The 144179-nt window shown below is 44.7% G+C and overlaps 1 protein-coding gene across 1 annotated transcript; it reads right to left on the reverse strand.

Moving 5' to 3' along the window:
• Positions 1-8784: 8784 nt before the first annotated feature.
• Positions 8785-88560, reverse strand: PDGFRA (platelet derived growth factor receptor alpha). The gene is made up of 24 exons (XM_086962641.1): positions 88408-88560; positions 72755-72864; positions 61909-61972; positions 57734-58045; positions 56076-56342; positions 46335-46465; positions 39033-39204; positions 38462-38651; positions 35808-35923; positions 34968-35094; positions 34644-34837; positions 32269-32363; positions 27910-28042; positions 27167-27271; positions 25259-25369; positions 24891-25044; positions 22874-23040; positions 21408-21523; positions 20434-20556; positions 18326-18437; positions 16959-17058; positions 16738-16843; positions 14466-14701; positions 8785-13031 (listed from the first exon to the last, which is right to left on the reverse strand). The coding sequence occupies exons 3-24, from the start codon at positions 61958-61960 to the stop codon at positions 12884-12886; spliced, it is 3267 nt and encodes a 1088-aa protein (XP_086818767.1). The 5' UTR covers positions 61961-61972; positions 72755-72864; positions 88408-88560; the 3' UTR covers positions 8785-12883.
• Positions 88561-144179: the final 55619 nt, after the last annotated feature.

Raw genomic sequence — 144179 nt, forward strand, 5'->3', positions numbered from 1 at the left:
AGTAGGCCTTCTGGCCATTCTAATGATGTTCATACAGTCTGGTGGGAGATATAGATAACCAAACTCTATGATTTCAGGAGCCAGATTGCGAGGTTCAGTTGTTTGGGATCTGGGTGTCTGATTTCTCCATGGCTCTGTGTAAGTAGACTGGATGTGAGGTGTAGCTTTTGATGTGGAACTAGGGACAACTCCAACAGGGTTGTGAACCACGGTTGACAGGCCCATGTAGGAGCTACTAAGATCAGTGTGAGGGATGTTTGAGTTTCTGAACCACTAATGGAATGAGTGGGTGAGGCAGAAAAACGTAGGCAAATATCCCTGACCAGTTCATCCATAGTGCATTGCCTTTGGAGAGCGGGTGTGGGTACTTGGAGGTAAAGTTTGGACATTTTGCATGTTGGTGTGTGGCAAAAAGATTTATTTGAGGGACTCCCCAACTTCGAAAGTATGGGAGGAGAACTTGAGGGTAAAGTTTCCATTAGTGTATTTGCTGTCTCTGTCTGCTGAGAAGATTGGCAATCTGATTGTTCACTCCTGGGAGGTGTTCCGCTAGGAGATAGATCGTGTGGTGAATGGCTCACCTTCAAATGAAGTGCAACAGTTGGAGAGAGTGTGTTCCCCCTGTTAATGTATGTAATACATAGCTGTCATGTTGTCAGTACGCACCAGGACAGCTTTGCCAACCAGGTGAGTCTGAAATGCTCTGAGCGCTAGAAACACTGCTATCAGCTCTAGATGGTTTATGAGGAGAGTTTTTTGCTGTTGACTCCACAGGCCCTGTACTGTGTGGTGTTGAAAATGAGCCCCCCAACCAGTGAGGGACGCATCCGCTGTTAGCATTGTCTATGGGACTGGGTCTATGAAGGGCCGTCCTTTTGATGAATTTTGTGTGTTCCACCACTTCAGAGAGCGATAAGTGAGGCCACTTACCAACACTAGATCGGTTAACAGACCCTGCGATTACTTCCAATTACTTGCCAAGCATTCCTGTAGGGGACGCATTTGAAGCCTGGCATAGGGAAGGATAATGAAGCAAGATGCCATCATTCCCAGTAGTTGCATATACATTTGAGCTGAAAGCGAGTGATTGGACTGAAATTGGAGAACTAGAGCCTGAATGTGGCGAATTCTGGCTCCACTGGGAAAGGCCAGAGCCCTTTGAGTATCTAAAGTGGCTCCTAGACAATTTTGCGTGTTGGAAGGTTGGAGATGTGAGTTCAACACATTGACTGTGGACCCCAATTGGTGCAGTAACTGGAGTGTCCTGTGAGTATGTTGGAGACACTTTGGAGATGTACTGGCTTTGATGAGCCAGTCGTCCAAGTTGTGGAAGACATGAATGTGTTGTCTTCTCAGATGAGCAGCGACTACTGCCAGACATTTTGTAAAGACTCTGGGAGCAGTGGTGACTCCAAAGGGGAGTACCTTGAACTGGTAATGTTGGCCAGCTATCAAAAATCTGAGAAATGTGCGATTAGCGGGATGTATTGGAATATGGAAGTAGGCGCCCTTTAAATCTAGAGTAGAGTGAAAGTCGCCATGTTGCAGGAGTGGGAACATTTGTTGAAGTATTACCATGTGAAAATGGTCAGACTGTATGTAAAGGTTTAATTCTCTGAGGTCCAAGATTGGCCTGAGAGAATCAGCCTTTTTGGGTATGAGAAAATAAAAGGGAGCATACGCCCGACTTGTGGTATTTTAGTGATATGGGCTCTAATGTCCCTTTTAAAAGGAGAGGCTGAACCTTTTTTTTGAGGAGTGATCTGGTGACAGTTTGTGTGAACGTGTAAAAATGTTTGGAGGATTGTTGGTAAACTCCAGGCAATAACCAGAACAGTAATTTCCAATACCCATTTGTCAGTAGTTATTGACTGCCAGACCGGTAGGAAATGTGAAAGATGCTCCCTAAAGTTGTTAAATGGTCAGGGGGGAGTGTAGGCAAGTCCCTATTTGGTATTGTAGGGGAGGCCTGTGTGTTGAAACCTCTACCTCTACTCTTGCCATTGTTGCCTCTGTAACCTTCTCTGAAGAAACCCTTAGAGGCAGAGGGTTGATTGTTGCCTTTATAGGTGGTTGAGGCAGTGTCTGAGTAGGTATTTGTGGACCCTGTACAATAGAAGGAGCACCAAAAGGAACCATGTCCCACAGTTAATTGGAGGGCTGCCATAGATTTGGCCACCTCTGTGTCCTTCTTCATGTTTTCTAATGATGAGTTTACCACAGGGCCAAAGAGGTGTTCCTTATCAAATGGTGTGTTCAGGATAGAAGCTTGAACCTCTGGTTTAAATCCTGAAATGCTTAATCAGGCATGCCTTCTAAAAAAACATTGGTGTTGACAGCTCTGGCCGCAGTGTCCGAGCATCTGGGGCTCACCTGATTGAATTATTCGATATGAACTGGCCCTCCCGCATTAGGGGCCCGATGTAGGTAAACTCCAATTTACCACTTCTTAAATACCGAATCATACCGATTCGGTATTTGAGAAGTGGTAAATTGGAGGGGGGGAGATGTGGGTATTTCAGAATCGGTAAATACCGAATCTGTAAGATTCGGTATTTACCGATTCTGTAAATACCGAATCTGTATCCCCCATTGATTCCTATGGGCCTTGAAGCCCATAGGAATCAAAGGGCATTACCGAATCGGTATTTACCGATTCGGTAATTACCGATTTCTGCAAGGGTGCAGGGGGTGTCACTTTGACACCCCCTAGCACCCCCAATACAGGCTTGGGTGCCATGTGGCAGGCATACATGCCCTAGGGGCAGGTTTGCCTGCCACATGGCATAGGTGTGCATGCACACATGTGCATGCACACCGGAATCGGTATTTTACCATGAAGTTGTATTTCATGGTAAAATACCGATTCGGTAACACCTGTGGGACTCAGAAGAGTCCCACCTACATTAGGAATTTACCGAATCGGTAGAATTACCGAATCGGTATTTTACCGATTAGGTAATTTTACCGATTCGGTAAATGTGCAGTTACCTACATATGCCCTCGGAAACGGGCACCTACATACCAAATGGCCATTTACCGGTCGGAAACGGCCGAAATCGGCCGTTTCCGACCGGTATTAAGGCTCCTACATCGGGCCCTAGGTCTTTTGCCTTGGACTTCTGCTCATCAGGTAGAAATTGAAGCAACTGCTCCATTTCAACCCTACACGCCCTGTCGTACCTAGCTAAAAGTGCTTGGGTATTCGAGATGTGCTGGAAGTTTGCAGCCTTGGAAGCTACTTTTTCCCACCAAGCTGCTAGCAACTTACGATTCTTTGCCTGGGGGTGGAGCATCTCCTGTGGTTTGGGAATTGGCCCTTTTGTGCGAGTTAGAAACTACCAATGAATTCAATGGTAACTGTCCTCTTATGTATGCTAGAATAAATGGTGACAGATTAGATTTCTTGTCTACCCAAGGGGTAAGAATACATGCCCTGACGGGATCATTAACAATTTCATCCACATGTCTGATCATACCCTTGAGCATGAGGAGTGTGTGCAAGGTTTTTGGAGTACTACTGAGAGTTTTGAAAGAAAATCCTCTTCTAGGGATTCCTTATGCAACTAAACCTCATGGTAGATAGCATCTGTACCCAACAGTTCTATGTATCCTACACTGTTGTCCGGTGGAGAAGGCTTGGTAGGGTACAGATCAGCATCAATCCCTGTGAGCGAATTGATGTTGTAATCTGTCCAGTGCTCTCTAGGTGTTGGCTCATTGTCCCCATCCCCATCATCCTGATTATCAGGTGTACGTGGTGGTGAGTTCTTAGGTGAAATTTTAGTAAGGGTTGAAACTGAGGAGAAGAAGGTGATGGGAAAGGAGGAGGAGAAGGGTTAGTACCCACATTTTTCCTTTTTAAAGGAATGTGGTAGGCCTCGCCAGTCTCAGGTTTGCATTTTGTTGCCACCTTGGTGGCAATATGTCCAGTAGTTGGATTAAATAGAGCTCCCGTTGTTTCGCATCCAGTTTGGAGGGCGGAACATCGAATTGGTGCTCTTTTGGTGGAATCAGCACATCCGTTTGTTTCGATGCCGGTGCTTTGGGTGCCGGGGTTTTGGATGCTGAGGATTTTGGATCCAAATGTATTTTTGGTGTCAAAGGGGGTGGGGCTGAGACTGATTCTGACTTCAATCCTGGAGGTTTCGACTTGGTGCCGAATTTCAAATGCCTGTTTGCAGCCGGAAGGCTTTGGTGTATGTTTTGGTGCCGAGCCGGAAGGGAGGGAATCGGAAACATGGTCTCAGTGGGGACTGTGGCCCGGAGGCGGGGTTGAACTATAGCCTTCTTTTTGGGCTGAGGTGGACTTTGGGACAAGGGAGGATCTGTACTCACGGTACGCTGCCGTAGTCAGAGATGGAGGGCGGGTTGTGTTCTTCCTTGGCTCCCATGGCGTCTCTGGTCTCTTGTTCCGAAACCTCTCCGAAGAGGTCCGGAATGGAACCGGTGTGATGACTCTGCATGACATCTTGCTCGACAGTCAAAAAGAGTTTTCTTCGATTGGAAAGCCTTACATGCGTCGCTGTCCTGTTGCACTTCGTTTGTCGGTGCGAAGAAACTTTGTGTGGCAATGAGGGCAGAATTTAAATGGAGGCTGGCAGAACATTGCGAGTAGGCCCAAAGGCCTTCCAGGAGCTACTCGATCAAGAGAGATTTTTCCAGTAAATACGATACACGGAGAATGGAACTACGCAATCGAAAACAATACCGTTGAGGGGAACCGGAGAAATGGTGTCAAACCGGAGCGCAGCAAATAATTTATGAACTCAATGGGCGAAAAAAACAATCTAACAATGGAGTCGATGACCATGCGCACTATCACCAAAAGGAGGAGTCATCTACCTCGTAACTGGAAAAGACTTCTTCGAAGAAAAACAAATTGCAAGCATCTGGACCCAACACTAGATGGCAGGTGTATGCAAAGCATGTGATCTGCAGCTCACATGCCTCAAACCTAGTGATTCCCTCAAAGCCCCTCATAACTTATGCTTCCCCAGTACCTCTCACCTGAAGATCCTACAGTCCCTCATGACTGATGCGCACCCCAGTATCTTCATGGCCAGCGTTTTCCCTGCACCCTCATGACTGATGTGCACACCAGCATTCCTCATGGCTAGTGTTTCCCCACCAACCTCGTGACTGATGCACACCCCAGCATTCCTCATGGCATGTGTTTCCCCATAATTTCCATTATGCTTGAACCCCTGCAAGTGTTACCCACATCCTGTGAACCAATGGATTAACTAATCTTTGCTGTTCCTAGGGCTCTGGTGTAGTTTCCCATTATGTCCCCCAATATCCCATTAACCCATGGCAAGCCTTGTCATCACTGTTACTGGGGCCGTGGTGTTGTTTTTCACAATGCACGTGCTAGTGAAAACAATAGATTGGTTTCCTGTTATTGGGTTCCAATCAACAAGCTCCACCTGCCTATTCTGTAAGGTCATAGAGAGCGTACTAACGCATGTTTTCCCCAAGGTTCAAGAACCTTTCACATGGCCATGTACCCCACGTGCTACATGTGATTTAGCTACATTCATTGAGTCTTGGAAAGAGTATATAAACCCCACCCATCCAAATCTTGGCTTGGCCTCACTCCCTGTAGAAGGAAGTTCATCCTCCTTTCCACTCACCTGAAGAATCCTGCCAGAAACAAAAAGTGTTTCAGTCTCCTTTAAGTTCATCTGAACCAGTGGTTCCCATGGCATCCACTCCCTCGACGTCTTCCTCCTCACTCACTCCTGCACAGCTAGTCTGGACCCCCACATCTCCCGGAGTCAAAGCTTCAAGATCTTCTTCTAACTTTAAACAAGTTGAAGAAATAGGCTAAGTACTTGATGTCAAGTTAGTGCACACTAAACCCCCAACAGTAGTAAACAGGACCAAGTATCCTAATCTTCAAAGATTATAGACTTTTCCTCCATTTCCTCTCTGTGAGTTACTCCAGGGCTTCTTGTGTGTTTATACAAGAGACCCTCCCTACAACCTTAATGCTAGAACTTTCACACCTACAGGATTATTACAACTTTAGTCCTGTGTTTCTCTGATGAACAGTAGCGCCAAGAGAAAGCAGGTTCAGAGTCTTTGATATATGCATCAACCTTGTATCCCACTCTCTGTTTGGAGTGTATCCTTAGGAGTGCAAGTCACTCCAACCTATGCTCTGAGTGTATTCGGAGGAATGCTGATAACTCTTATCTGTATTTTAAGTTTATTTCTAGGAGTGCCACACTCTAATCTGTGATTTTAAAATGTCTGCTCTCATGCGGAGCTGCTGGCAAAACTATGCATTGCATCATTGCAAAGGCAGAGGTTCTGTTCCAGTGCACATCTACCTCACAAACTTTGATGGTCTTAGACTGAACAGATCCTGCACCATAAATCTCTCTTTTTTTATTTTACCCCAATCCCCTTTCCCCAGGAAGACAGTGTGAGAATATATGTTTCAGTTCCTTGACTTGAATTGTCTTTGGGTGGAATAGGGGGTTCAGCATCAGCTCCAGGGTTGTCTCCACAGTTGGGACCAGGCGAGTGCCACCTTTGGCACCATCTTCCTCGCCACCTTCGCCAATGTTTTTCTTCCTCAATGGAGAATTCTGCCTCTGCCTCCATCTCCTTTGAGTGAGCTGGATGTCGGTCTTGTCGAGAGCATAGATTTTTTTTTTAACAGTTTGCAGGCCATGCAATTGTGTTCGTTATGTTCTGGCAACAGGCAAAGATTGCAGATGTTGCACCGATCTGAGTATTCATACTTCGCACTGTGGGCACTTTCGAAAGAGTATATCTTTTCTACCTTCCATAACTCTCAGCTGTGCATTCTTGGTGGTGCAGAGGAAGGAGGGTGCTTAAGGCAGCCGCCTCGATCAATGTTATGAAGAAAGTCACTGAATATGAAATCGACGATCTCTGCAGAGTCTTGTCATACCAATTCAATTTTGTTCAGCGTAAGTCGTAAAGGCACCGAAGTCGCATGGAGCTTGGCCACAACCTGTCTGAACCTGATGGCAAAAAATATCAATCTAACAATGGAACTGTTGTGCATGCACATCTACACAAAGAGGAGGAGTCTCGACATCGCATCAGCAACAAAGACCTCTTTGAGAAACACAAATTGTAGAGTCCGGGCCCAACACAAGTTGTAGAGTCCGAGCCCAACACTAGGTGGCAGGAGTGTGCGTACCATGTGTATCCGCAGCCAACACATGCTACGAATATACAATTTTCCAGCCACTCACCCTTATCCCTTCCATATTTACTACTAAAACATATACCTATTTGTGTGGAGATCTCCGCACTGAAAAGATAGGAGAGGCTGAGGCAGAGATCTCGGCCCACAGATTTGTAGATACCATTTTGACTGCATGAGTAGTTCTAATGTGTTACCACTTTACATACTGCAAAAGGCTGTTTGTGAATGGGCTGTACGAATGGATAAAAATATATCTGTTTGTATGGACAAGTTCATTGGTCCTATCATGATCCTGTTTTTTGCATTATGCCAGTCCAGAAGGGGTCAGTGTTTCTTTTTCTCTCCTCATCTCAGAATTAGTTCATGGACTACAGATATAAGAGCATAGAAACACATGGCAGTAAATGCCTCATTGTGCTTCCGAGCTCTGCTGTTAGCAATACATGCACTGTTAGTTTTCGAATAAAGGTATGTGAGGAAGGCATGAAAAAAAAAACACACAGACCCATTCTGCACTGGTACCGTGCGGTGGACAGGATCATGATACAGACCCTTGAGCTTAATTGAAAGGACACTATGCATAAAGGCAGTAGAAGTTAAAAGCATCTTCCTGAGCAGTCACAATTCTTTTTACATGGTCAGAGTACATGATTGATGTCCTGTTTTTGTTTTTCCCCGGTTTTGATATTAGTTGTGTGATTTGTATCTTGCAAAAAGTGCTATTTATATAGATCTTGGCTCCAAAGCCCAGATCAGTGTGGTATTCTGGTCAACGGTGCTGGACTCGTCAGGTTATTTGTGCTTCCGACAATGCAGGTAGGTTCCAACGGTGACCTTTAGCCACATGCTTTGTGATGGGCATGCAAGGTGAAAGTTATTTGATAATGTCTTCTTTACCAAGGCATCATTCCCAAAAAAGTAAAATGCAGAATTAAATAATAGCTCATGGCTATTTACATGTGAATTAAAGAATGCCCTTTTTTGTTTATCTAAAGTAACAAAAATGTCAAAAGGAAGGCTCGTTTGTGAACATGTGCATGTGTTCAATCCACGTAACATTAACTTTCATGCCTAAAAGAATCTATAAAGCAATGAAAAACATTTGAAAGAAGGGCCTCACTCTTTTTTAAATAATAATGTAAAAACAACCGTTATATAAGTGCAACGCATGGTTCTTTGATGCTAAACAAAGACCACGGGTTCACATGGCAAAGCAAAACTGCAAAGCATCAAAATGTAAACACTGGTTAGATAGACAAAGCAAATAAACTAAGTGCTGTTGGGGAGTTGAAAAGTAAAGACTATATTGAGGAATAGTCGCCAGGTGGGTGGGTCTCCAAGACATCAATGGAATGTTAAAATACTTCAAAGGAGTGACAGAATGGAGGGTAAAGTCATGAAATCACCAATAGTTAACACCCCAAATAAAACTTCACAATGCAAGACATGCACTTAGAGACTTGGAAAAGAGATGCAGGCAATGACAGATTAAAAGCACAAGAAATGAATCACTGCACTTACGAATATTATGATAGACAAACTGTGTGACAGAAAGCTATGACACATGACTTTTAATGAACAGACAACATCGATTAGTTATAAAAATGTTTATATATAAATATATATCCATTTACATCATTTATTGAAATATATAAATCTTATTTTACATGTTTGTATGACAAAATATCAACAGGGGCATTATTTGAAATAACAGCTGGTCTGTGCAACCAGTCAAATCATGAATATGCTTCAACCATTCGTCAAAATACCAACAATTTGGGAACACTTTAGTTTTTTTTATTATTCTAAAATAAAACTTTCAGGCATTCAAAAGTGCAACAGTTAAAACATCTGTGTACTACATCACAGTCAAAACAATTGTAGACAAAGGCAGTGATACAGCTTGATGCAAGTTTTCGGCAGTATTCTTATATACATATTGATATATGACAGGACATGGCAGTTTGTGTGCCATTGTCAAATAAGGGTTATTTATTAAAAGGCTAGCCTTATTGTAAAATAATCCACATTGGACAAAAAAACTAATTGTGTTTACTTGTTGAATTCTGATTGTCAATGTTCAGGTATAAAACAGCAGCCACTTCGGTTGCCAAAGCCACTCGTAAAGGTAATTAAAAAAATCCACTGGGAATATTCAGTATTAAAAAATAAAACAATCCGAAGACTGTCCTTGTCTGGATTCATAGTGAAAATCAAAAAGGCTAATTGATATTGTGTTGAAATCATGAATCGCAGATCAGTCCTGAAATGGGTGAGAGATTGGAGCAAACTCTGCGAGGCATTGGCTACAGCCTAAAAGGTGAAGAATCCATGGGTATTTCAAGTTTTTCATTGTTGCAAGTTGCAGTGAGTGGTGCCAGAGATTACTGGCTAGTCTGTACAAAAGCTTAAAAACAACTAGTCATGTCTAGGATTTGACAATAGTTGCTTTCATTGGTACCTTTACATAGAGGTGCACAAAGAAACAGTAAAATAACCTTAGGTCTCTAAAGCAAACTTAGTACATCCCAAACAGTTCTTTGTCAACTTATGTCGTCCATGTCTACTAGAATTGTGGAATGAGAAGAGATTTTCTTCCTAGCTTAAATTCTAATCCAAAAAATCCATGTTGCAACATTCATATTAAACATTGTACAAATAAACAGAAAATATGGTCCCTTGCAAGTCAACATTGCAGTCCAGTTATCGTATATTATATTCTTCCCTTTGGTCCCTCATGTAAAATGTGTTTATAGTTGAAAATTGCCATGGATGATTGTTGCACTGGATACTTAATACTGTTAATTGTAATATTACACATACAAAAGAAATATCCAGCCCTAGATCTAGACAGTACAACAACTTGCATTTTTGTTGCTCAATAAAAATAAATGCGCCTTCAGAAAAATATTATTGCACCTTTCAAAATTTCATACCACACACTTCTTAAAAAGGCCACTTAATTAGGGTGAGAGGTGCTTCCTAAAAAGGGTGGATAAACACAAATAGCTGTTGTCTTGCAGCGGTTGGGGAGACAGACACAGTTCAGCACTGGAAATGTGTGTAAAGGTTGAGGTGGGAAAAAGCCCAAAAAAGTAATTTTCATCTTAAAAAATCAAGACCCTAGCATAAATGAAGGGTGTTGGCATATGTGCATGTAAATAAGCTGTCACACATCAGTGGGAAGTGGAAAGTAAAACAGTCCTAAAAAAGAAAACAGCATCATTGATCTAAAGTTAAAATGTAACGAATGACAGACAGGATTGTTTAAAATTCTAACATGTAAAATTCGAGGACTAAACAGAGTGAACAATCTCATGTGCATGCCCTTTGCTAAGGGATTGCATTCAATTCTTCCAGGAAATAGGTATGGGTCAGTTTTTCCATTTCTGCTGTTCCACATTTGCAAGAGGAGTGTGCTCTCTACTTAGCACCTTCGTATGGCTTACACCTACACCACATGGAAGATCTTGTACGCTCAGCAGAATGGAGCAGTGTAGTCGGTAACAGAATCTCCGAACATTTCAGGTAGAGGGATTTGAAATGGGGACTGGTACACAATGCTCTGACCATAGTGGTCTGGGTTAAAGAAAAAGAATGCTGGTCCTAACTAGGATGAGAAATGAGAAAATTATCCTGCCTTAACAGCCACAGGGTAAAGGAGTGGTGGGACCAACTAGAGAAGTGGATGAATAGAATATCTATATACACACACAATGCAACCACTACGAACAATTACAGTGAACACCTATCACACATCCAACAAAATGCAACTACACTATACAGGTGGACATCTTCATTCTCACAAGAGCACTACTAACAACAAACAGTCATGCTAAACTGCACACCCACTGAAAATTGGTCAGATATTGCATATATCTGGGTATGTAGATTCTCTCACCAGCACACATATTATTAAGTAAAATACACAACTCAACAAACTTCCCAGCCTGCACTTATCTGTGCAGAACTGTGCCGAAGGGAGCAGTACTAAAAGTCACACTGCCTGCAACAATTTCACTAGATAACAGACGTCATTCAACAAAGCACATTCGACACAACACAGGACACATTGACAACACAGCTCAGATTTCAACGCATTTGGTAATCACCAAGATCACCACAGTACCACCGATAGTAATACAAAATCACAACAGAACAATCAAAACAAGGCCCACACAGTCTAAATGCACCGCAAAATGTTGGACCTCGCTACACTCACAACAGCACTTCACACCTCATAAAACAATGGCTGACTTAAAAAACAACACATAAATCACTGCGCAACACCCTCCAAACACCCCACAACTGGACAAACATAAGGAATATTGTGGACTTTACCATAGCACAATAGTCACAATTACCACATCTGCAAACCTCAAACTATGCAATGCTCATACTAGTGCTTGAGATGGCAGGTACCCAAATTAGTAAAGAACCCAATTAAACTAAACATATACACGAAAATGTAACCACACTCACACTACTGACGAGTCTACTGAAATCAGAAAACAGGCTCCACTTTGTGAAGGAATCCTTAACACCTCGGCGAGTTGGTAACTGTTTTTAACAGAGCTGCAAGGCCATATTAATGCAAATACATCCCTTTTAGCATAGTATGTAGTGGTCGGGGCAGTTTTGATTAAACAAGTTGACTGAAGTTAATCTACTGCATACAGTTATTGAATGTTTTTTTACAAAAATTAATTTCATAATTCATGCATTCACATAAACAACTGTATGTCTATTTCAAAATATAATTTCCAGCACTGAAGTTACTGGGCACATTTGCAAAACTTTTGTGCTTTTTTTCGGAATACAATGTTATCAAAAATACATTTACTATTCTCATAGACACTACTTATAAATGTACAAAACCAATGCCATTCACAATGACTCGGTATAACATATATCATTTACCCACAGGCTTTTTTAACTCATGATTGTTATTAATCTCATCCAGTCTTCATCTGAACGTACAACAAAAATATTCATAGTATCTGTACCTTTTTTGTTTAGAAAGTGGTTTTTTGTGGGCTGTGTAAAAACAATTTAACAGTAGTCCATCTTGTTCCCTTGGAGAAAGCACATGCAGACTTTTGATTAAGTCGTGTCCTCTAGAAAATGTCAAGCCGCATTCTCACCTTCCCTTTTAAGAATTCATTGTTGAGAGAAAACTATATACATATGTACAATATAAGAATCAGCCACATGAGGGTCCTGTTCTCCAGAGGTACAAATGCCCTTGAAACACAAGTTCTTTATGGCTTTTTTACTTTTGTTCATCCACTCAGTAAAACCATTACAACACTGAGATGCTTCTGTACCAAAGGCAGAGGCTGCCTGGAAAATACTGTAACTTGTTGGCAAGGATGTAGCAAGAATTCACTGGTCCTAATGCAAACAAGGAGAATGGTGCCAGCCTCTGGACAGTCATATTCTGGGCACATTGAGCTCTTCATTCTTCCGGGCCCCAGTGCCACTGCACCTGGTGCGCTAATGACTGCTATGCCCTTGTTCTTGTGTGTGCTTATAGTTTTGTGTTAATCCGAAAGCTTACTGCCGTACTTGGGCACTTGAATCACATTTCTTAGTTGTATTTCAGTATAAGTGGTTTTCCGGTAAGTCAAATACAGCCAGCATAGTAGTTTTCTTCTATTTGCTGGAAGATAACCAAATTCACCACAACAGTTACAAGAAGCTATCCTCCACCAGGTCTGAAGAGTCCATTCCAATGTCGTCCATCATCTCAATATCCTCCATAGTCTCATCCTCCCGCTTGATGAAAGTGGAACTACTGGAACCAGTTTCTATGGCACTTTCATCTGATGTCTGTGAGCTGCAGAAATGCAAGGAAAATAGCTGTAAATCAGTCTGAAACAATCCAAAATTGCAGTGCCAATCCAAGTTGCAATACTAGCTTTGAATTGGTATTATCAAAAGAAACTCAAGAATCCAACCAATGATTTCCAGATAATAAATTGATTTCTGTTGCATTGTATTAGTACATGGTGTCTAGAATAATGAATTGTCACATAGTTACAGCCACTAGGCTCAATTCACAAAGACAGAAATATAAGAGAACGAAATTACATCCACTCCCGTCTTAGACTTTTATCTTTTTGGCATTGACAAACCTCTATTTTAAGGCATTGCTCCTGCAAGATTAATGCCAAACATAGATTTCAAGAAGTAATTCTAAAAGTCCTAATGCAATAACAGATTTTCTTCCATGAACAATCGTATTTGTTTATATTTTTCCTTCATAGTGAAAATTATTTCCCAGTAGAAAAATGTTCTCTTACATATCCATGAAATATGCAGTTAATCTCACCTCAATCGCTAAGAAATAATACGATTAGACATATTGGGCACGATTCACAAATTATTTTTTTTTAGAGTTTTTGCTCCCTGTGGGTACCACAAAATCATGCTACACAAAGTGCTCATTCAATTGTTTGTTAGAAAATTCTAAGCTTGTCCAAGCCTGGTGTAGCATTTCTATCCTCTCACTACCTATACTTTGCCCCGCATCATAGTTTTTGCAGCCATGTGCTCCGAACCTTGTAATCCATCATCACTAGTTCTTTACACAGTATTTCTGTTTTGCATGTTTATTTAACGAAGGGGCATTTTAAGTTTAGTTGGACGTATGACACTGATGATACTGGTTATATAGATTGAAATAGTGAACAAAAATGTCTGAGTAAAGAAAATGACCTTTTAAGGAGACTCCCTATTAGATATTGAAAGAGGTGACTTGGTTAATAGAGGGCAGGACAATGGGTTCACCCATTCAATCATATCCCACATTCAATCCAATAAACTGCCTTTCCAACACACAAGGGCATTCTCAGAGAAAGTTTGTATTTATGCATAACCGGCCACTGAATCAACAAGCCAACCCAGATTGAAGGAGAAGTTTAGCTAAAATGTCTTTTGTTAGAAATAAGTTGTTAATCTTCTCCAAACTCTGTTGGGCCTTTCTCACCTTTCCCGATCTACCAGTGGCTTATCACACTTTCCACAACCACTGTTGTGCCTGCCATTGTTTTACACCACACATACTGGATACATAATCCTATAAACCTCTGGGAAAGGAATTACTTGCCACGTGTTTTCCAGAGCAGACTTTGAATAAGAGAGCAACTGAAAAGGTCGAAAGGTTCTGGATCAGCTAAAACTCTTGGAACTAGAGCTCCCTTTCAGCTTTTTTCTGAGCTTCTTAGAAGCAGCACAGTGTTAAGTGTTCCTTCAAAGCTGATCTACCTACCTGTGCCGGTTTCTTTTGCCATATTCATCTTCTGAGACAGGATCAAGGTCTGGTAGTGGGATGATGTAACCGCTGTCTGCACTCAGTCTCTGTTCATCAAATCCACTCTCCCTGTCCTTCATTTTCTCTTCATTTTTGTAGGTGACACCAATGTAAGTGTTGTCGGAATCTATCCTCATGCGAGTCACAGCTGGGTGGTCACTCTTCAGGAAGTCCAAGTGGATTTTCTCATAGCTCTGTGAAGAAACAATATCAGATGCTCCATGATTAAGTGTCCAGGTGGCCAGATGAATTAATTGTCAAATGTATTTAATCAGATAAATGGAAATCTTTCTGAGCAACATGATAGGATAGTCAATGAGGAATATGGGCTGGAATATATCTCACTGCGAAACAGCATGTATTTTCGAAACCACAAAATGTTCAGGCAGGAGCATCAGAATGTCTACGGCCGTGGCAGCTGAGAAAAAAACTAATTGGAAGCACAATGCTACAGGATTTGGAACTAGGCAAAACAGCAACAAAAACTCAGATTTTGGTCTCGTCCTTAAGAGTGAATGACAAACACATCCTGTAAAATTGTAAAAGTAGTGCTTCACAACTCCATATCTTTCACTTTAAAGATACATATGTTTCACTTTAAAGATACTATTACCACATGAGATCAAATGAAAATCAATGTGATGTATTCTTAGTGTTCTCGTTGAATTTTCTTTAATGAGAACTCATCTTGTGAGGAGTGGAAGCAGGATAAAGGAGTTTGATCACTAGAGCACATCTTAAGTCTTATAACGTTTCCAACATGAAAATCACTTAACAATCTTAAAACAAAAGGTAGGATTTTTAATTGGACCTGACGCAGTCTCTTAGATGAGTGAATTAAGAAAACAAACAAAGTGGTTCCTTCTAGGTTATTTTGACAATAACTGTATATTTTAGAAACAGCAAAAAGTCACATTTTCCCAGTGCTGAATTCTTAAACTGCTCTGATAAAAGACAGTAATGGCGTGCTGTATTTCTTCTCCTTCATTTCATTTATTCCACATGATTTGAAAAATTGTGATGACCATTTGTTTACATTATTGAAGCTTCCATTAAATTGCACCCTTGATGTACTCGTTTTAAGGTTTGCTGACCCACTTTAAGTAATGTCGACCAACTATGTTCTTTAGACTATTGTGCTATAACTCCATGGGACACTTGTAGACTCATGCACTCTGTTCCCTAGGCCTCCGATTCTAATTGGAATTACACCCATTGATTTTGGTTTTTTAAATATTCCAGTATTTATATTGCACACTGTTTGCACAATATGTTACCCAATGTCTTCCTTGGGTCCAGCAATAATTTATTTCTGCACTGATTTTTCATTTTATTAGAAATTGTACACTTAACAAATTCATCATTGGTAGAATTTGACTTTATGAACTGTTCTAAAATGTCCAATTATTCCAATTGTCAAAATAACTCTAACAAACCCTCTGTTTGATTTCTTCATGGGCATTGCTCAGGTTTCAAGGAATACTGGATCACCCCTTGTTGTCTATGGACATTGGTACTTGAGGGGGACAGATACATTCATCTATAAACCATCATAAGGATATATTTTATTAACACACACCTCTTAAGAATTATTGAAGATACAAGTGATATAAATCACCGATCTAGTGTATTTTCACATTTTTTGTTCTCAGGATAAACATTACACCAGGAAATACAGCATTTGTTTGTGATCCATGTCCATGTGCTAATCAGGTAAGAATTGGGTTATTTTTCAGATCTGGCATCTTATAAGTCAATAAGTAATGTGCCAGTGAAGTAAGGGAGATTTAGAGTGTCTAGCATGATATGGCTCACTGAACACTTCCGTGCAGTGCCCCCTTTTGTGTGAGAGCAAAATCAGCATCAAACAAAGAACAAAAGCCTCATCACGAATTAATCCTCCATTGTTAGGTAGGAAGGTGATTTTTACAGCTGTGAGCATCAGCATTAGCAAACATTAGAAGACATCTACCCAACACATGCGCCTCAAAGAACTGCCAAAGCATAGAGAAGAGTTTTGTTTTATGTAGAACCACCTGACCAAAGTGCACTGACCTGTATCCCTTCTCACTGTCACAGATTGCAGAACATGTGATGTCCAGAAGATGAGTAATATAGTGTGATTAAATAAAGACTGTATTTAAAAGCGTGTTGCAAAGCACTATACTGCACAATCTCTTAGGGCGACAGAATGACAACCACACACGACCGTGCTCTCCAATAAACCTACCTTCTTGTATTCTCCAGGCAACAGACTTTCAACTATTTCACTCAGGTTGTAAAATGATGGTCTTTTCTCGGGCTCACTGTTCCAACATTTTGCCATAATGTCATAACTAGAAACATGAGGGAGAACATTATGAGCAAGGCATAGGAGAAAGAGGTCACAATGTCATAAGCAATAAAGTGCTAGGGCACATTAAATCTTGCACATCTGAGACTGATACTTACACTTCGTGAGTTGCATGGTCCGGCTTGGCCATTCGGTAGCCACTCTTAATCTTGTTGTAGAAACTGGAGTCAACCATCATCCCAGGGTATGGTGTACCACCTGTGAAACAAGCAGAATATGAAACTTACATGCCAAGATATTTTACAGACCCACACACACACACAGAGGTTTTATATTCCATCTTGAGGTTAAGGTCTCACAAATCTTACATTGCTATTTATTATTTCACCTGGATTTTTAATTACGTTGTCTGACCCCAGTTCTAGATTAAGTAGGTATATTTTTGCTCTTTCTTTTCATGTATAAATACAAATGCTGAGAAAGAGACGGCATTATATTTAGAGGCACAACATTACATTTTATATAGGCTTACAAAATAACTTAGTTATAAGCTTCTGACACCTGACCAGTCACTTCTCCGGGCTGAATAAAGCATGTTGACAAAACATTATTAACAATGTATCCACAAAAATATATCAATCTGGCACTATGTTATGAAGTTGCAATTCTTTAAATTTTGTGACACGGTCCTGTGATTTCTTTGTTGTCTATTATTCTTTTTATGGATACTACATCTCTCATTCCCGTGGAGTTCTTGTGAAGGAAGGATGTTATGCTAACTTGCTTTCCTAGGAAAAAGGAGACAGATCTGTTGCAGCTAACCTCCAAAAATAAGGTAGAGGTGTGATCAAGGTCTGAGAAGAATACTATAAGTGATCTGATGAGAAGAATGGGGTGGGCCAAGAAGGACGATGGGTCAAGCAGAAACAGCAAGCGTAATATACACAGAGGTTATGCTGAATTACGTGGAGATTTTGAATAATGATATTTGTTTAATACATTTTAAATTCAGGCATGCACCATTGATAGTAATACTACCTAAGGAATAAAAATCTTGCTTAATAGTGTTTTTTGTTTTCAAGAAATTTGGAGATGAAACATTAGAGTCTAGTTGGCGTTGGCGTTGGCGTATTATCATGTCAATGATCAGCCCCTTTACATGACATAGTCTAGAACCTTACACTGCCCCTTGAGATGTTGCAATCTTCAGAATATTTTTATGTCAAATAAAATCAGTGCTCACAGCATCTTTAACCTCATGTGTGATTTCAGAGGTACGCATGTTGGTCTGTAAGAAATGCATCCTGGAAATCAGTCTCACAGCTAAGTAAAATCTTATTTTATGCCACAAATTGCACAGCGAGTGCAGATCATGTGCCATTTCCACATTTACTCCAAAGTAACACAGTAATTGTCTCTGCTTCTTTTTGTTTAAAACATACACTTTACAATAATTTCTAGACTCAGTAAAGCACGCTGTGATAATCGGCAAACTTGGTAGATTAAGAAAGTTATGGGTACATACCAAGGGAGAATATTTCCCATAAGAGGATACCAAATGACCAGACATCACTCAGTGTTGTATACAGATTGTCAAAAATGCTTTCGGGTGCCATCCATTTTACTGGAAGGAAAGTCTGTAGGAAAACAAACATAAGTATAGATAATGAAAGATCTCTTCATTGAACAGCAGAATATGCTCAGCGATTTCCAGACATAAGTGAAATCATTCATCTTATACAAAGTACAAGTAAGTGGAGCAGGGCAACAGGAGAGCACATTTACACTTAATGCTGACGCACATAATTAAATTTCACAAGAAATAAAATGTGTACAGAGCAAGTTGGGGATAGCGGTTACGCTTTGCAAGAAATAACTAACAATTTCAATAATATGCACTATTACAAATTGAACACTAATGGGTGCCTTTTTAGTGCCCTTTTAAATCTGCTGGGATCCATTTAGCCTGTTACAGGCCCGATTGGAATTAGAAAGACTGTATATGTACTGTGACGCTGGACCTCAGGATCCTATTTATAATTCCCCATTAAGACCCTCCATCAACCTGTAAAGTTACCACTATACGTGGTAGCTATACCTCGAGGACCCCAATGCCTGACTGCAAATTCTTCTAGAGTTTACAGAGAGAAATTAATGAATTACAAATTCATGTTATTTGTGGTCACAGTCTCACCCATATTTTGAACTCCCAAAAGTCCTCTACCCTAGCCTCTTTCAGAAAACCTTTCGAAATCTAATTAGTTGAATATACCCAAAAATAAGTAAATCAGGGTTCTCAAAAATCGGTCCATGAGGGCCAGATCCATGCCAGATGAAGTAAATCTTTGTTAAAAAGGTAACCAAAACAGGGGATGCCTTAAATATCACCATCCATAGCACATATTTTTTATTTTTTTAAACAGTTTTATTTTGCGCAAATTTGACCCAAAGGTACCAGAGCCCTTTACACGAGCACCAGAGCTTTACATGAGGACACATTCATTTTTGTTAGGCACAGGGAGATTAAGTGATTTGCCCAGAATCACCGGATGTTGCGCGTAACCCGGTTCCCCAGATTGGAGGTCGACCGCATTAGCTGTTAGGCCACATCCCCTCCCCAAATTCTAATTATTAGCTTGCATGTCTGGTAAAAGAAGCGTCTTGTGGGGAATCACACCCTGGTGGCATCAGATTTTGACACCGGCATTTGCAGATTACTTACAAAAGAGATGACTGACAACAGACGTAATAGTTAACTGCTGATTTTGATCCTCTTGTTGTTCTTGCCCAGAGTGGCAAACCAATGGAGACACATAGTACCCACATTTAATAAACAAAATATGTACAGGGACATGCCCAATATTTTCTGTTTGGAAAAAAATCAATTGAATTGCTTCCCATATCATCAAAATGCTACATATATTTTTGGAACAGCATTTCGAGAGTTTGACCAAACAAAAAGTGGGGTGTTTTCTGATTTCGTTTCTATTCCCTATATCTTAGTAAACTGCTCCTCTGCAATGCTAACAATGTTACACAGGAGACAATACTTGGTGGGGCCCTCTTGTGTCTTACCAGAAGACCATGCATGTTTTACCAAGTATAATCATAGCGCCAACACCCACAAAATGAATAAAGATCTTTATTTTCAGTATAACATGAATGCACAGATTTCAGGATAAATAAGGTTTAGCCCAATAGCCTGTAATATTGGGTGTAAAACTTAAAAGGTCCGGAACAGGTCAAGAATACCTGATTTTATTTCTTTCATAACTATTTTTAGTTTCAAAGGACCCTAAATAATGTGATTGATGCAATGCATTCCAATAGAATGCAGATCATTGGTCAAAAGCTTGACCAAAGAAGTTGTCTTTGCTGTAAGACATTCTTGATGATAGGAGTTCCTGCCATCATATAATAATTTGCAGTAATGCAAGTCAACTTTTGTGGCTGATCATAAAGTTATTTTAATTACCCAGGATTTAGCCTGAAGCAGAGTGAGCCTACTTTAAAGGCGCGTTTACTTTGGTTGAATCATGAGTTAAGTGGTAGAACAGGTTCATATCTCAGAGCTGCAAGCACATTTGATTGGTGTACACATATACAAGGGAAGGATGCTGCAAAGGTACGTACGCTGCCTTTTGAAACGTAGTTGGAGTCGTGCATGATGTCTCTTGCCAACCCAAAGTCGCAGATCTTCACGATTTTGCCTTGCGCCAAGAGAACGTTGCGAGCTGCCAGGTCACGGTGCACACACTGCAAAGAAAGAGGTAGAAAAGGGAGAGCATCACTTTACGGATCCTTACATGAGCATGAACTGGCTTAGAAAATTATACAAGGACATTAGTGAATGTAATCCTTCATAAGGGTGCATTTGGAAATGGATAATGGAGACCTCTAACAAACTAACTTTGAGAAAATAGATATGATTCATCATTCTTATTTCAGGATCTGCCCCAGAACCCAGCAACTTAGCATTCTTACGGAAATAAAAATATCCCACTTTCTAGTGACTCACTGTGAGATCTCCCACATTTCCTAAACCCCAATCTCCCTCAGGATGTGACACTAAAACAAAGACTCATGAATGAAGAACTCTATGAGTAATATGAGGAAGTTCTTCGCCGAAAGTGCAGACAATGTAAGGAATCGCTCTTGAAGCAGAAGTTGTGGGCAACCATCAGCAAAATCAGTAATAAAATTCAGAAAACATGCAACAGTCAGAACAATTAAATCACAGAATAAAGGGGAGAGTATAGTGATATGACAAGTTGGAAATGTGGTTACGGTAGATGGGCCTGCCAGTCCTAATATGCAGTAATTGTTAACTCATCTAATGCTAATAAGTTTTTATATAGAAATGACTACCACAGTTTCCCACTTAGTGGCATTGTAAACAATAGTTGTTACTGTTATCCAATCGAGTAATACATTGTATAGGCCTGAAAGGATGAAGGGCATAAGTCAGCTCTGTTGGGATTCAAACTTATATCCAGCATATCACACACTGCTGTTGTGCAGATGTCAACAGCAAGTCATCTGAGTAGTGTTATGCACAGAGTTTGCAAGTATTAACAAATGTAGTCAACGTTTTATGGGACACTTACATTTTTTGAGGCCAAAAACTCCATTCCCCTTGCAACCTGGTAAGAGAAGCTGAGTAAGTCCATGAGGGTGAGACCGTCAAAGTTCTCATCTGAAAGGAGGCTAGTGACCTCTGGCTCTGTAGCAAAAAAAAGCAGATATAATGTTGGTGAAACAGCTCCTAATGGCAATATGTTTTGCAAAATTTAAAAACGGATTGAATTATATATAGAGAGAGCATTTGTGTTCCACTGCTATGATTTATATTCAGCATGTCCAACATAACCTCTATCGATAAATTCAAAAGTGTAAACCTAGAGTGGCCCAAAGATAACATTTAGAGCACTTAATGCATGTGATGCAGTACATACAACATTATAGACTATGGGGTACCATTCCTCTAGATTAAGATGTCAGAATATGATGAGGTAATGGATATGAGTCTGTATTTTAGGGTAGTGCATTTAACAGTTATCCATTGTTTTGGGTCACCTACCAATCTAGTCCCTAGTCACTGCCTTTATTTTACCACTGCATGTTTGGTCATGTAGTTATGACTGTGCTAATGTTTGTTATCATTAATACTATTAGTAGTAATAGTTGTAGTAGTAGTAAATGTGGGACTAACAGAAGAGGAACTAGTAATGGATAGCTACAGTAGTTATGGGTATTTTAAAAATATATTTGCAGCAGCAGCAGTGGTAACAGTGACAGTATAATAATTCTGTGAACAAATTGATTTCCATTGATAATGCACGCTTTGCTTTTCTTTGCTTTGGGAGTTACACTAATGGACTGGTCAGGACTTTCTAGAGCTAATATATTATATATTTAAGCTGTATTCCTTTTGCTTTAGCAGTGCAGCAAAAGGTTTTTTCTATTTTTGAAATCTCCATCATTAATTTTGAGTAAAATACATAACAACTTTATAGGACACATAGTTGTAAGTTAGAAGTCAGAGGCAAGAGAATCATTAGCTAGGTAAGTTATGGTATTTTCCAAACACCCAGCTCTTAAGGGTCTTCATGCAGGCCATGGAAAGGCCATGGGTTCTAGGCAAGGAAGTGTTGACATTTGGGTCTAGTCATAAGAAAGCACCATATTGGGCTATGAACATGGATTACAACAGTATTTTAACGTGTAAAAAACTTGCACACAATCATTAAACTTTCAATTCATTGCTGGCACAGTTATCAGCTTACATGAAATACAGGTTTCCATACATCAGAATGTTTCAGAAAGTAAACAATGTGCTCTTTGTAAGTTGTATTGCACAAAAAGAGATGTGAGGCATGTAATATTGCAACTAAAAAGTGTAGGTGAATAATCAATATGCTTTATATGTCCATATTGTACCCAGAGGTTGAAAATGTAGTTCAATGTGTCCACAGCTGGTTTGCGCATTGCTAGCTCAGAACCTATGACAACTTAAAAAATATATTTACCTCATAATATATTATTTTTTAGCAAACTAACATTTTCTGGTTACCTGAAAGATGCTTTTTCTTGTACGATGCAGGGCGGTCATACTGGGATCGCTGAATGTCCGAGTAGGTGGAACCCTCCTTCCGCTCGAGCATAGGCACATACTGGGTTGTGTCTGCTTGCTTCATGTCCATGTAGTCCCCATTGTTTTCAAATGATAAGATGACATAACTGTAAAATGAAAAAGAGTTGCTTAATGCTCATCAAAGTTCTAGGCTACAGTCCTCGACTATTGTCTGGTTCCCCATACACCAAATATTATAGCTTAGTGAATATGTCAAATTTGCATATTTGTCCTTTCCCTTGTACAATAGGTTCCTACTTTACCTAGGGAAATACCTTTTTTCTAAACTGACCTATTACTTAAATTTGAGGCAATTTGAGAAAAATGTTGATGCAGTATTTAACCTGTAACTCGAAGGGACCCAGCAGGAGCCTACGGGTATGCATGTGTTGCCTGTGGATAAATCTCAGTTAAAAGTTACCAACGGCTCAGCCTATTTATGTCTGATGTCTATGTTAGCCAATTGGCCGACATTATCCAGAAGAAATGGCTGCACTGCCAGACACTAATGGCACCCAGATTTATGTTCCCCATTTCAGATTTATGTTCCCCTTTTAGAAAGTACATAAACTGCATTTTTTTCTCTGAGTACCCGCTTAGTCGAGGTAACTATGTGAAAGCAGGTTAAGTATTAATAACTGAATCATGACAAGTTGGAACTAATCATCATTTTATCATAGAGATACTGGATTCACTACCCAGATGTGCTGTCTCAGTTTTACTATTTGAGCAAAGCCTGAAACAAAGAGTTGGCTACCTTCACAGCCAGATCATTCTCTATCCAGAACTTTAGGATGTTGCAAGTATGTATGCATCACTAACCAGTGCTTAGACCTATGTTGGTATGACTCGACTAAGGAAACCCCTCATGTCTGCTTTGACCTTGTTCCTTGTTCCAAATGTAAATGTCCCCAGTAGTTCAGGAGACAGCAGCTCAGATGTTAAGATTTGTCTCTCAATCCATGCATGTAATAATTGTTGGGTTTTATCTACACTGGTTGCCCGTGATCTTCAAATCCTGATTCACGTAATGGGATTGTTGTTACAATATTTGCGAAAAGTGCCAGTGCTCTAAAAATCAAGAACTGCACAGCTTCTGTGTTTTAGAGGATATGTTTTTACTCAAACTAAGGTTACTGCATCCTACAATGAGAGGATATGTGTTTTCAACTTCAACTTTGGCAGTACAGAACTTAGTCCTAGATTAATGGAGAGTCACACATTATGTTGGCCTTCCTGTAGAACAGTTTTTATCTAGATGGCTAGCACTACCTGTGTTTGTATCTGGACAAATTATATTTGTATTAAAAAAAATAAACTCTCTCTGTGGGTTTTGTTTTTCCAGAAAGATAAAATAATGACTATAAACAAGGTGTTTTCTCTGTTATAGTGTGTGAATATTATAAATAACCATGTATGGAAAACACAAAAGTTGGCCAGTCGATAACCTGTAGGGTGGAAGTGGAATAATCTTCAACTAGACCTTAGCACTGTAGTAATAAATATGTGATTGTGAGTTTATTAGCACCATTGCTCTAAATATTATGCATTATTGGGCTACATTTATTTGCATGAGCCAAATATAAAGAGGTACAGAAGGTAATATGCTATGTATTACCATTGTTGAGAGAGGGACACCATGACCCATGCAAGACTTTACCTCTTGTGAGTTAGCCACTTTTACCTTTTAAACATAACTAACACCCTGCTACATGGTAGAGAACTGCATTAACTCATACCTGGTATAATTTCAATTAAAAAAACTACATCAAAATGTTTTTAAAACTACATAAAATCATAATAGTTGTAATAAAGGCACTGCTCAACGAATAAAACTTTCAAAATATTCAACATACAAAATTCTGGATGAAAACAATGGAAGATCTAAGCAAGTAGAGAATACAATGCGAGAAAAGAAAATGCTAAGAGTAAACAACTTCAACCAAGTTTGCCCTACCTTCTCGTGGTCTCATCAGTTGGATTCATCCCAAAGATGTCTAAATCTTTTTTAGGCTTGTCCGGGTGTCGGCTCATGAAAGTGTCCCTGTTCTTGTGCAGGTAATTAACAAGATCTCCATAGAAGCAGTATTCAGTAATTATGTAAATGGGACCTGAAGTAGGACACATAAATTAAAGTGTCAACATCTGAATGACAAACAAAATCCCAACAATGCTATACAATTTAGGAGTAATGGGTGCTTTATCGGCCACTGGGGGTTCATGTGACTCTGAACCTGATTACAAATTTGTGTTGAATTACATTTGAATCATTAGTTACGAAGTATTTGACAAGTTCCCATACATAAGAAAGTGGTTCTTTCCTACCTGATTTTGTGCAGGCTCCCAACAAGTTCACAATATTCAAATGGGGCCCAAGATGAGTCATTATCTTCAGCTCCGACATTAGCGCCTGTTTTTCACTAGTTCGAGCAGTGGCTGTGAGAGAAGTATAACAGTAAAAAAAAAGGCACACCACTTGAACAGATTTACCCCTTGCATGGAATGGTAAGCTGTCCCCAATACATTCCCGACTAAATATTATTGACTGATTCCTTCAATTATGGATAATGGACTTTTTTAACGCCAACAATTTTTATTTGCCTGAAACACAAAGTGATATGTTCATCCATTGGGCTTACAAGAATCTTCCTTTGAAATTTGAAGATATGAGTCTTTAAGATCCATATAAAGAATTTTGCAGTGTTTCTTTAACTAACAATGCACAGAACTCAGACTTTTAAAGAGACAAATATGTCAGATTTTCTGTGGCTGAATATTCATGAGTGTTTTTTTTTAACCGAATAGCAATCTAAGTATATTGCTTTCTTGGGACAGTTACTCTTTTGAGCCTGGTAGGCAAGAATTGGCTAAATAATAGTATCACATTTTCCCTTTCTGATCTGGTGTAGCTGTCAACCCTAGAATAATCTCTTAAAAGATTATCGAATTTGTTCTGTTAGTAATAATTATTTTAAATATTTAGCAAAACAATTTTGCAAGAGTACAATTCACTTACATATTGTGATGTTTTAGTATTGTACAAATGTTTGAAGAAAATGCCAATGCTTTTATTCATATTTTACAAAGTTTCATAGTAAGGCAATTTTAGAACCCCCTTTAACACTTTGTTCTATACTGATTTTTCTTGTCAAGGATGCAGCAGGGGGGTCTCGAAAGGTAAGTTAAGCATGTGAGAGTGTCTTAGGAGATCTTTTTGGCAAGTATAGGTATAGGTAACAAGCTCACTGGACTTCAGACACTGTTATTTTAAAGAAGATGGCTTTCAGGAAAATACATCATGAAGAACTGTAAAGTGGGGCTCATCACAATACAAAAAAGGAAAATATGCATTCATAATCATTCATACTTCTATTTTTGGAAATTGGAGTACAAAGAGTTAATACACAATTATCAACTATGATTTATTATATCATATTGCAATAGTACAAAACAAACATTCACTGATGCTTTTTTCATGCCTCTACGGGATTTACCATGAATGTTGCTGTGATAATAGTTGACTGGTAAGCAGCTCTGTTCTGTGTTTTGCTTGGCCTTTACATACAACTGCATCCCCAGCAGCTGCTGCATGCTTTTGTCATAGGATATTAAGTAACGGTCTGCACAGATTAGTGATAAATCTGTCTGGATTTTTCATTACAAAACCAAGCGGTAGAGTGCAAAACATATGGAAAGCAGCAAGGATATGTAATCCAATCATGGCTCAATTGACTAAGACATAGATGTACTAATGGTTGTGCGAATACAACACAATTTTGTGCTGAGCTTTAGAATATCATTCAGATGTACTAATGGTTGTGCGAATACAACACAATTTTGTGCTGCCTTTAGAATGTGTAGTAAATAGGTGCTACATTTTTGTGTCGCATCATAAAAACACCCAGCCAAAGTTTTAATATGTCCACTTACCAATATACAAAAGAAATATTTTAGGACTTTCAAAGTATCCTAATTTATTTGCTATTAAAGTGAATAGTAAAATCTTAAAAATGCAGGATGCGTGTGATGATGGGTAACCGACGTGTAATACAGTCACCCAACATCATTCTATGAACATTTAAGATTAATTATATACATGTAAAAAAAAATGTAACATTTTAAATACCCTGTTTCAAAGTGAAACATACGTGTACATTATTGTGATATAGCAAATCTAGCAAAGTAAGTAATGAAGTGACACAGGTAATAGTGCAAGACATGTACTTTACTTACGTTTCAACATTTTCACAGCCACCTTCATCACTGGTTGAGAGCGGCTCAAGCCATACGCTGTTCCTTCAACCACTTTGCCGAATGCGCCAGAGCCGAGGATTCTTCCTGAGGTTAAAATAGTATCATTTGTTTAGTTTTTTCCACATGACTTGCTGTAATAATGAATACTTTGTACAAATCTAAATACGATAAATCCCCCTTTAGGTATACAAATGGCTGCAAAGTGAAGAAAGGGATCGCTCAAGTATAATGCAACCAAACTAGAATGTCTTGACAAACTGTGTGAGTATAAATTGTAAGGATGGGAATAGGACCAAAACAAAGGCTTCTAAGTAGACCAAGTTGAACTAGTCAAAGCAGAACATTAGATAGCATAACATTAGATGGCGTGAGAGGGCACAGCATGTGATCCACAACATCATGTGCTGCAAACGCTGCTTCAGAATGCAGCATTGCTGGCATGGTATCAGAAAGCCTTAAATAGGATTAGAGATTTAGAGGCCACTCGAAGATCGAACTGAATGCATTGCTGTTTGAAGGACGCAGTTAATGATAATTCTGCACAATCTGTAAAACTGATCATTTTTTCTAGTAGTGTTATTTTATGTATGTATGTGTGTATATGGTATTTCTATGGTAAAACCTGCCAAAAATGTAGCAGGGCGCTTATGTTTACAAAGCAAGATATTCAATGGCAACCCACTCAGCAATTGCTGCAAACATATCCACAAATATCTACTTACCAAGCACTAGTCCATCCCGTGGAAATTCCCATCTAGAGTCATATGGCAGCTGCATGGGGTCAACATAGATGTACTCATGGCCATCAGGGCTTATGGACTCAATGACACGCCACCTGATTTCATACCTTGGTTTCTGTAAAGAGATATTTTACGTCGTTATTCTGAGCTCTCTGGCCTATTAAACAGGTGTAATTGACTTAACAATATAACCAGCCATTCTAAAATGAGTAAACAACAGCAATTCAATGGCTAGAGCGGTCGACCTCGAAGCTGGAACCATGTTCGAGCCTCGGCAGGGTAGCTCATCATCCTGTGACTCTGGGCAAATCACTTAATCTCCCTGTGCCTAACAAAATAAATGTGTCCGGCTGTAATGCATCTGTTGCTCATGTAAAGCTCTCTGACACATTCAGGTCGAGTTAGCTCAATATAAAAAAAAGTTCCACATACAGTACATTATTCCACAATCTAGTGGGGTGATTGGATCCGGAAGTATATATTGACAAACGCTTTGAATGAGTGTACACCTAGACAGAGCCTTTAATGTTCAGACTGAAGGCTTGGATACCCTTTCCTTTCACCACTCTCAAAGTTCTTATTTTGGGCACTGTAGGATTAAGGATGTACCTCCTCGGGCATAACGACTGGAGTGGTCGGCCTCGAAGCTGGTGAACCAGGTTCGAGTCTCAGTAGGGACGCTTAACATATTATGATTCTGGGCAATTCACGTTATCTCCCCGTGCCTAGCAAAAATGTATATTTTCGTCTGTAACACAACTGGTTCTCATGTAAAGTGCTCTGATACCTTTGGGTCTAGTTCGCGCTATATAAAACGTAAATAAAACAAATCCATGACCCTTGATTTTATGTGAGGAAACTTCCCCAAGTTCTGAACCATCTCGGTGTTCCCCTGACATTAATCTGGGGCCTCTAACTCCTCTTCCTCTGAAAACCCCATCTTCTCCATCAATGGAGCACTTTTATTCTGCTTCTTATTGCTTACTGCTCAGACGTTTGCTGCAGGCAGTATTTTATTCCTTCTAACCAGAGTTTTTGGCTTGAAACGATAACAAGTGTAGAAGTCCTGTGGAAGTCCTGTAAGTTATGGTCACTGGGAAGGCAGAACATGCATTTCAGATGTTTATCATTAAGGGTAAACTTACAGTGGCAATTTGGGGGAAACGTAAAGGTTGTGATCATACTAAACAAGCACTGGTAAATGCTTTAGGTTTCGCCAATGGAATTAATAATACGTTAAGTGGTGTGGGAGGAGTGTATGAGTGCAGCGAGAATGGTGTGAGTGCTCTCTGTGCAAGTTGAGGTGTGCATGACTGAAGGTTGATAAGTGTCTGAGTTCAGTGCCAAATGAGAATTGTGTGAGTGTACATGGTGAGAGATGTTACCCTGTACAAGGTAAGAGGTGTGTAAGAATAGGGTGAGCGGTATGTCAATAATATAAACGTGGGATGAGCAGTTTGAGTTCAGGGTGAGAGGTGTGGGTGGAGGGTGAGAGGAATGTGAGTGCTGGGTGAAAGGGTCAATGGTGTGTGAGTACAGACTCAGCACTGTGTGAGTGGTGGGTGAGCAGGATCTGATTTCAAACAAAATATCAGGGTGACTGTGCTAAGTAAATGATGAGTGTGCAGGGTGAGCGGTGTCTGACAGTAGGTGAAATGTATGTAATAAGCTGTTTTTTGTTGTGAGTTGTCCCACTGCACGGAGACATGGGTTATGTTATCACTAACTGACATTAGGGCCCAAAACAAACACCTAGTGTCTTCTTGGTACACGGTGAAAAGGTAAAAGGAAAACTGCCTAGGTTAACGCCCAGAACATTTTTTAAAATAAATACTACTGGACCCAACCAGTGGGTTGCTGAAAAATGCTTAGCATGTGAATCTAGAAATGTTTCCTGCTTCAATCGAATTATGAGATCACTCTTAACACTGAGGATCTCCTTACTTTCACACGGTTTTCAGCTGCTGAACACAGCCAAAATCTTAGAGAGAAAGTCATGGGGAAAATATGGAAATACTGGGGAAATCAAACACTGAAGCTCTTAATAGAGCTTCAAGGTCCAACTCATAATGGGCTGGAATTTCCGCAACCCTGAAATTACTGGTATACCGGTTTCAGTAAATCTCGGCGCAAAACTATCTTCACATTTTCTGGGGCACTTCTAATTAGAGCTTAAATAAATGTTGGATTTAGACAGACTTAGATAATGCTGCTTTCCACCCAGTCCTAATGACTGGGTGGACATACTGAAGATTCAAGACTACCACAGGGATCCATCTTCAGCCCCCTGTTATTCAATCTTTATGTAAGGCCGCTGGCTGAGGTGGCTGAGATATCAGGGTTATCCCTTTTCTCTTACGCCGATGATTCTCAAATCATTTTCTCCCTTTCCTCACACAATACAAATGCCTCTTCTATTCCCAAAATTGGCTTAAACAAAATAGCGTCTAGGAGGCAGCAACATTTTCTTAAGCTAAATGGAGAGAAAACTGAGATATTGGTGTTAGGGAAAAAAAAAGATCTCTAGAACCACCAACATTGGCCATGTGAAATGGGTGATCTTCCGTCCCCTTCCTCCAAGTTCGAAATCTGGGCATCACGATTGATGATTCATTCAGCATGCACCCCTAATCAGCCAAAGTTGCAGCGACTTGCTTCACCATTCTCAAACGGTTAAGGAAAATCTGCTGGATGCTACCGGACTCTACCAGAAAAACCGTAGTCAATGCCCTAATTACATCTGCTGGACTATGGAAACGTACTCTATCTGGGCTCAAACAAGATGGTACAAAACGCTGTTGTCAGACTTCTGTGTGGAGTCCCTAAGACCACTTCCATCTCGAACTATCGACGCAAGCTGCATTGTCTTAAAGTCGAAAACTGAATAAAGTTCAAGGCACTAAGTTATATGGACAAAATCAAATCTTGTTGTGCTCCTCGTTATCTTCAGTCCTTGGCCAGTCCATAATTTCCTTCCCGAAATCTCCGCTCTGCCACCCAAGGAAGGTTCGCCGTCCCTAAATTTAAATTAGCCTGGATGGGCGCTAGGTTCTCTTACCTTGGTCCCTCCTCCTGAACATAAATGCAAAATAATATTCCTGCTTCAGAGATTGAAGACTGAGGAATTTAACATTTGCAATGTGCCATTCTGAATACAGAAATTGTTAGAGTATGGTGGGCTTATCATATTTTTGTGCTTGAAAGTATGTGCATTTTTTAGTTAAGGCACTGTGCAAATGAAGGTGCACCCCCATTGCTTTGTGGCTATTCACAAATCCCTCAGAAGTAATTTACCACTGCAGAAGCACCTGCAAATTCCCTTCTGCTAAAGGGAAAGGAATACGTAGTTATTGATCGTAGAAGAGGTCTTTTCATGGACAACAATATTTTCCCAAATTAGAAAAAAATGAAGGGACCAACGGGATTTGCACAAGAGCTACACGTGCATAAATTTACCACCCTTTGGATGTTTTGCACATGTTAATGTTATGCATTTGAATGTTCTATGAAATCTACAATTTATACAGATTTCTTGAGTCTAGAGATCATGAAGAAGCTCCTAAAACGTTGGAAGCTAATTAGGAGCAATCCTATGAGTCAAATATCCATCATTCAAACATTGGACTTAGTGAAGCTAAACTAGGACTAAGGATTGCAAATTTGATGCACACACACATCTATCCCTCGATCATTAAAGTGGTAGGTTCTGACGACCAAGAGAACCAGACATATTTGCACTTTTAAAATGCCCATATAATTACCTTTTTGCACAGGTCAGTGCTTGCTTTGGCATGATCATAGGGAGAGCTGTGATTATAAAAAAAAGTATTATGGGAAATGTATGCGATCTTCCACAATACTCGCTCTACACGTTTTAAAAACATGGTAATGTTTTCGAAATGTTTCACACCACATAATAAATCTTTTTTTCAAGCATATATGATTATATTTTAAATCTTCTTTGATATTAAGAATCTGATGAAAAGGGAGGAACCTTTCCATTTGGTTTTCCCCGAGAAGTGATAATGGCACAAGTAGCCATCCCAGAAGGACAGGAGGGAGGAATATAAATTGTTTTACACGGGTACACGTTTTTCCAGTAAATGATTTTTCAACACATAAGGGAACAACTTAGAAGGCTTTGGCTGACAGCCCTAAAGAACATTAATAGAAACCACAAAACCACACTAAGATTACTTCAAATCTGATCGCAGATAATAGTGCGCCGACAGCCAGAGCTAAGCTGGATCTGCAGCACCAATTTAAATGCCTGATTTACAATGGCTGCATTTCACACTAAGCTGCCACTCCCTGGAACATTAAAGCACATTGAAGGGTTACCTGCTTCCATATGATGACCAGAACGATGAGTGAGATGATAACAATCACAAGAAGCACCAGAACTGCTGCCGCCACCGTTAGTTCCGAATGTAATGCTGCGGAAGAATAATGATGAGCATGTTCAAAAAAAGCTACGTTCACATGAAGCATCCCATCGTTTCATACATAATTCATGATTTGACAATTCTACAAGTCAATTATATACATGAGGGGTCAATTTGTTTTGGAAAAGGAAGACCGTATCAATGGTAAATGAATTGGAACGCAGAACCAAGAAGACCAACCCTGTCACACATAATTGTAGATGATAGTGTGTGCACACGCACACACACACACACATCAAAGTATTATTGAGCAAACCATGCAACCTATTGAAAAGAAATGTCAGTGGACAGAATTCACCGAAAAACGATTATTAAGAACTATGAAATACTCTTAAAGTCAATTCCAGGAGAATAACACAGCTACAGTATAGAATGAACAGCCTGTGTAGATCCGACAGCTGATGATATGTACTGCATCTTAGATTTTTCAAGCTGACACGCAATTCCTGTAGAAAGCAAATATCCCAGTATAAAAATCGCTTTGTTCCCTCTGCTGCAGATTCAGACTGATGTGCACTGGTACAGGCTGCAAACATATATTGGAGTATTTCTGAGGATTCTCAAAGTTCTCAATAAGGTACTTTTGGGTATTTGTATTTCTTTGTGCCATTTGTGAAATTTTAGAAAGACATTCTCATTCAGTGTAGAGTGCATCTTGAAATTGAGCTCACTGCAGGTCTGTGTTTTAAGTGCACCTGCACTCTGGACAATGTTGAATGAGGTAAAAGATAGGGGTGATATTGACCTCGTATGCATTTATTCTACCTGGGACATTAAATAGTGGCATTGACTCTCAGGAACCATTTAATACTGAGTCTGGTTGCTCCAGAAAGGAAATGTACTTGTTCTGACTTAAGATGACAAAGAGCTGATGAATGTATTTATGTTTATATTTTTGAGTTTTATATAGCGCAAACTAGACTGAAAAAATTGGGTATCAGATTGCTTTACATGAGCACCAGTTTCGTTACAAATGGACACATTCATTTTTGTTAGGCACGGGGAGATTAAGTGATTTGCCCAGAATCACAGGATGTTGAGCATACTTGCCGAGACTCGAACCCGGTTCCCCAGCTTCAAGGTCGACCGCTCTAGCCCTTAGGGGAGAGGATGTAGCCTTATTGCTAGAGCGGTCGACCTCAAAGCTGGGGACCTGGGTTCAGGTCTCGGTAGGATGCTCAACCTCCTGTGATTCTAGGCAAATCACGTAATCTCCCTGTGCCTAACAAAAAATGAATGTGTCCATTTGTAACAAAACTAATGCTCATGTAAAGCGCTCTCATACCCGAATTCTCGGGTCTAGTTTGCACTATATAAAACTAAAAAAAAAAATAAAGGGAAATCCCAAAGCAGGTTTTTCTTTACACTGGCACCCTCGCTATGGGTGTTTCCTCCCATGACAAAGGGGTTATTGAGCACTTTTCAATGCCCCTGACCACCAGGTTGTATGTCTGTCAATCTAAATTTGGTGCGTGGCCCTTACTCTGTCGAGCCATCAGAAGGGTTTGACCGCGGTGGACACGGAGTAGCCTCTGCTATCATCAAACCTATGATCCCCCCGATTCTAAATAGGGCAGTCAAACCACAATGCTGGTGGGGAGGAAACTCTGTTGCAGTTGAAACAGACTTACCTCTCCGGCAACATTTAAATCACCCCCTGTTTTCAGTGTACATGAAATCCTCTTAAAAAGTGAATGCAATGCCAATATTCTCTACTGTACAAAATGCCAGTTCACTTTTCCTTTCAAAATGTTGGCATGCCAATTGAACATTACGGTGAAGTAAAGGGTCTAGTTATTAAATACAAAATGAAAGACAGCTTTGTGAATGTGTTTGTCACACAGTTTGCCATAGAGCCGAAGTCTTCCAGTAAGCCATGGTCAATAATGTTTTAAATCCAGTCAAATAAAAGCGTCCAAAATATGATTCTATGAATCAAAAAAAAATTAAAGTGAGATAATGAGACAGGAACTCTAGACCTGTAGGGTGTTGGAAGAAAAAGGTCTGGGATGGAAGACAAAATATCTAATTTAGAGTCTGGGATATGGGTTACTACGTCACAAACATGTAAACTTTAAATCAGGCCCAAAGTCCCTTGATGTTTGCCATCCATGGCTTTCACTGTGCAGGGCAAGCTTGTATGGAACACTTATGGCACCAAGCACTAGCCAGTGGTCTTAAGGGTCTGCGAATGTAGTGTGCACTGAGGTTCTGAATGGAAGGGTTTGGAAATGAGGGCTTGATGAAATAGCTTTGAGTAGGTATACTTACTTTGCGCCACTAACTTCATTTCTCTGGAGTCAATGCCGAGCTCGTTCCGCGCAACACATCGAACTGCCATGGTCTTTTCCAGCTTCTGAAAGGTCACCTCACTTTCCACAACAGTCTGATCATCCAGATATGTGTTTGTGGTGATGTCGGAGCCATTGGCAGGCAAAAGAGACCAGTCGCTGCCATTATTGCACCTGGGTAAGAACATTTGAATTTTACTATCACAGTCCAAACTTTTGTATTACACAAAATGGGTCACATTGGGATTTTTGTAATTATGTCTCAGAACCCTTTGGAGTATCAAGAATGTGAATTCATTCTTACTTTTTGATATCTTTGCAGATGAACCACTCAACAACAGGTGCTGGGTTCCCTCTGGTCACACATTCCACAGTCTGATCCCCAGAAGAGCCGTGGTGCTCATCCACCAAGTCCAAAACGACAGCCGGGACTGTAAATAACCGAAATGAACTATGATTAAGTCAATCTATTTGCAGAGCAAAGTACAACTCCAATTGGTAAAATGAACACAGCCCAGCAGGGTGTTGGCAAAATACAAGCAGATGTGAATTATTGCTATCCCCACTGCTTCTATAATCTTACATAAATATCTTACAGATAAGAAATAGTTTTATTACTGTGACAGATATTTTCGAGTACTGAAAGAAAGTAACCAGACTGCTTTATATAATATTCCAGCACTGGGTTTTCTTTCAGGTTGGAAACGTCTAAATTTTTTATATTTAATTTAACAAAAAGGGTCTCTACATAGAGGTATTTTTAGCTGGACGTCACCTCAGTTAAAATCTTTTGCAGGTTCACCGACTTGCAATGTGCTAACGTATTCTTAATATTCAAGACAATAACCATCTTCAGTTTGTTTACACGGCTTGATTAGCGCTTTAAAGGAAATTGTAATGCCCAATGTTTTTATGTCATAACTTCAAGGGCGTAAACACAGCATTTATTTTTCTTTGTCTATGCAGTTAGCATCAATTTGTAATTGAAAATTTCACTTTATAGCAGTTTTCTTGTGTGTTGATAATGTTGTTTAACTAGTTATTATTATTACTGAATGCATGCAATATTTGCTGATCTCCTGCTGCAGGCTTGCAAACATAAAAACTGAACGGAAATGACGAAAACAGGTCACTGCGGTCTTACCTTTAATGCGCAAAGAAAATGTGTAATTTTTAATATCATCATCATTTTGAGCTACAATGGTGTAGAGTCCGCTGTCTTCTTCCTTGGCACGAATCAGCTTTAATTTGCTTTGGTAGCTGTAAAGATTGTGCATGTTTTAATTGTTCTAGTAAGCAAATGTAGAAATCATTCATTCAACCATATATACATTATTAAACGCTTTATGTGCAAAATCTCTTTCTTTAAATATTTTGGATATAGCAAAGAGTTTTTCAAAATTACTTTTCCAGCACAAGCATTGTCATCATAAGAAATATTTATGTTAAATCCACATGCATCTTATTAAAATCCATGTGTCAGGAAACAACCTATGCAGACTTGCATCTTCACGTCACACAAACCGGCTCTTTATGAGTGCCTTCATTTTAAAATGAGGGGGGGAGTGCTCATTCAGAGTCGGGATGGACAATAATTTGATGCTGCAATTTTACAACACAATTAAACCACAACTTTTTTTCTGTTCCCCACCTGTTATTTCCCCATGTAAAATCTTGCAGGTGACACCTTTGAGGAGTTTATGAGGAGAAATTCCTCTAGTCTGACCCAAAATGTTGCTTAGAATCTGAAATCGGATGCAAACACCAATATGCAAATTTATGTATTTTATACTGCACTCAAAGTTAGCCTGAAAGTGTGCAGTGAAGAGTTGTTATGGTGACTCATGACCTCAAGAAGTTAGCTGATGAGAGAGCTCAAACCTCTACTAAAATTAGTTCACAATATTAAGATATAAACTTCGCCAATATGACCATTTTCATAGAGTTGCATAATGTCATGGAATTTGCCTAGATCCAAGATCTCCAATTTCAGAGTCAATGAGCAAGAGGGATCATCAAAACGTTAACCGTAAGCCAGAATATGGTATGACAAGTGTATACACGCAAGTACACCAAAAAAAACATCAGGGCATAAAAAGGTTAACAATCGCTCCTCCTTGCATCGGTCAGCATCTCCTCCCAGTTTTTACTTATAAATCCAGCCATACAGTTATGACAAAGTTCATAACTGGATCTCAAACCTATTGTTCTGTACAGAAGAGAGAAAGTTCTTAGCAGTGCCCTTGATGCAACTTGTACTTTCCATTGCACAGATTATCAACAGTGCTGGTTTCATTTATTATTTACTATGTTCAGTGAACTATGGCAAGCGTTGAAGAAAACGTTTCAAGCAGTGCACATTTGGCAGAGAGATCAAGACACACAGCATCATGGAGTGCAACCCATCTGTGGGTTGTAGTCCTAGCTGCAAATGTGGGGGAAACAATTTGATGCCTTGGAAAGGGAATTTCAAAGTCCAAAACAATAACAGACTGCATTCTTAGCAACTACTCCAATGTAGAAAATATGTGAAGGCATTAGCATAAAAACATAGTCATAAATCAGGAGAGAAGGATCAGGACACAAATTATTAGTTGCGGTTGCTACTAACTATTTGCTACTGGATAGATGACCGTACCAGCTAACATCTGCACATCGTAATGTGCACAGGAAAGAGCTACATTTCACATACTTCAACAGATTTACAACGAAAAATCCCTATATTTTTTACTTTTGGCCTATCACTGTAGCTCAGTTTACCTATAAGGTACATTGTGGCTTTTACTGAGATTAAGCAACTTTGACACTCATAGGATATTTTCATTTGATTTTTTTAGGTTTGTTGCTACCTCTGGACTGACGTATATTGCAGTGAATGACAGTCACAGTTGGGTACTGTAGAAACAATTCACATGTGCAAAGGACATTCCATACAGATGGAACGTGGATGCCCAGCATAAAGGATTGGTTAGGGAACTCTTGAATACGGTGTAGCTGGCATAGAAGGTAACCCTTGTGGAGTTGTTCTTATTTTCTACTATGTGATGCCTCTCTACTTATAGTAGTAGACATGTCTTTCTTTTCTCTTAGAGGCTGAGGTGCAGAGAGAGGGTAAGAGCAGAGCGGAAGAGAATGAGTTAATGAGAAAAAAGAGTGATGGACAGAAGAGAATGGTAGAGGGAAAGGGATGGACGGAAAAGGGGAGAAAGAGAGAATATGAGAGAATGCCAGAGAAAGAAAAACAAAGGAGAGAAAGATTCCGAGAAAGAAAGAGGGAGGAAAGAAAGACGGAGGAGAAAGAGGAAGAGAGAGACAGAAAGAGATAGAAAAAGACAGACAGAGAGAGAGAGAGAGAGAGAGAGAGAGAGACAGAGAGAGAGAGAGAGAGAGAGACCAGCCCTGCATTCAGTGACACATTGAAAAGGTACACAATCAGCCACGTGTTATGCTTGTTTGCTTGATGTTTTCATGTTTGCATTGAAAGGTGTGTAGTATTTCAATGCAGTATTTATTTACTCGGTGATGGCGGTTTATTTGTCTAAACTTTAGTGCTGTGCATTTCTGAATTTAAAGCACATTGTACAGTATTTTTAAATATTGGACTAAATTGTTACATTTGTGAGCAACAGTTTAAAGCACATTGTACAGTATTTTTAAATATTGGACTAAATTGTTACATTTGAGAGCAACAGAAAGGTTCAAGTTGTCACATGGAGTTTGTTTCTAGTTAGCATTGATCCTGCTTAGCCATCCCTGAAGTGAGTGAAGTGGCTATGCGTGCACAGAGGGATTGCATACCTGGATTCTTGCGTCTGGGATGTGCTGGTGATGATCTCAGTGAAGTTTTCAATCAAGGTGACATTGTCCTTCATCCATCTGATTTTGGGAGCAGGGTACGCTTGCACATCTACCACAAAGCTTTTTACTTCATGAAGATTTGCAGACTCCTCCAAATCAAACTTGGGCTCCAAGAGAACAAATCCTTTATCTGCAAACCACAAAGGAAGATCAGCATCGTTAGTACAAGTCTTCAAAAACAAATTGTGAACAATGACATAAGCTCAAACAGCCATGAGATTAATTGAAACTGATGTCAATGATCAAAGGTCTTTATAAGAGCCACTGAACTTTGAGGACGTGACTTAATGCAAATGTAATTCATACTTAATTCCAGGACAAGGGGTTAGCGAATAGTGAATGAGAAGAGGGCATACATTTACTGCAAAGGTAAAATTTGAAGAAGTTAAAAACAATGGACGCCCTAGGGCAATAAGAGATGGAGAAAGTCGAAATCAGTGGATTTACAAAGTTTGACAATAGCCAAATGTCAGAAAACTATTTAGAGTGAACTCTTGGAGTGAATATGTACCATGAACTATGATGTCAATTTTCTTCACTTCCTTAGAATCCTGGGTTGCGTGTCGGACCACACACTCGTACTCGCCGCTGTCCTTCACTGTGGCATTGTGTACAGTTAGGGTGCATGTGAGCTTCAGGGATGGCACCTTTGACTCTTCCATCTTGATTTCTGCACTTTCTTTCTGCATTTAAAAAGGAAAAGTACATTAGAACTCTGAAGTTAAAACTCTGAAAGATCGACTTCACGCAGCACCACTTAACACATTCTCTCCACCATTCTTTCAAACGCCCTGTCAGTTATAATAACTCTTTATTGACAAGAAAATCTGTTTCAATGCACATAATCTGCTGATTCAGACATGCTTTGGCCCACTAACGGATCTTTGATGCCAGGATTCAGAAAGCCCTTGAGCACTCACCCATGTCTAATGAGATGTGGCGGTCTCCTTAGCATTGCATGTACTGTATATTGCCCATGTTACCCTAAGTCTGTAGAGTTGTCCTGTATTGTTTAAAATCGACACAATGACACAGGCATCTCATTCTCCTGAAAGACTGTATGATGAATGTATTGATGGGACTCTAGGTGCTATGTAGTTTTCATTCATTAATCCCTCCTCGTTCTTCATTATCTGGCAATGCGGAGATTGGGGATTTAGCCATGATACCATATATACAGATTCAACTATTGAAATATGAGGTGATACTGTGTTCTAAACTTTGCCGATTTTTTTTCTCATGTAACAAGAAGGTGGTGAAATGTGTAAACTTTTAGTGTAATGGGCACTGCAGATGGCATCTTGGATAGGACAGAAATCACAAAGAAGAGAAAGACAACTGCAGTGCATAGAATGGAGAATGCAAGATAAGAAAAAAGAAGAGAGAGTATGGGAGGAAAAGGGGGAAGATATGATGAACAGGACGGAACTAAGAATAAAGAGAAAAAAACACAGGATTGCCTCGTGAGAAAGCTGGGTTGTTGAGTGTATCCCCAAGTCTCCAAACCGAGTTGGAAAACAAACAGTTACTGTTGATTGTCAGGTGGAATCCGACAGGAATCTGGGAGAGAAACGTTCATGGTATCATCATGAAGGAGAAGTATTGACGGAAAATACCTCATCTCCGTCAATGTGTTCTCACTTATTAGAGTTAGTGGAAGGTGCAGTCATGGATGCGGGGACAGTGAATATGTAAGGAATGCCAGTTTCCCCAGGAGGCGGGCTTTGGAATCAAACAGAGGCAATGCAAAATTAGGACTCTGCTTTGGTAACTGTAAACATTGTCCCAGCATGCCGGCATGATGGCACTGCCATTCAACATCTCTAACTAACACCTAATTAAGTAGTCCAATTGAAAGTTAGCACTGCTGAAGGTTTCCGGTGTGCTACTGTTAGCTCGGAAGAGCAATCAATGGGGGGAACAGTAGGTGAATAGCATGGCCCTCCTACAGGCATGCAGGGACCGTTTTAGCAGTCACTAAAACGGGCTTACAAGATCCTATAATATGTCTTTCTTTAGGAAATCGTTGACTTTTTACCATTGGGAGTTCGGGTGGCCTGCCTGGCACTTCTGCTTTTTAGTACAATGTTTGCAGGTGTCCTTTCTAGTTCTATGCACTGCCCGTGTTATGACACATTTAGTAACAACTTGTCAGAGGTTATCATCCCCTATTCTTGGGGGAAACCACCGGAGCCTACTGTGTGAGTTGTTTGGTTGTTTGGCAAGTGCCCCTTGGAGTGTAGTTCTTTGCTCTCGCCCTAGCTCGAAAATATTGGGGCATATTACCAACAACTAGCGATAATTTTTGTCTCTAGCTTGTTTAGAGACAAAAATTATCGCCGCACATCGGCGATTTTTATCGCAGATAAACCTTGCTATTAGCAAGGTTTATTGCAAATGCGATAAAAAACGGCCGCAATGCATGAATATCGCTGAAAAGTCAGCGATATTCATGCATTATCGAGCAAATGCTCTTAGCCATGTTATCCACCTCCCATTGGATAACATGGCTAAGAACTGCTCAGGGCAGGTGTTAGCTTTTGGAGATATTCGCGCTTAGCGCGAATATCTCCAAAAGTTGGTAATAGGAGATGGCGATGTTAGCGACTGTTTCCAATCTCTAACATCTGGCACGCCCACTTTGCATCTCATTAGTGATAAATATCACTGATATGCAAAGCGGGGCCCAAGATGGTCGCTATCTCCTTTTAGCTGTCGGTAACTGGTGTTAGCGACAGCTTGGTAATAGGGAGATAATTTTATCTCCGCTTTCTTGGCTTTTAAAGCCAAAAAAGCGGAGATAAACCCCCTTGATAATATGCCCCATTGTTTTCCTTTTGTGTGTTGCTGCTTTTATGAGTTTCGCTTTGTGAGCCTGACCCCTGACTGGCCTGAAATTGTTGCTGCTGGAAAGCTGGACTTCCAAGACCCATTCCAAAGCTTGGCGCGCCTCTTCAGAAGAACCCCACTTGCTGTAGAGCTGTTTTGGCTCTTGTAGTGCCATTTCCATTTTTCATCTGCTTTGAAGATTTATCCAAGCTGCACCAAAACAGATGTTCTCCAGAGAAAGGTGAATTGATGACATTAGCCTGTCGTTTCAGTTTAAATCCTGAAATCCTGAGGCACGAATTTCTACTCAGTACTGTGCCAGTGCACAATTGCCCCATGATGTGTACACAACATCTCAAGATGCTTTGAAGAATGTATTTGATATAGACTTCCTCTCAGGGGTGATATTTCTGTTTCTCTGTCTATATACCTCTGTTAAATGTTGCATGAACTCCTCAATCTCCTCCCACCATTGGTCCCAATATGTTTGTGAGCCGAAACTAAGCTTAGTATTCCTTCATTGTCTTGCTGCTGTTCTTCCCATGTTCTTGCACCGCCTCCAGCCTTTTGCCACCTGTATCTGGTGGTGGTCCAGTAGATGATATTGCATTAGCCATATTACACGCCGTGGTCACTATTAATGACTCAGCACAAGGTACGTTTTTTCTAATATGTGGGATCTTGAGACTGCCTTGGACGGCCCCTTGAATGTCTCTGTCCTGTTGAATGAATCTGGTTAACATAACGAGAATTTAACTATTTTCTGTGTAGGTAGGAATGTCTCTAACAGAAACAAGAATTACTCTGTTCCTCTTATAACTGGAAAAACATTCTTAAATATTTTGTTAAGAATTTATGAGACAGAGTTTGCTTCTGAGTAGGGCTGAAAATCAAATCAGTGATTAGCTGTCCTTGTCCATACGGGAATCGTTCTCTTGATACCAGGCAGGGGGCACTATGAGGATGACACATAATGGGTGACCGAGACCAGCAAAAGAAAACATTAGAGTAGAGAGAGGCAGGGAGCTGTGTATCTCGTCCCATCTCTTTTGCCACTTTGGCTGTGATGGTGCAATGTCGTCGCTGTAGTTTGAACACGCACTCTCACTCACATACAAATATTTGCCTTGGCAAACCTGCAGTACGGTATAATCACCTTGAGCAAACAGGCGAGAGCCCTGTATTCCCGTGAGCGAGCAGGATGTGCATGTTTGCTGTAGTCTGGATAAACAGCTTCCAGGAACTCGTCCAGAGAACGCACTGCCACGCAGCAGAGGCACACGAGAGGTGTTAGAGCGCCCTCTAGAGCGCATCCAGGGTTTGATTCCACTGAATCAGTTTCACATTCAGCAGGCCTTCAGAAGAACTCCTATGCTATAATTTGTCATTTGAAAGTGTATTTATTATTTTGGGACTTGCATGCCAAAATCCATAACATTAAAATCAATAAAGGAAAGAAGGAAGGATATGAGGGGAAATAAATTCGCCACTCTGTAAACAGGGGGCGTGTATCAAGTTTTAGAAATTATAATGAGAACTCTTCAGCTCCTCCCACATCTGGGAGCCTGGAGCCTCATCGCTGGCTCTGTGGAGGGACCCTGTCAGACCGCTGCAAACACCTCGCTTAGACCAATGGGATGTGGTATGGCAGTATCGTCCCTAAATTAGTTAGCACTGGCTGTAGGGCCACAATAGGTTTCCTGATACTAGAAAACTCCTTGGCAAAACCAAAAGATCTTCCCTATTACAGCTATATATTGGATTTGGCCATGATTTTTTTAGCCATGCTGCACAAAAAGCGCTACGATGTGGCCAGTGCTAATGTGCGTTTTTTATTTTAAAAAACACACAACTAAATGGAGGACTGGGTGGGGGACAAGACAACATAAAAGGAGCGAGAGCAGGTTAGTAGGACTTGGGTGGGGAAAGACATGTGACATACAGACATTGATTGGAAGGCAGGAGTGGCTGTAGAAACACGCAGGTAATGGAGGGTGGGTGGGAAGGGCGGGGAAAAGCCATGACCTCGCGGCTGTTGCTCGCATGCCATTACAACGCAAGCGTTACCACCAGGCGGGCAACTATAGCCAAATTTCGGGGGGGGGGCTAATTCTTCCAACCATAGACAGAGTGGCTGTAAGAAGGGGTGAACACACAACAAAAGACTCATTTACAAGTAAATGGTCTTTTAAAGACCAGTTAAGTACTCGGGTGCGGCTGCAATTACATGCTCGCCAGCCCGCTAACCTGTCTCTGCCCGGGCTGACACACACGACGGGGGTGGGGTGGCTGAACGCCCCGTGAGCACAATGGGTGTTGCGTGCCTGGTTACCACGCATGTAACAACGTGTAGTCTTTACTACGCATTTTTTTACAAGGCATGTGCTTTTACCACGCATGCCTTTACAACTAATTTCGTTGTAAAGGTATGTATGGTAAAAGCACATACTTTGTAAAAAAAAATAGGTAATCCACATTGTTGTGAGGAAACAGAGGCTCTTCTGTTTCCTCACAACAATGAGCACCGCCCCTCAGACGACTACAGGAAACACGAGGAGAGAGAGGAACCATGAGGAGAGAGAGGTAAGGGGAATTGGGCCTGAGGTGGGGGGTTACTATTTAACTCCATGCGCGCTAGCGGAATTCCGCTCCTGTGCTGTAATTTTTAAAATCGCATGTTACGTGACGAGCTGGGCTCGTCATCAGCGTGCGAGGAGGCTACGCCATGACGAGCCCAGCTCGTCATCAGCGTGGAAGGGGTTAAAGGGAAAATGGAGTTGGGGCATGAAGGGGTAATGGTTTAGGGTAGGGAAAGGATTGGGGTCGGGGGTCGCGCAGGGGTAGTGTTTTAGGGTTTACGGTAGGGAGAGAACTGGGGTCGGGGTCGTGCAGGGTAGTGATTTAGGTTAGGGAGAGGACTGGGGTCGGGGAGGGTTGTGCAGGGGTAGTGTTTTAGTGTTTAGGGTTGGGAGAGGACTGGGGGTTGGAGGGTCCTGCAGGGGTAGTGATTTAGAGTGTAGGGTATGGAAAGGATTGGGGGCCAGGGGTCGTGCAGGGGTAGTGTTTTGGGGTTTAAGGTAGGGAGAGGATTTGGGGTCAGGGTCGGGTCGTGCAGAAGTAGTGATTTAGGGTTTATGATAGGAAAAGGATCGGGGTCGTGCAGGAGTAGTGATTTAGGGGTTAGGGTAGGGAAAGGATTACGGGCCGGGGGAGTCGTGCAGACGTAGTAAATTAGGGTTTAGGGTAGGGAAAGGTTTGCGGGTCGGGGGTCATATGCGTGGTAAAAGAATGCGTTGCATGGTAAGCATGGTATTAGTATGCGTAGTAACGTCATACATTTGGCGGGCTGTTAAAGCAAACAGACAATGGAGGGTGTGCGGGCGGGCTGGGGATGAAAACAGTAAGCAAAAATAGCTAGGAAGGTGTGCGAGAAGGAAATGAAAATGCCAACTGGATACGATGAGAAAGAGGAAGACAGTGAGGAAGAAGTAAATGAGGGCAATAGTCTGAAAACATGGCACTCTCACAGAGTGCTTAAACAAAAAGAAAACAAGCACTGGCATAGTCAATAGGTCTAGCTTTTGGGACATTATAACTGTTTAGCCATGTGACCGGGCTGTTTCATTGATGTTTTGAAGAAAAATAAAGAGAATTGTTTTGAAACTTCATACTATGGCTCCCATGTTATTTTGGTCTTGGAGAATAGTATATTGGGATCAACACCATAGAATTATGTGTTCTTTGTGAAAGAAGGAAAAAAAGAGAACAAGCTTAGTAATACAATGGTTGGACTCTTGAGGCACTCCCTTTTGTGTGTTTTTGTCTGTTCAATTGTATTTACGGCTGTTGAGTGGTTTGACTATTAGAGGGCATGTTCCTACAACTATTACCTTACAAGACTAACATTTGTGCTGCACTTCACAGCCATAACTGCTCTTGCTTTAGGACTACTTACACTGGATTGATTATTCAGTCTGATTCAGGAATACATGCTTGCCTTCAAAAACGTTTATGGACACAGCTTTTTAATGCACAGACAGAAAGACAAGTGCCTCAATGAAAGTTAACAGCGCTATAACATTCTGTGTGCGACTGCACTACTAGAGTATTGAACAGCCATAAGAATCAGCGTCACAGGCAAGTTATGCTTAACACAATAAGATGACTATAAACTTTACTGAGGAATGTATCGCAGAGAAAAAAACACGATTAAGCAGTGCATTTGAAAAGCATAAACAAAACTCTGCTATGGGGCTCGCCACTTACAGCTGATGGCTGATAGCTGCCCAACATTAGCGATTTGGTAGCTGATCTGAAAAAAATACCCAGCTGCAATTGAATTCAATCCTCTTGTCATGTATCTCGGTTACACAAAAACAGCATGCTTATCACATGGCTTCACTTTCAAGAAGACTTCGACGGAGGCCCCCTCCCCCCAATCCAGGCCTAGACTCCGCAAGGGCATTTCAAACTAACAGTGCCTGTACCCCCACCACCAGAAGTCAGTGAGCCCGGCACATGCTTTACAGCATCTGCTGCAAAAGGATTAATGGATGCATGGGTTGTACTGAGCTAAAGCCAAGACTCTGGAAGTCAAATTAGCCATTTTCGGCTGTAAATGCACATATACGACTGAAAAAGGTTTTGTTTTGATCAAGCTGGCAGGCTGCAAACTGATTTAACTTGCTTTTACATGGCACTTGGTACCACATTTATACTTTGTGGTAACAGTGAAAACCTGCATGTTACACACAGATCTCTTGAGTAGAGTTAAAAACTCACTGGACAGTCTGACATCAGATCTTATAAGTGAAAATAAACATATCGTTGTATCCAGTAAAAGGCTCCTTATCTCCCCAAGAAATTGTTACAAATGCCAACGTCATTAACTAGCTGTTTTCCCAGTCCAAGAATCTTCACTAAAGAAGGTAGTGTCCTGACTCCGACGACTGCGCTAAATGCAGATTAGAAAGCAGATGCTTACTGATTTTCCTGGATAGTTCCATTCCAGATCCACCAGTTCGTTGTCCAACACTACGCATGTGACAGTGATGGTCTCCCCCGACTTAAACACTGTTTTACTGGCCTCTACGTTGACAGGAATGTCGTCTGTAGCTGGAAAAGTAAAAAAGACCATGAAACATTAGTGCTTTATTGCAAATATACTATAAGAGAAAACTTAGCCCTGAGGTACAGATACCACATTCAGGTCGCTCACTTTGGTGCTCACCTAGGCGCAGATTTCCAAGCATCATGTTATGGGTAAGATGGTCGAATGAATCTAAAATAAGTTTATGCTGCAAAAAATCCACTATTTCTGGGACACTTCTATTTTTTCCTGGAGGTGCAGTGTACATCTATAGGTAGACGCTGAGGTTCCAGCTTAATTCAATACGTTTTAATGCTTAAGTACCCTTTACAAAATCTTCTTGTTTGAGTATTTTGAATCGGATAGCCAGGTTCTTAGAAATGACTCGACAGTGTTCAACAACATTACACAGTGCATGAAATTTGTGGGTGAGGTCACTGGAAAAAAATCGGAAAGGCTATATTGTCTTTAGCGTGAACTGGTTGCATGAGCCATGAAACTCTACTTGCCCCAATGACCACTCCCGCTCATCTGCAATCCACCTTGAGACACACCCTAACTCCTACCCCTGCACCATTGGGCATCAAATCCAATCCCGCCACCAAACATTGCCCCCGCTCTCTGCACGACATACAATCACAGACCTATACTCCTCCTGCGCTTACCTCTAAATGTGTTTCCATCAAAAACAAACAAATCCACTGAAGTCATTCCTCCTATCCTTGTAATAACTACTTTCAACACCATTATTACTCCTGCCCCTCACGCTTCCCCACGCTTCCCTGGCCATCGATTACCGTAGTGCTGGGCTGCTTGGTAACGTTATTTGCATTGCTCTGACATTGGAAAACGTAGCGCTTTGACATATTCATAGTAGCGCTTGGCTGCTTTGTGACCTAGATTACTCTGATTGCACATTCCAAAACGCAGCGCTTTAGCCGAGATATCGCAGCGCTGGGCTGCTTAATAACATTGGAATTGCTTTTGAGCTTACCAATAAGCGTAGCGCTTACTGCATACTCGCAGCGCGTTGTAAGTGGTGCCTGGGTCTTGATGCTCTGATCGCGCTTCCACTCTGTGTGTGAGCCGAATCTCTGTTGGGTGTTCGTGCTGGCTTATTGTAGGAGCGCTTTAATCTGAATTTAATTAGAGCTCCGCTTTGGTTGCTGTTGCTGTGTGAATCCCTGCCTGCTTTCTGACACGCATTCGCCCCGTGTTTTCGTTTGTTTTTGCCGCCATCTTGTGACGGTGCCTCCAGGCCCGTAGCTCCGCCCCGCTCCCGCCTCCCAGCTGACCCTCCCTCGCCCCTCCCCCTCCACTATCCACTTATGACCGATGTCTCTACGCGCAGCGTTCACGCGCAGCGGTCGCGCCCCAGTTGCGCCGAAGGTGCGCCAAAGGTAAGCCCGTCTACGCCCGTCCGCGCCTGGACCGCGCCCAGCGCCAGTCCCCCTGGTCCTCATAACGCCCACCTCTCCCGCATTACTTACGATTCCACCACCCTCCTAGCCCTTAACCCCGGCCGTTCCCCCACCTGCGTCCAAGCCGCTCCTGGACACACCCATGGACCCTTCTCTTGCAACTCCTGCAAGTTTGACGGCACCAAGAACAACTCCTCATCTACGAACACACAACAGATATCCGACCCCAACCACCTACAATGCATCCTGCTCAACACCCGCTCGGTCCACAGGCACGCCATCGACCTCTGGAATCTACTAGACACCATCTCTCCGGACGTTGCCTTCCTAACAGAAACATGGATGAACGCCACATCAGCCCCAGACATCACCATTGCCATTCCGGAAGGCTATAAGATCATTCGCAAGGACCGTACCGGCCAAACAGGAGGAGGCATCGCTATCGTCCATAAGAAATCCATCCGCATCTCAACCAGCTCAGACGTCAATCTCGCCAACACTGAACACCTTCACTTCCAGATCCACATCGACCCCAAGACCACACTCAGAGGCTCCCTCCTTTACAGGCCACCAGGACCCCGCGCACAATTTAGTGAAGACATCACAGACTTCATCACTCCACACGCGCTCCCCTCCGAGGATTACATCCTTTTGGGAGACCTCAACTTTCACCTTGAAAAGAACAACGACCGCAACACCACCACCCTTTTGGACAACTTCGCCAACCTCGGACTTAAACAACTTGTCACTACCCCCACCCACATCGCAGGTCACACACTCGACCCTATCTTCACCTCCAGCAAACATGTCTCCTTCAGCCACACCACAGCTCTCCTTTGGACTGACCACAGCTGCGTTCACTTTACCTACAACAAGTCCACATCCAACAACCACCCCCAACCCACTCTGCGAAGAAACTGGAACAAAATCACCATCGACCAGATCTCCTCATCGCTTCTTCAAAACCCCCCCGCCCACTCCTCAAACCCCGACCAAGCAGCCACCAACCTCACCCAATGGTTATCCAACAGCGCCGACATCCTAGCACCACTGAAAAAACGACAAATCAAACTAGGCAGCAAGAAGGCCTCCTGGTTCAACGATGATCTTAAGAAATCCAAGAAACTCTGTCGCTCCCTTGAGAAGGCCTGGAAAAAAGACCCAAACACCTGCACCAAGGACGCCTTCAAAAACGCCACCCGCATACACCACCAACTGATCCGGAATGCCAAGAAAGCCGCTTTCAAGGACCGACTAGATAGCAACGCCCACAACAGCAAGGAATTATTCAACATCGTCAAGGAATTTACCAACCCCTCAGCCAACTCCAACGACATCACCCCCTCTCAAGCCCTCTGCGACTCCCTAGCCTCATTCTTCCACAACAAGATTGCAGACATCCACAACAGCTTCGACAACCGACCCGAAGACCAACCCACCCAACCCTCTACAGGACCCCCTTGAACATCCTCAATGACTGGAACCCAATCTCCACTGAAGACACCATCAGTCTGATGAACTCTATCCACTCAGGATCCCCCACAGACCCATGCCCTCACCACATCTTCAACAAAGCAGACTCCATTATAGCACCGCACCTCCGAGACGTCATCAACCGCTCCCTCAACTCCGCAACCTTCCCGGAAAGCTGGAAACATGCGGAACTCAGCACCCTCCTGAAGAAACCCACAGCTGACCCCACCGAACTCAAAAACTACCGCCCTATCTCACTCCTTCCATTCCCGGCCAAAGTCATCGAGAAAGCGGTCAACAACCAGCTCGCCGCCTTCCTCGAAACCAACAAATCCCTCGACTCCTCACAGTCCGGCTTCCGAGCCACGCACAGCACTGAAACCGCCCTCATCGCAGCAACAGACGACATTCGAACTCTACTGGACAATGGAGACACAGTCGCCCTCATCCTCCTCGACCTCTCCGCAGCCTTCGACATGGTCTGTCATAGCACCCTATTACAGCGCCTCAGAAACGTCGGAATCCAAGGAAAAGCACTGGAATGGATCACCTCGTTCCTCACCGGAAGAACCCAGAGAGTCCGCCTTCCACCATTCAAGTCAGAGGCCACTGAAGTCATCTGCGGCGTACAACAAGGATCTTCACTCAGCCCCACCCTCTTCAACGTATACATGAGCCCCCTCACGGTCATCGCACGCCAACACAACCTCAACATCATCTCCTACGCCGATGACACTCAGCTGATCCTATCACTCACCAGAGACCCTAACACTGCCAAAACCAACCTGCATGAAGGAATGAAAGAAGTAGCCGAATGGATGAAGCACAGCCGTCTGAAACTGAACTCAGACAAAACAGAGGTCCTCATCCTAGGCACCTCCCCCTCCGCCTAGGATGACTCTTGGTGGCCAGAGGCCCTTGGAAAAGCACCCATCCCGACGGACCACGCACAGAACCTGGGCGTCATCCTGGATTCCTCACTCTCGATGAACAGACAAGTCAACGCCGTTTCCTCATCTTGCTTCAACATTCTTCGCATGCTCAAAAAAACATTTCGCTGGATCCCCACCGAAACTAGAAAAACGGTCACCCACGCACTGGTCACGAGCCGCCTGGACTACGGAAACACCCTCTACGCCGGTACCACCGCAAAACTCCAGAAAAAACTCCAACGCATCCAGAACGCTTCAGCCAGGCTCATATTAGACATCCCGCGTAAAGAACACATCTCTGGTCACCTGAAAAACCTCCACTGGCTCCCCGTCAATAAGAGGATTACTTTCCGCCTCCTAACCCACGCACACAAAGCACTCTACGAAATCGGACCCGAATGCCTCAACACACGACTGTCCTTCTACACCCCCTCCCGCCAGCTACGATCCTCCAACCAAGCCCTTGCCACTGTATCTCGCATCAACAAAACCACCATGGGAGGTAGATCCTTCTCCTACCTGGCAGCTAAAACCTGGAACTCACTTCCCACTCACCTTCGCCTTACTCAGAACCACCTAGCATTCAGAAAGCAACTTAAAACGTGGATGTTTGACAAGTAATTCCCCACCCTTCCTCAAGCGCCTTGAGACCCTCTGGGTATGTAGCGCCCTATATAAATCTATTGACTTGACTTGACTTGACTGTTACATTCACTGCCTTTCACAGGTACTACTAGCACTATGGTTAACCATTGCCTGTCATACAGTCTAACCTACTCACCCACTTTTTGTTCATTCTCTCCTAAGTCACGCCTCTCATCATCGTACACTCTCACCGTCACTAGACTCAGCCAACACACTCCCTGACATTGTACATCCAGTATCAGCAACAAAGCCACTACACATCGATAGCTATCAGTTCTCATGACAACACCACACTCTCTCCCACCAATTCACCTACTGCCAAAGGAAATCCACTCTCAGCACTCTTACAGCTACAATGGTAGGAAAACCACCAGAAGTCCGGTCACCTCCACAACAAACCCACACTTGGCATCACACTCACAGACTCAGTCACAAACCTACAGTTACAGACCCACTTGTGAGTCACATAGCTACTCGCAGACCCACTCAGACACTCATGCATCCACTTACAGACCAACTTGAGACTCACACAGTCACTCACAGACCCACTCAAGCTAACCACATTACACCCAACATAAAAACTTCAATCCATTCAGCCCTCTCTCCAACCCACAGCCGTAACACCAACACCACCCTAATCAAGATGGTAACAAAACTGTGGTACTCTGGTGGTGTATTTGAATGTAAAATATAGAAAATGTCCACCAAGAGCATACACCTTGCTGCTCTCGTCACAGATCGCCATTATGAACAGCATCCTAATTCCTATGAGCCTGTAAGACCATGGATCTTTTTACTCTCACCTGGAGATTTTGGTTACTCAAAACAGAGTGAAAGGATGGGGGAAATGGGGACCTATCTAGGAACCAGACCAGAGTTACCTATGTCCCTGAATATTCCTAGTTGTTTCTTAGTGAACCTTCACAGCCCAACTTGGAATGGCCCGGATTATCTCTATTTTCTGAGCTACAAGGTACCCCCGCTGGTAATAACTCTGGCAAATGGGGACAATCCAGCCCATTTACCGGGTCACTTATGATGAGAGCCAAAGTACTTTCTTGTGGAATAGTGGCAATACATACATTAAAAAAGTGAGGATGTAAATGCTTGTCTGGTGCTATAGTTAAGATATTTCTTAATGTAATTCTCAACAATACGTTGTATTTTATTTTGAATAGCGGGCACATTTATGTCTAAAGTATTAACATACTGAAAGTATTTTGGACAAAAGTGATTGGGTCTCTATATCTACATTTACGCCCACAATAATCTTATACACAGAAATTTCTTTACCCACTAAAATAGAAAAACAAGTTGTGGTTCCATCCACATAACAGAAAATTGGTTTGTTTGGTACAATATTACTATAAGGACCAGAAGACTCTTGTCATCAATCTGACAATGACCAAGACCACCTCATGTCCACGATCCCACCTGAAAACATTGCGTGTTAAGTTTGAGTTTGAGTTTTAAATTACTTATAAAGCGCGCGTTCACCGAAACGGTTCCATGGCGCTGTGCTAGACCAAGTCCTCAGAGACAAGAATGACAGAGGCGGGAGGGACTAATGATAGTTTATTGGGGGAAGTCTTTGGCGAATAAAAAGGTTTTTAAAGCCTTTCTAAAAGGTAAATATTGGGTAGTACATCTGAGGTGGGCTGGGAGGGAGTTCCAAAAAATGGGGGCAAGGGTGGAAAATTTGGAACCTCCCGATTTTTTTCGGCGAAATCGGGGAATGGTCAGCAGATGTTGGGAGGAGGAGCGGAGATCCCTGGTGGGGGCATAAAGTTTGATCTCTGACGAGATAAACGCAGGAGCTGAGCCTAGCTGGGCCTGAAAGACGAGGCAGCCTACCTTAAATTGGGAACGTTCCTGGATGGGGAGCCAGTGTAGGGATTTCAAAAGGGGAGTGACATGGTGAGACCTGGAGAGGTTGAAAACCAAGCGAGCAGCTTGGTTCTGAACCAGCTGCAGTCGTCGTACGTTGTAGGCAGGCATGCCGAGGTAGAGGGCATTGGCATAATCCAATCGAGAGACGACCATAGCCAGTGTGATAAGCTTTAGGGCCGTGAAGGAAAAGAACCGGGAGACCCTACGGATAGTGCGGAGAGACAAAAAAGAGGAGGAAACCACTGAGCTCACCTGAGAATGCAAAGAGAGTTGGTCATTGAGTTTAATGCCAAGGGTTTTTACAGAGGGGGAGGGGGAGGCAGGGGGCCCAAGAGAAGGGGGCCAAAAGAGGGGGGACCAGGGACTGGAGCAACCACCTGTCAAAACCAACTCGGTTTTATCTGGGTTTAGTTTCAGGTGGCTGTGATTCATCCAGTCCCGGATGAAGAGCATGGTAGATTGGAAATTAGATTTAGAGTCAGGGGAGTGGGAAAGAGAAAAAATGAGCTGGAGGTCATCCGCATAGTTATATACGGATACCTCCATTTGCTGAAGAGCAAAGATGAGGGGGGCTATGTACAAATTAAATAGTAAGGGAGAGAGTGAGGAACCTTGAGGAACCCCGCATAGCAACTTCCGTGGTTCGGCCGAGAAGTTTCCCAGGCGGACCGCTTGGGTGCGGCCACTCAAGAAGGAGGACAGCCAGACCAAGGCCGTGCCACCGATCCCCGCCACCCCAACACGGGAAAGTAAGATGGAATGGTCCACCGTGTCAAAGGCGGCGGAGAGATCGAGTAGCACCAAGGCCTGGGGAATGTTCGTGTCTAATCCCTCTCTAAGATTGTCGAGTACTGAGAGCACGACTGACTCGGTGGAGTGACCTGGGCGAAAACCAGCCTGGCGAGAAGCTAAGATGCGGTTTTCTTCCACGTAGGTGGTAAGTACTCTAGTAACGTGTCGCTCCAGGATTTTCCCTAAGAAGGGAAGCAGGGAAATCGGACGGTAGTTGGCGGGGACAGAGAGGTCTGCACCAGGTTTTTTGAGAATGGGGAGAATTATCGCGGTTTTAAGAGCAGGGGTAACCACGCCCTGGGACAGGGAGCAGTTAAGAAAGGTAAGCGGAGGCAGTGGACAAAACGTGAAGATGTGGCAAAGAACAGGGGCAGGGCATGGGTCCAATGGAGACCCAGATTTAACCAGAGGCAAGAGGGAAAGAAAAGATTCCTCTGTTAGTAGAGGAAAAGAGTCAAGGCAAGCCTCTGTAGGAGTACAGGGCGCGATGAGGAAAGACGGGGAAGGGGGGGGGGGGGGATATTAGCTTTAATTGTTGCAATTTTATCCAAAAAGTAGGAGTTCAGGGAGTCACATAAAGGTTGAGAAGGGGAAGGCTTAAGGGTGGTTCTATCGGAGTAGGCCAGTTTGTTAACGATAGAGAAAATTTCTCTAGGTTTATTCTCTGCGACTAGAATTTTGGAAGAAAAATAATCCTTTTTGGTAGAGAAAATAAGTTTTTTGTATTGCAACAAGAGGGAGGTATACTGAACTTTGAGAGTGGGGCAGTACTGGCGTCTCCAAGCCCGTTCTGCTTGATGAACTGAAAGTTTTAGAGATTTCAGTTCATCATTGAACCAGAGGATGGAATCGTTCGTCCGTCTGGAGGGGACCCGTCTAAGTGGGGCGATGGACTCACTGACTGAGCAAAGCCAAGAGTTGATGGCGTTGGCTTGATCTAAGCAGGACAGGCCAGGTACGACTGGGCTGGAAGCGGGAAGAGAAGAAGCTAGAGAGGCTACATCCACCTGGCCCCAGGATCTTACCCAGATATTTTTAGGGTGCGAGGGTTTGGTGGGCGAGCCGATTTGAGAGGAAAAAGAGATCAGTGAGTGGTCGGACCAAGGGCAAGAGGAAACAGATAGGGACGCAATGGGACAGTTGAGAGACCAAATCTGGTCAAGAATATGACCTTGGGTGTGCGTAGGGGAGTGAATGTGCGAGATAAAGTTAAGGGAACGTAAAGTTTCAGAGAATTCCTTAGAGGTGGGGCATTCAGCTGGATCAGAGGGCCAAAAGTTGAAGTCGCCCAGCACCAGGACAGAGGAATTGTTAACTGCTAAGGTGGCTGCAAGTTCTTGGAAACCGTCAAGAAAGGCTTGAGGAGATTGGGGGGGACGATACATGAGTAGGCAAATGAGGGGCACTTTGAGGGAGAGTGAGCGAACCACTAGAAAGTCTGATGTGCCAATCGGGGGAAAGCTGAGAGGTTTAAACTGCAGTTCCTTCCGGGCAATCAGGGCGACACCCCCGCCTGATTTACTGGCTGGCCGGTCGGCTCGAAGGACGTAGTAGGTAGCAGGGAGAGAAGCTAATAAGATGGGGAGGGAGCTGTCACGAAACCAGGTTTCCATAAGAAACAGGAGGTCCGGTTTGTGAAGATCCAGCAGGACGAAGAGTTCGTGGCAGTGCTTGACTGCAGAGCGCGTGTTAAGGTAGTAAATAGAAAGAGGCGTCTGCCTAGGGCTGCCCTGGAAATTGGAACAGGAGGGAGGAAGGTGGGGGAGCGGAGGCGGGTGAGTTGGGTCAAGAAGAGTGGGAAGAGCAGCTGGGATTGTAAGACCCAAGTTGTTAATGTGGGTGGTCAAGGAGGCCTCAATAGGCTAGGGGCCTTGAAGAGCAGTAAGCTGTGATGGTCAGTATTGTAGAGGGCCAGGATAGCGGGGTGGCCTAGGCACTGGGCACGGTCTGTCGCGGACGGGCGCAGACAGGCTTGCCTTAGGCGTGCCTTCGGCACGCAAACGTCGCGCCCGCTGCGCTCGTCCGCTCTGCGTTCGGTGAAGGCACATGATTTCTGGGAAATCGTGGAGAGGAAGGGGGCGTGGCAAGTAGGTATTTTTAAAGTCCAAACACAGTTTTAAAAACCACAGATTCAATAGTACAATTTTTTTAAAAATCAGTATGTCCGCTCCCGGCTTCCGCCTCAGGAGGACTCGAAGAGCATTAGGGAGACGCTTGTATTCAGCGTCTATATAGCGCGCTGGAAGGGGGCGTGGCCTCCGAGAGGGGGCGTGGCCTCGGCGCTCGCCAAAGTGGCGGAAAGGGGTGAAGGTGCTCGGATCACCTGCTGTAGCAGCGTTGACTCTGCTGTGCGGGGACCCGGGATCAAGTGCCAAGTAGGTATTTTTAAAGTCCAAACACAGTTTTAAAAACCACAGATTCAATGGTACAATTTTAAAAAAATCAGTATGTCCGCTATGTCTGCTATGTTACGCAGCACATACCTTTCCACTTGTGCAAGATGTATGTCTCAGTTTGGATCCTGGCCCCATCGATGATGGTTTCGCAGATATATGCCCCAGAGGGGAAGTTTCCAAAGAAGCCGTGCTTGTTGTCGTAGTAGGCGTACACCACTTTGGAGTCCTCTTTGTTGATCAGAGTGACCTGGGTGCTGGGCGAGGTGGTGCGGCATGGGATGACGGACGAATCATCTTCCTCCACCACGATGATGTGGTCCAACATCTGGGACGGCACGAAGACTATAGAAGGATCTGTTAAAGAAGAAACATGGTGAATATACAGTCTACAAGGCTCACAGTTGAAGGGAAAACACAGATGTGTCCCTCCTTCTGCACTCTCCTGTGCCCTCTTTTCCATCTCTCTAGCCTGCCCACTGAAGACCAGAATATCATAACCAAAGTATTGAAATGATATATACTTAAGAGAGCAGTCCTATTTCTGGCATAAACACTAGGGATGTGTGGAGTTGGGAAACGTTTTAATGAGAAGCTGCAGTAATCCGCGTGAACACTGCAGAACGTTTTCTGCCTGTGGCTTTATGCAGTAACATGTACACTTCACACCCCTTTTAAGTTGTTCCACGAAAGGTATGATCATCAGTATCTGTCCAGTGTAAAAGCCACTAAGAAATTAAATGAAACTTAACTTGCAAGAAACTGGTACATCCATGTCAAGTGCCAACTGGCACTTGCAAGGAAATATAGCCACTTTGCTTGCAAAAACTATGAAGTGCATAGGCGGCATGAAATGCATCAAGGTACAGGTATGCCAATAATGGGGGGACAACACATGAACAATAAAAACCTTCCACAGTCTAAAACACACCAGCTACCATGAACCACGTATTAATAAATTGCCAACCTAAATTCTACCATTCGTCAATGGTTATAATGAGGGACAGCAGGCCGACCACCTGTGTGAGCATATGCAATGCAACGTTTCACGTTAGCAAACGTCTGACCGAGCCCAAGACACACCCAACATTTGCAACAAAAAACATCCAGCTCCAAAATCTTAGGATAACCTAAGTTGAGGATGTCGTGGAGTAGCTGAAAATAAGTCTTTTGCAAGAGTACAATATCTGGCTAGATCTGTGCAAAACATTGAGCTGGCATTAGTGTCACAGTAAGTACAGATATGTGACTGGCGAAGACCCTATACGCTATGTGCCATAAAGAAATCATACTATTTTATTTTACATGAATGAATTCTTGCCATGTTCACACTGGTTTGGTGAATAAATGAAGTGTTATTGAAATATCCAGTTATTCCATTTACAAAGCTAGTGGTATACATCCATTGTTAACAGACCAATAAAAAAGGCCAATTGTTGTGTTGTGAGAGGTATCAATATTCACGTTTTACCTCACATGGGAAAAGTAAACTATATGTTAGTCTCACTTTAGGATTATTTCTTTAGGAACATAAGTTCACTTTTCCTCGATTCATAGGATGGATTAAAATGATCAACTCAAATAAAAAGAAGTTAAAGATGAACATAATGTGTTTGATCAAGAGAACTACTTTAAGAGAAAACATGACTTTTCTGACCAGGGTCACACCCCCTCCAACACCCCGCTGCCGCTTCAGTACTTTGCTGTGTCCATCATAGACATGGTGGAAAGACTTCCCTGGTCCTCACCTGGAACATAGATGTAAATGTCTTTGCCTTCGATCTCATTGTCTTCAAATTGAGTGTGGTTATGATAACAGGTGTACATGCCAGTGTGAGCAGCCGTGGCATTCTTCACTTCAAGCAGAGACACGAAGAGGCCACTATTATTTTCTTCGCTGCTGATGTCAGTGGTCTCCTCCACCACTTCGGGGATCTTCCAGCTCAGTTCACTCTCCCCCGTGCACTTTAGGGTAAAGGAAGAATCCAGCTGCACCACCATTTCATGAACGTTTGGGAAAATGGAAGGGATGGGGTACTGGCAGAAGCATGCCCATGGACCTGTGGAGAAGACAGAAGAAGGACTAATAAGTGACAGTGGTGATTGGGCATTTTCACAATGGCAGTCTCCGTATGAGATGTGCTGCAAGCTACAGGCCACAGACCTAGTGTCTGCGGGAGACATTCTCCACGTCTCAGCACCCCTCACCATCTTTATGGCACGTGTCCAACACTACAGCAGCTCTCGGTCTCTGCATGACATGCACCCATCTGGTATGCTAGAAGCAACAGCACCTCTCTCTGTGCATGCTACGTCATCTCTCAGTCTGTGTGTGACATGTGATACACTGGCATGCCTCGTGCATCAACATCCCTGTTTATGCAAAGCAAACAACCAATGCCGCATCTCATGCTACCTTATCTCCCAGTCTTTGTGTGACAAGTGTCCCATTGGTATACCACATGCAACAGCATCCCTGTCCCTGCAAGACAAATACATCACATGATAGTCTACCTGCACCAACATCCCTGTCTCTGCATGGAAAATACCCAGTGCTATGACTCATGCTTCAGCAGGTCTCAGTCTCTGTGTGACATGTATCACACTGGCATGCCTCGTGTATCAACATCCTTGTGTATGGAAAGCAAACACCCAGTGCTATACCTCATGCTACAGCATCTCTTAGTCTCTGTGTGACGTGTGACACATTGGCATGCCACACGCATCAACATCCCCGTCTCTGCATGGCAAATATCCAATGCTATGTCTCATGCTACAGCATCTTTCAGACTCTGTGTGACGTGTGACACATTGGCATGCCACACGCATCAACATCCCCGTCTCTGCATGGCAAATATCCAATGCTATGTCTCATGCTACAGCATCTTTCAGACTCTGTGTGACGTGTGACACAGTGGCATGCCACATGCAACAGCACCCCTGTATCTGCACTGCATACACCTAGTGGCTAATGCTAAGTCTCATGCTATAGCATGAGACTTAGCATGTGCCGCATGTGCCGCATGTGCCGTATTGATATGCCACATGCAATAGCATCCTTGTTTCTCCACAGCATACACCTAGTGCTAAGTCTCATGCTACAGCATCTTTCAGTCTCTGTGTGACATGTGCCACACTGACATGCCTCATGCAGCAACATCCTTGTTTATGGAAAGCAAACACCCAGTGCTATACCTCATGCTACAGCATCTTTCAGTCTCTGTGTGACATGTGCCACACTGGCATGCCACATGCAACAGCACCCCTGTATCTGCCCTGCATACACCTAATGGCTAGTGCTAAGTCTCATGCTACAGCGGCTCTCAGTCTCTGTGTGACATGTGCCGTATTGATCTGCCACATGCAATAGCATCCTTGTTATTTCGTGGCAAATTAAAAACCCCATGACATGTCTCATACTACAGCATCCTTGGTACTTCATGGCAAAAGCCCAGTTATATGTTTCATGCTACACCATCTCTCAGGGCCTGCATATAGTGCCCTTAACATAGGCTACATGCAACAGCATCATTATCTCTGCGTGGCAGATTCCCCATGGTATGTATCACTCTAAAGCTTCCCTTGATCTCTGCATACGATGTAATACATGATACACCACACACCACAGCATCCCTCCTCTCTGCATGAGATTTCTTATGCGGTAGTACATCCCCAGCCTATACATGACGTGCACCCAATAATATGTCTAATACTACAGCATTGTTTAATTTCTGCAGTAGATATTCAGGATCCTGGAACATTCCTCATCCTCTGCATAAATGATGCCCCCCGCTACAGCACCCCTCAGTCGCTGCATAAGTGATGCCCCTACTACAGCATCCCCAAGTTTGTACATTCACTATACAATACCACATGCTCTATAGCATCACCCAGTCTCTCAGAGTGAAACATTATACATGCTTCATCATCCCTCGGTCCCAGCATGGGATATTCTATATGCTACAGCATCTCGCGTTCTCAGCATGAGATATCCTAAATGTTACAGCATCCCTCGGTCTCTGCGTGAGATATTCTACCTGCTCCAGCATCCCATAGTCTCTGCATGAAATATCCTATATGCTACAGCATTCTTCTGTCGGTACATGAGATATTTCACATGCTACATCATCTTTCAGTCTCCGCTTGAGATATTCTACATGCTACAGCATTCCTCAGTCTCATTGGGAGATATTCTACATGTTGCAACATCTCTGGTACTGCTACAGCATCCCTCTGTCTCTACATGAGATATTCTACATGCTACAACATCCCTCAGTGTACGCATGGGATATTTTACCTGCTCTAACATCCATCGGCCTCTGCATGAGATATCCAACATGCTACAGCATCCTTTGGTCTCTGCATGAGATATTCTACATGCAAAAGCATCCCTTGGTGTCTGCATGAGATATCGTACATGCTACAGCATCCCTTGGTCTCAGCATGAGATATTCTACATGCAAAAGCATCCCTTGGTCTCTGCATGAGATATCCTACATGCTACACCATCTCTGGTACATGCTACAGCACCCCTCCATCTCTGCATGAGATATTATAAACGCTACAGCATCTTTCAGTCTCAGTGTGAAATATTCTACATGCTACAGCATTCATCAGTCTCACTGGGAGATATTTTACCTGCTCAAGCATCCCTCGGTCTCTGCATGAGATATTCTACATGCAAAAGCATCCCCTAGTCTCAGCATGAGATATTCTACATGCAAAAGCATCCCCTGGTCTCTGCGTTGTATCCTACATGCTAAACCATCTCTGGTACATGCTACAGCATCCCTCTGTCTCTACATGAGATATTTTACACGGTACAGCATTTTTCAGTCTCAGTGTGAGATATTCCACCTGTTCAAGCATCCCTCGGTCTCTGCATGAAATATCCTACATGCAACTGCTATTGTGATGCTGTGGCTGACTTCTTTCAAGAAAGAATAGCCAACATCTTCAACAAACTTACAGCAGGCAGGGCAGCCACACACATGCGGAAAGGCAATCTCAAAACGCTACATCAGGTCAACCCATATTTTCTACCTTTAAAGTTCCCTCTGAAGAACAACTTACAAAGCTAATTCCATTAATCAAATCTGGTGCTCCGCAAGACCCCTGCCCCCGTAAAATAATAAATATGATTCCAGCACAAGTTGCACAACATCTGGGGCAAATGTTCAATACTATGTTTGCGGGGGAGCCTTCCCCACACATTGGAAATCTGATTCCATTTTGCCTCTGCTGAAAAAGGACAACCTGAATGCTCTGGATTTATATAACTATCGCCCTTTCTCTTGACTCCCCTGAGCCGCAAACCTGGTGGAGAAAGTAATGAATGAACAACTCTCAGAGTACATAGAAGACAATTGTCGTCTGGATGGCACACAACACAGGTTCAGGAAAAACCACAGACCAGAATCTGCTTTGGTGATAATCACCAAAGATATCTGTGAAACACTTAATAAGGGGCGGACGGCGGCTCTGATTTTGCAGGACCTCTCTGGGGCGTTCAATACAGTCAACAATGGGATTCTGGTTGACCGTTTGCGGAGCCTGGGATAGAGGATACAGCATTAGACCTACTCCAATCCTCTCTAGCCAATAGAAACAAATTGTGGCGCAGGGCAAATTTACATTCAGGCCTTTCTCCCTGCCCCGTGGAGTATCACTCTGGTGCATGGGACAACAGAATGATAGGAAAGCAAAACAGAACAAGTGAGGAATTCAAAGCCATGACAAGACAACTTCTATCCCTTAGATTTATCATCCTCGGCCATAGGCTGAAGCTAAATATAGCCTTCTAACTCTTTATTAGTTAATTAATTATTTATATATTGGGTCCCCAAAAGTTCTGCCCCACCAGAGACGTCTGAGCTTTGAGCCTATAAATACATAACACAGAAACACAAGGTGCATGGCTTACCTGTAATCAAGAGGCAGCCCAGGGCCAGGAATGCCTTCAGGGAAAGGGCCATCTCCACGGCCAGCTGAAAAACAGAAAGGAAGTCAGAAAGAGCGTTTTCTTTACCTGCTGTTCTAGTAATGGGACCAGTCTCTTTACCCATAAGGACTGGCTAGACAAGCTTCAAGGGAGAATAAAACAGGGCTACACAGAAACAGTGAACATGACAACAGCCCTGCTTCCAAAAGAGGTCCTTTCACAGCACTATATGTTTATGTTTATCATTTATAAAGCGCGGCTTATACCCGAGGGCGTCTTGGCGCTGAGATTTGCAGAATTATTGATCGGTGCGGCCTGTAGTGTCCAAATTGATTCAGAGATAACCATTATTGATTAAACAACCATGTCTTTAGCTTCTTGCGAAACTGCAGGAGTGATGGGCTTAATCTAATATCTTGGGGCAAGGTGTTCCATAGTTTAGGTGCCGCTGTGAAGAAACGGCGATCACCCCATGAGACTGTTTTGGACCGAGGGACCATGAGTTGATTGAGATTGGAGGACCGGAGCTGTCTAGGGGGCAAGTATCGAACCAACTGGTCCTTTAAAAATTGGGGACCTCTGTTGTTTAAGGACTTGTAGACTAAACATAAGGATTTAAATGTAATCCTATTGTGAATGGTCAACCAATGTAAATCTTTTATTGTTCCTGATATTGCCGCAAATTTTGGAAGTCCGGAGAGTAGACGGGCAGCAGCATTTTGTATCGACTGCAACTTTATGAGGACCCTGGCCTGAGTGTTTAAAAATAAGCCATTGCAGTAGTCAAGGGCCGATAGAACCAGAGAGCTAACCAGAGTTTTAATGGCAGCTGCTGGTAAAAACGGACTTATTTTCTTGATCATGCGTAGCTTATAGTGTGCCGTTGATGCTACTTTATTCGCATGGTCTATGAAAATGAGAGCATCGTCGAAGGTGACTCCTAAATTTCTGACCTTAGCCACTGGAGTTGGGAGAGCTCCGAGAGTAGATGGCCACCAGGCTGAGGACCAAGGTGGTTCAAGTGGTCCAAAAATGACCACCTCGGTTTTTTCAGAGTTGAGTTTTAGGCAGTTTATCGCCATCCAATCTTCTATGGCCAACATTCCTTCTTGAAAGCGTTGAGCCACATCCAGACCATCGCCTTTAATGGCTAGTACCAGTTGCGTGTCATCTGCGTATGAAGTTAGGCTCATCCCGTGGCTTTTGATGACACTAGCAAGGTCCGACACATAGATATTAAATAGTGTCGGACTAAGGGATGAGCCTTGAGGAACTCCACACGGCAGAGACAACTGAGCAGATTGGTATGACCCCAAGTCGACAGCCTGGGTTCTGTCCTTGAGGAACGAGGCAAGCAATTTTAATGCCGTTTGTCCAATGCCCATATTACCGACACGGTCGATCAGGATCTTATGATCGACCGTGTCGAAGGCTGCAGACAGGTCCAGCATTACCAGGAGAGCTGTCCCACCCTGGTCTCGTATAGCTCGTACTTCATCTGCCGCCTTGATTAAGGCTGTTTCGGTCCCATGATATTTCCGGAATCCGAACTGTGTGTCATCAAGCCGTCTATAATTCTCAAGATACTCCGACAATTGTGAATTCATAGCCTTTTCGACCACTTTTGCTATGAAGGGGAGACTGGCAATGGGCCTGTAATTCTTCAGGTCACTTTTATCAAGGCCCGGTTTCTTTAAAAGGGGTTTCAGAAGTGTCTTTTTTTAAAGCATTGGGATAGGTTCCTGAGCTAAGGATGGCATTGGAAACCTGAGTAATTACTGGTATTAAGAGATCGACAGCAGGGAGAAGGACAGATACCGGACAGGGATCTAAGGCAGATCCCGTTTTAATAGAATTGACAATGGTCTTTACTTGGTTATCAGTTAAAAGATTGAAGCTATTTAAGAGGGTAGTATGTTTATTGGAGAGCGGGAGGTTAGATGTATTAGACTTAGATGTAAACGTCTGGTAAATATCATCTACTTTAGAAAAAAAGAAGGTAGCAAGCTCATCACACATTTTTTGGGATGGAGGGGGAATAAGGTCAGGAAGATTACCAGACAAACTTCTGGTAATTTCATACAATTTTTTACTGGAGTGTTGAGCTTGCTCAATCTGGGCAGAGTAGAAAGACCTTTTGGCTGTTGCTATCATTCCTTTATAAACGGCGAGTGAATCTTTATATCGCTTTCTACTTGCCACGTCATATTTTTTTCTCCACTGCCTTTCAAACTGCCTACTGTGTTGCTTTTGTTTTTTTAATTCTTCAGTGTACCACGATGCTGTAGGCCTAACTCGGTTTTTAGACATAGATTTCATGGGGACCAAAAGATTGGTGGCATGGCCCACCCAGTCGTGGAACTGTGATGTTGCAATGTTAGGATCGGGTGAGATCACTGGTCGCGTGATGTCTAGCTGATCTATCAGTTTAGGATGATTGATATTCTTCCAGGCTTTAAAGGGAGTATGGGGAAAAGTTTTACATTTTTTATAATCCGTGGTTGGGACTCTTATAGTAAAAAAGATAGCGTGGTGATCGGTCCAGGACATTGGCAGAATGTCGGAAACTTGGAGGCCCTTAACGTTAGAGAATATTCCGTCTAATGTATGTCCTGCCTCGTGTGTAGACGAGGTCACCAATTGTCTGAGCCCTAATATGTCCATATCTGAAAGCAAGGTCAGAGTATCGCTCTGGCTTTTGTCTTCCAGATGGAAATTCAGATCACCTAGGACCATAAAAGAGTCCTCAATGGCCAGTGATTCCAGTATGGAACTTAGGCCTGATAAAAAGTCTGCCCTGCCTCCTGGAGGTCGGTAAAGGAGTAGCCCTTTGATATTACATAGGGCACTAAGCTCGACTCTGAACTGTAATGCTTCACAGGAAGTTTCTGGGATAGGTGATATTGTAATACGAAACCTTTCTCTGGCTATAATTGCTAATCCTCCTCCTCTTTTTCCACCTGTTCTATCCTGTCTATAAACTTTATAACCATTGGGTGTGGCAACCACTAAATCCGGCTCGGAAGCTTTATCAGTCCATGTTTCAGTGATGAACAGTAGGTCTAGATTGTGATCAATTATGAGTTCGGCAATTTCTTGTCTGTGTTTGCAGAGGGAGCGAGCATTAATAAGGGCCATGACTGTAAGTATATCAGTATCTGTGGTATATGTGATAGCTGAGTGTTTGAGCATATTGTTAACTATCTCTTTGTTACAGTGCGCACAGTGCATCACATCGTTCTTGGGGATTACTGCCATGTCAAGAAAATGACAGTCAGGTAATAGAGGTGGCCGTAAAGTAAACAGCGAACTACGTGAATAAACAATGCGACCGGCATTATTAATTTGGCCAAAGTTCGTGGCCCTAGGCCCGGTCCCAGCGCGGACGGGCGCAGACGGGCTTGCCTTTGGCGCTCCTTCGGCGCCCCGCCGGCGCGCCCGCTGCGCCCGCCCGCTGCTCGGGCGAGCTGGTGTGACGTTTTTATCCATGTATTCGGTGATGGGGAGGAGGGTGGGAGGGACGATCCACTAGACCGCCAGCCTTCCCCTATCAAATATGGCGCCTGAAGTGGCTGGAAGGTCTGCTCGGCGCTGTTAGTAGCAACGCTGTTCCAGGCAGGGAGTGGTGTAAAAAACCTCGGGCGATGTCAGTCTAACACCCAGGTATAAAACAGATTTTAAAAAAGAGCTGTTTAAAATATTTACACACTATTAAAAATAACGTCATGAGTAAATCAATAACGCTTCTATAATGCTGTATTCAATGAGAAAAGAGGCACCAGAGCGCGCATAGAACCCTCGGCTTCCGCCTCAAGGGTGAAACACAGTAAACACAGTTCACAAAACCGCAAATGTCACGGGGCTTCAGAGTCCGTCTTTAAATACCATGGGAGGGCGGGAGGGACGATCCACTAGACCGCCAGCCTTCCCCTATCAAATATGGCGCCTGAAGTGGCTGGAAGGTCTGCTCGGCGCTGTTAGTAGCAACGCTGTTCCAGGCAGGGAGTGGTGTACGGCCCCCAAAATGATTGAACGATTTACTTTCCACGAAAGACAAAGTGATACATTTTAACATGTATTTCTCAAGGTCACCTTAAGGATGCTCAGGGCCCTGGGCAAGACAGATTTTGTGGGTCCCTGTACGGAACAACTTTGAATTTTGATACCCATGTCCTGCTAATTCAAACCCGCATGATGCCAAGCAATACAAATTTGTATGTAAAACTTTCACAGAATCACACAAAAAAGTTGAAATATATCTTATCATAGGATGACACTGGTTAGAGAGAGACGGAAGCAAAGTTTGGCTGAGAGGTGGACTGGGGTTTAGAGGGAGAAATACAATAGATAGGTCAAATAGAAGATTCACTTTCTCGGGGGGGGGCTTGGAAGGTAGGAGCCCTGGGCAATTGCGCATTTTGCCATGCATTAAAACACCTCTGGGGTCTTATTTACAAGAAAGTGACTCAGCACTGCACCGCAAGCCACTTGACTGCACCACAATGCGTCACTTTCGAAGCACGGGGTTGCATCATATTTACAACAATATGTTGCATCCCTGTGCTTTCCCCTGTGCTGGAGCACAACTGGCTGCCATACGATAATGCAGGCACCATTGCACAATGGTGCAAAGGTGTCTGCTTTTTAGGGGGGATTGTTTTTATGCAGGAAGGAACACCTTCATGCACAAAAACAATCCCTTGGGGTATTTACCTCTTTCTATGTGTGCTGCAGAATGCAGCATGCATAGCAAGAGGAAAAAACGAGGAGAAATATAGTATTTCTCCTCGTTTCACCTCCTTACATTTCCCCTGGCAAGGGATGGATTCTGACGCATTCCCAGGTTTACAAAACATTGTAAATCTAGGAATACAGCAGAATCCATGGGTGTTGCTTGGGAACACCCACAGCAACACCCACGGCACGCCCCTTTCATGCAAAGAGCTGCGTGAAAAGGGCAGTTTTTGCAAGACCACGAAAAGCCACGCAGGCTGGCTTCACATCACCTTGTAAATATGGAGCACCACACTGCGCCACTGGTGCGCCAAAAAAAGTGATGCATCAGCGGGGCAATGGGCTTGTAAATATCCCCTGTGGTCTTTATTCCAAAAATGCCCTCTGTCACCACCCCACAGACATCCACCAAGCAATAGCAGCAACCACTCTCAGTTCCTGGCGTGACTGCACCCACTCACTCTCCCTCAGTCTGCCGAACCAAGAGCCTGGAAGTAGGCAAGAAGGCAAGAGACCCCATTTCAGCAAGTATGAAATCACTGCACTGTCTCCTTGCCAACACTCCTGTCATCACTGGACAATAAAACCATAAAAGAACAGACCTCTGCAGTGCAGCATTACAGGCTGAATCCCTTCAAGGTGCTTCCTATTAGGAATAATAAGTATGTGGCTGATTCAGAAAAGATTTCAGAGTTTTATTACTGACGGGAGTAGCTGGCACAGTCGTGCCTTTGGCGGGAACGTCTCCCTTCTATTAAGCTGCATCGTATTCTTGGGGTCAGGAGAAAGTTTTCTGGGTAAGCAGAGGACAGTAAGATAAACATGGGGTTCTATCAGAGGCGGCCTTAGGCATGTGCAAGCTGTGCACCTGCACAGGGCCACCAAACCCCAGGGGCCACCACACCAATATATATCCATAATATAATAATCCTCCGAGGATGGAGACATATTTGCGTAGCGGCCCCTGGCAGGGATTTGGCGGCCTCCGGCTCTGTTCCACTTCCAAACACCCTGACATCCCCCTCCCCCCCCCCCCTTTCACTGGCCTCCGCGCTTCGCCCCGCCGGGACCCCCTCTTCCGGGGCCCCCTTCCTACGCTCCCCGCCCAGGGCCACCATGAGCCTAGAGCCGCCCCTGGTTCTATTTTTCTGGGGCCTTTCTTGGTGATACGTTTGTTAGATCTACTAGGGTTTGAAAGACGAGGTTCCCCACGTGGCAGTTTTGGGGAGAACCAAACACTGCTGGAGGGTAAAGAGGTGAACTATGTCACCCCGGACACACACTCCCATTCTTGGATTATTCAAGTCACAGCAGGATCTGCTTAAATGAAAACTCTTGGGGCAGATTCACCTACATTTGATGAAATGCAGCGTGGCGACCAAAGTGTATGTGTTGAGTCAAAGGGCGCGAGAAGGATAGCACCATATCTGCTAGTATGCTGGTGTTTCTCTTTCCCACTGCACTGACATACTTGAGGGAGCCTTGCGCCCTGCTCATTCCCTTGCACCATAGCACAAGGGTGTGTGCTTGACGGCTTGCCTAGGTTTTGAACGGGAAGGGCACTTGGACATAGCTTAAAACTTTTCCAAGTTTGTGCAGAGGTCTGTCGCCCCTTTTTTCAGTAAATAGGGCTATGGTTTAAAACTATGAATGGTTGAATGGGAAAGCTCTGTAATCACCTTCGGTACACTCTCTTCATGCAAAGTAGTGCTTACATCAACTTGGTGTTACTTTACTGCAACTTTACAATGCAAAACAAGCTTGTGCTGGAAAGTTAATCCACATTCTACACTTTGTGCCAGTCTGCGTCAATTTAAACTGGTGCAAAGTGTTAGTAAATCTGCTTCTTTGAGCCATATTTGATGGAGAACAGTCAACAGAGGACCGCGTCTTTGCAATCCTACCTTCATCCAAGTATCAGTAAAACTACTGCGACCAGCCAGTGAACCAGGTAAGAACCCTAGAACCCGGAGGTAGTGAGGGCGATAATTAAAGTGGAAATACATCAGCAATTCCCAACTCCTTAGGGGGAGCGCTGCCAGGAATATCAGAAAGCCACAGATTATACAGAACACAGCAACCCGGTCAGTTCTAGGAATAGCGCCTAGATGACATTGGACACCTATCCTGAGGGATAACCTCGGGCCTCCAGTCAGGTCAAGAATTAAGGTCAAGACTTTGGCTTTGGCAATCTTTCTGGGGTTGCAATAGGATGCCTGGAAGTGTCCCTTCGGCCACACCAGCCAGCTAGGACTTTAAGATCGAGCTCCAAAAGTGTGAGGCAAGTAACAAAAGATTACTAGTGGGAGCGCCCTTCCTATCCAGGTATCGAACCTTTGGAAAAAGCTTCCAAGACCTGTGGGGCTGATGGACAAGCCTCCCTCCTTAGGGAAACACAGAGGGCTCCATCCCTGAACTTCAGAGGTCTTTGCGTCAGATGTGTCACACTGAGGGAACAATTTGGGCCTAGTAACAGGTTACCATAGTGTGGAAAGGGCACTACAACATGCAGAAGGTTTGGTTTAGCAACAAGAAGCCGCGTAGTAAACCAAAACCTAAATGTGTCCCAATATACCCCACATCCCCTCCCTCCCAGCACCCCCCAAACACACACGCAACTTCCCCCCTCACCTCGAAAACGCATGCATGCAATGATACATGCGCCTGCCGTGGGAGCGAAGCGAGTCGCCCTGCTTTGTATTCGGCGGTACACAATACATATCCGTGTGTGCGTCGGGGAGTGTGTGCGCCTTCTTAATCTTAAGTCTGCATTTATAAAGGTCTAAAAGATATTATACCGTTGCAGGTGGTGTCACCTGTTTACAGTTTGTTTATCCTCATTCCCCTTGCCGTGATTGCCTCGTGTGAAAGGCTGTGTTACAGGAAACGTGATTCATGTATTTAAAAACAGCGTTTGTACAAAGTATGGCTGGTAGGGCGTGTCTGTTCAGTTGAAAACGGTGTGTACCAGTACAGATTAGTTAGTGTGTATAAAACCCTATGGGCATGAGCTAAAAGGGTCTCCAGCGTCGAGCCTGAGGATAATGTTATGTGAGCCCCAAGAAAGTTTTTTAAGGAATACATCTAAACGTTGAAGGAATGTGGAACTCTCTGGATTGACACTAGAGGGAGCACTGCCCTTCTGTTTTGTCCATATTATAGTCATTAAATCGGAGATTTTGAAGAGCAGGCGCTGAAAGCATCCCTTGCAGGAAGTGCCACACGGTGGCGCCCCAGACTAAGAAAACGCGACCTCGGATCATTTAGCAGACAGCAAAGCTCGTGGAGGGTCGCTGAAACACAGCATTCTCTGCACGAGATGGATCTCTGCTTCACAACCGAACAACCGGGATATTTATCTGTGAAATTGTCACAGGTAACTTTGCCTTCTTTCACAGCTCCACCTTTAAGGAGCAGTTCGCTGCAGCCCTGATAAGCCAACTATGGGTGCGCAAAGAAGGTGGCACCACAGAACTCCACCAGACTGGTTGCACATTCTCCTGCTTCGCGTGTTTGAAGAAAATCATTTTGCATGATAACAAGGGCCCAGCCGCCTGAAACAGGGTGCACTTTTTAACTCCATTATTATATCAATAATCTATTGTCTGTCACTGTTAGGTAGCTGCATTCTTACTTTTTCAACTTTGATACATATTGCATATTCTTGCCCCAAAAAATATAGCATGCTTCCCAAAGCCAATGGGTTTGTCAATGCTTGTTTTTTATTGTATATATTGTTTTCCAAATTAAACTTTGCCAAATTTAAGAAAACTACCAAGCTTCTAAAAACTGATAAGTATGAACACACGTGTTGTGTGAAGGTGCCAAACGATTTTTTTCCCAGGAACCCGAGAAGATGTGTGGAGTACTAGCCCTTAAAGAACTTGTTTAAATTCCACCAGGGCTTAATTTGTATGTGTGACGACCCAGGTTTTTCGAAGGGCCTCGCGAACATTGCTGCCGAATTCCAGGGTTACGAAATACAGAGACTTTCTTATCTTTATTTCTCCTCGTACCTCTTTCTTCCACCGCCCTTCACTCTGTCTTTTACTCTTGCAGATTTGTATCCCTTCTTTCTCCCTTCGTTACTAAAAATATAAGAAGAATACCCATTAAGGGCGTAATAGCGCTGGCTGCCGGAAGAGGGCAGTGATTTGACACCCCATGAGGGAAGTGACGCTTTGCTCACTATGAGGTGTGAGGACAGACATCTTTGTAAGCAGGCTCGCAGCTGTAGCACACCTCCCTTTGCACCTCCAGCGCCCTATGCTCTTGCAATTGGGGTGAAACGCCCGGGGAGGGCGGGCAGCTGGCCTCGCCATATGTGTGAATCAGGTCTTGGCCTCTCGTACACTGTCCTGCCTGGGTTTCAGCCGCACTGCCCATCCTTTCCCTGCCACGCCTCGGACAGCTCAGCGTCCGCAGCAGACAGCGCCACTCCCTGTAAACCGCAGAGGGGCGGGTCACGTGCTTGTGACCTCATCTCCAGGGGCTGGCGAGAGCTGGAGGAGGGAGGGGGTCCGCGCGGTGCTTGTCTTACTCTTAGAGCTGATTCCGCTATACAGAGTGGGTGTGACCGCGGTTCCTCACGTGGCTTCGCGTTTCAACATCTCCGAAGAGAGGCTGCGGGTGCATGCATGCCACCTTTTTGGAGAGGGAGAATTTAAAGCAGTAATTGGGAGAATGTGGCCCCCATATCCCCTGCAATCCTCCCCGCACCCCCCATTGACTTCTATGAAATCAGAGGCAATTTCCGTTAATGACTGCCAAAATAAAGATGTTGTTTGATTCAAAACTCGGGAGGCTCCCGGGCGAATCGGGTGTCAGGGAAATCTTATGGGTTTTGGGGGCCCTGTGCTCAAACATATTTTGGGGGCCCTGTTGAGACAGCTTTAAATTGATGGTCCAGTTTCAGCTTTTTCATGTCTTCTTTGGCCAAGTCCCTGACACTGCGCATGCACACCGGTCCAAATTCCAAATGTGTTTACAGCTAATATTCGGGGACAGTGATGCTTTCAGTATTGTAGCACAACAGCAGCAGCTCACTAATATCACTGCAAATAATCTCTCCTACACCCTCTGATTTCCGTTTTGGGATGGCCTGCTGTGATCTAAAAGAAACGTTGTAACTGGATGTTGCATGAAATGTAAACATAATTTCTCTGAAAATGTCTGTATTAGACACTCACACATCACCCATATTATAAATAAATAAAAGGATAAGGTATTCAAAACAATCTTCATAAGAATTATTCACGGTCATGGGGGGGTGAGGGGGGGGGGGAATTAAAGGCTGGGGCCCTGGGCATGGGCCCACTTTGCCCATGCATTAAAACGACTCTGTCCGGTCTATTGGCATGCATGTGAGTCACATCCCCGCCTGGGCCTCGATGGGGCTATAGGCTCAGAAGGTTCCAGGCCTAAGGAAGGGGGCGGGGTCACGGCTCATTACCTGGATGGAAGAGTCGTTGAGAGGTGCGATGGCACCCGTGGCTGCGCTCACATTTAAACTTCTGCAAGAGGGGGTCCTGTGGCTATGCTGGGTGCTTGTCAACAATACATGGTTCAAATATTGTGCACAGAGGGCACAGGGAGCGTGCAGAGGGGTGTCCTTCCAATCCATCACATAGTGTCTAACCAAAGCCTCAAAGGGCCCGAGTTTGAAACAAATACACAAGATGACGTGAACCGTTCGACTGAATAGCGCAGAGCAGCACCCCGGGCGCGAGTTTAAGCCAGGGTGTGGGCCACGTGTTTGGGTTGATCGGTGATGGAAATGTAGCTTTATTTGTTGACATATCAAAGCAAACACCAACCGAGCAAAACACAATATCCTACACAAAGCAACATACAAGTAAGAACGTATCGTGCACAACAGTCAAAACTGAATGCAGCATAACCACAGTACGGCAACACAGCATTTCAAGAATGCAGTCTAAAAACACAGCAATTCAAAAACGACATAACGCCTCACCCCACAACAACATGCCACACCTCAAATATGCCCAAACTTTCTTGTCACACATACCACCACCAGAAGCTTGCTTTTATATGGTAGTAAAAAATGTTTGCACAAAGCAATGCCTTAACTTACCCCCAATGGTAAGACGTAGCGCCTGTCAAAAACGTGCTATTGCCAAACACTTAAATGTAAGGATCCTTCTCAGACAGGTATTATATGAAACACATGATCCCCCACTGCATCTAAGATGAGAAATGTATTTGGAGAAAATGAATGTCACACAGAGCAATGCCTTCATGTAGAAACAAGTACAGAAACAAATGGTACAGGTAATATGCCTTTATAAGGAACCCATTACTGATAAAAGTTGTAACAGAAAAATTATTTTACAGAGAAACTATTACTGAAGAATGTAGTAGGAAACACTTTACAAAGAAAGCGCTCCCAGGGGATACGGTATGTGAAAACGATTTTACATGGAATCTACTGTACAGTTTCATAAGGACAAATATATTTACGGAATACCCAATACAGGGAACAAATTATATAGAAATTTCTATCCAGGACAACGGTTACAGAAAAGTGTTAACAGAGAAATGCCTTTAAAAAGAAACCACTGTATAAAAATATATTACTAACATGTTTGATAACTTCATGACTCTGTAAACTAAACTTCTAAAGCCCGTTCTTTTAGAAGAAATCTTTCTCTCTGCCCCGTGGTGAGATGCACCCGGCCTCAGTGCATGCAATGCGAAATGAGAAGTGCAGGTGCTCACTGACCCAGAGTCTGTTTGTAAACGAGAAGTGCCAGGACTCTTTTATTAAAGTGGCGCATCCACGCATGCTGAGGAGCGCAGACACTCTACCCATGGAGATCAAGACGTGCAGCTGCTGAGCACCCGCCTGTGCCTGTCTCTTTAACTGCCTGCTCATGTTCCGAACCATTACCCTAACTCTAAACTGAACCCTACTGGTACCACTTCACTACCCAAACCCTAACAAACCCTAAACGACCCAACCCAGTTCATTGCTCTAGTAATCCTGCCCTTTATCTCTTATAATAGAACTAACCCATCCCTTGTTTGCATCTGTAACCACTGTACTCAAGTAATTCGCCTTCATGTATTTCCAATTTTTCGTTGTAGCACCTTACAACATGTCTCTTTCACGGTTCCTCTGCAAAGGTGTTTCGTCATTTATGTTTCTCTCCAAGGTCATCTCGTGATATTTCCTGTACATGTGTGTGCCCGTGTGAATCACTGGTCCCCCCCAGGGGCGCGCACCCAGTCCTAGTTACGAGCTGTGGACAGAGCCCCAACAAGCCAAGAGTCATGAGGCCCCAGTCTAGGTGCGCGCAGAGGCGATGGGTGCACGCGTTCCTCTGGAGTGCGCAGGCGCAGCCCGGGGCAGAGCATGGCTGAAAGCACCCTTTCCTGCCCAAATAACCCAATCTCAAAGATGTTGAACAATCACACGCGAGTTCTGCCTTGTATTTGACTAGTCCTTCATATGCATGTCCCTACATTTCAGTACTAGGACACGCGAGGGCACACTTTGAACTCTGTGACTAATATAAAGTGGGAAGGACCACCCCCTGCAGCGTACAAGGGCAGGGTGAGGGGACAGGAGCAGAACCTGTCCTCACTCGGACAGCCCTCAGTAGTAGCCTGGCTGTTTATCTCCCTGCCTGCCCTGGATAACCGCCTCTGGGACTTCAAAGCGCTGCTTCAAGGGAGCCTCCCTTCAGTTAATCACACGCTGCCAGTGTCTGGGCTCCTGGGGTCTGCTGCAGACCCCACTTTAATGAGACCGAGTAGCTTCTAAATGATGTGTGTGGGGGTGGGGGTGGGGCTACCTGGGGATTAAATATGTAGTGCTTAAAGCAGCGTTTTCAGGAGTGCTATTTGGGTTAATCACAAGTTGGGTATCTGTAGGTCTGGCGTGTGCTGCAGAGGCAGAGCCGTCTAACAAGAGACTGCAGCCAGCTAGTGACATGCAGTCTTGGCATGCGGTCTCCCTATGTGCGGACTGAACATGATGAGGTGGTTGTAGTGTTCAACCCCCCTCTTTTAATCACGTGCTGCATGTGTCTGAGGTTCCGGTACTTGCTTAAGCATTCAGCGTCTGGAGCGGGGTACTGGGGGCTCCGTGGCCTCTTGGGGTCTGAGGCCATCAGCTGAGCTAAGCATAAATAACACGAGGGCATCCAATGATCTTCCACCCCATCTCTGCAGTTTTCAGAGTCCCCGTTTCTCTGGCTCGTTCCACACACGGTAATAGCGGGTCTGGTAATAGAGACGCATTACCGTAATGGCGATATTAGCGGCCACCTTTAACTGGACCCATGGCCACTTTCAAGATGGCGCTCAAACTTCCGTCTGCAGAGACAGCTGCGCCTTGGTGTTTGGTCGGGAGACGGGGCCTTATGGTGCTCGGACACTGGCTTCACTACCTGCAGCCCCTATGCATTGCCATGGGGTGGGCGCCTCCTTGCATAGGGCTTTTCCACGTCCCCTGTGTATTGCCTTGGGGTGGGCACCTCCTTGCATAGGGCTTTTCCACGTCCCCTGTGTATTGCCTTGGGGTGGGCACCTCCCTGCATAGGGTTTTTCCACGTCCCCTGTGTATTGCCCTGGAGTGGGCACCTCCTTGCATAGGGCTTTTCCAGGTCCCCTGTGTAGTGCCTTGGGGTGGGCTCTTCCTGGCATAGGGCTTTTCCACGCCGTATTTGAGCCCCCGCTCTCGGGCGGAGAGCGCGACCGCGCCACGTTTTCACAGCTCTCAGCCCATGCGAGGAGCACAGACACTGCCAGGAAAGCAGCGGCTCTGCGGCCAAAATATGTTTTCCAAAGACATGGGCGGTAGTTTGAAGCAGCCTGAACGAAAACATGCCGCCTCGTCGCTTTCTCGAATTTTTATTACACTGCTCAATGTATCTTTCTACGAAAGGGATTCCTTCAGCCAAATCTGAGATGAAACAAGCACTGGCAAGGCCAATAGATCTGGTGTAAGCCTCAGGTGCCCATGCATGCAAGCAGATGCATTCACACGTGCTTTTTACATGCTTTGCATGCACAAATGCAATGAATGGCATTACAAGTAGTCTCACTGGCTTAGCCAGATTTATTACAAAACTATCAAAAAGGATTGCCATCCGTATATAATGCATATTGATGATGAATAATCGGATATTACTAACAGCGGGTGATTGACTAACGCATTTCGGTGCTAAAATGGAACCAACAGGAGGGGACAGAGAGAGCTAAAGTAGTCCCTCGTGTAGTTCACTGCAAACGCTTCAGGAGGCTACAGGACACGCCCACGGAGCATTAATTGAATACGCCACTGGGCCGAGGAAGGGTGTGATTGGGCTGTACCTGCTGTCCCAACTCAGATGGGAGACGCACCGCTTTTGAAGCATCTACATGGACATGTACTATGTGTTGTGAATTTGTACGACCCTATTGTGCTCGTCGTGCCTGGGTGGATGGCTCTGCCCACCCTGCGAAGGTCAGTAGGCGTTGGCGTGAAAGAATTCCTCAATGCATTATTCGTTTCTATGTTATTGGGACAGCGAGAAGAAATTCCTAAGGCCCTCTCACAATAGCTTTCTTTTCCCAGTGAGACCTAAACGGTATTTCCGGTTTTCCGCTGAGCATTAGAATTAGTGTGTGAGTCACTACGATTCCGTTAGGACGATTACCTTTGTTCGATTCTGTTTGGCTGACCTCTGTATTCGAGCTCAGCGCCATTAGCACGTGCAAGGAGAAAACGTCAATCAACACCCGGCAGCCACGCCTACCTGTCAAGCTAGCCTGCCACCCATGGAGAGAAGTGACCCCACATCCGGTTCAGAGGAAAACAATACTAACGTGATTAAAATCATTCTGAAGCCCCAGTAGACAACTTCCCGAAAGGTGTTGTAAATACCTTCAAATGCATTGAACCATGTCAATGAATTCGATCATACGGTCTCGCGGGGTGATATCTTTTAAACTGGCTTTTTGCTTCTTATATTTCATCCTTAGGTACCCATATCCAAACTGCATGTGCGTCCACTTTCGCTAACACTATTCCTAGGAGGGCTCCATTTAAGCTTGTTATTATCATCACGATGTATTATATAATAATTATTATTATGTTGTCCAATAATAATAATACATCCTGATTATAATCATATATTGCTATACTGTGTTGGCGTTTTGATATTTTATTATTATTATTAGTATTCATAATTTTACTGTTATTAGTGTCGGCACTGGTTTTATTACAGTATAATGTGTTCATTGTTCTTTCGATGAGGTACTTCGAATATGGCCAGTTAGTTTTGCGCACTTTTTAGATGTCTGCTTCTTGGTTGTTTTAGCGCTGTTTGTGCGCTCGGGTGCACGGCCGTGTGTGACACGGGGTCCCCCCTGAGCTGCTTCAGTGGGGGGCTCACACCGCCCGTGTGTGACACGGCGTCTCCCCAGTGTTGCTACAGTGAGGTGTTTTAACGGCGAGTGACTGCCTTGGCGTCACATCTCTTTGACGTTCATTAGATCCTGGTTTAATGTACAGATTGCGAATGCAACACATAGCGGGGTACGGTGCTTCTATATAAATTCTTAGGATTATATTATTTGTAATAAGATAAAGGCGAATATATTATTTGTAATAAGATAAAGGCGATTATATTAGTTGTAATAAGATAAAAGGTGAAACGATATAAAACCGGCAGGATTATAGTAAGGTTTCATGGTTACTATTCGTTAAGGGCGCTTTCCTTGCCCTGGTGAAATTTCGCGCCTTTTCTGCCTGTGACTCACATGGTCAAGAAACGTCCTAGACATTTTAGTTTAGTGACGCGCATAACATTATCCAAAATAATGTCTGTTCCCTTGCAGGCTCCTCTTGAGGTTTAAAACAACTTGAAACGAAATCAATGCACGCGATGCCTCTCAACGCCACTCTTCTTTTCATCTATTTTTTGTTTTCGTTTTAAGAAGCTAAACAAACATAAAATGAACATCTGGGAACTAAAAATCTGTGCACACAGCGAAATTATGTAAAATAAACAGACGCTGGATCGCATCGTCTAATAAATGCAATTGCTACATCGAAATATGTCCACCAGAGGGCGCCAATGCTCTGCCTGCGTGTGCTAACATGTCGTATGTTGACTTAATGATATTGGAAAGTATTCATCTCAACAAAGAAAAGGCGCCATTTTAGAGAAATTCTATCGGATCCACCAATGTCTAGTATTTTTTGAGTTTGAAAATGTTTAATTTTAGAAAGAAACTCAAGAAACACACCATTCCAATTCGTACTGAGTTTAAGAATGATTTCGAGCAAAAACTCACAAGATTTGTTGATTAACAGCAAATTTGTTTCCATCTTTATTGAAACAAATACTAAATGATGCTGAAAATGAACACATTTCGCTGTCAGATACCTTCAAAGTGTAATTGCATAAACATATATGCTCGTGAAAGACGGTGTTCATTAGGGATAGTAAACGAATTAGCTGCCATGACCGACATAACACGGCCTAACTACTCTTAAAAGAAGTTCGGCCGCTGGCTCTTGCCTCCCGTCCCTCTTCCTCCCTTGTCCCCGCGCCTCTCCAAGCTCACATTCTATCAATACTTTCCCGAATACAATCTTTATCTCCGCGTCCACCAGGCACGCTTTCTTCTACAGCCACAAAATGCCATAAACCAAAGGGCCACGCCAAGACCTCTATCTGCAGCATCTTATCATCATGGGGAGGTCTGTGCACGCTCCCAGCCTCCCACCCACCCAAGCAGGCTCATAGCAGTTGGTGATCCAGATTGTTTTTTGTTTTTTTGCAATTTTATGTAGTGCGAACTCGAACGCAGGTATTGGGGCGCTTTACACGAGCACCAGTTACGTTACACAGACACATTCCTTTTTGGTAAGCACGGGGAGATTAAGTGACTTGTCCAGAATCACAGGATGTTGAGCCGACGCCGAGACTTCAGCCTGGTACCCCAGTTTCAAAGTCGGCAGCTCTGGCCGTTAGGCCGCACCTCTAAAACTCTATGCATGGCTGCCAGACCTAATACACCACACCCCTTTATCTGTCGTCCAACCTATCCATCTACCCGGCCACTGGCCCACCAACCTATTTGCCCGTCCAACGCTCTGACTTCTAAAATAAATACTAATAAACGAAACTCCACCTCTCCAGCCATGCAAGCTCGCAGGCCTACCAACACATCAATGTATTCACCCACAAGCCTATCGGTCTGCTCGCCTATCAGCTCTTTGGCCTGAAATGACCCAGGTTCCTTCCATAAACCAATCCAGCCTTTCTTCCACCCACCTACATATCCATCCATACAGGCCCATCCAACCACATATCCACCCATACAGGCCCAACAGTAGTCACTTAGTTTTCAAGCATAAACATCCAAGTAAAACATCAAACTGAGATTCAAATTATGTTCGTGAGTGTGCGTGCGTCTTATTTTTATTTTCTTGCCACATCAGGATTAACGCTGGGTCCGCTTTTGATCTTGCTTGCTCTGTGTTTTCTTGCTAATCGCTGGTTTTGTCCCATAGAGATGGCTTCTATACATTGATCCCTAGGGGGCAGCAGAGCGCTATCTGCAGCCGAGCCGGCAGGGACCATCAGGGACCAGATCAAAGGAAGAGGCAGGGTCCTGGCACCAGGATTCACCCACTCACGCAGCATCCAGCGAGTCCCGGCGGGGCCGCTGCCTCTTCAAGGAGCCCGTTATCCTGGACCTCCCTGAGTGCGAGGCCGGGGCCCGGCCCCCGCTGGGCTCCGGAGCTCTCCGCCCACGCAGCTCTCCCGGCGCCTTCCAGACTCGGCTCCTCTGCCCGCAACCACATGTGTCGAGCGTCGCTGTGTGCACCAGGACTATACCACCGTGCACGAGCTTAGTGCTGGTACTATGTTATGCAGCGCTTTTCTACTCATTGCGACTGCTGACAAAATTCAACAGCAAATCAGCGCACACGCGCAATTATCTCACCGCAAACTATCCGAAGGTAGACATACATTTGATGGAGGGATTGGAGAATGAATCCTACCAGAGGGCAAGCACCGCTCAATGCACTAGTGCACACCGGAGAACCGAGAACGGGCGTCACCTGCCCTTGGTGGCGAGTGTGTGCTCGGTAAGTGGTGCACTAGAGCGAGTCCCAAACTACCAGGGGAGAGAGGCAACAGGGGTGCATTTAGGAACAGTTGCTGGGACCAGTAGAACACAATAATGCTGGGCAGACACGAGTGCATCAAAACCCTGCCACAGACACCAGACCAATGGAATGTTAACCTACTTGGCAGACAGATCCAAGCGAGTGCAGCAAAACAAGGTAACAAGCACCAGCCCAAAGGCATTTAAAGATGCAGAGCAGACACCAGTGCAGCATAGCCCAGACATCAGACCAATGTAATATACACTTGCAGCGCAGACACCAATGCCGTTGTAGCAAACCCCAGTAAAACACCAGGCAACTGCACCAGACCAATGGACTATAAACCTGCAGACACCAGGGCGAGTGCAGCAAAACAAGGGGATAGACGCCAGGCCAAGGGCATTAAAATCTGCAGAGCAGACACCGGTCCTGGAGCAGCAAAACCCAGTAAAACACCAGGCCAATGGAATATAAACCTGCAGAGCAGACACCAGGGCGAGTGCAGCAAAACAAAGTAACAGACACCAGCTCAAAGGCATTTAAAGCTGCAGAGCAGACAACAGTGCTAGTGCAGCAAAACCCAGTAAAACACCAGACCAATGGAATAGAAACCTGCAGAGCAGACAACAGTGCAGCACAGCCCTGTAACAATCACAAGACCGGGACAATATAGTCCTGCACAGCAAACACCAATACAAGTGCAACATAACCCTCTAACTGACACCAAACCAGTGTGATATAATCTCCACTGCTGACGCTGGTGCAGCATAACTCTGCAAGAGGCACCTGGCCTGTGCAATATAACTCTGCACAGCAGACCAGGGCAGCATAACCCTGGAACAGACACAAGAGCAGTGCAATATAACCCTGCACAGCAGACCAGGGCAGCATAACCCTGGAACAGACACACGAGAGTGCAATATAACCCTGCACAGCAGATACAGTGCCAGTGCAGCATAACCCTGGAACAGACACAAGAGCAGTGCAATATAACCCTGCACAGCAGATACAGTGCCAGTGCAGCATAGCCCTAGAACAGACATCAGACCGATGGAATATACCTGCAGAGCAGATACCAGTGATAGTGCAGCATTACCTAGTAACAGACACAAAACCAGTGCACTATAACCCTGCAGAGGCCAGTGCTAGGGCAGCTCTAGGCTGGCGGACAGACACCGGAATTATTGCAGAAACTCCTGAAGGGACAGACATCTTCGTCAGGGCAGCAGAATACGACGAAGCAGATAATACACCAGCATACACCAGGGGGGGGGGGGGGCTGGGAGGGAGGAATCTATTCGGATAACGCGCCAGCATGGCCTCGGAAGAAGGAATGGGTTGGAATAATATGCCAGAATGACCTGGAAAGAGGGACTCTGCTCGGATAATACACCAGCACGTACCTGTGGAGAGGGAATGTTTAAGGTGTCTCTCAGATGCTCCACTGCAGGGTACATAACGGCATGAAACGCCCCTCGCTGGGCTCTGAGCGCTTTAAGTTTGGGACGAAGGGCGCTGAATGAAATCATCACAAGCCCCCGAGCAGCAGGTGTCTGTGTGAGATGCGACTCCAGGCGCTATCCGCGCTTCATACATAGGCGGAGGCGCCCTGTGTTCAGCATCGCACCCGTGGCACGTGCCGCCTCGCGCTTCCGGTACGTGAAGCGCTCCCCGAGCGGTCAATTAAGTCTCGAGAGGGGCGTGCGTTTCTAGAGCGCGCACACACAGCTCGGACACTGCAGCCAGTGGGACACTACGGAGGCACAGCTGTGCCCTGGCAGTGCGACTGGGTATCAGACGGATGGGGCACCAGGGCTGCACGCACCAGTGCATGAACCATAACAACAGCGCGGCTCTACGTTCACACTGAAGGCCTTCATATGTCCATCGTCGTCGCCTTATTTGTTCACCCGGAATGAAACTGTGAGTGTGATAAGACTGTGACGAGTGTGCACTATGGCCAGGGGTCGAAGGGCATATAAAAAGTATGTGAACGGTGATGCTGCCTCTGCCTGCAAAAGGGAGGGGTAGGGGGCGGGGTGGGGAGGGGGAGAGTGTGGGCGTGGCTAAAATCCCCAAACATTCTGTAACTTTTTTCGTTTTGTTCTTTCACCTTCTGGTAACTACATATAAAATAACACACAGCTTAAACGAAAATTCATAGTTAATCAGTGTGAAATGCACGATGGTAGTTATGAAACCTCAATTAGGCAATGCACCCATCAAATCCTAGTTGGTACAGTGGAGAATAGTGGCTTGTGTGTGTTTAGTGCTACAAGGCCCCAGTCAGTGACAGAAAGCACTGTGAACATGTAGGCTATTATTTTAAACGTGCATACACAGAGTACAGGCCGATACAAAATGCGCAAAAAGGTTCAAGATAAAAAGTGCTTCCAAAGTATAGATTTTTAGCAAGCTGTTGGTAGTGCTGATTGTTTTTGTCTTGCACCCTCTTTTAAAAGCACACACTTCCCAGCTTAGCTGGTTGCTCCCTTACAAAACCACTCAACAAGCATGCCTGTGTGTCACCAGGAAACTCAAGCTATTCCATCAAATAAAGCCCATGCCGCTTTTCTGCTCCCTTCACATTTGCACATTGACCAGTTGTGCACATCGGCATTTCTTTCAGGCAGTGGTACCCAGGCAGGAAGGCCAGTTTAGCTGTCTGCCGCTCCCTCGGTTTCACAGCATAGAAGAACCCCCCCCCCCCCCCCCTTATACTTCAGTTGAAGCATCTCAGCTGTAGATGCTAAGGGTCCGGGACGGGTGACTTTTGACAAACAGTAGGGGGGCTGTTTTCCTAAAGTGTACCCCTCAGACCCCTCTCGCATCGACCACTGACTGCTGGGGCCATGTGTCTGTGCAAGAAGCGCACACACATTCCACAACCTCACAAGGGAGCACCCTGCAAGCGGGCACACAGGTGGTGAAATACAATGAGGACACAGAACTCCACCCAGCTGCGGGTGCCACCCTGCTGTGTCACAAACAAAGTGCGCCTTTTGTCGGTCGCTGCCAGCATTTCCGACAAGGAGTTATACAACCAGAAAACACATTCCATCTAGAAGGCAACTTCACGACCCCCTGGGAGTGAGCATATCACGGCGTGTGTACCACGAGTACACACCCCTGCCTTTTGCAGCACACCCCACAGCAAGTCTGTCAACAACCCCGGGGTGCTTGCAACTCATAGCGACCACAAACACCCCCTATCAGTCGTTGTTCAATCACTTCCTCGTTTACTTTTTTACGACGTATGTATGTCGCAAATACACAATGGAAATTCGCGGATGTGATATAGAAGTACAACAAATACAAAGGCATCAAACAGCAATCACAAAGTGCTTTGTTGTTGTTTTTCGACAAGAACCAGCACATCCCACCCGCGTGCTGCTCGTTGCGCATCTTCGCCCTCAAAGTGGGCACGGGTCTGAAGCGCCAGCGGGGGGCGCTGAGCTCCGCTTCTCGGCTGCCTCTCTGTTGCCCCCTGCCCATGCTGATATTTGTACAGTACGGTTCATCTGCGCCTGTGGCACCACCCGTGCCGTGCTGGACTTCTTTACTCCTGAGCTGCTGTGCTGTTTCTGTGCCCGGGATGCAGCTGTTGCGCTCCCGGCGCCCCAGATGTTCACCGATGGCCGAAGCGTCGCCCAAAACACTACCACAGCGGACAGTGGTACAAACGCAGGGCGAAGGCACCCCCTGCTTGGCCATATAGAACAGGTAACGCAGTCAATTTGGCACCAGCGCCCAGTGCACCCACAACAGAGGCACCCCTGTCGCGTGGATACTCACGCCGGCGCCTTCTGTTCGGCCACAGACGAGAGGAGAGGTACCTCAGTCACTTGGGTACCTACGACCGGCGCAATGCTAGCGCCACAGCCACTTGGGTACCAACGCCACAGCAGAGGTACTTCAGTCACTAGGGTACCCACGCTGGGCGCCTCCTGACCGGTGTAAGAAGAGATAGTACTTCAGTCACGTAGGTACCCACGCCCGGCTACCCATGCACGGCCACTGCACTAACACCCATCCACTGGGGAACCCGTCCCATGTGCGCCACCACAACACTGGCACGTACTGCAGTTACGTCCCCGAGCACCAATCAGCTGCACAGACACCCACGCTCAGTGCCTCCCCAGAAGAGGCACTGCAATCCATCCGGGGTACCCCAAGCAGCGTTTGACGCACCGTCGCAGCACGACCACCCAAGACACACGGGCGCCCACGCCGAGCGCCCCTGCACAACCCCAGCACAGGCACTGTCTGCCAAATTCCAATGCCACAGCCGCTCGCGCAGGTCGCCTGCCGAGAACAGCCACCTTCACCCGCATGGGCCCAAACACATTGCCCCTGCACCACCACAGCACAGGCACTTGTGACACACGGGCACCCACGCCGGGTGCCCCTGCAACACCACAGAACAATAACCTGAGACACACGAGCACCCACGCCGGGTGCCCCTGCAACACCACAGAGCAATAGCCTGAGACACACGAGCACCCACGCCGGGTGCCCCTGCAACACCACAGCACAGGCACTTGTGACACACGGGCACCCACGCCGGGTGCCCCTGCAACACCACAGAACAATAACCTGAGACACACGAGCACCCACGCCGGGTGCCCCTGCAACACCACAGAACAATAACCTGAGACACACGAGCACCCACGCCGGGTGCCCCTGCAACACCACAGAACAATAACCTGAGACACACGAGTACCCACGCCGGGTGCCCCTGCAACACAAAAGCACAGGTACTACCAACAACTGCACAGGCGCACGCGCTCGGCGCCTGCCGAGAAGAGCCACCTTCACCCACATGGGCCCAAAGACAGCGTCCCTGGCACCACCACAGCACAGGTCTAAGGGTGAACCAGCAGTGAGCTCAGTGGAAATGAAGAGGCGCAGGACCAGGGGGCACGGGCCAAGCTAACCTCAGGGAAGGACGGCGTCTCGGGACCGCGACTCAGGCGGACAGGGAGGGGACCGTGGCCATACGGAGCCCAAGAGAAATGCCAGCCAGCATGCGGCAGCCTCCTCAAACGGCCTAAAGCACGCGGGGCACATTCACGATGAAATGCAGTATCAAGAGCAGGACATTGGGGCCCGATTGTATGTGGCCATTGCCACAACCCCGCTATAATATTGTTGCAGGGGCAGAGGGGCGAGAGGCACATTGCATTGGCCTTCGGTCACCATTTTAAGCTGAGCCAGGTATCTACCCTGGAAGTCACCGTCAGAGGCCAGTCCTTAACTTGTATACCTTTATCACGTATTTCAGAACAGAGCCAGTCCTTTACCTGTGTACTTTCGTCATCTGTTCCAGAACAGGGCATTGTGCACAACCCATTCTAGGCCAGGACATTTACGTGTAGACTTTCATCACGTATTCCAGAACACAGCCAGTGCTTTAGTGTGACTTTTATCAGGTATTCGAGAACAGGGCATAGTGCAGAGTATCTGAGGCCAATACTTTACGTGTAGACTTCATCGCCTATTCCAGACAGGGCAGTGTTCGCAGCCCATCCAAGGCCAGGCCTTTCCTTGTATACTTTTATCACTATTCCAGAATAGGGCATTGCTCACATATGATCTGACGGCAGTCTTTTACATATATACTTGTATCTTGTATTCCAGAACAGGGCATTGCTCACATCCCATCAAAGGCCAGCCCTTCAAGTGTATACTTTTATCACCATTCCAGAATAGGGCATTGCGCACAAACCCATCCAAGGCCAGGCCTTTAAGTGTATACTTTTATCACCATTCCAGAATAGGGCATTGCGCACAAACCCATCCAAGGCCAGGCCTTTAAGTGTATACTTTTATCACCATTCCAGAATAGGGCATTGCGCACATATCATCCTTTACCTGTAGACTTTATCACCTATTCCAGAACAAGGCATTGCGCACAAACCATCCGAGGCCAGGCCTTTGCGTGTATACCTTCATTAACTATTCCAGCACAGGGCCCTGTTCACAGCCCGCCTGAGGCCAGTACTTTACAAATCAACTTCCATCCCTCCTTTACGAATCTACTTTCATCGCTTACTTCACTACAGAGCATTGCACCCAAATCATCTAAGGCCAGTCCTTATGCTTTTATCACATTTCCAGAGGAGGGCATTGCGCACAGTCCGCACACACACTTGGATCTCAGTCCTTTGCCTATATACTTGTATCACGCATTCCAGAACAGAGCATTGTACACAAACTTTTGGTGGATGCAATGCCAGCAACCACGCACAAGAAAGACAATGAACAATGCACAGAACAAACCCGCGCAGAGAGGCCAACCGCATCTTCAGGAAGTTATCTGCTGTGGATGCACAACTTTCCGTTGTCGAAGCCCAGGCTGATACCACAGATGCACAACAATGGGTCCAAACGTTGTGGCTCGCACGAGGAAGGTGCAGTTTGTAGGAATAGAAAGAGCGCAGAGGGACCAGGGAGGCACGCTACGGTGGGCCTTCTTCCCGTGGTGCAGAGGCCTGTTGAACCCTGCTGCCAGCCTCTCTGCCCCGTCAGCCATTGGCCTCAGTGTGATACACAGAGCGTCTCTCCGGGTTATAGCGGCTCTGCGGGTCCCTCCTCAGAGGCCACACGTCCCAGCCCTGGGCCTGCGCCGGGCGCTGCGCTCCGCAGCCGCCTCCATGTGTTTGTCATTAGAGGGTCCGTGTCCGGGAGGCGGCAGAGCCGGCAGCCGCCTCCCCTGGGGCTCCCGCTGCAGCCGGCCACTTCCTGAGCGGCACCGTGGCTCGACCCTGGGGCTGACTGACAGACCAGAGAGGGGACACCCTGCGTGCGCAGAGCCTGTGGCTATGGGGGCAGAGAGGGGACACCCAGCGTGCGCAGAGCCTGTGGCTATGGGGGGCAGAGAGGGGACACCCAGCGTGCGCAGAGCCTGTGGCTATGGGGGCTAGAGAGGGGACACCCTGCGTGCGCAGAGCCTGTGGCTATGGGGGGCAGAGAGGGGACACCCAGCGTGCGCAGAGCCTGGGGCCCTCCGTGTGAGGGGGCACTCAGACTGCGCAGACCTTGGGCCCCTCTGCAGCCGGCCACTTCCTAAGGGCACCGTGGCTCGACCCTGGGCTGACGGGCAAGAGAGAGGCCGGCCAGAGTGCGTAGATCCTGCGGCTGAAGGGGGGGCGTGAGGGGGCACACAGCGCAGTCCCCGCGCCCTCTGCAGCCGGGCCCTTACCGAGCGGTACCTCGGCTGGGTTTTAGGGCTGACGGGGCCAGAGGAGAGAGATGGGGCGGGAGTAGGTCGGTAAGGCCCTGGCCCAGCCCTCCCCTGTCCCCTCTCTCTACTTGGGGCCCCCAGTCTGCAGCCGACCATTTCCCTAGCGGCTCCGCGCTGTATCCAGAAGACTGAGAGGGAGGTGGGAAGGGGACAGCAGCGTCCCCCAGAGTAGCTCAGACCCACCATAGCGTGCACAGGGGCCCGCCCGTGTCTGCAGCCTGCCCGTGTTTGCGCGGCACCGCGCCTGGATCCCGAGGGCTATCGGAGGCAGCGATGGTTCCCAGTCCAGCTCAGGCCCGCAGGCCCTCTCGCTTGCTGCAAGCCCCTTCCAAAGCGGGCCCGCGGTGGATGCCCCAGTCTGAGGGGGGCATCCACCGCAGGGGCGCTGAGGAGTCGCAATCCAGGCCTGCAAGCTCCCAACACATCATAGACCCAAATGCGTCTCCCCCCTGCACGAGATACCTCTGAGACACCCCTACCCCGCACTGTGTAACCATTCCAGTGTGAACTTTCACCAGACTGCCCTGCGCGAGGTACCCCCTCAGGCATCCCTACGCCGCCTCCCTCCCCCTGGGTGATGATACATGTACTATGTGAACTCTCGCTAGAACCTCAGTCCAAGGTACCAACTCAGACATCCCTCTGCGCGCGCTCTCAGCTTCCTCGGCATACGTGGCTCTCTGCTTCCTGCTGCATCCTCCTCATCTGAGCCCCAGACAGGACCTTGGTACGTCTCGTGGCGCACACGGCACTGGCAGCCTTTGCCGCCACTTGAAAACACGCACACCAGGTATCATGTGAGCACCCCGCTCTGTGTGTGCGATGGCCCCCCTCGAGCAAAACCCGACCATCTCCACTCAAGCCCGGCTCCATCGCGGTCCCTCCTAGGAGCCGGGGCAGGTCCTTGGCACAAGAGCGGCCAAGGATCACGTCACCTCCAGAAAACGCCGGGAGCAGACGGGCTGCCGCACGGTCCTGGCTCCGAAGCGCAGCGTTTTCATATAAAGTGCACAACCGGACATCTCACCTCAAGAGTCACCCACCGACTCCGAGATGTGCCTAAATCCGCCACTCCGCAGAGGGCAAATATAAGGCATTCCATCCATCCAGCCAATACCCCCGGACCACAATCAACGCCAGTCCTGCAGAGCACCGCTGCCCACATCTGCAGACAGAAACTCAGCCCTGGAAAACAAAGCACAAATCCTTCTTTTCTGCACTGAAGTACGTCTCACCAGTAATCACTAAACATAACCTCAAAATAGGTCCGAAAAAGTAGTTTGCAAATTGTGTTCGAAGCACACGTTCTCCAAAACAGCGTGGTTATAAAAAAAATACAGAGCGTAAAAGTCGGCCTCTTGCTTACCTTTCCAGTTCCAATAATCCAAAATAGTAAAAATCCAAGAAAGTACCCAAAAAAGAAAAAGAAAAACAATCCAGTGTCTTTGCGCCTCGCTGCCACTCTGTCCTCCTTTAGTTTCCCAACTGTGATGGTCTCCGAAACGCGCGTCTTGTAATTGATTCAATGTTATAGCCCATCCTTCTAAAAACTAATCATCTGTTTAAGTAAATAGCTGTCAGGAAATGAAACCCCCACCTCTGCCGCCTCCAGAGTAAGAGCCCAGGGATGGGAGCCAGGCGGGCGGGACAGCCGGGGGGCTCTTACTCTGACAGGGCTAGGTCTCCTCCTCCTCCCACTAACCCCGCCAGCAGCAGGAGGGGAGATGCCATATGTGGATTTTGGTGGCTTGGACTGTTTTTTTGCAATTGCATGGAGCGAAAAAAACTCAGCTCTCTGTGAACATTGCAACATCTACGAGTTTCATGAATGGGAGCCCTGCGTGTTGTTGCGCTCCGAGAGCCGGGCATGGAGACACTGCTGGGGCGAGGGCAGTGTGCGTCCTGGGCACCCAGAGAGCCGGGCAGGGAGACACACTGCACTGGCGAGGGTAGTGTGCGTCCTGGGCACCCAGAGAGCTGGGCAGGGAGACACTCTGCACTGGCTTGGGTGGTGTGCACCCTGGTGCACCAAGAGAGCCGGGCTGGGAGACACACTGCTGGGGCGAGGGCAGTGTGCGTCCTGGGCACCCAGAGAGCTGGGCAGGGAGACGCATTGCACTGGCTTGGGTGGTATGCACCCTGGTGCACCAAGAGAGCTGGGTAGGGAGACACACTGCACTGGATTGGGTGGTGTACGCCCTGGTGCACCCAGAGAGCTGGGCAGGGAGACACTCTGCACTGTGGGTGGTGTGCGTCCTGGGCACCCAGAGAGCCGAACAGGGAGACACACTGCACTGGCTTGGGTGGTGTGCGCCCTGGTGCACCCAGAGAGCCGAGCAGGGAGACACACTGCAACGGTTTGGGTGGTGTGCGTCCGGGGGCACCAGAGAACTGGGCAGGGAGACACACTGCACTGTGGGTGGTGTGCACCGTGGTGCTAAAGAGAGACGGGAATATTTATATGCCCATACTGTAAATCAGGTAGCATGTGTGTGTGTGCGTCCCTGTATTCTAGTGCCGTTCTGTGTGTGTTTGTGTGTGCCTGAGTCTTGTATGTGTGCTTGTGAATCCTTATAGGTGCTAGTATGTGTTCTTGCATGATTGTGTTTATTCCATGTATGAATATATATTGAGTACCATTGTGTGTCTCTTTTGTGCTTGCATGTGTATGGTGTTTTTGTATGTCTTCTATACTTGTTTCTATGCGTGTTTTGATATGTGGGAGTGTCTCTGCGTTCTGTGTGTTACTAAGTATGTGTTTATCTGCGTGTCTGTGTGTGTTCACGTTCCTCACATATGTTAACTCCTGCTGTGGTGGGCACAGAAACCCCCTTTAGGCAAAATGTTGAAACTTATGTTTTTTAACTTTCTCAAGCTAAAACATCCGCATCAGTAGACAGGTTAATATGATTATTCCTGCAACAAAATATTTCTCAAACATACCGATAAGTAGGTAACTCTATGAGGCAGCACTAGGGGCTCTCGTCTTTGGGGAGAACCGAGGGGGCACTGGCTTGAGCCGTCATCTTGAGTTGGCTTTAGAGACACTTTGGGAGGGAGGCGGGTTCAGATATCAAACGTCGTTCGTTGGTTAAAAAAAAAACGAGAGTCTTCCGCGTAAACAGTGTGAGTAGTCAGTCTGGTGCGTGTTTTTTGGCGGGCTCCACAGTCTGGCTTGTGTGCCCCCGTGAGTAGGAGGCTGGGCATGGGGCAGTGCCCGCTGCCTTGGCAAAAATGCCTGACAGGGGATTTTTGCTTAACAGCGGGACTGGGGAAGTCCTACAAATGTGTAATAACGGATGTACGTCCCCATGCCACCTTTATGAGGGGGTGTTTTGGAAGCGCCTCGGAGTGTTTTCACAGCGCATGTGCCAAGCACACAAAACCCATTGAGAAGCAGCACACAATGCCTGAATGTGTACGGAGGGAGCAGCGAGCCGTGTGTTCTTTGGCAAGTTTAGTTTTTAATAAAGTTAAAACCGGTCGGACAAGGAGGGCCATCTGACAGAGCAGGCAGGGGCTGGCACTCCGTGCTCACCCACCGATCCCCTTAGAGACACACGCTGAGCTGTTTATGTCTTTCCTACAGTAATGTGTGCGTTGCGGATGGGGGCTGAGCATGTCGAGTGCCTCGATGGTTTTTGCAGTGTGTGTGCGCAGTTAGTGCAACGAAGTTAATTGGCCTATCCTGCAGGAAGGGAAAACATCGCTATTTACTATTTGAATGACAGGGGGCGCTGGAGCTCTAGGAAAGACACCCAGTTCCCCTCTTTCCAGTCAATAAAAAAAAAGTGTGGGGGCAGGGCACGATATTCGGCACTGTGAGCCGTTCTTGCTGGAGTTGACAAGGAATGTAAGTTCTGTGATTCCTGGAAAAGGGAGACGTTTACTGCTTATACTCTGCCGCTTGTATATCACGGGCTATGCTGAAATCTGTGTTTGCCACCACTTCAGAACAAAACAGAAAGGCTAATAAAATCAATATCCATAACTTGTTTTATACATGCGCCCCAACGCAGTCGTAAAACATCTGAGCGCTGAAAATAACGTGCTGCTTTTGCCCGATTTAATAGTACACACATTTATATGATTCTTCCATTTTAAAGGCACTACCGGTAGAACAAGCAATGCTGGGACTACGACACGTTTATATTTTTTATTATTGAAGTTTTATATTGGTGAGAAGTTGAACTAGGTCCAGAGGACGGCAGAGCGCCTCACAGTATTCTTTTCAACTCACAATACAATATATAACCAATGATTTGAGTGTTACAACTGTTCCAAAACAACTGGCAGGATGAAAGGAGAGCTTGCAGGTATATTTTATTAAATTTCCAACAGTCATGCAGCAAAAAGACGTTACAGTCGTTTGTATATTTTTTTTAAAGTATATGTTCAGGAATCTGGAGGGCAAGAGCTCTGAAAAGATCGTTAAGTGTGACGTCATTTTGAAATGGAGTGGAAGGATAACATTTACATAGACATTTCCCAAAAAACGGGTGCCTTTTCAGTAGGCCTCAGTGGAAAGTTTGTATGCATGTATAACATTTTGCAGAATGTGTGCTTGCAGGAGATTGTTTCACACAGAAAACTCTCCGAGCCAGTCTTCGGTCAGTATTTCGCATGACCTTTGAACCACTAATGAAATATTAAAATGAACGTGTCATTGTGTAAAGTAACTGGTGCTCATGTAAAGTGCTCCAAAACCTTCGGGTCGAGTTTGTGCTATATAAATCTGCAACAAAAAAACAACAAAAAAAAACAAAGGTAGGCCCTGGAGTTCAACTTTTTAGGTCTGGGGATTGGCACAGCCGCTTACTTTTACAATAATTATATGTATAATAAACAAGGCTGCTAGTTTTCTGTTTTTACTGATTTTTTACAGATAAATACAGACGGAGAGCACTGTGTTGCCTGTCTGTAATTTTTTTTTTAAAAGCATAAAAATACCGAAAATTGTGCTTCTTGATAGTGACTTTCAAGGCTGTCCTTCATGTACTCAAAGACAACATTTGAGCAGATAGATAGACAGCATGGGGGGTGGGGGGCATAAAAACCCGGGGTAAGATTTCCTTAAATACAGGCATATGTTACCATATATTTGTATATAATACTGATATGTACATGTGGGTGTAGTGTTTTCCCTATTGGCTGCTAAAACGCATCGGTCATCAAAGTATGAACGCATTTTTATCAGTTAAAAAAAAACGTACCATGTATTTCTCTATTTATTTTTAATTGTTAATGTTAATTCCTGTAAGAGTTGCCCCGGCATAGTATTTATTCTTAAAACAAAATAAATATAGATTAATAGCAATGAGGGCCATAAAATAAAAATGGATAAATACAGACGGAAATGTTAAAAAATCCATAAAACTGGGAGCCCTAATAATAAATGTGTAGGGGCTTTCAGCCAACCTTGTTCATCTTCTGGTCTTTACTGAGTCATTCACATTTTCTTTCAACCCCTCCAGCATACAGCATGGGAAAGAGGGTCAGCCCACTTGAGCACGTAGACACAAAACAGTAGTTCCCTTAAGTGCCAGGGAGAACCATGGCATTGTGTGCTTTTGTAGAGCAAAAATACTTGTTTGCTTCAAGTCCATGTTTTCTTTATGACTGATAAGGTTCTGGCAGGTACCCCAATAATAAAGTTATGGAAAAACAAGGCCAAAACAAAACAAGCATTGACAGGCGCACAAGGTTGGCAGCCAACTCCAGACCTGTTGGCTTTGTCAATACTACTAATAGGTGTATCATGCCACAATTGGGTGTCATTTTAAGGAGGAGGTGGCCAGTGTGAAATGACCTTATCTGGAGGAATTTGAGACAAGCTGAGCTGTGGAATAGCAGAAGACATTAAAGGTGCTTTGCTTTTCCTTAGAACTCAAATGAGAAACGAATTGCAGCAGGAGAGGACAAGAGACCACACTGGAGTTTTTAGGTCACCAGACCACAGAAGAGGTTCACAGTTACAAAGTAATTTCAGTTGGACCAATTGTCTTTGGTCAGATTGCGCATAGGGGCTTCAAGGTTACATTTCTTACCCAATGTGACTCTTAAGGATTGAGTCGATCCAACATTTGGAGGCTGAAAGCCAGCGAGCTGGGTAGCATTTATCCTGTCTCCATTCACATGGAAGTCACGGATGAGACAAGTCTTAGTTGGCTGAGTTTCAGTCTCTGCTTTTCAGTCACTCCTGTACAAGAGGGTAGGACTGAGTGGTCAGAGTTGGACATCCCCTTACGGTATGACTGGCTGTAAACTGCATAAAGATGATTGCTCTTCTCCTGGAACAAGGAAACGGAATGGAAGAGCTCTCATATTAAAATCTGTCTCCCTGCAGTTTTTCATTGGCTAGTAAAGGCGCAATTGAAATGTAATGAGTAAAAAACTGAAATTCTCCTCTTTGGGGAGTTCCCAGCCACAATTCTGGCTAACTTTCTGGCCAGAAGATGCACCCCCGCCTGATACTCAAAGTGATTTTGTAAAATATTGTGGATTTTGTTTGATAATAGGCTGTGTTTCGGTCCCCAAATTAATAGGTGGTGGGGACCTGCTTTGGGATCATGGGATCACTAAAGAAATTTCCGCCTTTCTTGTGTTTTCATACAAAGAAAACAGTTATCGAGGCCTTGATGACGTCCCGAAACAACTATGGTAAAGCCCTTTACTTGGGTCTTCTGGAATATCTCTTGGACAGACTTCAAGGTATCCAAAACATGGCAGCTCGACTTTTGCTCAACCTGCCAAGGCTGACGCCTATTAGGTTTCATCGTAATGACCTCCATTGGCTGCCCATCAGGGACAGAGTGAAATTCAAGGCTATGGTGTGGCTATATGCAGCCCTTTACTGTCAAGAACCTACTTATCGAAGTGCCAGGTTCAGCTTCTACAACCCTCTAAGACAGCTGCAATCCACAAATACATTTCCTGCATGCATCCCCAGGATCCGGAGACAGAGAGCGGGAGGGAGATCTCTTTCTTTGTTGGGTGCATCTGTCTGGAATAAGCTCCCCTTGGAATTACACTCCATTAGTTATCCAGGTTTTTAAAAACATTGAAAACCCCGGTTCTTTATCTAGGCCTAACTTTTTCCTCTCCAACTCTCAGCTGGTACTGCGCCGGGACACTCCTCGGAGTAGCTGTGTGCATTATAAATAGTACATAATATCATATCATATTATATCATGATGAATCTCCTTAGCATCCTCGCCTGCTACATCCCATACGCTGCTGCATACATACAGGGCCATACTGAATCAAATCTCTGAGAAGATTCAAGATGCATTGAGCTTTACTGCCTCATTTAAATAGACAAATCAAAACGTGTCAAATCGAATAGAACAGAATAGAATCTTCAGATGTGTTCCATTTAAAACATGTGGGTAGAAGACTGGAGTGTAATTGGAGGAAGTCTCGCGAAAAAAATGATTACAGCATCCAGGTAGCAAAACACATTTTAGTAGAGGACTATTGGACAGTCATATCAACTCTGTATTTCTACTCCTAGTAAGAATGCTGCAAATAGTTTCAAAGAACTTTTCAGAGTCTGCAAAGAGTATGTAGTTCATCCCTCATCGCGATAACACTAGCACCCTCACTCCTATTTAGGGGCATGGATATTCTAGCTTCCTGATTGTTATGTTTATGTAAAAATAAATCACAGACATTCATGAAAACATTGCAAAAGCAATCAAAACAATAGTTTACTTTGCAGATGAAAGTTATAACATCAAGCTGGTGAAATGTATGCTATTAACTTTCTCCAAACTGTATGTGACTTTCATAACAAACGTTTTTGGGTTAATTTAGCTGTCAGGCTCCCAATCTCATGCTGTGACTATAGAATATTACAAAAAGGTTGTAGGATCACAATTAGAAGATGTATCTGTATTATGTAATAACTTTTCTACAGTGAGAGGTGCAATCTACAGCACCTACGCGGGTTATTGCCCTTGCTTTGATTGGAGAAGCCTGTGCTGGATCAATCTATTTCTCAAACTTTGGACCAATTGCAAGGTTGCCATTTATTGGCAAAATCTTGGAGACAGTAGTAACTTCTCCAGACCAGACAGGCCTGGAGTTCAGTTTAATGTTTCGAACCTCTATCCCGGGTTTGTCCCCACTTAAGATGGAGACATCCATCGCATGAAGACTATGGACCTGATGTTCTGGGGCATGAGGCAGCCATGGTCCATCTAAACCTGCCTACAGCTTTTGACAGACTGTGCCAGTGAGCGTGCATCCATGGCATTGGTAGGGACTAAGGTTCTGTCTTTTCAGGTGTGCCAAGGTTAGTGTGAGAAGTGGGGCCAATTTCTGTCTCCTTCAGCTGCTGTCCCCTGGGTGTCCCTGGAGATCAGTGCGCCCTCTGGTCTTTAACATCTATATCTTACCCCTGGTCCAGCTGCTTTGTGACCAGAGTCTGCAGATCCATATTTATTCCTCAAACATGTAGATTGTGTCTGATCTTCATGGAGTCTGTAAGCTGGTACCAGGCTGCCTATGGCCTTGCCTTATTGGAAGCAAGCCAATTGGTTCCGGTATAATGGAGATAAGACCGAAGTTTTGCTGCTTGGCTGTTGGGATGTCAAGCGGATCCTTTTTGGATGGCTCCTTTAGATGTCCCAGTACGAAGAAGGGGGGGGACTCAAAGAATGATTTTTGATGCATGATTGTCCTTTGAGCCTGTGGTGAACGCAGTGGTAAAAGCATCTCACCGCTTTCTGTATTAGCAGTCGTAAGCCTGCTCTCTTCCGAAGACTAACGAAAGGATTCTCTTGATGCAGGTGGTGGACATCTCTTGAACATAACTTTGTATGTACATTCACTGAAATGTTCCACTAAGATGCCTATCAAACTACACTTGGTCCAGAACAGAATAATCATAACTTTTTTCGCTTTGAAAAAGTTGTAACCCTACGGTGCAAAATGTTGTTTTGGCTCACACTGGGACAGCAAATCCAGTGGTGAGTATCAAAGTTAATGTGGAAATTGCTGGATAATAAGGCCCAGGTTATCTTTCAAATCTGTTTCCTAGTAGAGTACAAAGCAGAAACCTACTCTGTTGATGTTTATGACACGTTTCAAGACTCATTGAGGAGACAAGTCTTTGAAGGTGAAGCTATAATAGAACTCTTGCCATGGTAGAGTCAGAGGTGAAGCCACCTCCTATGGTTTCAAATCACATCTGAAAGCCAGCCTACCAGTTCAATTGCAACTACAACTTACTGAGCTCTATCTATTATATTATAGTCTCTGTGTTTAGTGCTATCAGTATATCGTTTTACTTTTGCGATATGTTGTATGTGTGTGCTTTGAAACTATGCTTTGTGGGGTATTTAAGAAGCACATTAAAAATAATGAAGGTTAATATAACTGATGCAATCTGTCCACCACCCTAGCTTTCTCATCTATTTGGGGGTGAAAAGGAAATAAGAAAAAAGTTGTTTTGTACATTAGGAGAAAGACTTTCTAACGTTAATATAAAAACATGTCACATTTGCTAAACAGGAGTATTTTACTCTATGAGAGAAATTTGCAAAGTTAGAATTAGGGAAAACGTATTTCATTTATTTTCTTAGTAACTTTTAAATATTTAAGGCTTTTATTTACAACAGACATACACCAGTTTGAACGTTTTCAGATTAGTAAATAACCCCATTATTTGTTAACTCAAAACCCTTTCGACGCCAGGGATTCTATGCATTTCAATGAAATGTATGATGTATATATAAAACATAAGGGCAGTGGAAGGTCTATGAGCAGGTTCAGATAAATGCTGGGAATCCACGTGATAATACCAGCATCTATGTGCGTTTCATACTATAGTTATAACTATATCCCAAGTGTATAAGTGAAATCCTCGTCTATATTACTATTTTTAGGGCTTGCTTACAGACTTCGTCAAAATGCCTGCTGTGTGTAATACCAACATGTAGAGTGGGCTTTGGGTCAGCCTATGGCTTCTCACTGGTTGGTTTTCTTGTCAATGTCATCTCCCTTCCTCTTCCTGTCTTTGTTTCTCCCCTGGTGCATAACCTATTTACCATTCTTTGGATTGGGTGACTTGTATCCTTCCATCCCTGATATCAAGGAACTAGTTTATGCTTTGGCATTCCTTGGAAGTGCATGTGTGTCTTAATCTCTCGCGGCGAGCCACTTTCCTTCACTCCCCATCTTGTTCTCCCCACCCAACCTCCCTTCAGCCCGTCCATTGCTTCCTCTGACCGATTTGTCTTTTCCCCCATTGAGCTGTAACCCCCCCCTTCCTTTTGTTGCTTTCCTTCCCACTACCTTCTGCTTTTTCGTTGCTCTTCCATCCACCCCATCCAGTTTTTAAAATGTAAACTTTCTTTTTTGTCTTGCTGAGGTTATTTCCCTTTTATGTGCTTTTGCCCCCTTTTCTTAAATTTACTTCTCCAAAAAGGATGTCATCCATCTTACAGACGACTAAAAGTAAGGAAACAAATAGCTGCCGCCGCATCATTGTGCAAATAAACGAGTGATTGCACGGTGAAGCAGGAGAACTTGGTATGTTATCGGTCCAGGGCTAGCCATTTTGGCGTCTATATTTTGCTGATGCTGTTCAGCACAGCATCGACAACGACCTTTTTTTTCCTTCTTTTTGCCGCTGTTGTTCAGCATTAGAAACAAGCACTGGCAAAGCCAAAAAGTGGATAATTTTTTTCAAAGGCAAGACCTATTAGTTTTGCCTAGGCTCGTGTGTTTTTATAGTGCACTTCACCAATCACCCAACGGAAGTGTGGCACAGAGCACCGAAAAGCTCCTTCTTTACGACACTGCCTGGGACGTACCACAGAAATTACCAGTGGGGCAGGGCACAGGTGGAGGCCATAACCCAGATGTGATGTCGAGGTGTGGAGTGGTGGGGCCGTATTCCAACACTGCAAGTCAAATAAAAGCTGAATGGTTGAAAAAAAAACACAGAGCTCCCCCTCCCCCTTCCCCCCAAAATATAAAGCCACTCCACGTTCTCCTAGTGTTGTGCTGACCCTCACTTTGTGGACCCCTCCCAGGGCACTACGTGAACACTTCTGCATGGGCCCCCTCCCCCATGCCCCCACTGCCTGCAGCATTATTTTTTCTCCTGGCTTGTTCTCTGCTCATACCTCTGCAGCTTGGGGGACTGGGAGCCTCAATATTGCTTCCACATGTCCCCGCAGGAAATCATGGCAGTCTGCAGAACAGAGCCCCTTGTTCGGAATGTGAAGGGGAACTACCGTACTGCTTGGAAACGGCGCGCAAGCCAAATCCTCTGCGGCTATCAGGAGCGAAGGGGCTGAGCCGGCCCTTGGTTTCAAGATCTTTCACAAACGCCTCCCAACAAAACCTCTGAAGTAAAAGACGACGATTTTGCGATTTTTGAGCGGCCGCTGTGAAAGTTTTTGTTTGGGTCTTTTTTTAAATATTCCAATCTGTCCAACAAGTTTCAATAGACAGAATGTTCAAAAGAAACACAACTGAATTGTGTATTGTCATGCCAGGGACCTATAAATCCGATGACACTGGGTGGAGATACTAAGTGGTAGGAGTAGGCTAAGATGGAGTGGGGCTGTGTACAGAAAGAGAGATAAGAGAGAATGAAATCCGTTCCCAGGTGGGGCCCTGGAAGGTGGGAGCCCTGGGTGATTGGCGACTTTGCCCATGCCTTAGAACGCCTATGGGCTGCGGCTACCCTGTGCGGAGACGTGGAACAGCATTTTCACAATCAAACTTCTTCCCACACAATTTTCGACGGTACAAATGTTCATAGTTTTCCATTTCTAAAAGGCAGCGTCTGGAGGCCGCCATCCTTCCTTTTCAGACTGGCGTTTTCTGTCCGAATGTCAGTCAGGAATGAACCCCAGTTTGTGTATTCGGGTATAAAGCTATCATATTTGCTGTTGGGACAAGGTTTGGTGACGCTCTCCAGACACCCCGATGTAATGACATTAAAGGATCGGAGGGGCGCCCCGCGGGCCCCGGGGCCCCCGCGGGGGCTGAGCCCGGGCTGTTTGAGCCTGTATTGTTCCAGTGTAAATGGACAGCGCGGGGGAGATTAGATTAGCCGGTATCAGGGGGCGGGGCAGCGGGCATGTGATAAAGGCGCCCGCTGCCCCTCACACCGGGCGCTGCCCCCTCCTCGGCGGCAACAGATGTGGCGACCCGGCACAGAGGGCGGCACATACCTGTCAGCTCCTTCTGCTTGTCATTACCGGGGGCTCATTTGAATAATTTCTTTGTTTTTCATCATTAGCCAGTGCTCGCTAAAGGCTTCCATGTGTGCTGCTCCCAGCAGTGCTTTAAAACACAGGCCCCTCCACCCCCGTCCTCGGGGCAGAGCAGGGGACATGTCAGAGGGGAGACAGCTTGTCACATTAAGCTCTGGGTGAAGCAATCCATCACATCTATCACAGAATCATATCGCAGCATTTCGAGAGTTTTTTGGTTAGACTTTGATTTCTTTAACTGTTAGAGTATGGCTTCGTGTAGACTTAAGGAACTGTTGTCATGTCTACTTTGAATTGGAAGACCTTCTCTCCCTCTATTCCCCACACTGTCTCGGTTTATCCCTCTCAGTATCACCCTGTCTCTCGTTTTCTACCTCTTACCACTCTCTCTCTCACACACGTCACCCTCTCTCTCTTTGTCTGATATAGTACTTACCACCCCTATGTGGAGCGCTGAAGCGCCTGACGACATGGGTAGCATGCTACACCATGTAGGGTGTTTGGTTGGAAGTGTGTTGTCTTTGTTTTAATCCAGTATCTGTCTTTGGGTCAGATATATATCTCGGTGGAGAGGTAACCTGTCGAATTTAGACGTATAGCCATTTTTCAAATTCTGCCATCTTCAGGAAAAACATGACATGAAGGGGACATTCAAAATTGATAAATGCTCCCTCGCCATGGGAGGAAACTACCATGGTGAGGGGGTAATTTTTTGTTTTATTTTAAAAAAGAAACTCCAGTTTTATGATTTTATTTAAAAAAATAAAAAAGTGCATCTTTGATGTACAGCTCTGTTTTGTTTGACGGTGCTTTCCAGCAAATTGGCAATGCATTGGTAAGAAACGCCATGCCGGCAGATCCTGCCAATGCTTGAAATGTTCCACCGACTGGCGGACATTTAAAAATTTGTCAGGCTGTCAGGGCGACGGAGTAATTTACTCTGTCTCCCTGGTGGAAGACGGGCCGTCCCCCCAAAAATAAACCAGTCTATCTCCATGTCTTTTTCTTCACACGTCATATTTGTCATTTAGTCACCGTATGCTTAACAAATAAAATAGTGCCTGGTTTTCTTACCAATGCCTGTACACACACTGCTGTAAATGTGTTTTCCTAACACCACATACGAAGCAGATGAATCAAGGTTCCATGAGTTGTATTGAAAAATGAGGGACTCAATTTTAAAGACATGGCAGAGAGTCAGTAGTGAGATGATTTTAAATAACCCTGGGCGTAGTTTGCGTAGTAGCGCTACACGTAGCCACGCGAAGTGCACTTTGCGAGCTACGCGAACAGCGTAGTGCACTGTGGAAAATGCTGTTCGCACTGATTGCACAGCGCCGGATGCTTGTCCGCACTGTGCAACTAGTGCAAACCGCATCTTGCAAAGTGCAAGAGGTCGTTTTGCCGCTCGAGTAGATTTCTACTTGAGCTGCAGCTTTCTCAACGCGGACTGGTAGTTTCTCATCGCAAGCGGTCGCGAGCATACGTGACCACTCGCAATGAGAAACCTGACCTCCTCACATTGAGAATCTCGCCGGGAGGTTTATTTTCCATGCTCGCGATTGGCAAATTGATGTTGCTGATTATGGACGAAACAAAAGTCTCGCCGGGATGTCATTTAGCTCGCTCGCGGTCACCAACTTGACATTGAGGACCGCAAGCAAGCAAAAAATGACCGCTACGCGTGTTTGCACTGTGCTACGTGCAAGTAGCGCAAACTTCGCAAACTACCAGAGTGTAGCGTAGTACTTCGCCCATGGTTAATTTTAAATGATCTTAAAAAGTCCCTTTTAAAGCATATTTGATAGTGATCGCTCCTGAAGGGGGACGAGGTTAGCAAACAACACCAAGTTCTCAAAACTGTGTGAGGATCCATGCCTTGCAACAAGAAGTCCTTCTCGATGATGGGCACTGACATCAAGAAAGGCATGAACATGTCCTTCATCAAGCATCAAGAGTGGGCATGCAAAAAGGAGCCCTTCTCCCAATGATAGACACTGACATTGTGAAAAGCATAAACATGTTCTTCTGTAAGGTTGGGCATGAAGCAAGGAGTCTTCTTGACAAGGAACTTTGACAAGTAGGAAACACACAAGCATTTCCTGCAGCACATTGGACGTGCAATAAGGAGATGATGGCTACTGACATCATGAAACACATGAAGATGTTCTCCTGCAGGGTTGAACAGTAATACTAGTAGGGCTGGCGCACAGCGGGTTTGAAAAACCCGCTGTGTGCCAGCCCTACTAGTATTACTGTTTGACTCTTTCGTGTCCACAACAGGACAGGCAGCACGCACACTAACCAACATGAGCAACTTTGAAGAGATCTCTAAAAGCACCGAGGCCAGAGCCTCCACCTTCGCTTTTAAACCAGATGAAGCAGACCGTATTTACGCACTCATTAGGGAAGAAAACGCACAGGAAACAACTACTCGGTCCAAAGAGCAACACATAAGACAACTAATCTACTTAAGCAAGAGACGAGTCAATCAACAACTACACGCGAGCACGCTCGTAAAATACCACCGCAACCAACGCATACCGCGGGGCCTAAGAATTGCCTTAAAACCATCGCTCTGCAAAAATTCAAAAACATTTCAGGAAAGATGGTTCGAAATTCTCAACAAATGTTCATTGCACTTGATTCTCTTAATTATCGAAGAATTGTCTGGAATATTGGGAGAGTTAACTAGGGAAATAGATGAAACATCCACTGAACTATCCAAGATGCTATCTGAGGAGGAACTCAAAACCATATTAGACGACATCCAAACTCAAATGGACAAACATACAAATGAAATCAATGAACGTAAGATCCGTAAATATAAGAGGGACACCCTCGATTACAGACTTGGAGAGGTCTATACATGGGCCGAAATCTATGCTCAGAAGAGACGCAATAGACCCTACACCTCACAGACAGAGACTTCTTCATCGGATAGTGATAACAGTCAAAGAGCCAGGAGAACTCAACCCACACCTAAAGAGTCCGATACGGCCCAGGCCCAACAACCCACTACTAGTCAACAAACAGAACCAAGTCCTTTTTTAGAACAGGGCCAAGCACAAAAAGGAGACCCCGGAGAGGACAAAACAAAAGAAAAAGAGAAAGAGAAAGAGAAAGAGCCACCCACCACGAGAAGCGCAACGGGAACCATCAAGGACAAGAAGACAAAGAAAACACAGAACAACTCGTCATCAATATTAGTGATTACCATCTCACTAATCATGAAACTCGACTCCTACAGAAGGGAACATCATTTGTACCTACGACTAATTCAAATAACTTGGAGCTAGAAGTTAGTTTTTTCAAACTTATGCGTGAACTTCGACTACGTCACTTTTTTGACAATGTGTTACCACCACAATCTAGAGATGAACCCGACCAACTACTTGGATTGAGACCTCAAAGCACATTCCAATCATCAGTCAGTCATAAAACATTGGATTTATTCGAAAACAGAGTCAAACAAGATCTACTTAAAATTAAGCACACAAACAAAACAATTAAGAACATCACACAGAAGGACCTAAGCACATTGAGAAACATATCATCAAATGAAAGAATTAGATGTATGAAAGCAGACAAGGGCGGAGCCCTAATTATCATGAATACAGACATGTATGAATCCAAGGTGATGGAACACATAAATGACACAACAACATATATGAAATTGGATCAGAACCCTACAACAGAATACATGAAAACCCTTCGGAATATCTTGGACAAAGCACATGAGGTTGGAATAATCAACGAGAGAACTAAGAGCTTTCTTATTAAAACCAATCCGAAGAGTCCAACCTTGAGAATGGTTCCGAAAATCCACAAAAATCTATGGGACCCCCCCATGAGACCAATAGTCTCTACTTGCGGGAGTCTCCACGAACCAATAGGTCAACTGTTGGACAAGTATCTTCAACCAATGGTACAAGTGATGAGAACCTACACCAAAGACACCACGCACTTCATCTCTAAACTCATGAGTTTAAAAGTCGACGTAAATGACAACTTAATCCTGTGCACTGCAGATGTACGCTCACTGTACACCTCAATACCCCACTCTCTGGGTTTTGAAGCAATAGAACAGTCTCTACTCAATTCTGAAATGGAGGTATCTTTTCAAACGTTCCTGATGGAATTCATGCTTTTCACACTGTACCAAAGCTACTTTAGATATCGAGATACATGGTACCAACAGCTTGTGGGAATGGCTATGGGCAATTCAGCAGCACCCGTGTATGCTAATATCTTCATGCAGCAATTCGAAGAAACCCACATATTCAGTAACAAACTATGGACAGACAACCTACTACTCTTCACACGGTACATTGACGATATCTTTATCGTATGGAAAAACACCAAAGAAGAACTGCAACATTGTTTGATGGAATTCAATCATATTGATGAACGTATCCAACTAACGTGGGAAATATCAGAAAAGAGTGTTAATTTCCTGGATGTTAAAGTTTCCATTAAAGGCCAAGGATTTGAAACAGATTTATTCATTAAACCAACCGACAGGAACAACATGCTCCACTGCACCAGTTTCCATGAACCAAATTTGAAGACACACTTACAATTTTCCCAAATGGCACGTGCTAAAAGAATTACATCAGACCCAGAAAAAGCCACACAAAGAATCCAAGAAATTGCCATCAAATTTCAAAATAGAGGATACCCGGACAATATCATCAGAGATTCTAAACAGAAGATCACTAATACAGACAGACAAAAACTCTTACAACCCAGTGTCAAAAAACACCAGACCCGTATAGTGGTTGTTTCAAAATTTTCGACAGCTACTACCAAGTTCAAACGGATCATACACCAACATTGGTCATTATTGAATCTGGAACCGGATTTCAATCAGATTTTCATGGAACCTCCACTATTCGCGTTTACCAGAGCACGTAACCTTGGAGAATTGGTACAACATAAACCTGTTACAACTACCATTTATTCAGGCACCAAACCATGCCTCAATTGCAGAAACTGCAATAGCATCATTCGAGGAAACACAATCAACCACCCAATGAAAGGTCACAAGATAAAACTACAGGTCAATGCTACATGTGACACCAGCAATGTCATCTATGCGCTAAAATGTCCATGTGGAAAACTATATATTGGTAAGACGGAACGAAAAATCAAAACAAGACTTACTGAACACAAATCTAATATTCGTCTTAAAAATACCAAATCTGCATTGGCAGTACACTTTCATGAAGAAAAACATAACATTTCCCAAATGAAGTTCACCATACTGGAAATGATTCCAAAATGTGAAGGTAGAGACAATACCAAATTTCTCCTCCAAAGAGAAAACACTTGGATTCAAAGACTGTCAACACAGAAGCCATTTGGTTTAAATGACAGAATCGAACTCTCTTGCCACCTATAAGGTTGCTCACGGACTGATCCAGCAATTCCTGTGTGATCGGATGATTACGCAATTATTTACCTTTCTTTTGCATATTATTCTTTGCAGTGTTTATCTTGTTATTCTTTGATTATTAAGTATCCAGTTTTTTGGTTTCGCTGATTACAATGTACTTAACCATTTCTTACAGACTTCACTTCTCCCTACTCAAAACAGTATGTCACATACACTAGTTAAGTCACCCCAACCCGAACCATTGACCCGAGTCATGTTCCTTTAACTCACTATGAGCCCATGTTCACGTTCCCCGGTCCCTTTAACTCCGAGTGAGCGTTTTTTCACTTTGGAGACATCACGTGATTGTGTCTTTTTGAATCTCACGAAACGCGGTCAGAGGCGTTTCCGCCCTGACCCGCGTACACAATTGGAGCAACTCGTCATCCCCCCACAGGTTAGTTTCACTTCGCTAGCACCTGGATATTTTTCACAGGCGCTAACCTCTTCCGTTATCCGTTAATTTAACACACTCTCCATCACCCTTTACCCACAGAACCAGGCGACACGACAAACGTGATACACGTAAGCATGGTTCAACCAAGTTTATTTTTCCACGGGATTTTGGTTCCATTAAAGTGAACCCATTAAACGACACTTGAGATCACCACACCCTGCCGGCCTGCACAAACCGACCCTCCTTTGACCTTGCGAGTATCCTTCCCACATGTTTGACAAACTGTTTTACTGTTATTTTTTAATGTTTTGATTGTAGTGTCCTTTCCCTGATGAAGGGGTGCACGATAACCCTGAAATGCATTGGATGTGTATAAAGGATTGTGTCATGTGGTGAAAATGAACAATATTATTGAGCCAATGTGAAGTTAAATCGAGGATATTCTGATGAATAAATAACGCATTTAAACCATCACCAAAACAGCGTGAATCCTCTGTGTTCTATAGAGGACAAATAGTGTGCATACAAGGATGGGACCAGTGGTCCACTGGCCCCACAAACTCCTGCAGGGTTGGACATGCAATATGGAGCCCTTCTTGATGAGTGATTTTGCTGTCATTAAACACATGAGCATGGCCTCCTGCAAAGGTGAAAGTGCAACAAGGAGCGCTTCTCGATGAGAGGTTCTGACATCATGAAATGCATGAATATGTCTTTCTGCAAGAGTGGTCATGCAACAAGAAGCCTTTCTCAAGGATGGACAGTGACATCATGAAATGCATGACCATGCCCTGCAATGAGAACCATACAACAAGGAGCTGTTCTTGACAATTAACTCTGACATCTTGAAGCATACGAACAATCCTTCTGCAAGAAAAGCTATGCAACAATGTGCCCTCTCGCTGATGGTGATGATATGGAAGATGATGATGACATCAGTAGCGGCTGCTACAGGTCAGTAGTGGTGAGATGGGGAGGGGTGTTAAGAAAAAAGAAAAGGGGCATAGAAAAGAAAAAACACCTTCCCGGAGGCCGCTTTCCTCTGTCCTCTTCAGGTCGATGAACAAGGAAGAATCCAGGCTCCCGACTACCCTGACCAATCACAACGCTGCAATGCAGTATCGTGATTGGTCTGAGCGCCATGGTTCGGTGCTCAGCCAGGGAATGGGAACCTGGGCATGTTCTCTATTGGGCTGTAGAACACAGCCCAGTGGAGAACATACCAAGTGTGCATTATGGTTTAGCCGGCCTGAGACGGCAGGTCAAACCCTCATGCACACTTAGGAAAGTGCTGACACTCCTTCCCCTGCTCTGCAGGAAGGGCATCCCCGCCCGCCCATTCCGCAACAACTTTACATACCCAATAATGAAAAATAAAATTATAATAACATTATTATCATTTTATTTTTCTTGTGGGTCGACGCTCCCCGCCTTAGCAGAGGATCCGCCACTGGATGACATGGATGATCACGTCATACTCTGGATTCAGTACCCCATGAGACATTAAATTATTATAGCCCACTTGAAGTACTTCACTGCTGACTCCAAGGTAATAGCCAAATGCTCGCCCTTTGGAAATCTCTTGCACCAGCAAAACCCATAAAAGTAACCAGGAACCGGAAGGAGGATGTGAATCTTCACAATCTACCACACAACAATCATTCCAGCCTTAGAATGAGGAAAAGGACAAAAAATAAGCTTGCAAACCTCGGAGAGGTGCTCCTCATCTCCCTTGATGAAGACCATGTAGCATTGATAGCCCATCAGCCAATGAGACTTTGGGCAATGATAATAACTTAAAGGGTTAAAAATATAGATGGAAAGAGCGATAATGGCCTATGGAACAGTTCCTATCATTCTTCAGAACAATAGCAGATAAAAAGAACTGGGTATAATACAAACAAGTGGTTGATGGAATGTTTGAATTAATATTAGTCAATGATAATTACTCACTTTTCACCCACCATGCCACCTCAGATTAGACCGAGGCATGTCCTATCAGAACTGGGGAACAAGCAACTCAAAACTGGTTCTGACCTATTTGTACATTTCAGTTGGGTGTTGCAGCTTGGTTTCATTTGCTAAGTTAACATGGGACACATGTCTCGTCATATCCATTGCACATAAGATGTCACAATGAGGAATAAAAAAAGTGATGGATGGAATGATTTAATTAATCTCAGCCTCTGGTAATAACTTGAGGCAACATCCCAGTCCACTGTTCTTTTTGCCTATCATGCCACATCAGATTAGACCCAGCCATATGCAAGTCAGTCTTTGCCCTGCTCCAATAGGAACAGGCTACCATGAACTGCCAAGTCAGGTCCTCCCTGAACCATTTCACATGCAATCCAAACAAACACAAGAAGATGATGGAGGAGCGCTGAAGCTTTTCAGACACTCACCCCATGTCACTGATCTGGGTTGAATCAATCATTGTTCTTTAGTTCACTTCGCGACCACAGTTTAGACCCAGCCATATGCAAATCAGTCTTGACCATGTCCTTCATGGAAATAGTCCAGCCCAAACTGCCAAGCCAGGTCTTTCTTGGACCAAAAACAAGCATCCTGGGACCGGTTTCGGGGTAACACCCCTCCAGCCAGTCTAGCTTGAATCCAGTGGCAAAGTGAGCAAAGGACCCACGTCTGGGCATACCCTGCCAACTAAGGGTTAACATAGCAAACACAAGAAGATGATGGACAGAGCGCTGAAACTTTTCAGATACGCACACCTAGGGACAGATCTGGGTTGAATACATCATTGTTCTTTAGCTCACTTCGCCACCACAGTTCAGACCCAGCCATATGCAAATCAGTCTTGACCCTGTCCCTCATGGAAATAGTCCAGCCCGAACTGCCAAGCCAGGTCTTTCTTGGACCAAAAACAAGCATCCTGGGACCGGTTTTGGGGTAACACCCCTCATCAGCCAGTCTAGCTTGAATCCAGTGGCAAAGTGAGCAAGGGACCCATGTCTGGGCATCCAAGACAGGTTTCAGCCTATTAGGGCTTCTTCAGTCAGCTGCAGCTTGGTTTCAGTGGCATAGTGATTATGGGACTCATGTCTGGCCATATCCATCACTCTTTGGAGGTCAATAAAAAGAGTTTAGTCATTAGAGTCCACCTGGCTAAGAGTTAAAAGTGGTGTGCCTCAAGGATAAGGTTCTTCTCGCCTAGATACAGGGGTTCATTGGTTCTGGTAATCAGAGAGAACCTTCTGCCATTCACAATGAACATCATTGATACACAGATATGTTTCTTACTGGAAGTGACCCCCGAGGCAAGCACCACTGACCACCTTGACCATGCCTAATATCGGATTAGGGCTCAGTGTGTCTGTTCATCATGTGAAAACACAGATCCTGGCACTGGACAGAAACAGCATTAAGAGGTAATCCATGCCTGTGGCATTTAACAATCTAGGGACAGACTTCCCCTCAATGAAAAAAGGAGTGAACATAGATGCAATCTTGAACTGAGACTTAACATCCCTCCTCAGAAAAAAAATGCTCATTCTACTTACTTCCATATTTCCATTTCCTGACACATACTATTCCTACAAATGAACCACTGAGTGGACTTAATAGGGAGCTCTGTTCATGGTGCACTTCAACCACTGCAATTCAACGTATGGCAGGGAAACAGCTTTTCAATGAACTGAAGGCACATCTCTTCAAAGGATATCTCACCCACCTTTGTCCGAAGCCACCAGACCCTTAGGGATCATGTGTGTAGCCAGAATCAGAACCCCCCACTTTTACTCAACACTAAAGGCCCCACCCCTCTACAGCAAATCATTTCATTGCTTTGCTTGCTCGGGTCACACCATGTAAGTCGCAATGCACATATTTTTAGCCATTGAGCACAAGAGTTCCATGAAAAGCACGACTCTGTCTTCCACAGGAATAGAAAACCAAATGTATCCCTCCGCTGCTAGGCCTTTCCCTCCCAGTGCTAAGCCTGTCTTTGGCTATTTGAGGCAGTTCGTGCTTAGACCTCCATAGCTTTTTGTCCCCATAAAGTAAACATGCCAAATTTGCGTCCTTTTTTCCAACATCCTGGGAATTGATTCTAAAGGTTTGAAGGGTTTGTGGATTCCCCATAATGGGACAGAGAAATTTGCCAAATTAAAGCTACATTTTGGGTTTCTTGGGAAAAATGGGAGAAGAGTGCTGGATAAGAAAGCATCAGTTTTTTTTCCTGCAAATGGCATCAACAAAGGGTTTGTGGTGGTACAATCACCATCGTTCCAGCTTTCAGGAACAGGCAGACTTGAATCAGAAAACCACATTTTTTAACACCGTTTTGGCATTTTACTGGGAGATAGTGCATTTTTCCTATTTTTTGTGTTTTCAACCTCCTTCAAGTTAGTGTCAAAAATGTGTGTGGAACCCATTGTGGATCCTGGAAAACTATACATTTCTGAATAATAGACAAAATCCTTAAATTTATCAATGGGTCATTTGTGTAGATCCTTTAAGGTTTTCCTATGAAAAGTAACAGTTGAAAAAAAAATATTGAAATTGACCTGAAAAAAACAGCCATACGTGTCTTCATTTTTATCTGTAACTTCTTCTTACAATGGCAGATTTTCAAAATCAATATACTGTTACATCTGCTGGATTCTTTTGGTTGCAGGGATATGTAGAGTTTTTAGGTTCATCAAGAACCTGAGATACCCAGAACCAACAACCAAGCTGCACCTTACAATGTTTTTTTATTGCGTACTGACTATACAGCAATTTATATGGCAAATTTAAAAGAATGAAAAAATAGTATAAAAGAAAACTCTGGATTTATGAAATGTACACCAGATGCTGAGTTAAGAAGCAGTGGCTGTTTGTAAATCTCTGAATTTATGGATACCCTTACAGGCATGTGTTTCAGAGGGCATTTTGTAAAAATGTCTTCTGTGTGCACACTTCCCTACATTTGAAAGGCACAAACATAGAGATATTCCATTGGTAATAAAAACATTTCTACTATTCTGCATTACAACATGCCTTCCCCAAAATATGGTACCCCACTTGTGTGTCTGTGCCCTGTGCCTGCAACACAAAGCGCCCCAAAACATGACCTACGAGACAACATATTTCACCCAGAAGAATAAATGTATTTTTACAAGGTGGCTACCTGAGGATTTTGGGACCCAGCTCCCCCGGCAATTGGGAAACCTACCAAACCAGCACATTTGTCAAAACTAGACACCCAGGGGAATCCAGAGTGGTGATATCCATGGCACTCACCAGGTTTTTTTTTTACCCAGAATGCCCTGCAAACTCGAACTTTGCCTAAAAAATAAATTTCCCTTGCATTTCTGTATGTAAAAATACTGGAATTTACAGGCATTCACAAATGTCCTACCAACTAGCATTGCCACAAGTCTCCTGTGAAAAAGGGGGACTCACTTCTGTAGGCCAAGTGTCTGCGAAACAAAAGGGTGCCAAACGCAACATAGGCACATCTGTGGATTTTGGGCCCCAGCTCAACTGGCACCTAGGGAAACCCAAAAGACCAAGAAGAGTTGGAGGGTCTGTGAACCAAAAAGCCGAGTCTACAGGGTCCTCGATAATTAGCTACACTTTTGGATTGCACTGAACCAGACCAAAGTGGTCACGAGACACTAGGTGTATGATAGATATCCTATCAGCCCACCCACTTGGCGGAGCCTCGTCATGTAGGACGTCTAGAACCAGGATGGTGTGTCCAAGCCAAGATGAATTGGCTAGACAGCACACAACTATGGTTTATACAGTGGAAGTGTCCATGCCACTGGGCGGTGCTGGTAAAGTGCAGTGCAAAATGAAAAAGTGAGTAAGTGATGTTAAAATGACGGTCAAGGCAAAAGAAAAACTTTTTATTGATATTCACCTGGACGTCAGATTAAAAAGAGATGCAGGACAGTGTGAAAAAATCACTGTCCACTTTGCTGTGTTGTTAAATAGGCCAACATGTTTCTGCCAATAGGTGAAACTACACCGGCATTCTTCAGGGCCACTTATATGGAATGTTGCTACTGCAAAGGTACACTCTAATAGTGATATAAAAAGTGAAGGTGACAGATCAAAGTATAAGACTGTCAGACTACTGGAGTGGTCACTAGGACCATCCTACCGTATCCTCTTGAACCGTTTGTTGATAGAGGATGCAGTCCTGTAAACGAAAAACAGAAAGACAAAAACTACTTTGTGTTCTACAAACATAACAAGCTTACAGGAGCAGTGAACCCCAAAAAAAGGGATTTATGTTATTATGTCATGAGGACCATTATAAGACTCAGCAAGGCCAGTCCCCATTAGAACGGCCACTCAATTTATTGCAGGTTGCATTTAGAATAAACCACAGAAATTTCTGAATACAAATATTGAAAGCAGTAAAAAAGACTTACCCAGCAATATGTGGGAGTAAAGCCTCACCTCACCCGGCAACGGCTCGGAGATTGAGGCCCCGCTCTATGCACAAACAAACAAATGTAAACATGTAAACCGGAGCGACTATAAAGGTCTGGAAAGTATCCTAAGTCAGTACTATGTTTCAAGAGTTTGCGCATATAAACAATTGGTTTTTGATTGCCCACAGTGATCACGGTCCCATGGAGAACAGAGAAAAGGGGAAGGCATAGGTGCTAGTTGGAACTAGTAGAAATACTGACTACCAGGGCAAATCATGTGCAATTACCACTATTTACCCTTAATGCTGATTAACTTTGTAAATACCCAAAGCACTCATACAGCTGCCAGTATGGAAATGTACTGTAGCACTTAACAATGGAGTTGAAAAGGTGGTATAGCTGAGTGAGAGTATAGCCTCTGGCTTGGCTAATAAAGAAAAACAACATCAAACGCCTAAAGCTTCACTAAAGCAGTAAAGCAAAGATCAGATGTTGACCCTTGAAGCCGATTTTAGAGTTACTGCATTGTCAAGAAAAGTGGCTTCACTGTCCCTGAATGTGCATCAAAGAGATAATCACAAGGCTAGTTTAAAGCACAGCGCGTCGTCACCACTCACCTCTCCGTCGGTACCTCTCGGCTAAAACCAAAGCCGAAGGGGAGGCAACGAGGAGAGGTGAAACGCGCGTTATATACCTAACCTGATTGGTGGAGGTGGCGCTAATGACGAACAGCTGCTCTACTGCTGCCGGTAATGTAGCGCACGAGTTCTCATCCCAGCGCATGCGCGCCGGTGAGTCACATCTAGTTGCGATGCGATCGAAAACCGGGGCATGCGCAGAGTAAATGTGGGCGTGCCTCCGGTTTACGAAATGTGTCGCTTCCTAGCGCATGCTCAGTTCCCTGTAATCCTGCATATGGCAAGGCACTGATTTAGCAGAAACGGGACCCCGCCTCGTTCTTATGACAGGGAATACATAGCGTGGAACAGCGAAAAAGGGCGCTGTGGAGTACGTTATGCGCCTAGTGCATGCTTAGTTTCCTACAATCCTGCATGTGACAAGACACTAAATTAGCAGGAACGGGGTATCGCCTCGTTCTTATGACAGGGAATACATAGCGTGAAACAGCAAAAAAGGGCGCTGTGGAGTACGTTATGCGCCTAGTGCATGCTTAGTTTCCTACAATCCTGCATGTGACAAGACACTAAATTAGCAGGAACGGGGTATCGCCTCGTTCTTATGACAGGGAATACATAGCGTGAAACAGCGAAAAAGGGGCGCTGTGGAATATGTTATGCGCCTGAGTTTGCAGTATTTGTCAGGAGGTTGACATGTCAACATTGAAGTATAGAGGTGGGCAGATCTGAGCCTCTAGTGATGTACAAAGAACACACCATAAAAGGGTATTGTACAAGTTACTGATATTAAAGGTGAACGACCAAGAATGTGTACTGGCCACCATGAAGTGTAGGATCATAATCCTATATAAACAGAGCGGACGATACACTGGACTAAAGGAGGATAGAACCATCTACGATGAGTGTTCCACCTAACTTGGTCCATTCTCGATAATGGGGTGATATTAATTGATTCCTAACGTGTGCTGCACATTATGTGGTTACTAGAGAGAACCTGAATGGTGTTATGTACAGCAAAACCTTCTTGCAGAGGCTTGGAGTGTGAAGAGTTGACAATTCAAGAAGGTCATGGCTCTATGGTGAATCCAAGCTGGTCAAATGGATACCCATGGGATGTTATTGTTCAACCCTGACACATCAGTTTTCAATTTAAAAATCCAACGTTGTTCCTTGATAAATAGAAACCGTGAGACATCTGTGATGTGTGCTGGGATGAAGGGTTGTTCTAAGACCACCCACCTCAAGTCATCTGCTTTGTGCTTCTTAGTTAAAAAATGGTTCGTCAGGCAGGTGGACTGTTTGTTACACCGTATCGTGCTCTTGTGTTCACTGATACGCAGCTTGACTTTCCTGGTAGTGTGTCCAATGTATGCCAGACCACAAGGGCATGTGATCATATAGATCAATCTCTCCGAGTTGCTGGAGGAGCCAAGATGGCGGCGGAGACGGACGTGTAATCGCCCGGCTCCCCGAGCCTGTCCTGTAACTATCCCATCCTGAAATCTATCCTGCTGCAGAGTTGCCGAGAAAGGACGAGTGAAGCGCGCTGTTGCCGGCGGCGTCTCTCCGGTGTCCCTACCTGCCCGATTGCCGGTTGTGACGACGTGTTCCCCCGACGACCGCTGTTGAGCCCCGGACCAGTGCCCTGGATCGACGTGCATAGCCGGAGACGACCGGAGCGCCTTGGATTCTACTGACGGGTGGCGTGCCTGCTGTTCCCCGTCGCGATTGCCTGCCTGTCAAGGTGCCTACATCGCTTCCCTCTGCGGCAACACCACTCGACTGGCTGTGGATTTCCATTGTTTCCCCCCCTCAGAACGGCGTTGAGGTGAGCTGCGCTGCTTTGTTCTTTGTTAGGGCGAAAATGGCCGCTGCAGCTCGCCCTTGCTTCGCGCCGTGATGGATCTCCTTGATGAGACTTGTGTGCTCGGCTCCACGCGAGGAAAGGGAACAGTGGACTTTGGCGAGATCACACCCCCGCTATTGTCGTAGAATCCACCCAAACGAGCAGAGACCCCCTTGTGTGGGCGCAACATGGCGGTCGTCTCCACTACATCATGGATGGGCTTCATCTCGACCTCTGAAGGGACTGCCATACATGACCTCGAAGGGCGACCGGAATACTCCGTTGCCCTCCGCAATGCCGACTTCCTAGTTCACCCGCCTGATATCACCCCTGGCTCCATTCTCGCAGCGCTAGCCGATCTCCGAGCAGACCTGCATGATTGTTTTTGTGCACTCAGCGCGAAGCTAGACGCTGCCATTCTCGGATCGGAGAGTGCCTCGCCAGCTGGCCCCTCTTGTGATATCGACCGAGACTCTCCTGATATTGAACTGGGTGTAATGCTGCTACGTGACTGTCAGCTGGAGCAACATTCTGAAACTGTATCTCCTGAAGTACTGCCGCCAGCCCCTGTCGTTGACGCTACAATGTTTCTTATCCCTCATCAGCTTTCACTGTCAGACGATGCATCATTGCTCTCGTTCATGGCGCAGTGGGCGATGCAACTATGTTTCTATACTGCTCAGGCCAGGGATTTTGTGGTTTTCAGCTGCTGTTTGCTATCTTGGGAGAACCTGTGGGCAGTAACCTTCTGGGTCGATGCTATTGTTTGTGACTGGAGGTGTCCATTTTGTGCAGAGGGACCTTCTTCTCGTCGAGAGCGGCCATTTTATCCCTTTGTTTCATCTGGGGCGGTGCCTTTCTCGGAGCCATTTCTGGGGGGACGCCTGAAATCTGGCCAGGGTTAGGACTGACCATCGTCGTGTGAACTGTGCTTGAGGGACGGGTGGGGGACCGAGATGGGACGCTTCCTCGACGCGTGCTGCAGTGATAACTGATGTCTCTCCCTCCTTCCTTATGAGTGGACGCTCTGATTATAATGTTGCAGCTGGAGTGGGGAGTATTTTGGTCGGGGAGTGCGGGTGATTCAGTAGTTTGGCCCTCCTCCAGTTTTAGGGAAATCTTTTTTCTATTCCTCCTTTTCTTTTTCTATATTTCGGGTTCTTTAGTGGGCGACAGACACTTGCTGGGGGGGGTAGGCCGTAGCCTCCGCATTGATGTAGGGTGGGGGGATGTTTTAATTTTATATAGTTTATTTCTATGGGCCTTATTTTTTCTATTTTCTGCGCTTTCTCTTCCTATTTCTGTCCTGGGTCCAAGGCAAGGGTTGGTGGGGAGTGGGTGGGGCTGTACATGGCGTGTACTTGCCAGTTTACGTTTTTATTGATTCGCCATGTTGCTAGAGATGCTAGCCTACACGATTGGTATCATATTATGCTGTTGCCTGCTCTTGATGTGAAGTGACGATGCGGACTCAGTACTCCTTGATTTCTATTCTTCACTGTTTATATTTTACACGTTTAAAAAACTTTTAAAATTAACCTTCACTGCTCCTGATCTCCTGGTGGCACGTAAACGTTTACAGAGTTATTACTTGATTGCTGCTATCTATCCTGGTGCCACTGGAAGTCAGTATTGTTTGCTTATGTGCTCATAAGTATCGCGGCCGGCCTGACGGTTGTGGGCCCGTATTTGTCTATTTTTATGCACAATAAAGGTTTACAAAAATTAAAAAAAAAAAAAAAAAAATCTCTCCGAGTTGCAGTTCGTATGGTTGATCAATTTCCATGGTCTGTATGTACCGATGTCTATGGATAGGGTCTTACGAGTCTGTGGGCACACAGTACAGCTACCACATGGGTGGTGCCCCTGGACCGGGGTAGTATTCCAGATGGTGTTGAGAGTAGTAGTGGTTTCTCTCCTCTGTGTCTTAGGTCTGGTGTGAACCAGGCTATCTCTGATACTGGGCCCTCTTTTGAAGGCAAACAACGGCCTGGGTATTACACCAGATGCTGTGTTGGGGATCTTCCAGTGCTTCAGTACCGTTTTCTTGACCATATTGGATAGGGTACTGAACGTGTGCACCATCGTAATCCTATCAGACGGTGTCCTGCTTCGTTGATGTTCAATCAATGCCTTTTCGATTGTTATTAAAGGCTCTTTTGTGCGCCCGACGTATCAAATGATTTGGATAGTGACGTTCCTTCAGGTTCAGTGATAATTCTTTCGCATATTGTTCGTACAAGATGTTCGAGGAACAGTTTCTCCGAACCCCCAGAAATTGACCCACCGGCAAGTTGTCACGTAGTGACTGTGGGTAAAAACTCCGGTATGACAGTAGTGAGTTCCGAGCCATGGGTTTCTTATATAATCGACTCTGCAGGCCTCCCTCTCCCGGAAAGATGAGAAGATCTAAGAATGGTAGCTGCTCTTTGCTGTACTCGATTGTAAACCGGAGATATTGATTTCTAGAGTTCAACCACGTATGAAACTCAGTGACCTCCACACTTGTGCCTCTCCATATGAAAATGATGTCATCTATATATCTGCGCCACAGCAACACCTGACGAAAGAAAGGGTTGCTGTGGTTTAGAACATGGTCTTGCTCAAATTGGTGCATATATAAATTCGCAAGGCTTGGGGCAAAGACACTCCCCATTGATGTTCCGGAGACTTGGAGATAGAGGTCATCCTGGTATTGGAAATAATTCTCCATCATAGCCAATCTGGCGCACTCCATGATGAAATGTATTCGAGTGATAGTATCCGGTGGTTTGGATTCAAGCAAATGCCTTATGCAGTCCAAAGTCTCTTGTTGCGGGATGCACGTATAGAGAGACTCAACGTCGAAACTCACCAGTAGGTCGGTCTCGACGTTGAACTCGGTCTCAGCAAGGAGTCGGAGGACATCACCAGTGTCTTGCAGGTACGTAGGTGTATCTTTCACTAATGGTTTCAGAAAGAAATCCACAAAGGTGGATAATGGCTCGAGTAGAGACCCAATCCCCGAAATGATCGGGCGACCCGGAGGGGGTCTCTTCTCCTTATGAATCTTTGGGAGGCAATAGAAGTAAGGGACCACAGGGTGTGCCGTGCTAAGGTATCTGGCTTCCTGAGATGTGATCCAGCCCTCACAAGATGCTTCCTCAATGAGGCTTTTGATGTCATTGGAGATTCTCATGGTAGGGTCGTCCGTAAGTCGACGATAAGCATTAGAGTCATTCAATTGTCGTTTGCACTCCCTGTGATAAGTGTCAGTGTCCTGTATGACAATGGCACCGCCCTTGTTGGCGGGTTTTATTGTAATGTTGGTATCTTTAGACAAGGCTACGAGTGCCAACCTTTCTATTCTGGTCATGTTGGAAAAGGTCCTTTTGTTTGTTTGGTCCATGTTCATGATGTCATGAGTGACTGCTTGTTCAAAAGCAATGACCCTCGCTGGCACTTGGTGGTTGAGAGGCGTATATGTGGATTTCGGTCTAAGGCCTGTATTCCGATCCACAGGGTCCTCCGAATCGTTGTTATCGTTGGTCGATTTGAAGAAGAAATGTAAGCGACCTTCCTGTAAAAGGATTCCAACTCGCATCTCAAGTTGAAGGGGTCTCCTTCGTTAGTTGGAACAAATCCAAGTCCTTTGTTAAGGACTGAAGTCTCAGTGGGTGTGAGTGTCCGGCTGCTGAGATTCACCACTAGATCACTAGTTTCTTCTAGGATTGTTCCCCTCTGTTGTTCGCGGTGTCTGGTGCCCAATTCACTGACTGTTGGCCTCTTCTCTTCCCGCGACTTCTGCCTCGGCCCTGCCATAAAAAAGACTGGTCGTAGTAGAAGTTTGGATTGGGTGGATAGCTTGGCATTTGATGGCCCATAGGGGGTCCCATAGGTGGTAGATGATAACCCCAAGGTGCAGGAGGCCACCAAGGCCCTGGATTTGGGTAGTATTGAGCTCCTCGCCCTCTGTTAGATCTTCTCTGGGGACCCCTCCCTCGCCCTCTGTTGGGTGTCCCTCTGTTTGAATCGCCTTGATCACTAGACCCTGATTCTGAGCCCGAGGAAGAGTAGTTGGACCCATATCTCTTTCCTCTGGTGTTGTAAACGGGGGCTACATAGGAGTCACTGATGTAAGGGTATGTAGTTTCCATTGAGAAACGTGCAAGATCTTTCTTAAATTTCTCAACTTTAGTCGTAAGAATGTTGTCATAGTATTCTTTATTAGTTTTGTTGGTCTCGTCCAAGTTCTTCTTGTAGGGTACCGACCGAATCGCTGCGTTAATTTGGCCCTCAAGAACTTGGATCTCAACCAAAAGGGCATCTGCTGTCTTCTTGGCGGTTTTAATAATCAAGATAAGCCAATCACACGTGCAGCGCCACGCAATGAGTGCCCAATCCTTTAAGAAACCCTTATCTGTTAAGAAGAGACGTGGTGTATTAGTCACTATTAGGCCTGATGGTGCACACTTGCCATGCAGGTATTCGTTCATAATTACGCCATGTATTGTGGTGCGGGAATGTTTTTTTTTCATATTCAGTAGAGTCACCCAATCATCCTCAGTTGTAGTGGTGGTGGTGGATGTCGAGGACAAGCCATCTAAAATGCTAGGGTTGTCAGTCAGGAGTGTATTGAGATCTTCATCATCAAAAGCCAACCCCCCAAAGTCAGCCATATGCAGGATTTCAGGGAACTGAGCATGCGCTAGGAAGCGACACATTTCGTAAACCGGAGGCACGCCCACATTTACTCTGCGCATGCCCCGGTTTTCGATCGCATCGCAACTAGATGTGACTCACCGGCGCGCATGCGCTGGGATGAGAACTCGCGCGCTACATTACCGGCAGCAGTAGAGCAGCTGTTCGTCAATAGCGCCACCTCCACCAATCAGGTTAGGTATATAACGCGCGTTTCACCTCTCCTTGTTGCCTCCCCTTCGGCTTTGGTTTTAGCCGAGAGGTACCGACGGAGAGGTGAGTGGTGACGACGCGCTGTGCTTTAAACTAGCCTTGTGATTATCTCTTTGATGCACATTCAGGGACAGTGAAGCCACTTTTCTTGACAATGCAGTAACTCTAAAATCGGCTTCAAGGGTCAACATCTGATCTTTGCTTTACTGCTTTAGTGAAGCTTTAGGCGTTTGATGTTGTTTTTCTTTATTAGCCAAGCCAGAGGCTATACTCTCACTCAGCTATACCACCTTTTCAACTCCATTGTTAAGTGCTACAGTACATTTCCATACTGGCAGCTGTATGAGTGCTTTGGGTATTTACAAAGTTAATCAGCATTAAGGGTAAATAGTGGTAATTGCACATGATTTGCCCTGGTAGTCAGTATTTCTACTAGTTCCAACTAGCACCTATGCCTTCCCCTTTTCTCTGTTCTCCATGGGACCGTGATCACTGTGGGCAATCAAAAACCAGTTGTTTATATGCGCAAACTCTTGAAACATAGTACTGACTTAGGATACTTTCCAGACCTTTATAGTCGCTCCGGTTTACATGTTTACATTTGTTTGTTTGTGCATAGAGCGGGGCCTCAATCTCCGAGCCGTTGCCGGGTGAGGTGAGGCTTGACTCCCACATATTGCTGGGTAAGTCTTTTTTACTGCTTTCAATATTTGTATTCAGAAATTTCTGTGGTTTATTCTAAATGCAACCTGCAATAAATTGAGTGGCCGTTCTAATGGGGACTGGCCTTGCTGAGTCTTATAATGGTCCTCATGACATAATAACATAAATCCCTTTTTTTGGGGTTCACTGCTCCTGTAAGCTTGTTATGTTTGTAGAACACAAAGTAGTTTTTGTCTTTCTGTTTTTCGTTTACAGGAATGCATCCTCTATCAACAAACGGTTCAAGAGGATACGGTAGGATGGTCCTAGTGACCACTCCAGTAGTCTGACAGTCTTATACTTTGATCTGTCACCTTCACTTTTTATATCACTATTAGAGTGTACCTTTGCAGTAGCAACATTCCATATAAGTGGCCCTGAAGAATGCCGGTGTAGTTTCACCTATTGGCAGAAACATGTTGGCCTATTTAACAACACAGCAAAGTGGACAGTGATTTTTTCACACTGTCCTGCATCTCTTTTTAATCTGACGTCCAGGTGAATATCAATAAAAAGTTTTTCTTTTGCCTTGACCGTCATTTTAACATCACTTACTCACTTTTTCATTTTGCACTGCACTTTACCAGCACCGCCCAGTGGCATGGACACTTCCACTGTATGAACCATAGTTGTGTGCTGTCTAGCCAATTCATCTAGGCTTGGACACACCATCCTGGTTCTAGACGTCCTACATGACGAGGCTCCGCCAAGTGGGTGGGCTGATAGGATATCTATCATACACCTAGTGTCTCGTGACCACTTTGGTCTGGTTCAGTGCAATCCAAAAGTGTAGCTAATTATCGAGGACCCTGTAGACTCGGCTTTTTGGTTCACAGACCCTCCAACTCTTCTTGTTCTTTATAGTTCCAATAGGGGTAACTGGGTTTGGACGGTCTATAAACATATTCCCCTTGACCCTCCATAAATAGTTGTTTTTCACCTAGGGAAACCCACCAAACCAGCACACTTTTGAAAACTAGATACCTGAGGAAGTCCAGGGTGGGGTGACTTGCATGTCTCTCATCAAGTCTTTTTGCTCAGAATCCCCTGCAAAACTCAAACTTTGCCAAAAATACACATTTTACCTGCATTTCTGTGAGGGAAAGCCCTGGAATCTGCAGACAGCTACAAATCTAACTACACCGCATTCCCCCAAGATCCCTGAGAAGAATGGTGTCACACATGTGTGGGTAGGCCAAGTGCCCGCCTATCGAAAAGGCCCACATTTAGCTCAGGCACATCACATTTTTCTGCTGAAAAACAATGTTTTTTCAATGTTGGTAGCTGTGGATTTTAGAGCCCCAGCTCAGCCAGCACCAAGGGAAACCTGCCAAACAGCACATTTTAGAAAACTAGACACCAGGGGGAGTCCAGGGTGGGGTAACTTGTATGTCTCTCGCCAGGTTTTTTTACCCAAAATCCCCTGCAAACCTCAAACTTTGCCTAAAAACACATTTCCCTTACATTTCTGAGAGGAAAATTCCTGGAAACTACAGGCAGCCACAGATTTCCTACCGCCCAGTGGTTCCCAAGGTTTCCCAAGAAAAACAGTGCTCATTTGTGTGGGTAGGCAAGTGCTCGTGACACAAAAGTGCGTCTAACACAACGTAGACCAATACAATGATAACGTGGCAGCATGAGCCATTCAAACAACTAATTGTCAGATATCAATGACTATGCATAATCGTCCAATGATTCCATGCATTTAAAGACTATGTGAACAGACTTTGAATACAACGAGCATTGAGAAAGGCAGTGAATGCCAAAACGTATCTGTTTGGGCAATAAATCGGATTTAGAAGTATCCGTTAAGTGCTTCTTATGTTCCTTTTAGAGCATTGTTGTGAATATAATGACATGAGGCCTTTTTCACGTGCAGGAGCGCCCATTTTAAAAAGTGTCTGTTGAATTTAAAATTGAATTATGGTGGAATATAATGGAACTCACCAGAACCATCTTGCACCAAAAAGATGTTAAGTTACACCCTTCAGCACTGATGTCAGGACATTATTATAATGGGGGTTGCTGGTCATAAGACTAGCTACTAGGGGTATGTGATTAAAGAAATAAGGCATTAAGCTGCTGAATGAGGGGAATGAAATGTGCAATGTATTGTTGCCAATTGAACCGTTCTCAAATGAAAAAAGATGAGATAACATGTACTGTCATGCTGTTGGTACTCTAGGGCGTGAACCCATTGTGGGTAAGAACATCTGCGAGATTGAAAGTGAGCTTCCATTTACTGTGTTTAAGGCCAATCAGGGTCCATAAAATGATGACGTGGCAGCATGAGGAGTTCAAACAACGAATTGTCCATTACCTATGACTATGCTAAGTCATCCAATAAGAGTAATCTTCATTGTATTTAAAGACTTTATCAATGAACTTTGTGCACAGCCAGCATTGAGAAAGGCAGTGAATGCCAAAACGCATCTGTCTGGGCAATAAATTGGATTTTGAAGTACCTCTTGAGTTCTCCTTTTGTTCCTTTTGGAGCATTGTTGTAGATATATATATATGTACCAGTCCCATAATTCCAGTGATGACCTACTTCAGGATGAATAAAAAGAGATGAAGGAAAACGCTGGTGGTCCTTGCGTGCCGTCCATTTGTTCAAGACTGCCCATGAACAAGGGGAACAGCCCGAAACGCGTCAGCAGTGAATTTGGGTGTGACCGCGAGTGTGGGATTCCAGCAACGATTGATGTGTGCCTCCACCCAAGGGGAAACTCCTTTTTGCACATATATGTGTATATATATATATATATAAATTCAAAAGCATTGCCCGCTGTATAGAGAGCCACTCAAACAGGTAAGTTGTATGCCGAAATTTTTTAATGGAGGATGCAGCGAGGGCATTGCTAACCAGCACAGGAGTTAGGTCCGGATTGAGCCGACGCGTTTCGTTATTCTTTCACTTCATCATGGGCTCCGGGTCAGTATTCACAACAGGTGATTTTGAAGCACTTCCTTAAATGATAACGTCCCGCCCATGTGGGCGTGGCCACCCTCGTGGCATCTTGGAAGTTGAAGTGCTCATATCTTACTTCAGTGAACCCCCGAGTAGATACCGCTATGTCATTAATAAAACCACAGTGGGCGGGACGTTATCATTTAAGGAAGTGCTTCAAAATCACCTGTTGTGAATACTGACCGGGAGCCCATGATGAAGTGAAAGAATCACGAAACGCGTCGGCTCAGATGAAAAGCCACACGCACGTAGGCCGTTATCATTCAGACCAATAAAATGTGTGTTCACTTAGTCACTTGCACTGACTGTCTGGCTTTTGATGTTGAACCATTGAGGACCTGTCTATTTTATCTCTTACAAATGATTGTCCTAACGAGGTGGATCGATCATTTGGAACATCTAGATAACCAGATGTAACTTTTTCACATTATATTAAATTAACACCCTGTTAAGCAGAGAGAACACACAAGTCCTGTGGAAATGTATAATGGCCCTACACCTTATTTGAGGGTGCTACATGGGCAGAAACATGTTGATCTCTCTGTGTTGGTCCAATCATGCTCAGCCTCTTTTATCCGTACCATTGGGGACACAATTAACAGCCTCTTCTGTCCACCAATAGGTAGTTTTAAGTCACAGCTATTGCCCTTTGCACGAGAGCCCATCATCCAAAGTCCACTCTCATCCCACAGCACCCCATGTGACACAAGTTCTTGTGACAAAATTGAATAGCCCACAAGCTTCCTTACACAGGTAGTAGCGCTAATCTGGATCATGGTGACCAGTGTCAGAAGGCATCCAATGATGAAGCATGCCACCTACTGGATGGGTAACAACTTTCTGTCCTGCTAAAAAAAAGTCCCAAACACAGCACATTCAAATTTGTACCCATAACTTTCTGAGCAAGGTATACATATTGTGATTATGTTTACTGGTGGATATATGCCCTTGCTATAACCACCTTCACTTCCGCTGTTGGACTATGATTTAAAAATGCTTCACAGTTAACATGTGTATTAGCGCACTGCTACCCTGAGTTCCTATACTGCATTCTCTACTGGTTTTTAGCGACAGTTACTAGCCACTCAGCCTTTGACATTGTGGTTTATGAAGTGACCAGAATTTCTCAATGGCAATACAGCACCACATTGCACCATTACCGTACCATGGGGCAGATGTATCAAGATTCCATTTGCGATTCCTAAATAGCGATTTTTAAGGAATCGCGATTTAGAATTCGCAAAATGGAATGTATGAAAAAAATCGCTATTTTTTAGCGATTCCTTAATCTTCCTTATTTGCGAATTCGCATTTTGCGAATTTGCAAATAAGGAATAATTTCCCTTGCATTCCTATGGGCCCGGAGGCCCATAGGAATGATTGTGAAGTAATTCTCAAATTGCGGATTCGCAATTCGCTAATAGCAATTTGAGAATTATTTCAAGGGTGCAGGGGTATCTCAAAGACACCCTCCTGCACCCCTGAAAAGTCCATGTGTGTCCATATGGCGCACATACATGCCCTATGGGCATGTGTGTGCGTCACATGCCACCATCAAAAATGCTAAATTGTGCATTTTTGAAAGACTTCGCAAATTACCATCAACTACAACTTGGTGGTAATTTGCGAATTCTTAAACATAAATCGCAATTCAAAAATGCTTCATACATAGCATTTAAGGAATCGCAAAATTGTGATTCCTTAAATGCTGTGGCAAAATAAGGAATCGCAAATTTTTGCTATTTCTTATTTTGCGAATTTTTGATGCATGCCAAAACATGCAAAAATACCTTTTGCGATTCGCAAAGGCCGAAATTCTGCGAATTTCGGCCTTTGCGAGTGGCAAAAGGCTTGATACATCTGCCCCCATACCTGTGATAGAATTCACTTTTCGATGCCCCAACCATCCCTATCTTCATATGTGAGTTAGCATCATATGACTAACTGATGGAGTACATATATATACACGCTTTGCATTTTTATTTTCTTATTACTTGATTATTCAAATATATGTGTGACGATATTAGTTTCTTAGCTTAGCCTGTGTGCCTCCATTTTGTGTATCTCTCTGTGTCTGCGAGTCGCACTCGCTCATCTGCCCCTCCCGTAGGAATAGAGAATTTCACTAAGACAGCAGTTTCATTTCTCAGCTTACTGTGGCCGAAACTAACAAGTCTTGTTATCAGTAATATTCTCATGCCCCAGAGACGCTGAAGCCTAGCTCCACGGCCTTGAGTAAAGATAGCGATGTATCCCTTGCAGGTGCAGATGCCTACTGTATGAGGACATTGTTCCCCCGTTTGGGTTTCAGTAACTTTCCAGAAGGGGCGTACCCTAATGAACTGTGTTGCATTATCATGTACTGCTGTGATGAAGAGAGTCAGTCCTCTCGACGCACTCTTTGGGGTGATGGTCGGACAGGGCCCTCTCATATGGGAGTTTGTGGCCTAATAAAATATATTGTTTATTCTTCTCCACTGTCCGGCTGACTTCTTACAGAATTACTATCGGTGAGTGCGGTAAGTCACTCGGGTGGATTTGAGCCACGCTTATCAGATGGCGCCCGAATAGGGACCCCGCGATAAAGATCTTTCTCAGCAGTAAGTGGGTAGCAGAAGACCGGGGACCCGCTGGTCGGCACGGTGGGCCCGGTACCCATCTGATGCCGAGCTTGGTTCTCGCAGCGCTGCCCCACCCTGCTGTTCGGGAGAGGTCCCGGTTCGGATCTTACGGCGGGGTCCAGAAGGCGGAACTTGGAGCTGACGTGTTGGTCCTGGCAGCCGGAGGTGGAGAACGGTAGAGGTCGGTACCGCCTACGGAAGGTGAGTGGTCCACCTGTGATCGTTTAAGGAACTGGAGTGTTCCGGGAGACTAGGGTGTCTCCAGTGGTTTGAGGAGCCGGTGTGCTGCTGGGGCTAGTGTGCTCCGGGGAACTCAGAGTGCGAGCAGGCGCTCTGACAGATTTGACGAGGGTTGGGAGAATATTTGGATATATTGTTTGTAGTAATCCGACTGGGTGGTACTGTGGTGAAGGCGTGGCTCACTACGGGTAGACTCCGGAACTCACCCTGAACTCCTAGAGTGGTGGTTCAGTGGAGGTGAGCCCTGGGTCTCCTGTGGTAAAGTGCGCAGCGATCCATAGTGCCGCACAGGGAGCGGATGTGCTCTCCATCCTCTGAACGGTTAGTGTACTGTTCGGTCTGCGGTAGGGTCCAGGTTCCCCAGGACTTGGTCGATGGGCCTTGTCCCATTTGGTAACACGTGTTTGGGAAAATTTTATATGTGGATGTGTGTCCTAATGCATATTATGTGTGTGTAAATGAGCGAGCTCGAGCTAGCGATTCAAGGTAACGGAGTTTGTGGGGAAGTGTTTTATTTCACACAAAGGTAGAGATGCCGTGTTTCAGTAAGTTACGATGTTTTGGATGCTGTTGTCGCCCCTCAGATTCCAGGTTGGCCGAGAGCCAACCTGCACCCCCTGAGGGCACTCCAAGCTTTGATATGTATATCAAGCATGGATTGCCCTCGATTTTGTTTGGCACTCTATGGCATCGATACACCGCTGACAATGTGGATTTGCAGTGGCCCTTGACGGGCTCTTTTGAAGAAGCTAAATTGGATTATTTACAGGACAAATTGTTTGCTAGACGTAGCCGTCAAAGCATGTTGGATTCTTTAAGAGTGTGGCAAAAGGAAGTCAGGAAACGTAAGTTGAGAGAAGAGAAAGAGGCTTTTAAAAAGTCCGCGCAGACTATGGCGCAGAAAGCGAGAGAGCATACCAAGAATGAGAATGAGCAGCGGTTGGAGCGCACAGATAGGCTTTGCAGGTTGAAAGAAAATAAAAGTTATGTAGTACGAGAGGATGAACAGGATGAGATGGAAGATATTTTGAGTACTCGGCCCCCTCCTCCTTATGCTCCGCAGTCATTGTATCCCTCCCTGCCAGCTCCCGCCTCTACTAGTGGGGTTCTGGATCCATTGGCAAGTGCCCCACACCAACATGGCGCAGCGATTTCTGCTTCCCCGCCCTCAACACCCCTCGTTTCTTTACTCCAGACCACTTCACCCGCTCCCTCTCAATTCTCTTTAGCACTCCCTACTGTTTCAGCTAGCACTACCCCTAGTCAGGAGATGTTAACGCCGAGTCGAGGCGCAGGTAGTGGACTGCTCTCACAGGTACGGAAGTTGCTTACACGTTCTACGGTTGGTTTGGATGAGAAAAGTATAGTGGCCAACCAGGCATGCCAGTGGGCTAGGAATAACATTTATTCGTTTGAAGACATTTGGTCTACAATGAAAGATTTTGAGCCTTTGATGCAACAGCACGCTTTGTGGCACATGTCAAATGTATTAATAACGTTATGGGAGCAGGGGTATGGAGGTGTGGCTCCGGCGACTTTACGAGATATACAGAACGGAGCCTTACAGAACGAATACTGGGGTGAAGGAGGTGATGCGCAGTTTAAGGGCCTTATTGCAGTATAGAAATGAATTGCCCTCTGTAGGTACGCCCCATTTTCCAGGTATACATCCAATGCGTGAAGCGCACCCTATTTTTCATCCCGAGATACCTGAGATGGTAGACCCAGTCACGAAGGCTGTCACCAGGAATAGAATAGATGCACATTTCCAGGAGCAGTGGGTGTATACACCATGGAAGTGTAGTGAGGTATTAGCTTTAAAGGCCCAGTTACCGGACTCTAGAAAGAACCCGACTGCATACTATAAAGAATTGACGGAAGCGGCGTCTTCCACTGTAATGACCTTAGCTGATGTTGAACTGTTTTTTGGACTTCTGGTCCCGGTCGATGTCTGGCGTCAGATAAAGGGCACCGATCATTCGGAAGAACTAGGTGGTACGTGGCAGGAGTTGCAGGATTGGGATAAGGAACGTAAGCCAGGAGAAAAGCCGAAAGCTGAGATTTTGGCGCTGCCAGGGCGCATTATAAAATACATGCACGCTCTCATTCCCCGGAAGAAGGTAGACTGGGACAAGTTGACGGCTTGTAAGCAGAAAAAGGATGAGGCAGTCTCGGATTTCTTTACGAGGTTTGAAGAAACGTTCATGGATTTTAGTGGGCAAGATGTGTCACAGGATGGAGGGTTGCGCCTCTTTGTTAATAGGTTTGTCATGAACTTGTTGCCTGAGATATCAGCAAGACTGCAAGCGTCGGAGAGCACGTGGACGACGTCCTCTCCCTCTGGTATTCTTAGCATGGCTCAGTATTATGACCATAGAGAAAATGAGAGTAAGGACAAACAGGAAAAGAAGGCTAAGGATTTGAAGACTAGGGTTTTGTTACAGCAAGTGTCGAGGGGTCGAGGAAGAGGTGCGGCACCAGGGCGCGGTGGTGGCGGCTATGGCAGAGGTGAAAGTAGGGAAAGATTAGGACCGAATCAGTGTGCGAAGTGTAAGCAAGAGGGGCATTGGTGGAGAGATTGCCCTCTGTTTCAGTCGAATGCCGGTCCAGGACGAGGTCGAGGAAGAGGTAGTGGTGACTCTGGGAGACAGAATGCGCGGTCAGATGGTGGCGGGAGGCCGGGAGGTAATTACTTCGACAATGGTGCAGACAGGCAACAGCTGCAAAGGGGCGGTGATCAGTACTATAATGATGATTACTCCGTGGACGATCTGACTGGGTTCTCCCATAACTAGGACAGCATAGGACAGAGCGAGGGACCAGTGCCTGTGGAAGTTGATCAGAGGGGACCCTATGTCGAGGCAGACTTATTGGGGTCTCAGCAGAAATTTCTAGTGGATACGGGTGCAACGAAAAGTTCAGTGGCTCATACTCGGGTCCCAGGGGCAGCTCTGTCTGGCAAGAATAATATCTCTGTGGGTTTTTCAGGTACCCCGGTGATTAGCCCCATTTCCAAACCCCTTACATTAACGATTGGTCCTTTCACTGTTGATTCACCGTTTTTATTGACATCGAATTGTGGAGAAAATTTACTGGGCTTAGATTTATTGAAGAGGTTGCACGCCACCATTTATTGTTCTCCGGATGGCGTGTACATTACATTAGGCCCGACTGTTGCTCGCCCACTACAATGTTTTTCTAAAGATGACCCATTACCACCTGAATTTGAAGGGATACCCGACAGTTTGTGGGCTGTCAATGATACAGATGTGGGTAAAATGGATATCGCCCCAGTAACAATAAGAGTGAAGGTGGGAGCGAAACTACCCAGGGTACCACAGTACAGAATTCCTAGAGAGGGGGAGAAAGCCCTGTTGCAAATAATACAAGATTTGATTCGGTCAGGTGTAGTGGAAGAAACAGATTTGAATATATGTAACAGCCCCATACTGCCGATCCTTAAACGACGGTCACCTGATGCCGCAGATAATACTCCTGATGTATATAGGTTTGTGATTGATTTGCGCCATGTGAATAGAGTAGTGGAGCCACAATACCCGGTGGTCTCGGACATCACTACGATATTGACAATGATTCCCCCATCTGCTAAATATTTTTCTGTTCTGGACTTGAAGAATGCTTTCTTCAGTATCCCAGTGCATGAAAATAGCCGTTATTTCTTCGGATTCTCATTGGCTGGCCGAAGTTTCAGGTTTAAGAGAATTCCCCAAGGTTACACAGAAAGTCCGAGTATATATAGTCAAGCACTGAAAGCACAATTGGATGAATTGGAACTTCCACCTGGCAACGTTATGTTGCAATATGTGGATGATATCCTGATTGCATCGGACGACGAGAAGGGTTGTCGGGATGCCACAATTAAATTACTGCATCATTTGGCAAAAAGGGGGCATAAGGTGTCCCTTCCGTAGTTTCAATACTGTTGAATGGAGGTTACCTACCTAGGTCACCTCCTTTCGAAAGTGGGGAGGAGATTGACGCCAGAGCGCATAAAAGCAATAACTAATATGAAGGTACCTAACACGCAGCGAGAGGTGCGCGCATTCTTGGGCATAACATCGTATTGTCGCCAGTGGATACCTAATTATGCGTTACTAACAAAACCCTATTGTATCTGACTACCAAAGAAGTGCGCGAACCCCTTCCTTGGACCCCTGCATGTCAGGAAGCGTTTGAGTCACTAAAAATTGCTTTATGTTCTGCACCTGTTTTGGGAACACCTGATTACCAAAAGCCTTTTGTTCTTTATGTACACGAGGCGGAAGGTTGTGCGTTGTCTGTCTTAACACAATGTTTTGGAGGGAAACAGAGACCCTGCGCTTACTTTTCTGCGATGCTCGACAATGTGGCAAGAGCGCTGCCGAGTTGTCTGAGGGCCACGGCGGCTGCTGCGGTCTCCATAAGACAGTCGGCAGGGCTTGTATTGGGTTCAGACCTCACAGTAATGGTGCCGCATGCTGTGGACATTTTACTAAACAGAACACAGACGTAGCATTTAACGAGTGCTCGTCTTACCGGTTATGAGATGACCCTCTTTGCACCCCATGTGACGATAAAAAGGTGTGCTACACTGAATCCGGCCACGTTGTTACCTATCCCCACGGATACAAAGGACGATGACATACATGACTGTTTGTTTAGGACAGAAGAAGAGACAAAGGGGAGGGTGGATCTGACGGACAAGCCCTTAGACGAACCGGATGGGGAGTTGTATGTGGATGGGTCTTGTTTCAAACTTGCAGATGGTACATCGACAGCAGCATATGCAATAACGACATTACAGACGGTAGTGGAGACATCTAGGATACCTTACAATTCGGCCCAAGCGGCAGAAATTATAGCTTTACTGAGAGCATGTGAACTGAGTGAGGGACTGGACATGAACATTTATACTGACAGCCAATACGCCTTTGGCGTGGCTCATAATTATGGGAGACTGTGGGCAGAACGGGGATTCCTGACCTCACATGGACAACCCATACAGCATGGTCCGCTGATATTACGACTGTTAGCGGCATTAACGTTACCCAAGCGACTGGCTGTGATAAAGTGTAGCGCACACAAGACAATAGTGGATGACGTGGGACGAGGCAATGCCTTCGCAGACGAAACGGCAAAAGAGACTGCTCGGACAAAATTACCACGGATGTTCGTGGCAGGCCCAGCTAGATGGGTGCCAGATGTTAACATGTTTGCAGATACTGTACAGAGTGTGAAAAATATACAAGAGAAAGCGACTGAAGATGAATTGAGGACATGGAAGGATGGTGGGGGGCGATTGGATGCTGATGTATGTTGGGCGGATGTGACCGATAAGAGACGATGGTTACTTCCGAACGCATATGTTCTTCCAGTGGTGACGATGGCTCATGGGCCTGCACATATTAGCGCCAAGGGTATATGCAAACTGTTGGACCCAGTGTGGAGCAATAAAAATATCTCTAAAGTGGCGACTCATTTAGTCCGACAGTGCATGGTATGTTTGAGGCACAATCCAGGAAAGGGTACTCCTGTCCCAGTGGGAAATTTTGCACCTCCATCTTTCCCTTTTGAGGTGATTCAGATGGATTATATTGAAATGGAAAGGGTCAACAATCTCAAATACATCTTGGTGGTTGTATGCGCTTTCAGCAGATGGGTGGAGGCATTTCCAACAAAAGATTGTACAGCCATTTCTACTGCAAAGATGCTGATTAAGGAATACTTTTCTCGCTTCGGATTGCCTAGGGTGATCTGGAGTGATAATGGCACGTCCTTTAATGCTGAATTGATGAAGCAGATATGTAAGGGCTTGCAGATTTCCCAGAAGTTCCACGCGGCCCAACATCCTCAGGCTGCAGGACTGGTGGAACGATTTAACGGAACGCTAAAATTAAAGATGGCCAAAATACAGGAGAGAACAGGACTCCGTTGGCCAGATGCCCTTCCTTTAGCCTTGCTTTCTACGAGAGTAACTGTTAACTCCAAAACGGGTATCTCCCCCCACGAGGTGATATTTGGCCGTCCGGCAAACGTTTGGGGAGTACCCAGGCCTAAATGTTTCTCTGAAATACAGTACCCTCTGTTGATAGACTACTTGTATGCTTTGACTAAAGATCTTCGTTCTATTCATCAGCAGGTAGCAGACACCCTGAAGCCGTTGCCGGAGGGGCCTGGACACTCCATCCACCCAGGGGACTGGGTCGTCGTACGAAGATATCAGCGGAAATCCTGTTTGGAGCCCAGGTGGTCGGAGCCTCGACAGGTGCTCCTCACCACACGCACAGCGCTTCGAGTGGAAGGCAGAAAGGCGTGGACGCACGCATCGCATGTTAAGAGAGTTCCGCTGCCGTTACCCTACGACCAATGGGTCAGAGAAGGCATTGCTGATGAGGAACATGAGCAAATACCCAGATATGTTCCCTTTTCGGATGCTTCACTGAGGGGAGAGGAGAAAAGTGACAAGGAAAATTCAAAGTCACGTGCAGAACAAAGTGCTCAAAAGAGCTCCGTTACTCCCGTTGCTACTAGTGAAGAGGCGTCAGAGAGTTCAGTGCCTGCCATAGATACACCTGTTTTGTTTACTGACCCCGAAGTGCGAGGGAGCACTCGCTATAATCTGAGGCCCCGGAAAAAGTGACAGTGTACTGGACTAAACACTGGAAGAAGGGCTTAGTGGACATTCTGAGATAAAAAAAGATTTAGTGGTAGGGATGGACTTATAAGAGCACTGGTGTTTAGCCGAAGATTGTGTTCTTTGAGACTATAGAGTGGTGAGGGGCCCAGATTAAGTGCTCCTCTGTTTCAATTGCTGTGCGTCAAGCGACGTGGGATTAAGGTATGGACGGTAAAAGCCTGCCTGTGAGGCTTTGAAGGACACAGGGAGAAGATCCCTTTTTTTAGGGTTGAAGAACTCCTCTGGCCGGTTTCGGCGGATAGTCTGGGACTATTTTTTCCTTAGAAGTGTTTTTCTGTTTTTTTTAATTTTTGGGATATATTTTTGCAATTTTAAGAATGTACCCTTTTGGTAGCCCCATCCCTGATGAGGAGCAGCCCTTTGCGGCTCCCCGTAGACCCTTGCCTGCTTCACCCTGGTTGGCCCTTTCCCGAAAAGGAAAAATAGTACTCCTTATTATAGTATTCATTGCTTTCCTAGTGACTCTTGGTATATCATTTTTCTTGGATAAAGCCTATCCCGTTCATGTGTTTGCACCCACACCTACTGCTGTTCCTGAACATAACATGATTACTGTAGATTATGGTGAACGAATGCTTAGACGAGGTTACAAAGAAAATGTTTTTATAAAGACTTTGCACCATGCCCATGCCACCACCAACCTTACGGATTGTTGGGTTTGTGGGCTCCTACCTTCTGCTGCCTACAAGAAGGATAGATTTCTAGCGCTTCCTTTGACACCTGTGAATAGTTGTGTGGGGTGGTATACTCTCATAGGTCTTGTCAAATATTTTCAGCAGCCAGATTTTCTGACTCCTCGACTACAGAATAGGGGATCGACAATGACAATGCGAGTACGTCCTCTGCCTCCCTCTTCCCTTGGACGGATATATACTGATGGACGTTTTGACCAGACATTTATAGAGACGTGTGAGAAAAAGGTGGGCCGGTTTTTAATTCCAAATGACACTGACAAAGTTAGGGAAAGTTTTCTACAACTGAATTCCTCCTTGTCTTACAGACACCCACCAAAGGGAAATGACAGTGTTAAGTCTCTGATACCCCTGGCTGTCGTGGGTCCGCCACCATTCTTTTGTATAGAGGGAAGGGGCCCCATCAAGGTTGGCAATAGTTCTTGTAACGTGACGGCATTAATACGTTTGCCTCTCAGCCCCTCCTTGGTTACTCCCCCCAGTATCTATTTTGTGTGTGGAGATAATGGATACTTATGGTTGCCTGAAGGTTGGGGTGGGGTATGTTACTTGGCATATATGATTCCTCCTGTATATGTGGCACCTTCTGACTATCACAAAACTCATCGCAGGTTTCCCAGTCCACAAGAGCAGGGTAAAAGGAGGGAACTTCAGGTAGATGACGTTGACCAGACGGACACCTCTCTACAGCAATGGACAGATTTTTTTAAGGGCCTTCTGCCTTTCTGGGGTCCGATATTTAATAGTAGGGCCATTCGACGACTGTCCAGGGTGATGGAAAAGGTAGTCCTTACTGAAGCTGACATTGCGACTAACATGTCCGTTGAGATTCAGGCTATGAGATTATTCACGATTCAGAACAGGATGGTGCTTGACGTCATCCTGGCAGATAGGGGCGGGGCCTGTCGTGTCATCGGGACGTCTTGTTGTGTATATATTCCAGACTCAGCTCCGACGGTTAACTTGGCAGTGCAGAAACTTCATAGATTAGCGACTGAGCTCCATCAGGATAATGGAACATGGTCCTTACAAGGGTGGCTCTGGGGCGCTTTCTCCTCTTGGGGTTGGAAAATATTGATGGGTTTAGCTGGTGTGGTGAGCGTAATACTGACATGTTGCCTCTGTGTATACTGCCTTCCCCCATGTTGCTCAATGTGTGCTTCGAATTTGCGACCACGAAAGAAGGTATCAGGTCAATATATTGCCTCTATCATTACTGACATTCCTGATGCAAACTGGATGATGTTTATTGCAGATGATGTTTTTGAATAAATACGATGCCCTGCCCTTAGATTGGATGTATAGGCGCTACCTTTTGGCAAATAAATGTATGGCTGCAGTTAGCCAATGATGCTAAAAGGAGGGTCTGATAGAATTCACTTTTCGATGCCCCAACCATCCCTATCTTCATATGTGAGTTAGCATCATATGACTAACTGATGGAGTACATATATATACACGCTTTGCATTTTTATTTTTTTATTTTCTTATTACTTGATTATTCAAATATATGTGTGACGATATTAGTTTCTTAGCTTAGCCTGTGTGCCTCCATTTTGTGTATCTCTCTGTGTCTGCGAGTCGCACTCGCTCATCTGCCCCTCCCGTAGGAATAGAGAATTTCACTAAGACAGCAGTTTCATTTCTCAGCTTACTGTGGCCGAAACTAACAAGTCTCGTTATCAGTAATATTCTCATGCCCCAGAGACGCTGAAGCCTAGCTCCACGGCCTTGAGTAAAGATAGCGATGTATCCCTTGCAGGTGCAGATGCCTACTGTATGAGGACATTGTTCCCCCGTTTGGGTTTCAGTAACTTTCCAGAAGGGGCGTACCCTAATGAACTGTGTTGCATTATAATGTACTGCTGTGATGAAGAGAGTCAGTCCTCTCGACGCACTCTTTGGGGTGATGGTCGGACAGGGCCCTCTCATATGGGAGTTTGTGGCCTAATAAAATATATTGTTTATTCTTCTCCACTGTCCGGCAGACTTCTTACAGAATTACTATTGGTGAGTGCGGTAAGTCACTCGGGTGGATTTGAGCCACGCTTATCACCTGTTACCAGCTACAAAACAGGTAATCATGGAATAGGGTATTTTATTGCCATAGAGGGGTTCTGGTCACATCTTAAACATAATACAGAAGATCAAGTGGAAAAATTTGAGATCAGATGCCTTGTAGTTAAGGTGACAGAATATTAAATGCTCAATTATTAGAAGCACCGTCAACCTTTCTCTGCTATAGAAATTTTCTGAAAACTACACTGTCCAAACACGCCATCCGATGATCAGGGGAACCTGAGGCATCAATGCAAGAAAGGAGATGGAACCACCTGCTATATTAAGGCATGCTCCAACTGCTCCAGGTACATAATCACATGCCCTACTCATCAAGCTGGTGCTTTACAAAACAATTAAATAAGGAAATAAACGACTTACCCTTGCCACTCCCACACTATCACCACTGCTTAGGTAACTCACTCGTTCCATGGACTCTACTACTGTTATAATTGGTGCCAAAAGTAGGGTTTGGTGTAACTCGCGTATTTTTGTTTGTGTGGAATTACCTAAAAAGTCAGCGTTATTACATGGAATTAGGAGAGAAGAGTAATTCTACGTTTAGCACTTTTATCTGTGTGCACAAATACCCTCTCCCACCAAAATGGGCGTGGGGTGCATTTTAAACCATGAAAAAGAACTAAACGCAACAGAACATGAATAGCGAGAAGTCCCTCGCGCTCACTAAATGTGACCCCAATTTACACCCAGCATCTTGTTCTATTTTCTTAGAGAAAAATGCATTCTTGCATTCAAAATGAATGCAAGAAAATAGTGATAAATTATCTCTCGTAGTGGGATTCCCCCCACCAAATTACTCCTAGTTATGCGAGTGGGCATAGTCATGTTATTATTTGTAATTCTGCGTCAAAGAGTACCGCAGAATTACCAAAATTACTCCCATGGCTAATGAAAGCTGTTACTGGAGCACCTCTCAGCCTTATTAGCCTTACTAATCAAGTCCAACAAGTGTTTGTAACAAAGTGACCGGGAGAGTTGCAAAGAGGCTTGCTTAGCATTATATATAACACAGAAAATTAATAAATCTGTAATGTGAAATTCTGTAATCAAACGCCCAGAAATATTGGGCCTGATTCACAGAACTAACTTAAGACAAAATCCTAAACTTACTACTTTTGGTATTCACAGAAGTTAGGATTTTGTCTTAAGTTTGTCTTAAGACAGACTTAAGTTAGGATTTTGTCTTAAGTCTGTCTTAAGTCTGTCTTAAGACAAACTTAAGACAAAATCCTAACTTCTGTGAATACCAAAAGTAGTAAGTTTAGGATTTTGTGTTAAGTTAGTTCTGTGAATCGGCCCCATTGTGCCTGTGCACAAATGTATCTCTAGACAATGTGAACCCTCATTTGAAGATTCCACATACACCCACGACCAAGAGTTCAATTCTGACCACTTTTCACCTTTTGCAATTGATTACATTAGTGATAATTGGTCTTGATCCCTTAAAACTGTCCTACTCATTTGTAATTGAAATGACAAGTTAACAATAATATGCTTGAACATTTATTTACTCGATATATTTCTACGTACGTTGATCAAAAGTTTTAGTTGTTAAACAATTTGAGAATCAGCTTCTGTCTCTTTCCCCAGCTGCGTCCTGGGACTTGATAAAAAATGTTATTCACATTCTAGAATTTGTGGGGCAATGTATGCAGGCCCCATGACCTCTAAAAACAGAGGATAGTTTTCAAAAATGGTTGCAAAGTTCGACTTTTAAAAATCCTGTTTCCAATTTGTTAATTTCGAAGTAGAGGCTGTGCCGAATTTTCAGTTTTAAGCAATTCCTTTTCAATCAAAAGTTCTGATATAACAAAGGGATGATAGTGTGTAGAGAAGCATATTTATATATACATGGAGTCTTTGATACATATCACATTGCGTGAATATTTTAAGGCCTGTAAAATAATTCGTTTACTATAAAATGTTATGGTATAGAGACACTGTAATCGAGAATTGTGGTAAGGAAAGTCCACTAAAAAAAGTTACTAGAAGTTTAAGCAGCTCTCCACGTAAATATGTGCGCACGTGCATACTAACAATTCTCCATGGAGAGCGGGGACATCTATACTATTATGACAAGATAAAAAGACATGTTGAGAGAACAGTGTAGTGTGTGGTCTTGTGCTGGTCGTTCGTGATCTGGGGTGAAAAGTGTATACTTTTCCAAGGCTGTTTACTTCTTGTCTTTTCTGAGCCGTCTCTCTTGATAGAAAAACAGCGGAGATGCACACCATATGTTCCCTGGGAACGGGGCCCTACCCCCTGCCCAGTGCCACTCGCCCACCTGCCTCCGGGCCATTTGCAGCTACAGAGATGCCCTGCTGAGCGCGCGTCCCACCCCCTCTGCTTTTCAAGTGGAGCATTTAGCAAGAATCGCTTCCTTCTGGAGACAACACGGGCTGGAATTCGAAGGGCTCCGGGAGAAACCCTCGGCCCAATGGCTGCAGCGTGGAATGCATCTCTTGTGTCTGGACAGCCTCCTGGCCGAGGGGCCCCTCACGGCCCCGCTGCTGCCCCTAGGCGTCTCGCAATATCCGACATCACAGGGACCCTCTCAAACATGCAACAAGGGTCCCAGACTCGTCCCTCAAGCTATTTCAAAACAGCCGCCTCAGTTCACACCGTTTCACACTGAGCCCAGGTTTCCCGACGTGCTTGGCGGGAAAACATACAAGCGAAAGGTTGTCTGGGATGAAAGGCCCTGCTGGCTGCTGTTATCACCCGGAGGGAGCAGCGCAGCAAAAGGGAGGTGACTCCAGTGGGCATGAATGGGGGGATGGTAGGTGAGTGAGTGTGAGTGTCTGTGTATGTATGGTGCGCCAGCCTGGTGAAGGATAATTCCGTGATTCGTTTATCTCGCTTAGTGATTCATGACGACAGTGGGGCACGTAGTTACAGTAGTCCTGGCAGCGCCCCTGAAATGAGAGAGATAAAAAGCCCCCCCCCCCCCCCCGCCTACCCCAAGCACACACAAACCCACGACACTCTAAAATATAGCAGACAATTCTTTATTCGCCAACCTTGGACGAAACATATAGTTTAGAGCAAACGAGTAATATCGATGTGGATGGCTCCTCAAAGCCCTGTGAACCCACGCTTACCCAGAATGCATTGAGTCCCATAGTCTAGGCCCGATGACCCAAAGTTATGGATCTTAAAGAAGGAGGTTGTGTCCTATGGGCTTGAGACCCCCGCAAAGTTAGTGTAAAGTAAGAGAAAGCATTCGCTGGTGGTTGTTGAGTTTATGAACGCCAAGGAAGGAGACCTGTGAAAGCTGGCGGACTGGAGGGTGAAAGCAGCAAAGATAGATGAATGGACAGGCTGGCGCCCACCGAATACAGCAGAGTGATCTGAAACACAGCGCCCTTTAATATAATGGGGTGGGAATCACTGCCATGCATGATGATCCCATGTGGCTGAGAAGGTAAAGTGTTTCGCATGACCTGTCCCTGGTACAGCGGAAAACAATTTACTGATGTTGAGCCCACCTCACAGAGCTCTCTCTAGCCGGGTGGCAAAATCTGGAGACTTCTAGTGAAGCTAGGAGCCATCCTGGCTCCAGGAAGCCGCCACATATAACCTGCTCCGTTTCATTGCCCATAGTTCTTTTTTTTATGAGGCCTACCCTGGAATGGTCCTCTCCAAGGACAGGATGCCAGGTTGATAGGCAGTTTCCATAGAGTGCTAGTCATGTAAGGCATCTAAGCTCTGTACTCTTCAGACATCAACCAGAGCTTCACCAAATCAAAATCTATCCCTTTTCAGATCCATAGCGGCTCTCGGATACCCTCTTATTCATAGTGGGTTGCAGTTGTCGGGGGAATCATCCATTGCCAATTGGCCAGGGGGTGGGTGCTTTGGACACTCTAGGCAGGCGGCTGTGTGCAGGGATTCCTAATTTCAGATCTTTGCTGTGTGATCTACAGGGAAAGATGAAGGTGGATAAAATAGAGATGGATGGCCGAAACACATCACTTGGAAGGTAAGTGTCCCAATGGACCACGACCTACCACTAAACGGGACCCACTGAATGACCGCTCATGGATTCTGTAAAATATTTCTCAGTATTATTCTGACATGGATACTGTAAATCATTAATACCTAATCTCACAATGTTGTAGCATATAATGAGAGCCACTGGAATTATGTGATCATGCAGCCACGATGTGTTTCACACAATTATGGATTTATTGCATTTGACGCATGATTCATCATCTGCTGCATAATTTGCAAATGTTATAAAAAAAAAATTGTTTCTGGGTCATGCCGATCAAAAGTTACTAAAAACGTGGCAATGTGACTTGCAGGCCCTTAAGAGAGGTTCACTGGTCACCTTTCAGGGCCAATACAGCTTTAAAATAATGAATGTTTTGACAGATCCTCACTTGGTGAACATAATTGAATGCATGTTTTAATATTCTTGTGAATTTCCATATTATCAATCTCCTTTATAAATTAAGCCAAAAGGTGCCAATATTTCAAAAATGTTAAACTTTGGCAAATTTTCCTTAAATCGATTTTATCTTAGGAGTACCAGATGACTGGTTTCGGGCCGATGTTAACATAATACATTTTGAAGAAAATGTTGCCCTTTTACACATCAGATTAAATAAGCAGCTATAGAATGTTATTGTCTAAAGCTGCCTTTGTCTTTGCCAGGTCTGACATTTGGAGTTTAATTGTCATATTAAAAATACTTCACGAGGGAATTCTGGACTAGAATGAAGAGAAGGGGCAAGGAAGATGCTAACTAGGAGAGAGACTTTTATCATATTTCTAATATCTCTGGGTTCTGAGTGGAGAAATTGTTTGAAGCATGTGGCATAGCAGGATCCTTGAGGAAGTTAGATAATTTTGCCTTCAGAGCAAATCTCAATACCTCAGTTGTCTCCAAGGGTCTAAAAGAGGTGAACGTGGATTGCAACAGAGGTGGTTTTGTAGGAGGGTAGTGATGTTGATCTGGATTATTATTGATGCAGGAAGTCATACATTTTTGTTATTTTGGATTGAAAGAAGTCCAGTATTTTTTCAGAGCACTCTTATGATGCACATTTGGATTTTTCCAGCCCTTTTGAAAGCTATTGGTGTGTGTTGAAGATCTCCCTCGTTTGGTCAGGTGCCTCAGTTACCCATTTCATGGAATACGCCATTTTGCTCTCTTAAAAGCTTTGTTATCGTTTTTTGTTTGTCGTTTGCACTGTGGCTTCACTTCTTGGGTCCATGGCTTATGACATTATACTCTTTGGGTGGTGGGAGCGCACCAGACACGCCCCAACGTAATTAGCTCTTGCATGATGGTTCATGTAGTTCATTATTTCTCGCTCAATTCCATTCAAAGTGTTCATAGCCAGTGCTGTATTATTAGTTTCAATTCGTATCCCTAGACACGTGTTTCATGATTCCTTAATCGTCAGTAGGGAAAAAGCAACACGTGTCTAGGGATACGAATTGAAACTAATAATACAGCACTGGCTATGAACACTTTGAATTGAATTGAGCAAGAAATAATGAACTACATGAACCATCATGCAAGAGGTAATTACGTTGGGGCGTGTCTGGTGTGCTCCCACCCCCTAAGAGTATAAGGCTTATGACATTACAATTCAAGGTTGGAGTTTGCTTATCAGCGTGTTTGGGCACTTAACTGCTTGAATGTTAATTTGATTCACTTTTTTTATTTTTTGCTTCTTTTTGGGGGAAGTCAGTCTGTCCAGAGTAAAAGCTGCATGATTGTAGATGACGTCCAACAAGACGTTAGGATCATTTGAATCTGAGGGGATACTTGTGAAAGCTGGATTGGCTTTCTGTAAGCCTTGTGCCCTGAGTGTTCTGTTTGGGCCTGATGAGGGTGAGCAACAGATCGCTTCTATTGTGGAGAATGGAGCTACTTGATATTCCTGCGAAAGATGAAAGATTATTCTCACCTAGTCCGAGGCTGCTCTAACGTGTTCAGGGCTTCTAGGTCGTGGGCAAGTATCAAGTATGATGTGTTCCCCCATGTCTGTGCTGAAACATAACCCTCTTAGTGAGAAATAGGGCTTGCATATTTTCTAGAAAGTCCATTGCTAGCTTGACGTCTAGTTTGTCGATCCACAATTTAGTCACCCATTATTAAAAATTTCTGGATTAGAGGTGGAAGATCATAGAAAGAATGCTTCCATGTATGTTAAGCTCTAAGTAGGTGGACGGCAAGCCATTGCTAGAATGAAGGGACTAGAAGGCATTTTAGTGAAGGCATCTGCACTCATAAAATGAGAATAATGGCCTTTATAATTCCATGCAAGTCAGTTTCATATTATAAAGTTATAGCACTCCCCTTGCCCTCGCCTAACCAATCTGTTTTTGAAGATGATTTTTAAGACCCATCGGATGAGATCACTGATAATGGTGATTGACACATTTCAGAGGCAAATTTCTGTGAGACCAACAATGTAGGATCTGTTCTTGAAGAATAGTTTTCAGAGCCCATATTGTGCTTTTGGCAAAAGGGGCGTGGGGGATGTTAATGAAATTAGTGTTTATGTTAGTATTACACTAACGGGAGAGGGGCTGGGTGGGCGGTGGGAGGGGGTGTGGGGGGGGGGGGGGGTGAGGGGGGGATGGAAGCTGGATAATGGACCATGGATGCTTTGTGACTTGGAACAAATCGATTTTGGGCACTTTGGTGATGGTTGGTGCCACAATGAGATAGGCAGGAATTAATGCAGCAGGCAGCTAAGTGAAGACAACATTGCTGTAGGATGAATATGGCTAGCTTTGTGGTGTTGAAAAACAGCGGTGGTGCAGACCATTTAGTAGAGAAAGGCTGGTGTGTGTGTTTTAAGGTAAAAAGTTGGATGTCGGCAGACCAGGGATCGGGTTCACTGCTGTGGCAAGCTGTTGTTTGATCATTTTGCAGCTCTAGTAAGCCCCTTCAAAGGTAGACAGGTTCCTTGTTATTGGCATGAATCCTGATTGGTCATTCTAAATGTTGATAGTTTTCTGAACGAACTGTGATTGGCTCTTCATGAAGAAGGAGAAGTCAGTCTTGGTTTTCACAATCTTTGGACATGTGTACACATGTGCGATGGTTGCTTCTTAGAATGTGACATGTTTCAACTTCTTCCTTTCATTTTTTGCCAGTATGGCTGTTGTGTAGATAAAGTAACTCTTTAGACCTGCACACTTCAACTGGTGAAATGGACATGTTTATTTTGCTATCCGTTTTGTCTCCATGGTGTGGAGAAATGGTGGGTGGCAAACATGTCACAGAATGAATAATGTCTGCCAGAGTGCTGGAAGGAAATGTCCACACCTAGGAGAAGTGGGTTTTCGGGCTCTTTGTGGCCACTTCCATAAGCAATTCTTTTACAATCCCACTTCAACTCAGTAAGTCTGTGGGAGACATGTCCGTCCCTTCTTGTCAGACTCTTTTCAAGAGGGGAAATGGGCAGACAGGGTCTACTAGGCCCCAACCGAGGTGGTTGAGGTAATTTGTCCTGGGTTTTGTTCTACTATAGCTCTGCACACTAGGCCAAACGCAATCCGTCCCATAGTTGACTCTCTGGGTAGCGAGAGCAAGCAGTCAAAGCCTCCGCATGGAGAAAGGGCGGGAGACAAGAGATCAAACTAAACAGTCAACCAACAGACAGAATAACATATTGTCCAGCCCTGCTCTTATCTTTTAATTAAAAGAAGTAATTAATCTCACAACAAAATTAAATACCACATAGTGCTATAGAATGCAAATATAGAGTTATCTCGGTCATGAATCTCAGTAAATGCTACACCCACCTTCCGGAATTCTCTCTCCATGTTATTGAAGATATATTATGATTCCAGTCCCCAGACGTCTGTGGGCAAAGGCTTTGATTAGGCACCGGTGCAGATTACTTCTAATACACCACTGATCAAAAACATAATTCAGTTCAATGCCTTTTCATCCCTTTGTGTTTACTTGGCAAAAAGTCCTAAATCTATGCAATAGACTAATCTGGTCATTCTAGACTCCCATATCAGTTGCATGCTTAACCCTGCTTTTACCTGCTAATTGGTGCTGCAGTTCTAGCAGTGCAGCGAATTTAGTTCAAGTATCCCACCCTCTGAGCGGCAGCTCCATTTGGCAGATGCCACAGCACTGACCTTGAAGTGGAACAGGAACTTCTCAATGCAGTCAACGTGGCAAGCTTGTGTAGTGGCACTTGTCTTCAGCAGGTGCAGTCCCCTCGGATAAGTGCAGGTATGACAGTTGAGGCCTTTGGACCGATTTATCTATGTTATGTCGATTTATAGAGTGGCGCTAAACACCTGTGAGGGTATCGAAGCTCTAGAGCAGGTGGATGGGCGTATGATCCCAGCATTGTTATTCGAAGAGGCCCAGTGTGTGTCTAGCGGTAGTATTTTGGATAGTTTAGAGTCTTTGTAGGAGTTGCTTTGCGATTCTGGCATAGCGAGCATTGCCGTAGTTAAGCCTGTTTGTGATGAAGGCCTGGATAATGGTGTTCTGTGCTAGCAATTTGAAGATATTGCATAGCATGCATAGGATGTGGAAGCAGGAGGTTCTCAAGTTGTTGGCTTGTGCCACCATGGAGAGTTTGTCATCCTGATTGATCCATACTTTTCCTACGTGGTCGGTGTGTGTTGGTGTTGATCCTAGCTCTGATGGCCACCAGATGGAGTCCTCAGCACTTCTGTCTTATTAAATGTTGAGCTTCATGCAATTTGTTCTCATCCAGTCTGCTACCATGGTCATGCAGTTTGTGAACTTGGTTCTAGAGGTGGTTGTCTTTTTCGTCAGGGAGAGGATGAGTCAGGTGTCGTCAGCATCTGACATGATGGAGATGGCTTGGGATCAAATGATGTTGGCTAGTGGGATCATGTAGATGTTGAACATGGAGTAGCTGAGAGACATTCCCTTGGTGATTCCGCAGATCAGTCTTTTGAAAGTAAAAGGTGGCATTCCGACTCGATGTTCTTGCTGTGAGGAAGAAGCAGATCGAGTGAACTGCTCGTACTTGGATACCTATGTCGTGAAGTCTTTTGATCAGGGTGTTGTGGGAGCCAGTGTTGAAGGCTGCAGACAGGCTGAATAGGATGAGGGGTGTCGTTTCTCCGTGGTCCAGGATGGTCCTTATGTTGTTTGTGGCCACAATGAGTGCTGTTTTAGTGCTGCAGTTCTTTATGAAACCTGATTGGGTGTTGTCTAGTAGGTGGAGAAGCTCGAGGTGGGTTGACAGTTGCTTGTTAATGGCCGTCTGCATTAGTTTGGCTGGGTACAGGAGCCGGGATATTGGATGGAATTTGCTCAGTTGGTTCAGGTCA

This window comes from Lissotriton vulgaris, chromosome 3_1, assembly GCF_964263255.1.
Source record: "Lissotriton vulgaris chromosome 3_1, aLisVul1.2, whole genome shotgun sequence".
Lineage (NCBI taxonomy): Eukaryota > Metazoa > Chordata > Amphibia > Caudata > Salamandridae > Lissotriton > Lissotriton vulgaris.

Bases quoted from the DNA above. Each gene is read 5' to 3' on its own strand.
- PDGFRA (XM_086962641.1), bottom strand. From the start codon at position 61,960: ATGGCCCTTTCCCTGAAGGCATTCCTGGCCCTGGGCTGCCTCTTGATT. The intron at 27,272-27,909 runs GTAAGTAGATAT...TTTTAACCTCAG, and splicing joins ACGGGATGGACTAGTGCTTG to GAAGAATCCTCGGCTCTGGC. The intron at 18,438-20,433 runs GTACGTACCTTT...GTTTTCCTACAG, and splicing joins ACTACGTTTCAAAAGGCAGC to ACTTTCCTTCCAGTAAAATG.